Here is a 144,179-nt window from a genome sequence, read left to right as displayed (position 1 = left end):
GAAAGAAAAATGACCAAGAAAGGAAACACCAAGAAAACATGAGAGAATCAATTAGGTTTAAAGGATTAATTAAAACTAACCAGATAATACTGAAAATCAACGAACTGAAAGTGTCTTCTGAATGGAATATTAATCCGTATTGGTTCGAAATAAGTTGTAATGTAATACCCCTCTGAAACTGGGAGGATTTTAACCACATGTGGCACAGTGAGAATGTTATGCTATCCAATCGTGGTAATTTCTTAATTATTGGGAAAGAAATCTGTTTTGGAAAATAAAGATACAATGTCAAGCTATATTTTCACATTAAAATGTAAAAAAAAAAAACATATAGACCTGTTATTTTGTTGAGTTGTATATTTACATGAATAATAATTACATAACCCTAACCCTTTTATTTTTAGCAAAAATGGGACCCAAATACAAAACACTCAGAGGCAAGTAGGTAAAGAACAAAACACAAGCTTTAATAAAATAAACTGTAATCCATAAAAGACAAAACACAGAGATATACGGGGAACAAAACAGAGGACGCAAAGAGCTTAGTTAGCCAGTACTGAATATTAAGAGATCATCTACATATAAGGATATCTTGGGTTTATTGGAGCCAAATTTAATTCCTTTGATGTTAGGATTAAATAATATGATAATGACAGATATTGGTCACTTTTTTTGGTATATAATATTACAGTGTTTCTAAATATCAATTAATTTCCTTGTCGGCATTAAAGCAGCCTAGTAGCCATGCAGGATTAAATGTTGGCAGTTAATGTTTCTGCAAACCACTGATACATATACATTTGCTCGTGTCATAGGCTACATACCGTGCTGACATTTCTACATAACGTGACTTATCACATTCAAATTACCTGACCATATCCAGAGGCATAGGGGATGGTGGTGGAGTCGCAGACAGCTGCCAAGCCAGTGACTCCAGTTCAAGAGTAACACTAATTAAGTGGTCTTTGTGTCTAAACCTAACCAGTCATCATAAGCCAACATTCTCACAACAAAAATCTGAAAATTGAATGTAAAGAAAAGTGAAGCTGCAACATAAAGAAATGTCTTTTTTTTTTTTTTTACATATCCGTGATTTGCTGAAATGTATATTGCCAGCATTTATTCTGCCGATTGGGTTGAAGAAGCTCATTTAATTGCAGAGATCTGTAAAAAACAGGGAATTGTGTTTGAAACTATGGGAAGAGTTACAGTGAGTGTGTATAGAAAATCAATTCTTAAGCTCATTTGCAAGTTGGACTGACATTATGTCAATATGCATAGGCCCCATCATATAATATTGATTAATGTATTAGTGAGGATTTCAGCCCTGAATGTTGGAAACACATTAAATACGCCTCCAGCTATTAGAAATACCACTTTTCCCACAAAGTCAAATTACTGTAGTAGCCATAAGGCCTATAGAAAACAAGACTACCAGAAAATGTGTTCACTCATATGTATGCAGGCCTTGCAAGTGACATGTAAGATAGATGCCAGCATTCACATGATTGTCTCCAGTTGAAGACAATACCTATGTGTACATGTGACTAATGTCATGTCACCTGCAGATCGTGCCTCTGTGTGTATGCTAATGTAGCTGCTTATCTTCTTGTATCTTGAAATGTCCCCTTCCTGACCCATATCTATAATCCACAGCTGCTGAACTCCTGCCATCCTCTTTCCCTGGCCCTCTGTTCCTCATCTGTAGGCAGGTGCTCGTCTGCTGGCACTGACAAGGTAATGGAGAGATGGGATGCGCACTGACTACTGAACAACTGGCTACACCTGCAAATGCAAATGAAAGAGATTAAGAAAGAAAAAGAAAAGAGTGAGAACCTAGAGGAGAAGGGAAACATATGAGTGAGGAGATGGAATTTTGAGAAAAAGCTGCAGAGAGGGAACAGCAGCTCACACAGCGAAAGAAATGGAGGCTCTCTGGGGATGACTGACAGGGAACACCACCAAGGACAATTTCAGCATCAATAGCAAGAATTCCTCTGAGAAAACAGAGTTCTTGAGAGTGTGAGGTGATTGATGCTGCTAATTGCTTATTTTCAGGTTTGCTGCTTAAGCATCCGTATTTCCATACAAAGCGAATGACAAGATCCGAAGCCAGCAGGGAGAAAACAAGGACTGATTTTTCCTGGGGGCATTCTGTCGCTGCGTGGACGCTAAGATCAAGTTGAAACTGTGAATAATTTATAAGATTTGATGTATGCTCCTGTCCGATGTGTGTTCCATGGTGGTCCCAAACCTTAACCCCCCAGGCACTGCTACAGCAGGTGTCATACATTGCAATCATCCAATGAAATAATGATTTCCTTTGAAATCAATTCAAGCTGCTCTATTGCCTGTGTTACACACAATGTGCTGCTATCCGCTGTCAAACAACGGTTTATTTAGTAGCTGATTATAATAGTCCTACAATCAAGTTTTTACATTGGCTTTGATTCTGTTACCCTTTATTGAATATTTATCAAATTTGGTGCTATAATAGCGAGTGCAGTCCTAACAAAGGGAACGAAAGTCTTTGTCAGAGCATTTTCATCTCTTTTCACAGGAACTGGGCTGGAATGTAATGGTGCTGAGAGGGAATTTAGACCAATCTTCCAATGCTATTTTCCAATACTTAATCTTGCATGAAGTCTATTTGTGTAGCCCAGTACGACAAACAATTTGTCAGACATATTGGACACAATGCCAGGTTTCTTTATGGTTGTTTCATAGCCTTAACCACATGGTAATTAATGTAATGGAACGATGATAAAGACCTTAAAAATTAGTAATTTTATCCCAAACCAGGATTTTTCCTGGGAGCTCACATTATGTTGGATGTCCAGTAGGTAGGATTCCTGTGTGATTCCCAGAGGACGGTGAATAGTAAATTACTATTCATCACGTAACTGAGACAGGATAGGAAAACAGTTGGTCGCACTGTATTTTAGAGTACATTATAAAGACAAAATAAGCTGTAATTTGTATCAAATTAGGCAAAAACTAAAATTAATATCTTCTTTGTTCGACAAGAAAAGAAGTCCCATGGAGTTTGTAGGTACGGAGCCATGCTTCCTCTGTGAGCACCTCCTAAGAAGTTGATTAGCTACCCATTAAAAGAAGATTGCACTGCCGTTTAAAGCAAAAACCATCTTTATTTCCAAACCATTAGACACTTATAAAACTTTGTTTCAGTATAATTAGCAACACATCACAAGAAATCTGTGCTTCAAAATAAAACAAAAAACATCTTTATTTCCTAACCATTAGACCTTTATTAGGCTTTCTTGGGGGATAATTTGTGACATATTACAAGTACTGAAAAATAAAGCTAATACCATCTTTATTAAATAAGGGTTACCAAAAAGTCAACAACAGCAAACAGGACGGAAATCATGATTACAATAGCCTAGGTAAATTTTTATATAAATATACCATTCTAATATGAATACATACTGTTTTCCTTCTCTTGAACAGACTGGTAGTCATTCTGCTGCCTTTTTGATTATCTTCTGTCTGCTCTAGTGGCTGGTTGCTGGTTGGTTGCAGCCACCTGACCAGTGCATGACATGATTGGAAAATACAACACGGGGACAGGATGGAACGCAAAAATCATTCTTCTGCAATTTAGACGGGCCAGAAGTGTTTTTGTAGGAGTGTGATGGGACAGGAGTGAAAATCTGCCTTACCCTGTATTGTCAAGTTCAAATGAAGTTTACAGCAGCAGCTCCTTTGAAGTGTCAAACACCTGCAATACAGTATGTCACTGAAATTATTTATCTTAATATTCATATTAAAGCAGCACTGTTCCTGTGCTCAGGCAAGTTGACATACGGTATCATTAGATTAAAATGACTGCTGTTTGTTTTCATTCTGGGCTCTCCACAGTTCACTTCTGGGTCACTCCCAATGTCATGCAGTGGAATATGAGACATGTTTGACACCTAGTGTACAATAACTTGTCTCAAATAACCTCAGTGGTGTCACTTATAGTGATATAAAAGTAGCGTTAAGCTGAAAACTTACTGCTTCCACAGTGTAGCAGTGTGTCATCTGATGCACTAGCAAGCATTGTCGCAGCATGGAACATCACCAGGTCCACATTTTATTATCTATCATATAAAATAATGTGAATGGAGTGTTGAGTCGTGTTTGTGTTGTTGACTTGATTGCTCACCTGAAGAGCCTCTACAGCTATGGCTCACCAAGCAATGTCTTTTTTAATATCAGATGGTGTCGGTTGCAGAGGCTTGTGTTTTTTCCCCACCTCAACAATAAGTTTCTTTTCCTCCTAATCGTGACAGCTACCAGAGCTCTTGAGAGGATGTGCTATCACCTGACAAGAGCCGAAGTCATGGTCCAATAACTGGGCTGTGCCAAGCGAGAAACCAAGTCTCAAAAAAGTGTTGCTATTATGAGGTGGCTGTCTTGGTGCATGACAGAGGGCAACAGTGTGTTATGCACTGTAGTTTGACTCGAGTTGTCTTTCTATTATGTGGAAACTTGCTGCCTGTTATCAACTGCTGAAAAAGTTTACAGTGAGTTCCAATGTGCAATTGAATACCAGCATATTATGTCTCGATACATCTCATTTTAGAGGAGATTATGGAAATTGACCCGTGGTTATCAGAGTACTGCTGGTCTTCAATCACGTTGGGGATTGTAGTGAGTCAAATATAACTTGTGTCTCAGGTGTAAATCACATCTTGATTTGATGGCCAGGATGAAAATTTTAGCCCCCTTGAAAACCAGAATTAAAGGAGACATATAATCCTTTTCTGGTTCATTATTTTATTTTTGATTACTACTAGAATAGGTTTACCTGCTTTAAAGCTCAAAAAACACATCCGTTTTCTCATACTGTCCCTCTTGTGCTCTTTTCCTTTATGACAAAACACTAAAATTACTGGATTTATTATGAGACTTTCTCCTGAGACTTACCCAAGAACAACATTATGAGTTAACTTGTTTGAACAGCAAGCTGTGTCTCAGCCTGACCCAGCAGGAAGATGAATAAAAATAGATAGAAGTGCTGCAGGTATACAGGATATGGGCCTTCGCTTTTGAAGACTAAAAGCTGCAGAGCTTATGGCAGAATCAGCATAAAACATAGTTTAAATGGAATAAATTCATACTTTAAAGGAAATACTTCATAAAGACTGAAGAGATGCAATGAGATCTTTCTTAGAATCATCCTGAAGCCAATTATCATCCCATATACATTGGTATGAGCTGTACTACTGCTACCAAGCATACAAACAGCGACTGCACTTGCAACCCTTAGGGACTATATATTCATGCAAAACATACAATACCCGCTCAGAAGCAAACCAACACAAGAATTGTGTGGACATTACTGTGTTTGCCCTCTTATAAGCTGTATAAAGTATTTAAAAATCCTGAGAGGAGCAGTATTATGATACAAATACAATGTCCTTGTCCCAAGCTGGTACATAGGCGAATCCAACCCGGATAACAGAGCACAAAAGCAGCATCAACAGACAAAACCCCTCAAAACACAGAACGGAGGATTCAACAACTTAGAAAAACCGATAGAGAACAGTTTCCCTCCCATTAGAGAAATAATCTGCTCTGTGAACATATGTAGGCGCTGAAGCTCTTTGGATTTGTATTCTGATTGTGTTTCTATTGCTCTGCTGTTAACATCATATCTGCACACAGCACATCCAGTTCATGCATTTGGTGTACTACTCACTCTTATGTCATTGCCCTGTCTATCTCAAGGGACATGAAGACACATGTTTGATGCAGCCCTGAGCATCAGCAACCAAAACTTTACCTGTGTAGACACCATTTTAAAGAAGACGCATTATGTTCATATTCAGGTTCATAATTTTATTTTGGGTTACTAGAATAGGTTTACATGCTTTAATGCTCAAAAAACACATCAGTTTTCTCTTTCTGTTCAGCGCTGCTGTAATCCCCTTCTGTTTCAGCTCCTGTCTCTTTAAGGTCCCCCCCTCTCCCAAAATCTGAGTCACCTCTGAGCAGCTGTGATAAATCAATTTTTACTTGCCAAACTCGCCGCTTGGCATAAATTATGCAGATGTGTGACACGGTGACGTTGTGATGATGGAAAGGAGAAAAAAAATGAAAAGCCATAAGTCTCCTCTAAAATTCAGATGAAACAGCATTTGCAGAGTATCTGGCTGATACAGGATAGGCAAGGGGGACAAATCAGTCAGGATAGCGGTATTCCTCAGGGAGAGATAGATATTTCAAGTAGTTGCTGAAGCACAGTACTGTAAAATGCCCTGTGCATAATCTGAACAACACCCGGATACACACCAACGTAACGTTCTTTTGCTAGTTTGCTAACTAATGAAGTTTAGCTCCGTGCTGCTAAAAGTTCAGGATTGATTGATGGGTGGATGATTGGTTGAAATTGGATGGTTCAAGCCTAGGTAAGCACACGTCATACTTTGTTTTGCAGAAGAAAACATTTTGGGATTTTGATATAAAATAAAAAAACAGACACTGATTTTTTGTATGTATTATTAAATGGAAGCACAGCACGACCAGGGATGTGATCTAAAAGGGTTTTAAAAGCATTTCAACTTCAAGTCATATTTGTGTTTCATGCCTTAAAGTAATGTTTATTTGAGTACTACCTAAGCAATTAAAATGTTTAATCCTATACAGTTCATTATGGAGTGTTTTTCTACTTTACAGGTCTGGCTCCTCCCAGGATTAGGCACTTGAAGGCTGAAGGTCCATTGTTGAGCGTGTTGTCCACACTCCTTTTAATATCCTCTGTGCCACAGAGATTAAATGACTCTGCACCAAGTGGTTGTCTATTTCATATTTAACATAACCTCTATCACCTCTCTAAGCTGTCATTAATACAGTATAATAATACAGTATGGTTAATGCCTTTGTTGATTCATTATTTGTACACTTCCTATGCTTTTCTTAATGCATAATGCAGAAAACAGAGTGAGGATTAAAAGATGAATATCCTCAACAGGTTAACATAACACGCATTCACCCAAAACCATATTAGTATTTCTTGGTGCTAGCGTTGCCTGTGTGCAGTCTCTTGATCATAAATGGAGTAGCTGAGCAAAGTAACCATGCATGACCAAGCTGAACTCACTTTGCTCTCATCATTTGTATCCTTTTCTACTCTTATTCACACTCAAGCTGACTAAATTACATCAATTAGCTCACTCCTGTCATCACCTTACATGGGTTATAGGGATGCCCGGGATCTGGTGCGGTGAAACGTTACCTTTTCTACAACATACACGCATCATCTGTATTTCAAATTTCTCCCAGATGAAAAGAAAGTGCTCTCCTCTGCTCTCTCTCTCTCTGACATTAAAGAGATTTATGAGTAGGAATTGCACAGAAGCAGTCATTTTAGCACAGTAACCTGGCTATATGAAGATAAACGGTTTAGCAGTGAATGTCATTAATGAAGACAAGCTCATTTCAACCCAAATTATCAACGCCTCTCAAGCCATGAAAGCTGCCTTCTTACTGTGTGTGTATGGCCTATATGTGCTCTCATACCACATCTCCTGGAGGATGTAGAGAAGATTACATTTTTCAGGTGTTAAGAAATATCGTTCGTATTTACTGTAACAACTGGGCTTTTAGAGCTATGGCATACATATAGAGTTCTGGAGCCTCATTAACTTCCAAAGTCTGAAATGTTAACTCAGTTTAGGATGACACTGAGGATTTTTGACATTACAGAAACATGTTTCCTATTTATTTTAGGATAGCAATTTAGCTAACCATCCTTGGCTTTACCAACCGTAACTGCTGAAAAGGTTAACATTGATGTTAGCCTGTTGAAGAAGCTGAAAAAACAATCCTTCTCATTTGAATGGTGGTCAATACAGATTGTAACAACTCTGCTAAATTAATAGCATGAGGGGTGCTGTTTAGCTCAGTTGGTAGAGCGGGCGTCCCATGTGCAGAGGCCCTGCCCTTGCTGCAGCGGCCCTGGGTTCGAGTCCCGGCCTGGGGCTCCTTGCTGCATGTCACTCCCCCTCTCTCTCTCATCCTGATTCCTGTCTGTCTTCAGCTGTTCTGTCAATAAAGCCATGAAAAGGCCAAAAAAATAATTTAAAAAAAATTAATAGCATAAAATAAGAAAAACATGTCTTTTTAGGTATTATGATCTGAAATACTACATAGAAAAAAATTAATTAATAGTGGTTGATGAGTGTCCTTGCAGTCCCAGTCTCCATCAAAGTGGACGAACCTGACACACACAACTACCTTATTAAATGTCCAGGTCATTTCTCTGTCATTTATTATCTTTTCTGTCAGTAAGACTCTTAATGTTGCTGTTTTATAATCTGTCCAATTTGACTTTATTGTAAACTAATCACATCGCTGTGGTGAAGCAGAACCGCTGTCCCTGTTCTGACAGCCGTTTGTGCTTAATTACGCAGCCGTTTACTATGGGCTGAGAGGAAGTGAAAACAGGTCAGTTTAGATCCACTTCTAACAGTACTTTGTGCTGTTTACAAGGTTCATTATTAGAAGGTAGGTCAGCTCGATTTATGTGTATTATTAACACTAAAAAAGCCTCTGCTCCTGGCGGTCTGTCAAGTGGACCAGTAAACCCAACTCCATTCTAAAAGCAGGTGTTTCATATTTGGGCCTTATTTTTTCACAGTAAAAACTGTAGTCACAACTTTAAAAAGCCACTTTTCACTTCGATCTACGGACACAATTGGCACACTGGCTGGGTCTTACAGTTTACAATTTCCATCCTCTCTGTGGATGACCTGAAACCACAGATTTCTTCTTTAACTGCCCTTCATTCTTTGGGGAAGTAAATAAAATCACAACTTTTGGGAGTTTTTTATTGTTTGACGTGAAAAATGCAAAACAGCCACTTTAAGGCATGTCACTACTAGCAGTTTTCAGTCTGGCGCAAGCACTTCGACAGCATTTGCTTTCACCAAAAAGGGGGCGTGGTCATTCTGGAGACAGGACCGTGACATGTGGCTGATCTCATCTTTTATTGATGTTACCCTGTTAGAGAAGCTAAAACGGATATTAGCCTCTTACAGTAGCCATAAATCTCCCTTACCATAAAGAATATATCCTCTTCTCCACTGACACAATTAATGACTCTGACTCATTGAGGCTAAAACTGAATGCCTGGCTTTTATTGTCCATGACAGTGAGCTAGCTAGCCTGTGACAAATGAACAGAGACAGCCAATTTCAAGGATATAGGCGGTCTCGTGTAGGCTACATATTACATCTCTTCAGATAGGCCTACTACAGAATTGATGTTAGAGTTCTAGTTAGGATTTCTTAATAAGATTTAAGAAAATAGGATTGTTCCTATCTGACAAACTACTCATATCAGTTAAGTGTACAATCAAGCTCAACACTCACAGGCTTAACAGGTAATGTGATACAACACAGTAGCCCTGCTCCTGACAAGTCTCTATCTTCTTCCAGACGGACAGAAGAAAATTACATTTTGCTGACTGAGGTCAAACAAGTCCTCCACAGGGTGATAGCATTTTCAATCACCGCTCTAAACAGAAGTGCCCCAACACTGTCTGAGTGATTTTCAGTGATTAGGTCAAGCTCTGACCAGAGCTACAGACATTTACTGTACATCCATTATGTTCACTGCTCAATTTTGACCCATGATAGACACCATGTTAGAGTTGACAGTACAGGGATTGTACAATCATTTTATATAAATCCTCTGATCAGGTGTGAATGGATGGAAAAACCTCATGAAAACCAGCTCTAGTGGAGTCTGTTGAGCACTGCCAAACATGAAGCAAGGCCATGGGTAATGTTATTCAACACAGACATATATTGATTAGGATTTCTTGGATTTCAGCTAGCAGGTCAGTGCAGTAAATGCAGTCTTTCTCTGCATGTTCAGCCTTGTCTGCAACACAACAGAGACTTGTGAGACTGTAGAACACTTTATAAATACAGATCTTTATAAAAGCAGATCTAAGTTCTACTCCAATATCCCTGAACAATTCTCTGGCTTCTGTGTCATCATTATCAAAATGTTTCTGCAATTACTTTGACTACTATCATACTCTACTGTGCAACTATTATGACATCCGTGAACTACTTTTCTATTAAGCATCAACTTTTCTTTTTGTGCCGCCAAGTGTTGTGTGGAGGGCCAGGCTCAGCTACGCAGAACCAGCTAGATAGTCCATTGCAGAGCCCGACACTCTGGAGAATAAACACCAGGAGTCTCTGCACACTGGATTCTGCTCTGATCTGGAGCTGTTTACCAACAGTAAAAGAGCACCGGGGATTACTTTTTAACTTTTGGGATTGAAACGTGGATTTATCTTCACTCCTGTTCATCAACCTGACTGCAGCATTGATACATGGAGGAGGTAGTAATGAGCGACCAGATTAAACTCTCTGTTACCTTGAGTAAACTTGTTGATTTCCCTCGGTTTGAACATCGTTGGAAACATTTGGGATAATGTGAGTACACAACTCAGCAAACTATATAACAAAGACCTGACCTTTAGATTGTAATGCAAAATTTCCACATGTTAAATCTTTATACCCTTTGTTGTTGTTTTATCTAAACTGTTTTTTTTTTTTGTCTTTACTCATGAAAAGACTACATTTGCATTCAACCAATTTCACTGATTCAATTATATTCTACTAACCTCCAAAACAAGCTTGCAGAGAAGAAAGCACCCTGCAGACACACAGGTGAATAACAATCTGTACCAGACAGACAGAGACCCCGCAGATTGTCCTTGATTTCAGGGACTGACGCATGCTGCCTTTGACCTGCTGCCAATCTCTCTCTCTCACTTGTGACTCAGATCAGCTGTACCTATTCCTGAACTGTCTGCTTTTAGAGCCCTTTTTTCTATTGTTCAAGCCTCACACTTTAATAGTGGGACACTGTAACATCAGGTAGTATTGGCTGTGACTGAACCCTAGCTAAACTGGACTCCTACATATAATTAATAAAATGCCTCTGCGTCTGTCACAACCTTTAATTTGAGGCATATCATAGAGGTTTGATCTACGCAGGACTATTAAACATGCCAGGAATTTACACTAAGATCCAACCAGCCTCAAGCACAGAAGGAGCTGTCCAAGCAAATCTTCAAGATTAAGAAAAAGGTTGTTACAAGAAATTCCAATCCACTAATTTAAAGTAAAGTTACACTGATTGGAGCTAAATAAGGTCAAATCTTGTGATATTCATGTAATTCCAAAGGGAAAATAGAAGAGCTGGGATGGCAGCAGCAGAGACGTATAAAATTGGTAATTCCTGCAACTCAGATTGATCAGGAGCTCATTAAAATAGACAGCAATAATACTGTAACCATTTAGAGACTGCCGTTTCATCCAAGAAAAGCTTGATTTTCTGAGAAGGGAAGGCTGAAAATGAATCTACACTGTAATTCCACAGTAGGTTCCCCATGTAGGAATGTTTGCATGCAGGTCTAATTCAAGCCTGTGTGGGCGACTCATCTATTTTAGCCATCTTGTCACCACCAAATCTTTATGCTGTTTGGAGTGGGCCTCTTTGGCAGGCTTTTCACTACTCTACACTACACACACTGCAAGACCGCGGGTGGAATTAAAACCCGGCAGTAACAAGGCCATCTCATCTCTTAATCTGTCTTCCAACTGCTCAGGTCCAGTGGATGACGACAGGCTCCCTAAGCAGCTGTGTACACAGAAACACTTCTTAAAATTCGCCTCATGCTCTCTGGTCCATGATATGTGGCTGAAGGGTACAGATAGGAAATCAAGGGCTATAATTTGTGGCAACGGGTGATGCTGATTTCCAAGTTAGGCTGAAATTGGGTTTTTTGGTGAAACATTTCTTACTGGTCACTGCACAGGCATGCTCATCGAAATCAAGCCACAGGAGTGAATCACTCGTGTCAACGTCAAACTGTGAGATACCTCCTCATGAAAAACAAATAAGAAAAAGTGTCCCGCTCTCCTGCGTTCTCTTTTCAGCTATCGCTCTGCCGTCCTCAGCTCTGATGCAGAACACTTCCAATGTATGCTCATACCCCTCCTGAACCTCAGCAGACAGTGGAAATTACTGCTTTCTCTGCTGTGTGAGATTTACATTTCATAGCTATGACATGCGAATAAAGGCAAAAAAAACGGTAGTCTCATGAGTAAAATGTGAGATCTTTCACTGTCAGCAGCAAGGTGGCAGGGCTGCTATATTTTACTAATACAGCATGTTGCCACATATATAGTGCTGTAAAGAATGGAGCGGCATCGTTTATAAAAACACACCTCATGAAAGTGAGCTAACCTGCTCGACTGAGTCAGCCTGAAAGCTTGGATGTACCATGCCTCAGTCAGAACAAGTTAATGCAGAGAAGAGGGGAAAAAAGAACAGAACAGCTCCAAAGCTCCCTTTCCTCATTGACCTGGGAAACCTGACTAAATAGTTAAAGAGTTGAGAGATTGTGTTGGTGGAGCAGAGTGCATTGCCCAGAGACGTGTTGAAATGAGGAGATAACACAGATGTAAATGAAACAAATTATTAAGACAATTACTGGGACACAAAGTGGAAAGAAAAGCGGATAAAGCCAGGCAGGAAGAGTGCCTCGGTTTCCTCAGCGGGCTGCTGCTGATAGGCTCATTTAAAAAGACAACAAATTGCAAATGTGCTAAGCTAATTAGCTGAGAGTGTGGTTCTGAATAGCTACATGGAGATGGTGTATCAGTAACAAGGGAAACAGGCCTATTGAGGAGAACTGATAGTCCAGACCGCTGCTTCTTCCACCAGTAAGATAAAGTGATCTAGTTTTAGAGATGTTGTATAGAAACCATGCTTGCAACACACACATTCACAAACTCCATGTTGAAGCATACAAAATACAAAATATCTGAACAATGGAAAAGTGCAACCTTTTCACTTCTCACATCGCTTTGTACTCTGAATGTGACTTCATATTTGAGACCTGCAAGGATCAGTAGGAAACATTCAAAATATATGACGCTTCTGTGTCTGATGCTGCCCATTTGCTGCGACGAGACAACGCAACTAAAGCTCAGCATCTGCTCTGATCTTGGTGTGTCAAAGAATGAGAAATGGTGAGGAAAAATAGCAAGGACTGTGCACAATAATCTGTATATTTTAGTCAGAGTTTGATTTGCTGTGTTGGGGCACTGACTTGGCACAGTAGGGGACACTAGGCTGAGTGCTACGCTAGCACGTCACTCCCCCTCTCGTATTTTATATGATGGTTTTAAAATATAATATGTAACAATTCTGCATTAAAATGTCTAAAAACAACTAGACCTTTAATATATATTTTGTTGAGTTGTGTACTTACATTATCCCAAATGTTTCCAACAATGTTCAAACACAGAGAAATACACAGGTTTACTCAAGGTAAGGTTTGGTCACCTGTCGTTACAACATCTGACAGTGTCAGAGCTGGCCAGCTCCGAGCAGCTGAGCAGCAGCTCTGCCACCCAGCCCTCCCATACAACACTCTACGCAACAAAGGTCTCAAAAGTTGCCTGAGAAAAACAAGAATTTTCTCAGAGTGTCTGAGGCAAGAGGTCGACAGTGGAGTGGAAATCTGTGAAAACCAAACACCAATGTTACCCTTTTCATGTTGGACTTGGATTAAAACAAAAAACTTCTGTATCATTATCTTCCCCAGAGAGGTGCGAGCACAGGGATCGGAATCTGGGTCACTCTGGGTTGTCTCTGTGGTGAACTTTATCGGATTATCCTCATCCAATTCCTTTTTCTCTTAGGTTTCTCAGATTGTTGTTTTAAGAACACCCTTACTTTCTTACTTACCCCGCGCTTGTATTTGATTGTCTGTGTTTCAGTAAGTTTCTCTGCTGAGAGCCTCACAAAGCAGATGATTCTCATAAGTTAAAACACTGTGAGAATGTGTGACTTGGAAGCTGGTAATAAAAACAGACATTCTTGCCGGATGAGAAGCTACATGCGTTCTTTTTGTCTCTTTAATCTACTCTCTATTGAAAACAGACATTTGTGCCCTTAATGGATGCTCTTATGAGGGACCACATCTGCAAATGTGTTCTTTGATGTTTGAATGGCTGTTCTCCATTGTGGAGCAGTCATAAAGCCTCTATAACCCTGATTGCTGCTCCACTTTAAGTTTTTCTTGGTTATTAAAGAACAGATGTGCCATGCCAGAGAGTCGAGGTTTTTCCACTTGAGTCACTCTCGCACGGAGCAGGTTGCTTCTTATCACAATTGACTTGCTTTTTAGTCTGCTTTGTTCTGCAGTACTTGAGGATGTGGCCTCACCTACACTGAGTCAAGACTCGGTCTCAATGAGGATGCAGTCTAGTTACTATAGACATGTAGCAATGGAGTCACTTTGTCACAGAGGGGACATTTCTTTCAATGAACACAGTGTTCTTTTTCGCATAATAATTTTTTTATCCCTGTTTCCTCCATAAGTGACATTATCAATGGTTAATGTTTAATGTTGAAACAAAACTCTTGTCTCTATCCCAACTCTGTCTGCTCAGGGAATACAGTGGGAATAGTCACATGAAGGACTGCTAAATACTGAGCCAGTCAACATAAGACTAAGAGGAACAAGACATCATTAGGATGTCAGAGGCGTTAGAATACGTCCTAAATTCAGAAAAAGAAACATGAAAAAGCCCTCTGGATTATGCTTTTTAAAAGTCCCAAGCTAACAGAATTCCTCTTTGCACTTGCCAAATCAGCCCACTCACTATGACACACGAATTATCTCAATTTGTGCGCCGTATGTAATGCACACTTTCAGCCTGCAGCTATAGAATTAGAGAAGTCTGTAATTTCACAACTGCAACAACTCAAGTACAATTTTAGAGACACTGGCAGTGGTGAGTGTAACAGTGTAACTGAGTCACTTGGTCTTTAATTGACCTTTTCGCCAAGCCTCACCCCCTTAGTTACTGTTGCTACACCTTTCAAGCCATCTGTAGGTCATGACAACGAAGGTAGATTTAAGAACTTGACATTCTTAGTCATTTTTTTTAATAATGAGTCTTTGACTTTAGACAGTGGTTGAAAAAGGACAGCTTCTTCTTTCATGGCGGCGACCAATGTTTTTGTTGGCTGAAATGACAACTGTCGCTTGCAGTTTTCATCAGCTGCAGCTCATAAATAATTAAGAAGGTTAACTGGGTTGGGTGACTACGGCTGAGTGAGATCTTTTCAAGCTCAGTCATTTTAAAAGCCGGAACCTGTAAAGTGGGGATGCTCAACTTGTTTTCCTCAAGGACCATTTAAACATTAAAAATGTTTATCAGATAAGATACAACATTGCTGCATGAAGGAGGAAGGCAAAGTAGTCTGAATAGGTACAGCCATAACTGACGTTACATAAGTAATGCAAATATTTCAACCATTTTCCAAAACCTAACCAATTAGTTTTAGCGCCTAAACTTCACCAAACAATGAGCATACAACGAATGCCCCATACGCCTAACGCTTGTACGCTGCAACAGCCATGTCATTTTGGGAGTGATCTGCAATCAACCTCTTAAGTTGTTGAGGTATGACGGTGTGTTGGCAGCAAGCTAATTAGCTAGACATGCTTATGTTTGCAGCTCACGTTAGACCAGAGTAATATGATGTAACTGATGATGAATTTCTTAAACTTTTGCTCTTATATTTTGGGTTTTGAAAAGGGTTAAACACACTTCTCAAACTTTATACAGAGAACAGCTCTTACTACAGCTCCATGCACACTGAGTCAACATCAGAGAAATCCAAAGCTCGACAAGCCTTCTATGCCTAGTTATTGTTGCCGGCTATGACTGGAAAATTGCTTCTTGTGGAAGGGGTTTAGTGAACAGTCATTTAATACTTAAGCAACTTAAGTTACAAAATTACCAAAAGTCTTGTTGGCATGTGACTGTGCAGGATTCGTGATTTCCAATCGGTTGACAGTCTGGTGTTTAAGTTCAAGCTTCAGATGCACAGAATCAAAGACACACCAGTCCCACATTTTCATCACAGGAAGCCGTCTTTGTGGTTTTACTATAGCAGATGACAGCCTGAGGGACAGATATTTATATTAATGAGGCTCAATCTTAACTGTACTCACATACTGCATTTAAAAGCTTATACATGTCTTTGTAGATGCAGGTTCAATGACTAAGGCACAATGCCTGTACATTGGAAGTTGAAGTAAACATCAACGATCAAAGGCATCTCACAGTCCTGTTTTGAGATTAGGCATCGAAAGATTCATAATTTATTTATTATTCCTCTATTTATTATTGAACCATGACAACCTCTTGTAACAGTGGCACGGAGAAAGAAGGTACGTGTGATAAACATAGACACACAGTTAAAAAACCTGATCTCCACTTGGGATACGGATGTAACATTTTATTGTTGTTTTTTGTTTAATAAATGAGCCAGTGTATTCAGCGGCTTTTTGGTACCTTAGGCATTCACGCATAATTTTAGCAAGTTATTGTTTCTGAGTAGGAGACAAAATGGTTTGTATTCACGCACTGGATTAAAGCTCCCAAAAAGTTATTGGACTGAAAAAAGTCCTTTGTGCCATCATCCACCAAAGTAGGTTAAGATTATTGTATTGCTGTTTTACTGCTGTATTGCTTGTACTTGAGTAGTTTCCTTTTGGGGCCCTCATATGGTGTCTGAATTATAGTTGAATTATAAGTAGCTGTTAGTGATGGAAAGAAGAAAAATATTACATATGATTCCAAAACTTTTCTAACAATAGTGTATGTCAATATAATGTCAATAAGCATTTGAGTCTGAAATACAGCATAGTGCAGTGTACAGTATATCAAAATACCAGTCTACATACGAAACACTCTGTTAATGGAGACTACATCCAACAAAGCTGTGTTTGCTTCTATAGCAATGCAGCGTAAGACAGAAATTCTTTGAAGTATTCAGTATATTATTAAACTTCTGGACCCAAAGATTTAGCTTCAGAGAACTTTGGTTAAACTTTAAACGCTCTCTTACGTGCCATTTTGTTTAGTAAAAGACCTAAAGTTATATAAATGATGTAAATTCCTTACATCTAAATTTTAATATGTCATGAAACACATGCATCCATCAGTAATTGCATAACAAAGTTGTTGCTGTTGCTTACAGGTAAATATTCTTTAGATAGAATATTGACTATAACCATTACCATTACAAATACCGTCCTCCTCACACTGACTCTGATCCCATCGGTTAATACTTTTAAAGTCCCACTTTTAAAATCCTGTTTCATCAACAGTACATCAAAAGAAAAAGGAAGACAATGTTTTCTCCATATGCCATTTCACAATCTGTGTTAGCTCACTGTTGAAATAGAAAGATATCTTAATGTTAGATGAAAAGGGAGATACTGTCAAGATAAACACACTGGGGCTTAAACAATGTGGGCTAAGTAAGGTACAAATAAAGAGGAACCAGGAGACAGGGACACAAGCTCAGGACACCCATAGGCACTCAGTAGTCATTACTACGTCATTATGTTAGAACTCAGTACTCATGGGTTGGACTACAACCATTGTAGTCCAACCCATGAGTACTGAGTTCTAATGTAAGTAGTACAACCCTCTTCGAATTTGGCCTTCAATTTGATCTTAACTACAACCCTGTGAAGTTTCATGACTGCATCTTGCACAGCTATCACAATGACGTCACGTCAGACAGTTAAATAAAAACCTGGCAAATTAGGTCCTGGTACAAAAAGTGTCTTCAGAACCACATTTTGCCATGATTACCAACACGTACTCACTCCCAACTTGTCAAATACAGCAGCATGATCAGTGGCCTTAAGCTTTAAACCATGACGCTCTGCTTATCCCCCTAGCATCTGCTTTGAATGTCAGCATCTGCTTTGAATGTGAAAGGCTCTGCAGTCAAGATAAGCACAAACTACGTGGAATGTAGACTTTGAAAATACAGTGTTAACAAACATTATACGTATGACTTTTGCACTGATATTAACGTTGTCGAACCACTGTGGTTTGGTTAGGTTTAGGCACTAAAAAAACTACTTGATTAGGTTTAGGAAAACATCCTGCTTTGTGTTAAAACAACATTCAGTCACGTCACTTACCTACTAATCCTACATTATGTAACTTACCGAAATTATCTTACACAACATAACCTGAAAACAAACCGATGTAGACACTTGGTCATACAAGGTCCTGTGTATTTCTTCCTTGTAAACGTACATTTTTTTGTAACAATGGGTTTTGATAACAAGTTGCCATGTCCATGTATTTCAGTCTTAGCATTTGATAATTATAGTAGTACTAGTAGTACATCACAAACGTACAGCTGAGATGACGAAGCATAATCACATTTTGACATAGTTGGAATAGTTTTGAAAATATATATAGTAGTCATGCTTGCCGTTTGCATATCATAGAAGAGTGGATTACTGGCAGAGGTCTGTGCTCTCCAACTGCTCTTCTAGTTTCTCTCGCTTTCTCTCGTGTATTTTAACCTCTATTCCCTTTACTGCCTCTCTCCGCTTAGTCTTTTCCCTTACCTAATCACCCTCTCCCCCCTGTCTTTTTCTACCATTTTTGCCCTCTCTCTCTTTCACTCTTTCTGTTTGCTCTTGCTCATTTAAATGTCACACTTTCATTTTAAGTTGGATCATTTTCTCTGCCTGAGGGGGTAAGAGGGAATAGAGGAGGAAGAGGTAGACGGGCATAAAGTAGAAGGCGAGGCAGAACACAGCAGCTGCAAATGTAGCAGTTCACACCTAAATTAGAGGGGAATATAGAGCTGGAGAGGAAGAGATTTGATGCTACAAGTGAGCAATATTAGAGAAGAAGGCATGACTCGTGCAAGAAACCTTGCAGTCTTGCCTTATCTCTTCACAAAGTTAAAGCTGAACCTGACAAACACAGCAAAGTAGGATAGGGGTTCAGGCACAGTATGGCATAGTCCAGAAATATTAGTGACTACATTTTGACAGCTTTTTTTAAACTTGTAGATGCTAAGCACGGAGCACAGTGACGGCTGCAGCTTAACCAGGTGTTATTTTTTTGTTCTATGCATGCATATCCCTAAATTTAGCTCTACATTTTGAGATGAAACTTTAATGATCCCTGTGGGGAAACCAGGTCATTGCAGCAGCAACAAAATAAAGTATACAGTTCTGGCTATAAGTAATATAAATATAAAATATAGTCTATATGGTCCAGGATAAATTTTCAATGAAAATCAGGGATTGGCACAGCGAGTACTCTTTCCCAAAGCACCTAAATGAGAAATTCATGAGACCTTGGATTTCATTAGTATGACCGATCCTGCCGCCTTTCTAAATTTCTTTTTCGAGTAACCTCAAATCCAGCAGGGTTTATCAGTGAAAGGGACAGTTCAGCATTTTTGGAAAAAATGCCTATTTGTATTCTTTCTGAGGATGAAAAAAAAAATCAATAAGCTACCACTCTCTGTGCATTGAATATGCATTAATTGATTTTTGTCCATCAACTTCGACTGTGTGTGAGCACCAAGCATCAATGTTGGACTTCAGAGTGTGGGCTGCAAAATCAAAACAGTGAGCTGAAAGATGCTAAAGTGTTGGGGGGAACTGCAGAGTCAAGTAATGATTCTCTGTGGGTTGGAGCGATACCATTCACATTACATGCACACTCGTTTCATCCATTGTTAATAGAATAGATATTGATGAGTGCAGCTGGAGTCAGCGTTTAGCTTAGCCTAGCACAAAGTCCGCAGACAGAGGGGAAGATCTAGGCTGGCTGCCTATCCTATATGCTAAAAAGTAAACCTGCGAAAGAATACGCCAACAACACAAAAATACACCTATGAACACTATAATTCTAAAGGTGATCACCTATTTTACCTTGATTGTTGTACATAAGCAGTCATGTGCTTCAGCTGTATGTTTTCTTTCATCATCCCAAAGTTTCATACCTTCTTGCCAAAGCCTGTGCTGCCCAACCATGTCTTGGAACCACATTTGGAGATGCTATATGAAATAGCTCCAAACCTCTAAAATCACTAACAGTTGTTTTTACATTTTGGTGTATCTTCTTTGTAACCATGAATGGGCATTTACTCCATACTTTGTAGATGTGGAAGATTGGTGTTGTGGAGAAATACTGAATGAACAGTTTCACTTCACAGGAATAACATATGTGGATTCTGTTCTAGCGTAAGAAGATTTGCGAGAACTAGAGCCAGTAACAGATGTCAGTGCTCTCTCTCTCACTTTTACTTTCTGTGTGTGTGTAAGCACTCAAAACTTGCATGCTGCTTCTTCCCTGGCTCCTGATGGCACTCAGCCTGGCATGCCTGGGTAAGCACTGGATTGCTTGGCTGTGTGCCTGTGTCTGTAATCATGTGTGTGTGATGACGGAGAGAAAAGTAGAGCAATACCAGCGTAAGGTTGCAGAGTGAATATTCCTCGCATCACCATCCCTTTGCCTGTGTGGCTTTCATTGTGCCTGTTTGCTTACTTGTCTGTGTATCTGCCTTTTCATTTCAAAGTTTGCTCGCCTCTCTGTTTGTTTGTGTTTCTGCCCACCCAGTTGCCTGCATATTTACACACCTCCGAGCCAGTCTGCCAAACTTATCTGCCTGCGTGACTGTTCTGCATTCCTGTCTCTCTTCTCTCATTTTGTCCAATTTTCCTGAGCATCTGCTAGAATACGGTATGGCCACTTGCTTGTCTACATGCCTTCTTGCCTTTGACCTTTCCATCTGTCTATCCATTCGCGTGCATGCTTGCCGGGTTGGAGCTTTTTCTCTTGTTGCAGTCATTTTAAGCTCTGATATGTGCCTTAAATGTAAAACAAAACATCTAAAAATGTCTTTCTGCCACTTCCATGTTTCCCTGCAGCCTGTGCCCTTTATGTTGGATTGTCCATGTCTATTATGTGTCTGTATCTGCTTGTAACCGTCTTCCTCTCAGTCTTTCCGGCGGGCTGACTACTTGTCCACATTTAACTTTGTTGATCCTGGTTATCCTGTCAATTTCCTTGTCAGTGTCTGCACAGCTTGATTTCCGTGTCTGTTCCTCTGTCTTCCCTCATCAGTAACCGCTTTCATCTCTCCTTCCCTTTCCTGTACTCTCGCCTGCCGTCTTTCCTCTGTCTCTCGCACTCTCTCTCGCAGCTCAGCGGTTATATGAAATACCATGCCTCCTTCTAAGTCGGGATGATTTTCTCGGCACGGCGGCGGAGGGGAGAGGGAAGGACAAAGGTGGAGACGAGTGGCTGCTAATCAGCAAGCATAGGAGGGGAGTATGATAGGAGGACAGGAGTGGAGAAGACCAGCTTCTTAACTTTGGAAGTTTCACCTGAATATTGCAGGGAGGAAAGGATTGAGGAGAGACAGGGAGGGCCAGGGAGGGAAGAGAGACACAGAAAGGGGAGACTAAGTGGATTAGAATAAAGGACATGAGGGAAGAGTGGAAGAGAGAAACATCAAAGCTGTTGAGGGAAAATGGTATGTGGCATAGGAGAGAGAGAGGAAAGATGAGGCTAGAAAAGAACTGAGAGTACTATTACTTATCAAAAAGCTGACAGCAGGCTTAAGTTAGATGTCTGACAGCCCTAACTTGAGATCTGAACCTACCATCATTCTCTGTTGTCTATCATGAAAATTAAGCCAGGGTAAGATCCTGCATTCATTTGGGCACTCAATAATAAGCATGTGCTTGAGTTTCATCATTAATTTGATTTTTAAGAAACTCCAGTCTGGTTCATGCGCGTGTCATGAATCAAATTCTACATTCTTTATTTTCAGCATGCTGGAACAGCATCACATAATGCTTTGAATGCCCTCTATTAGTCATTGCCAGAGACCAGAATAAGGAAAGAGGGTTTGGCATAACAATCGCTTATCATTACAATAGACCACAGGGGTGTGCATTGGCTAACGTGCCCAAGAATTCTCTCACAAGCCAGTAAGACTTTGGCACTGCCACCAAAAAGTTTCTTTAAAGCTGGCAACTTGGCCTACGGTTTGAAGACCAAATTTTCTCAAGAACACACACGGTAATGCAGATGCAGTCGAGCTTATCACCAATAGTACACAAAACGGTGTATTTTGGCTGCTTGGCTAAAAAACGAGATATAAATGATGACCCAGAGCAGATCCTGCCTTAAAGAATGGTTTCTTTCCCTTGTGGACATCATACCTGCACAAACTGATGGATGGATTTTTTCACCCTAAAGCTGGCCGGCTGCATTTAGGAATGTGCTGAGGTGCAGGATATAGTTGGTTTCCTTTATGTCACCCTGTAGCCCCGGCTGTATTTTTAGCATTATGTCACCTGTGTGCCTTCAGCTTTATGATAAGTCTAAAATCCCCACATGCAGAATTTAATGACACACACTTGCTCGCTTTCATTTCATCCGTCATGAACTCCAAGTCACCTTATTATGTATAAGAGGATAAACCCATGTTTACCCACCTAAAATGAGAAAAATAGAATGACAAATCTTATAATCTTAATCTTATATATATATATATATGTATATATATATATATATATATATATATATATATATATAGAGAGAGAGAGAGAGAGAGAGAGAGAGAGAGAGAGAGAGAGAATGCAATTACAAAGCAGAATTAATTAACATTCCATTTCCGTACATGTACAAAACAGCTTTAAGAACATAAATTAAGCTAGGACTGAATACTCAACTAAACTTGCAAACCAGTAGAGTCTTCCCATGCTGGCCATTAGAAAGAATGCAGGTTTAAGGCACTTCCGCATTGGCTTCACTTTTCAGACTGGGAGGCTCCTTCCATCTTTTAGTGGTCGAGTGTTGTTTGTGTTTGTCTTCAGGAATAATGTCCTCTTGTTTAAGTGACTAGAAGAAAGTCCTTTGTGACTGTCTGCACTATCATCGTCTCAGTAATAACAGATTTTGCTTGGTCATCCCATGTTGTCAGTTCCCTCTACTGTATCTGGTCTCGACATAATCCTGCTATAGGAGCCTTGGCACTCATCCCATCGAATTCTGAACTGGAGGTCTATTGGGAGTGTGGGTGGCCTGCCAAAATGAGAAGCATGGAGAGAAGCCTGTGGCCTCATTAGCTGTTCAATTATAGGCACCCATGACCTTGGGGGGGGGGGGGGGGGGGGGGGGGGGGGGGGGGGCATAGGTTGAAATTTCAATTCCCATTTCTGCTCATCAGTAAGTGTTCTTAACATAAAGAGAACAATTCCATTAAACCTCTTTCTTTGTCCATACCCCTGAGAGTGATACAGGCTGGTCTGAGACCCACAGATACTAAAGAGTGCTTTGAGTCTCATCCCTAGCTGTGGTGCAGGATTTCTGAAAAAAGAACTTTTGCTCATTAGCTGCAGCTTGCATTTGCTTAGATAAACCAAGTCTAATGGGCTATTATCATAAGTGTCCCCTTACACCCACAAATAAATTCTTTAAGATGCCCAAAGTCACGTGAAACCAACTGGAATAGCCTCAATACTTATCGCGGGTGCACATGCCTGCCTGTTTTCTGTTCTTGAGACCCTTGCAGACATTTGTGGCAAAATGGTTTATATCTCTTCGCATTTTGGGCCAAAAAAAACAGTCCCTAATCAACTTTAATGGCCTTTCTGTGCCCAAGTGACCCATTACATTTATGCAGCTCATTTAGAATGAGAGAGCAGTGCACTTCTGGAAGCACGGGCTGCCATTTGGTTTGATTCTTTACGTGCATGGTCCCATCTGTGCTAATCACTGTGCTCACCCAACTTCCTGACTACAGCCTCACAACTTTCACCTTCCCATGTGTGTGCAGCGGGTCTGTTATTTCTCGCTCAGTGGTCAAATAATTTTCCAGTCACAGGACCTTGTTGTGTTCCCTGCATCACTTCTTATGGTGAGCTTATCCTGTGTTTCTCTGTGTTGTTGGAGCGCATAAATGAGCGGAGATTGTTCTGTTTGTTGCTCCCAGATGCCCTGCTCTGTTGTTCTACCTATACCCTGACTTGTATACTGGCATTCTTGGCAAGCTATTTGCTTCTGCTTTGCCTGGCCAATACCAATCTAATCCAGAATGTACTATACGTGAGCAGATTCTGCAAAGACTGCAAAATAAGGACTTGTTTAAGTACCTGCAGCATTTCAGAGTCAGAGGCTTTAGCTCACTTCAGTTGAGCTATGATCAGATTTAGATCTGATGCTAATGATCAGATTTATTTGCTGCACGAGCTATCTGGAAACATAAGCTGTTTGGCTATCTTGCCATTATAAAGTCCTTCCCGTGAAACATCTGCATGCAGAACAAATGGCTGGTTCAGGTCGAGATAGACAGGATTCAGGCATCAGGTTTCTCAAATTTGGTGACAAAGGAGCTTGTGAGGATTATTGTGAGTCCTTGAGATGATAGTCCACTCTCTATTTGTTGCATCAGGTTAGTGTATGACAGTCTGTCACATTGTCCTTCTTCAACTATATGTGAGCAAGGATGTAGAACTTTGTCAAAACAGTCACTTCAAGTATCAGATTCATTCTTTTTGTTGCCGAGAGCTTTTATCTCCTCCTCTAAAGATTTGTGGGATTGCTGCCGCTGTGCAGAATGCTTTCATCTCTTTGAGGTGTAGACTGTCCTTCTTTCCTTCCTAACAGCTCTCCACTGCCTGGCCTTCTTCGAAGAACAACTCCTCTCAAACCATTTGAATTGTTTTCTCTATGGGGCCAAAGATACACACAACTGTTTGATCATTTTGTGAATCAAAGGATTTGAGTAGATTGAGCGATGGAGGTGTGTAGAAGCCTTAGCAAGAGTACCAGGATACCATTTGGAGACAACAAAACTTTGGTCAGGCGAGATGGGATACAGTATGGAGGTGATTTACAGCAGCTCCAATTAGGACTATAACTCTCGGGATGAGAAGACACGGCAGGCAGGGACAGGAGAGGCAGGAAGTGGCATAGCAGCAAGATCTGATAGTCTGCATTTTTGTGATTATTGGAATCGAATCGTAATTGTTACTAATGAAATAAAGTTATTCATCAATGCGCTATTTGGCTAATCTCAGATGCAGCATGTACATTTGCTATGCAGACAATGTGGGCACTGGGCACAAAAGTGACAACTGCGATGGTCGGAAACTAGCCATGACACATACGATGTGTGCCACTTTGCACAGGGCGTAAGATAGAGCCCAATGTGTGTAAAAATGCATCAATGAAATGTTTATATTTGTCTGACCTAGTTTTCAAACACCCACTTCAAGACCACATCTGCTGTATTATTGGACAAACTCTGATTAATGTTTATTCAGCCAAAACTCAATATTTGCAGCAAACCAACAATAAAATAGTGTTTTAAGGGTTTCATTAAGAGACCATCAGACACCAGACTGTGGAAGTTGAAAAGTGGAGAGAAAAGCAAGATGGAAGAGATGGGCAGCTGAAAGGGATGAGGGAGAGAAAGGCAGATAATCATGTGTTTGACATTTCAGTGTCTGGTGAAAGAGAGAGGATGGGAAAAAAGAAGATGAATAGACAAGGGATTAGGGGTCTGAAAAGGAAGACAGCTTCTCTTAAGATGCTTTCCCTCTGAAATACAAGTGGGAGGAAGTGAGAGGAGGACCTGTGGTCAGAAAGAAAGACAGAGAAAGTACGAAAGAAAAAGATGTGAGGGGGAAAAGAAAGGGAAAGTGAGAGAACCCTCCTACACTCACCAGTCTGTTATTTCTAAAAACGACCCTCCAGGCTCTTAGGATGGAGTGACGCATCTCTGGCTACTTTGGATTCACTTGTTTTCTGACACACACACACAGAAGAGAGAAAAGACACACGTAAGACCGCACAAACAAAACACATTCATTCTCTGTCATTTCAGAAAAGTAACTTCAATCAACTCCCACAGGGCATTCTATTTAAATACACATCACACTTTATACATATACACATACTGTATACAAAGCATTTACAACTGCAGGGAAAATATTCATTTAGTTTTATGTTTTCTGTTTATTTTGAGCAACATGTTTTTACCTTCATCAAAAAAAAGTCTTTTTATCAAGCGTAGCTTTGTTTGCTTCCATTTCCGTTCCCATTTCCCGAAAAAGACAGAACAGAAAATAAGCATAACATATCCACTTATCAAATTTCATTAGAACTGTCAAAAGTGTTGCTTAATCTTTCCTGTAATCTGGTTGTTGGGACACGGCCATGAAGGGTTGTGTGAAAGCCAAGATATGACACAATGAGGCTGAACGACGAGACAAGAGAATTGAGATCATCGTGTTCCCAAAAAACTCTGATAAGGCCTCTTTTAGATTCTGTGAACTAGACGTGGAATTATGAAGAGAGAGTTTGATATTTGTTCTTTTTCTCTGCCATACAATCACACCCTGGCTGTCTCTTTCTCTCACTTTTAACTCAGCCAGATTACCTTACAGACATGACAAGCAGAGCAACATGGCAGTTCAAAGAGTTTTGGGTTCTTCAAAGAGGTCTCGGAAAAAGCCAAGATCATGTCTCCGAAAATAAACACAATATGTGCATGTGTGTCTATTATAGGAGTTGAAACAATATTTTGTATTAACTTTAGATATATAAATGTTATGATGATAGTTTTTCTTGTTGTCTTGTTGTTTTTAGTTAACTCGTAATTGGTGGGAAGCCAGTGAGGGATCATGCATGTGTTGCTGCAGATCATAGCCAAATTCACACTACAGACACAAAGAACTAGTCCATCTCCATCTCCAGGGAAAACAACATATAAGGACAGACTATGGACTTATTGATCACTACCATCGTGGAAACTTGAAAGACAAAAAAAAACTATTACTCATACTTTTAATTAAGGAGGGGATAAAAGCAGCATTTCAGTGTACAACTCATACATCAATGGACAGCTGTGCCAAGATAAAGAAGTGACCCCTAGGCTCTTCTATCTAGACCACCAACCCCAATCATTTTGCCATGTGGAGTATTAATGGACATTTCACCCCGGTATAGACTTTAATCACGCTTCAGTATGCGCCTTGCTGAACTTACTCATTGGTTTTATAGCCCAGGTACCACAATAAAATATTGGTACGTGTCATACCAACTCATTCTCACTCCAAACTCGACAAATATTGCCGCTCAGTCAGTGGCACTAAGCTTCGAACTAGGACGTTCTACCTTCCCCTCAGTTACGCTCATTGAGGGCTCTGTGGTCAGGAAAGCAGAGATACATAATATTCACCATGTGGTTAGACTTTCAGAATAAAGCGTGCTGACAAACGTCATGACATATTATGACTTTCAGACTGTAATTACCATTGTTTAGTTAGGTTTAGGAAAATATATTTTGGGTTAACCTTCAGTCTTCTTACTTTCGTAACATGAGTGACAGAAGTACATAACTCACATAACATTAGTTACATCATATACTGTTCATATGTAAAATGCCTTAAATAACATCACACTCTTCACTCTTCACCCTCTTTAACAAGAAAACTAGTATGTTGCTCCTCATGGCACTAAACTATATTGTACATTAAAAAGACCTACTTCTGGATTACATTTCCAAACTTATCTGCCTCTATTAAAAGTATTTCAGCAAATCCATTCGGCAACCATTCATTAACTCGTTTCATTCTTTTTTCCATTATATTTTTAATTATTGTCTCTATCTCCCAACACCTAATCATACTAAACACTCATACATCCACATAATTGCACATATATACAGACTTCATTAATAGCAAGACAAACACATAACACAGTATAATCAATTTTGTCAATTACTGAGCCTTAAAAACAGTCGGAATATATTATGGAGATGTACACAAAGAGAGAGACAAATGTACCCACATCTGTAGTTGCCTTGTTCCTTTTTTAACATATTCATTAATTTATTCATTGTCACAACTTCCTCTTTCCTCATTTCCTTTCATTTATTTCTGGGGGTTTTTTTTGTTTTTTTTCCCACATATCGTCAGAGATTCTGTTGAAGTAGAGTGGCACTGGGTCACCTGGGTGAGGGTTGTGCCCCTGACAGAATGACTACAAAGAAAAGAAACATGACGACAAAACAATAATGGACTGACTCAATCTCAAAAGTGTCTGCCCATTGGGAGAAGAAGGAAATGACCTGAAATGGAATTTTATTTGACATATGTCTGTATTTGTCAAGTTTTCACCTTTACCTTCACCTTCACCCAGTGCTATTTCAGACAAGTTAACAAAACTCATAAAACTCATCTCCAGCCTGACTGTGGATTGGGTCAACTGAAATGATGACTGTTGCTAGCATTTTATTGGTTGTAGCTAGCTATTGTTAGCATATGCAACTGCAAAAACTTGAGAATCCGGTAGTCAGGTCTTAAATTTGAGCTTGGCGGTTGCATACAGGTACATGACTTTGGATACTGTACGTGGACACTGAGCGTATATGTGTTCTTTTGGATTCCCGGCCTGAATTATTATCCCAGTGGTCATTTAGGCATACCCCAGCTCTTAACCATGTCCTAGGCTCCTTGGCTTGGCTAAACCTGTGATCCTCATAGACTGCTGTAGGGATGACGTTTTTTTGTAAGCAAGCCCGGAAGTTTAGCATCAACCTGATTCCCTCGGCAAAAAGACTATGGGAGTTTTGAATTGGATTTTGGATTATTGCTGAAAATAAGACCTGTGGCAAGCTCCTATGATACTTAAACGTTTTTCTCAGCAAGATGATTTTTAATACTCAGGTAAGGCTATAAAAAAAACCACACTGAGGTTGCATGACTTCAATATTTCAGGCATTTAGGTGAAAACCCATTAAAAAAAACTCACTGACTTTGAGACGAGGGAACCGTGAGTTCAAAAATGCACAACCACATACCTGTGCACAAGTTGATGTTTGTGACTGAAGCCCTACCAAATCAAATACTATCTATGCATAGAACAGTGTCAACATTGGAAATACAGGCTGTATATTCTGTCCTCTTTGTAGATTGAACATCTGACAAGCAGATATTTTATCTTGTTTACGCGAAAACTCCCTAGATTGAATTGCATGCTTCCTCTATGAGTCCTTGAGGTGTTTCCTCTGCGGCCTCAGGTGCAGATAGCATTATCAGAGGTAGAGGCGTACGTGTTTTAAAAAATGAAACTGCTCCTGAACATTTTGATATGAGCTGTATCTGCAGCTCGGCCAACGGGCTGTCAATTCCAAGTGCGAAGACGGACTGGGAGAACCGACAGTTCACACTCTCAATCCAGACAGTCACTTTTTGTCTTGTCACTTGCTGTGCGTCTCCTTCAAAGAATTCACAGACTATTGGAGACATCTCCCACCTGCTTCAAAACTGACAAAATTGACAGCAGAGACCAGACACACATTCTCTCTTTAAACGACGAGGTCTACAGGGCAACACGGGTCAATTTCAATTGCTTGTAGTACAACACTCACTCAAATGTTGAGAGAGGAGTTTCCCAGGCTACCCAGATTAGAGTCCATTCTTTATTATGCCCAGTCACGAGTTGTTTAATATCAAAATAAATGCTGGAGATTGGCATAAATTAGATAGAGAGTGCTTTTGTGTGTATAGAACAGAGCAGTGTGTATCTGGTCCCTGTCATTGAGTCTGCAGTGACAGTCTGCCAGCATGATAAGCTCATGAAATGAAAAGTAACTGGAAAAGCTCTGCAGTTTCCTGGCAGCAGTTTGGACGGTTAACCCTAACCACATGAAGAGCATGGACAACACAATGAACCCCCTTAGTTATTGAAATTTGGAGTGAAAATGGTATTATCATTTAGATGTGATATGAATAATGAAAAATAACACAAATATAAAAGTTGCATTTCTGCAAGGCAATTCTTCTGCAAATTTGTAATAACTTATAATGATAAAGAAACCCTCATGGCTGAGGGCGGAGACTGTAAACTTGTGACATCACAACCTTATGGATGTCCTGATGGCTCGTTTGTGTGCTGGAGACACAGTTTATGAATATTGGCTATGATTTCTCCGTGGATTGAGTGTTTAGATACTTTCACAGTAGTTATATAGCATCTAGTCCTACTTTATGATCAAAAAGACATGATATCTCACTTCCTGCAATATGGGACCCTTAAGGTATCCCATATTTATTGAATATTAATGCACTTGTATAATTTAGGACTTTGGTCAAATTATGTACTTTTTGTATAGAAGTTAGACTACAGAGCTAATGAGCCAAAAACAGGAGGTGAGCAATATCGGAAGCTTCACAAAAGTAGTATTTCTTGCAGGCCTTTGGAGGTGGATTGCATTATAGTGTATAGGTGTTCAGAGTATTGTTTCCAGTCCCTCTCTATCAGTGGCTGTAAGTCTCAGCAACAGAGGTTATCACAGTGAGATTTAGAGAGAGGCAGGGACAGGGAATGAGAGGAGGAGCAATTCATGTCGCTACAGTAGCCGTAATAAGTCTCTGCAGTGTGTGTGCCAGTGTGTGTTGGCGTGCATGTCAGTGTGTGTGTACGCGCTCTACAGTAATAAGCTTGTTGGCTTCTCCAGTTCATTTATCTGCCGCCATTCAGAGTGACCTTCAGCTACACGGGCCGCACTCAGATATTCTCCACAGCAATGCACACACACTCTCTCTCACACACACACACTGACAAAAAGAGGTAGACAAAAAAACACAAACACACACTTTCAGGTGTTAATCATCTCAACGCTAATAATCCATTTTTATGAGGTTTCTGAAGACATGTAAACCACTATATTATACTTATTCGATCCACAGTCTGCTGGAAATATACAGATGATAGATGTTCAGTGGATGGATGAAATTTGTCATCCTGAAGTTCTTTTAGTCCTTTCCTCTTTATAATTGAGATAATAACTGTTATATTAGCCTCATAACTTTGCACTGATAAATGGCCTGTGTTCAAGATGATATATGATCAGAGTTATGAGGCCTGATTTATGAGCTTTGCTCAGGTTTAGTGAGTAGGTTGTTCAGCAAATCTTAGTTATGAGGTAAAGAGCTTGGGCACAGACTATTGACACTATCAGCCCATATATATATATATGTATATATATATATATATACATATACATATATACATATGTAACAAAACTTGCATAAGCCTAAACAAATGGTGTTCAACTGTCTCTATTTATAGTCAAAAAACGATGTGGAGTTAATAACTCATATTGCCTTATCCAATTGCTTTTAGACAGTCGTGTCTATAGATATGAAGTTAAAAATGAAAATGAGTATCAGAAGTATCAGAAGTGAAATACTGGAATCAGTGCACTCCTACTGATAACCGCTATTCCTTGTGTGCTTTTTTTTAGTAATGCACTCACCCTCTCTCCTGATGCAAGTCATTTTGGGACCATGGCAAGATTTTCTCTGACTGTAACCGTGTTTAATACCGGCTCGTCGTCAACAAGCAATTCCATGACACCCTATTTCTCGGCTGCTTGACGGATGACTCAGGTCTGTTTCTGCAATAAAGATGCTTTCCACCTCCTCTGGAATTTATTTGCTCTGTGGCAGCATACAGTAACATAAGGCAGCCGAAACTCTTAAAGGTAAAACTGAGTTTACTGCAGGCTCGTGGCTGAGACGCTACAGACAGGCAGGTAGAAACCATGCATAATACAAGACTCTCTTTTTGTCTTTCAGACAGATGTCATTTTGTTTCTTTGGAAGGAAATCTGCCAGAACTCTTGCCTCTTTCAACTCGAGAAAATTTCATCTCATGAGTCATTCTTATCTCTGATTTACATAAAGTCAGACATGCTTTTATTTTTTTCCACCTGGACTACTGAAATGTACTAAATGATGGTATCAGTCAAAGCTGCCTTCACTGAATCCAACTGGTGCAGAGCACTGCTGCCCAAATCCAAAAAAACAGCCATCAAGAGACACAGACACACTCTGGTCCTGTGCTAGCCAACTTATAATGGCTGCCAGTTTTGTTCTGTATTGATTTTAAAATTGTACTGATCACAAGCATTTAAGGGCCTCCAAATTTCATCAAGGATATGTTGACTCCCCATGGGCCTGCATTCCCTTATACTAGTGGATCTCCGACATCCTGCTTGTGACCGAAGGTGACTCCTCACTGTTAGAGGCCCCAGACTGTGGAACACTGCCTATTGGGATGAGAAAGGCTAAATCATTAAATGAGGCATATTATGCTCATTTTCAGGTTTATAATTTCATTTTGGATTACAACTACAGCCGGTTTCCACGCTTCAGTGCTCAAAAAACACATCCATTTTCTCATACTGCCAAATACTGCAGCACTGTATTCCCCCTCCGTCTGAAACGCTGTTTAAGCTCCTGTTTCTTTAAGACCCCTCCTCCCAAATACCCAGTCTCCTCTGATTGGCCAGCTTGCACATGCCTGGGCCAGCACCACTAACAACAACAGAGCGACTTCACTGACTTAATTCTTACATGCTTAACTAGCTGCAATGCATACAATTATGCAAATGTGTGACATGGTGACCTAGGGTTAGGGTTGTGATGGTTAGGTTGTGATGTCAGGAAGTCACGGAATTAAAGGTGGGATTACTGACGACGTATTTCAGAAGCAGTGTTTTCTGTAGGAGTGAGGAGCTTCTGTTGGTGCGGACTTTGACTTTATTTAACTTTAAAGACCTTTTACATGCACAAGAACCTACATAAAACTCTGAAGGAACAGATAAGAACAAAAAGCACAATAGGTCTCCTTTAATGTCTTTTCAATCGGTGGTCAAAACTTTCTTTTCTTCATGAATATTTCCCATATTGCTGGGTCTCGTCGTATCACTCTTGTAGTTTTCTTGGTGTTACCATAGTTTGGATGTTATCGCACTGGATCATTTTAGACAGATGAGTCTCCAAACACGAACAAGCAGAAGAGCTTTAATTTGGAGTATCTATTACTGCGGACAATGTTACCTGAAACCTGAAAATGGTTTGTTTTCAAAGTAAATGAGTGGAGGAGGTTGAATAGTACGCTCATGAGAAAAAAGGAAAAAAATCATTTAATACTAAACTGATAGCAGTGACTTGCCAACCATTTGAAGTTATAAATAAGCCAATGTAGTTTAGATAACTAAGGCTTTGAATCCTCAAATTAATATTTTATGAATTATTAATTATGATAATGAAACATCTGCTGTGAACTAATGAACAACCACCACTTCTTCTTCTTTATGACCTGTTCATCGAAAAATAAGATCAAAACGATTTGGGGAAAGAACAGCTATCACAGATTTATGCAGATTATGTACAGACTCCTGAAACATCACTTACATCAACTACTCGTATACAGTATATTGTGCATACTAATGGCAAAAAAGGCAATTATTTGTAATGACATGCTTCCACCTTATCTCACTGTGAACTCTGACGGCTTCAGATAAATCAGTTGCCCTGATTTCATCTAGCATTAACATGCATGTTGGGTGGCTGTATTGTGATCCGGTATTGAGATCCGGTGACGCAGAGCGCATTCAGAGGACTGGGCGCCGTGTGACCACATTCTTCAAGCAAGGTTTGTGTGAAAGTGTCCTGGGCCACGCTGAAGAAGTGCCAACACAGCTGGCAACAACAAAAGTAAGGGGACTCCTACAATATGTCTGCAAGGGACAGGCTGAGCTGTCCCTTTGATAAGTCCCACACTACTGAACCCCCTCTCCATGTCAGGTTGTAAATGTCAAATACGTTTGATATGATCAGCTCAGACCAGACCGCATGTCAGTCATTGGGTGGGTTAAATCTGGACATGGTCATAACAAGTTATTGCAATCTTTTCCACACTTTCTTTAACAGAGTGAAGTAATTTACTCCATAAAAATGCTGATTTAACAAGATGATTCAATTGTATCTTTTTGCTGTTTGTTACCACTTTGAATGCAATGCTTTGACTTTCATTTTATTTCCTCCTTCCACTTTCTGATCCTCTTTCTCCATTTACTCATCTTTCAGTCAGCATCTCCTGATCGTTCTTTCTCTTCTTATTCACTCTGTTAATCTCCCTCTTTCTGCCTTTAGCTCGACTTGATGCCTTTATTGTCTGTTGTCTAAAATCGTTTCTTTGGAAACCGACTCAGCCTCCAGGGAAAGAACCAACTGACAGCCAAGGAGGAGGACAGGAGTAGGTGAAGGGGACAACTGACAGGAGAAGAAGATGGATAAATCACCATTGACAGAAAGGGGGGTGTGGAGAAAAAGCAGATGGAGTGGCCAGGGAAATTGTGAAAATCAGCGACAGAAAGAGAGAATTGGGACAGGGAACAGGTGGAAACACAAAAAGGGATGGGATTGGTCACCGTAGTCCCTGTATCTGTTTGTGTCATCAATTCTATTTGATGGGACAATACACAAAACACAGTTTAACACTTTTAGCCCACTGGCACTGACATCCACAGGGGTATATTTAGGTATGAAACATTTGGAACAGTTGAATAATGCATACCCATAATTGATGGATCCAACTAGTGCCACTTCTTCTCCCTGGGTAACAGCTGCAGCCAGCAGAACTTCATCAGCGTAAGCCTAGATGCTACTCAGGGATTAGAAAATAGTTTTAAAAATATGCCCTGTGGACATGCAATAGGAATACCTTGTTTCCTGTATGTGGGGATGGTGTGTGATCAATTTCAACAATCAATAAAGTGCACACCTGTTCAAATGTACCATTATAATCTAGACGCATTTTCATTAGGTAGAAGGTCTCAAAATTGAAGATGGTGACGATCTTAATACCAAACTCCCAACTCCCTTGTGTCCAATATGACTTGATCATGTGATCAAATTTGATCAGTGGCCTTAAGCTTCTGTGACACTCTACCTTAAATTCAAGCATCAGTTTTGGTTGTGACACGCTTTGTCAACTTAGCAATAATTCATACGCAACGACCGGTGTGTTTCAAAAATAAAGCTTGCTGACAAACAGTTCACTTATTTTGACATATATGTTGTCAAATGGTCGTGGTTTGGTTAGGTTTAGGAAAATATCATACCTTGGGTTAAGATAACTACATGCGGTCTTGTAAGTTACAATAACACAAGTTACATAAGTGCCGTGACTCACGTTAGGTAAGTCATTTCATTTACGTACGTTAGCTTACTTATTTAACATAACTTAAAAACAAATCACTCTTGACTCTTGGTTACCCCTGTCTCTGGAGTTAACATCCACCACCCGAGCACCCCCTGACTTGGACTTTTCTCTTTATACTACTGCACTAGGGGGGCGCTACAAGAAGTGAAGAGGGGCATCTACAGCATCAAACTCAGAAGTGTAAGGCCACTGACCAGGCTGCTGTATCTCATGCACTGGGGGTGAAAAAGGGCTGGTCTGTCAACCCATACCCTTCACTTCTAAACTCTACACCTCCACTTTGTAATGCTGTACACACCCTTTTACACCCAGCCCAAGATAACCTTTAAACGTTTTGAGACTTTAGAAAGTGTCTCCAGAGCCACAGAAGACAAACAGCTGTCAGCACAAACTGAGTTACATCTCCCTGTGACAAGTAAACTCAACTGAAGTTTATAAAATCTTCAAGTCTTGTGTGTTTACCTGTAAATTCTATTAAATTCATCTTGAATTAAAATTTAGTACAGCCTACAGCCTGCCTGTGGGCACTGAGCTGGCTAAACTAATTTTAGCTACCTGTCTGTGTAGAAACACTGTCCATCAAAAACTGTATCAGCCAGTCTCCTCTGGGATTAAACGTGAAAATTTCAAATACACTTCTGGTTACAGTCGAGTATGAAAAGCACGAGTGCTTTTCTTCCTTAAGGTTGTTCAACTCTAAATAGGAAAGCAGGTTTCCTGTTATACGATGCTAGTGAATGAACATTGTACATTTTGTACAGTTGACCTTTTCCACTCAATGAATATCTAAATCAAGTGCATACTTAAATGCCTGTTATGTACATTTGGTTTTTCATTAAAGGAACATCTTACCAATGCTTCCTTCTAACAAAACAGTAACATGATTTTGGTCTCTTGAGTATTTACAAAGAGCTTCTTATATAGAGCCACTAGTGAAGGGTGTTTTTACACTGTATCTACAGAGAGCATAGCTGCATGTCTTAGTTATCTGTTTGAAGACTAAGCATTATCAAGTGCATACATAAGAGTCTGTTATTTGAGTATACAAGAGGGAATTCAATCTTACATTCACCAGACAAACCAAACAGCTTTGATATAAACGATCCGGTTAAAAAAAAAAAAAAAAAAAAATCAAATATCAAAATGACTGCCTAAATAATCAGTATTAATAAATTAAAAAAAAAAAAAAAACATGTTGGAAATAATATCTGAAGCGAAACCACCAAAGATCTCATTATGATGTGAACACAGAATGTAATAAATCTCAGTGACAAGAGTTTATCTCCAAAACATTTAGAGGAGAGGCTGAATATAAACATGAATCATTAGTGGGATGAAGCAGGAGATCCTACGGCACACATCTTTTTGAACAGTCTTCCTCTGCTAGTTTTAAATAATTCAAAAAGTAACTCCATGCAATGTCATTATCCAAAACCAGCCATTTGTTATGTTGTTTGAAGAACAGAACAAAGTATGTAGAGGCAGAAAAAAGAACAGAGCAGAGTAACAGCACAAAAAAAATAACAACACATGAAACATGACAAAATGAAGTAGAACAGGATGGAAAGGATCAAAACTAACCAAAGCTGAGGAGAGACAGAGGACAGAATATGAGACCAGGCCAGAATAAAACAGGAGAGGACAGAAGAGAGGAGAGAAGGGCAGCGTGTTTTATTTGGTGCAGAGCTGGAGGGGAAACCACGGCAGGGAATTCTTGTCAATAACAGCTCTAAGTGAGCGTGTTTCTGGATCTGTGTGTGTGTGTGTGTGTGTGTGTGTGTGTGTGTGTGTGTGTGTGTGTGTGTGTGTGTGTGTGTGTGTGTGTGTGTAACCATTTAAAGATGATTTACTGTGCAAGTGGCCTTGGTGCGGAATTAAATAATCCTTAGTACACAATAAATATGTGAATGCACCTGTGTATGTGCTTCCAGATCTGTGTTTGGGCTTTTGTGTGTGTGTGTGAGAGAGAGAGACAGAGATGCACTTGGTGTATCTCTGGCCTAGAAAGTGCCAGAGAACTACTTCCTCAGCACAGAAAATATGAGGCTAGCACTGCAAACACACACACAAACAAACACACACACACACACACACAGAGAGAGAGAGAGAGAGAGAGATACCCTGCCTGGGTCGTAAAAGTGCCGACATTAGTCTTTTTGGTGGCATCTTTATGGATCAGATAAACAGCATTGTTGTTCAAAGTAAACATCAGGACCACACCGCCTATAAGAACACTGCACTCTCTCTGTCTGCACTGAGATCTTAACAGTTTATTACCGAGCTCATCTGAATGTGTGACATCGGTTCGTGCCAGCACAGGAATCATGGCCTTTTGAAATTGGTATGAGCAGATTGCAACTGTGTAGTTGTAGAGCAAAACAATTTCCATGAACGGAAACTTTGCAAGGTGCCGACCCGGGAGCTTTCATGAGGTATCATAAAATAAGGCAATTCCATTACATCCCTTTTTATTTCTTTTTTGTCTGTTCTGGGAACAAAGTCGTGGGAACACCAGCAGCCGTTGTTAAACACGTCTGAGACCAGAATAATTTGTTAACAATTGTGAAATTTCAAACGTTTTTAAGAGCAAGTACAACTCAGGAAGCTGAGGGTTGACCGTGGGTTCTGGCAGCTGTGTAGTTGGGTGTGTTTATGCATAAGCAGTAAATTTAAAAGAAAAAACATTATTACACTATTACACTTACATTATTGAAATTAACTGGAAAAAGTAGACTAATAGAGAGACTTCAAGTCACTAATAATGAAAGTAATGAAAGTTCAAATTTCATTTAAGCGCAGGGTCGCCTTGGCCCATGCGCTTCCTTTATGCTATTCAGTCGGTGGTCAGTGACAGATCATCACAGCGAGCCAGTTAGCTAGCTCAAGCCTTGAGATTTAATTAAAAATTCAAAGATGTCAAAACAAAGCTCTCTAGATCGCAAGCCATCATCGAGAATTAGGAACCGATATCGGCAGTCAGGAAAGGAAAGGCGCTGTCTAAGGAAAACTCCTAAACCACAACAGGCCACTCCAGCCATGGCCCTGGACAAGATGCCTCTATAACTGTTAACATAACAGATTTTTCAGCAATAGACGGACAAGCAGATGTTTAGTGAGTAGACCGTTGCAGTGGCCACAACTCAAGGTTTGACATTGCTGCAACAGTTTATTGCACAGGAACAGGAATTTACTGCAGCATTAAATGTAGAAATAAAGTCTGAGCAACAGTAAACAAAACTAGCACCCTGCTATCGATATAACGTATAACCCAACAGTAGACAAATGCTTAATATAGAATCTTTTCACAGCAGACATTTTGACTTGTCAAAGCAGGAAAAGCACAGACGCAACCAATAATGTTAACGATGGTGTCATTCTATTAAGTGTGCCGGTGAGCCATATCAGTGAGTGATCATGCACATTACCAGAGCCCTGCACGTAGCTCACCTAAATAATGTTATAAATTCCACCTGTGCTTTTCCTACTTTGACAGTTTAAAAATGTCTGCAGTGAAGAAGGTCAATAATGTTTTAATGAGAACATAAAGTAAAGAGTAAAAAACTGTTGGTTGATCTACATTTCACTTTTTGTTTGGTTTCTTGCACAACTTATATCTCACAGGGCTAAAGTAATACTTCTGGCTACTTTCTTGCTGCTTACTCGGTTCCGGTCGGCAGGCTATGGAATGAACTGGCCCACCGCGTCAGGTCTGCCCACTCCACTGAGTTGTTCGAAGCACAGCTCAGGGACCGCTTTGTTTCTTTGGCTTTTATAATGGTTGTTTCATTGGTTTTTGCCTTTGTCATTGATTTTATATTGATCTCTATTTGGGTATATGCATGATTTTTATTGTCTGCTCTGTTTTGCCTATGTTTGTAAAAGACTTTGATCAGCTCATTGACTTGACTTGACTTGACTTAGCACCACTTTAAAAGCCTTACTTCATAATCCTGCATCGGAGATTTGATAGTTACTTCACTATGGAGAGATCAATGTAGGACTAACAATATTTACTCTAAATGTATGATGGCGATAAAACTCTTAAATCTAGTTAAATCTAAAATCCATGCAAGTGAAACTGTGGGGACGAACGCTAGATCACCCCTTCTAGACTCGAGCAGGGTGGTGGATTATAACAAAGGCTTTATCGCGGTGGCGATCGGGGATGAGGTGGGTTGTGCAGCACTCGGCCTGAAAGACAGAACAACAGACTCAACAGTGACATTTAAAGTTCAACATCTGCCAGCCGATTGATTTTTCTGAATGCAAGGAGAAAGCTGATTTGTAAGATATGGTGACACCTGGAATTTGTGAATGTGAAGCTTTTTGCTTTGATGGTTTGGGGAAACTGAGGATGTTTGATGGCAATGAAATGTATCGGAACATCAAATGGTAAAAAGAAAAATGAGAGATTATTTTCCTTTTTGAAAATGATGACCTGAATTTGCTGTTTAAAAAGCATTGGCATTGGTTGTTACACATATGTATCCACATAGTATACTCTGTAGAAGCAGAAAAGTTTCATTGCCCTTTCACGGCTCAGACAGAGTTTTTTCTGAAAGAGCAATTTGGCTTTTCAAAGGTGGATGCTGGAAGACCTAGAAAAAAGAATCTTGACTTAGTGTCAGTACAATCCACCAGTCAGCCTCATTTTCTCTGGTAACTACACCTGTTCTCTTTGAGTTTTTCCTCCCACCATCCCCTGACAAGCAAAAGGTCTTCTTGGTTGGAAAAAGTATACCAAAGAAGTCTAAAAGTAGTATGACACCAAAAAATTGTGGTTAATAAATAAAATGATCACCTGTTTCGCCATACCTGGACACTAGATGCCAGTAACGAGTTCCTGCCTCTATTGATCCCCTCTTCTTCTTGTGAGCTGCCATCTGCCTGCACAGCTGTTCATAATTTACTCATTGGTTACTCTGCATATATAGAAGCACTTCTCCTGTGGCTGCACTCCATTTTGCTGTGCAAGTGTGCAGCATGTTTCAAGGGCGGGGAAACCTCCTTACACAGACTCCAGGCATCAGATGAGGAGGCAAGTGTGACGTCAAATCAGCTCATGATCGAACAGCGGCAGCTGGTGGAGGTGCCTCCTACCGGGGATTGGTGTTTGCAAGAAACTGTGTGATATCAGGTGGGTGCTCAGTTTCCGTCACCCTTTCTTCGATAAGTCAGCATAATAAACAGAGTAAAGGTTTGTTTCCAGGAACGAGGAGCACAGTATAGAACATCCATTGTGTGCTAGAGGTGGCACATGATGCAAGCTGACGTGAAACAGCTAGGGGCTATACAAAAACTTGAAACAGCAGAAACCCCACCTGCACTGAGGTCAGTCTTCATTTTCTTCTTAGCTGCATCTAAAAAACACTATAGCAGCAAACTAAGCAGGGGTATTAAGTATGGATGCACTGTAATATTGGCAAGTCATCTCAGCTGATAAAGGCTTTCAAGGAGACACATATGCTTTACCTTTTTTTTTTCTTCAGTGTTCAGTGGATGCTCCTCTCTCCCATAGAAATGCTGCTCCTGAAACGTCTCGCAGTTATTACTGCATCTGCCAGTTAGACATCACGTGGAGGCACAGTAACATATAGCATATCAGATATTTGCAAAAATCCAATATCTTCATCCCTAGTATGAAGTAAAAAAAAAAAAAGAAGAAATGTAAAAGAAAAAGGGCAAATTCAGAAAGAGGTGGTGCAGGCAGTCAGATTGGGACAGGGTTTAGTGGAAAAAGAAAAGATAATATCGGGGGAAAGGAGGAGAGGACCAGAATTGAAGGATGGAAGGGAAGAGGAGGCGGGAAAACATAAAGACAAAAGCAGTGTCAAGGGGAGAAAAAAGATCAAGGGGAGGTTAAAAATGGAGGCAGAGGGAAGAGGAAATTACGATGACCTTATTATCTAGCAGCATGACTCAATTAACCGAGGTCTGATAACCTTACTTACACATTGATAATTATGCATGTTGGCGTGTATCTACATAAGTATATTTACGTGATGTGTATTCCTGAATGTGAGGCATGATGAAGTGTTTTGATACCGGCAATTATTATGGTTATCCAGTTGTTCAGTGTTTAATTATTTTGAAGTCTTGGATGCTCGTTTCATGTATTTTCTGGGGGGAGGGTTGTCGCCAAGCTGACAGAACAATGAACGAAACACTTGTGGCGAAAACTGCTCCGTGAGTTGGGATAGCTGAGCCCAAGCTAGGCTTTTATTGAGTGTTCAAATTCTAGCACCCCGCAGACAGGAACCACAACAAACAGTACAGGGATTATACACCCTTCTAAAACTCTCCCTCTCTGCTTTTATGTCTCTCTGTCTTTTCAGTTTTCTTTCTTTTTCAGCTTTTCTTCCTCTCTGGCATGGTACCCTTCTTCCTTTCACTCTCGCTTTCTTCCTCTGTCGCGATTTCTCTCTGTCTCCCTCTGATTTAATAAAAGTGGCAGAATAAAGGGTTTACACTCAAAAGGAAATCATTCAGGGAGCCAGGAAGATAGAAATAGCCTGTCTTAATCACCACATGCACGCACAGAAACGCATACTCCATATATCATTATCACGGGGTTCCAGGCAGCAGATAATCCAGTAACAGTTGACATTTAGCAGCCTCTTGTTCGCAGACAAATTCGGCAGAAGCCCTGATTAACACTGGGCATTAACACATTTTATGAAGACGAGATTAACACCAACTAGCAGAAAAGACATGCCCTCGAAATCTGCAGCAACAACACAGGGCGCTGCACCCCAAAACAATAGCGCCATTGTTTGTTTGCTTTACATCAGTTTGAAGGTCTTTTTACTTTGTGTATTAGAGACAAAGACAGAGCTCTCAAAGGAAAGTGTTAATACATCTAAACAGATTAAGTCACCGCTCACAAGCCAACCTGCTGAGTGTATGTTAATATCTACAGGTGGCTCACAAGGACTCAAAATTCATTTAGTAGCATGACAGGACTGTATCATAGGATGGTGTTTATCACAGTGAGCTCTAACATTATATACTGTAGAGAAGAGCAGCCCATCCAGGTACTTTGCCTTTGCGTCATGCCCCTGCGCCTCTTTAGGTAAAAATGGTGAATGGTGGTAAATGCAAATTCTGAGGTCTTTACCAATTTAATTGCATACAATAACAATACCTTATTTCTTTATAGCTATTAGGAGCCAAAATCATATGGCTAGTCAGGCCAACAATCACGTTATGTAATCATGTTAAAGAAATAGGGGCTGGCGAGTGTTCTTTGATTCTGTCTCCATCTACCTTATTGAATGTCCAGGTTATGTATTCATGTCATCTATCATTTGTTCTGTTGTTTAGACACTTTATTTAGCTGTTTTGGTATTCGATGTGGCAAAGCAGAACCGCTGTCTCTGTTCTGATAGCTGTTTGAGTTTATTATTCGACCCTTTATTGGGAGCTGAGAAAAGTGGAAAACGAGTTGCTTTTAAATCCACTTCCTAAGTTACTTTATGCTGTTTATAATCTTCATTTTTAAGCTCAACCTTCGTGACTTTAAAAATACCCTCTGTCTCCGGTGGGTTTTCTAGTGGACAGACTGTTAAACCAAACTCCATTCGAAAAGCAGGTGTTTTTTTTGGTAGAGTCATCTTTTTTCACAGTAAAAAGTGTAGTGACATCATCACTGAGATTCTTTTCTGATTCGCTTCAATCTATAGGCACAACCAGCAGACTTACCAGCTTACTCTGTAACATCGTTACTTAACCTGGGAGAAGATTATTACCTCAGGGATTTTTTATTGTTGACTTGAAAATGGGGCGTGGTCGTTCTGTTGACAGGACAGTGATGTACGACTGCTTTCATCTATATGAGCATTAAAATGGCAACCAGACGGCTGTGTTATATCAAGAATTACATCATCTCATTGGTATTAAACACAAAGAAGAACCGAATAGATGGAGAATTAATAGGAAACGTGTCTTGTCAGGGCCCTCTGTCGCATGCTGTCCCCGATCTCTCACAGGTCTATTATTTATATCTTTCAATATGTCACCAAATAAGCACTTCTGTGGTGAGTAAAGAAAATAATAGCTGAACTTTTTACCTGCGTGGCAGAAATGGTTGCTAGAAATGCTAGAAGGGGAAGATGGGGGTTGAAAGACTGCAACACTGGACGTCGGACATTATGTTGCTGCACTTTGTTGATGTTTGGCTGTTAGTAAAGTTGTCAACTTACTAGTTTTTGTAATGTAATCATGACTAAATGCACGCGTACAGTTGAATGGGTGCCAAATCACACAAAAAAAATACCAATTTTATAATGTTGTTTCAAGTAGTAGTAGTAGTAGTAGTAGTAGTAGTAGTAGTAGTAGAGTAAAGCAGCAGAATACGTCATGAATCTGATTATGGTATGAGTTAGCAGCAGTGGACTGACCGGGATCAGACAATGACAGCAAACCGTTGTAATGTTTGGAACACACTCATTATAATTGGTTTCAGCCTGTCAGAACTCCCCTTCAGTTCATTTGCCGTTAATTCCCAGAAGTGGATTTTCTTCGAGATCCCAGAAATCCAGTCTGATGGAGTGTGTGTTTGCAGGCGTGTCGGCGTGCCTGTGTGTCGATGCAACAGCTCGAGGGCGCATTTATCTGGCAACGGAAATGGATGAGTCAAGTGAACTAATTACAAAGCTGTAATGTACTCATCAATATTTAGGGGTAATCACAGTCTTAACAGGTACTGATTAGGCCCAAGAAGAAAAGTAGAAGAGAAACACGACCCTCTTTCATCCACAGTGTGTCAGACAGGTCAGTATAAATATATGGCCTTGAGGGAGCACATATAGTGGGCTTTAAAGTGGCTTCTCTAGGACTCTAGAAGCATTATTGTAGTGGCATCAGTCAATTTCTCAACGCAAAAAAAAATTGAATTTAACATGAAGTGACCTCAGTTCCGCTGCTCATGTCTTTCTTTTAATCTCCCTCTTCGATTGCTCTCGTTTCCTCCTTCTCCGACCTCTCTTCCTCCACATGTGATTCACTGTCTCGTGCTCTCCTCTCCAGCCCCGCGTTTTCCTTCGCCTCGATGCCATGAAAGGAACATCGGCACAAAGCCTCACTCCGCGCTCAAAAAATCCCCAGAGAGAGGCGAGAAGGAAAAGCAGTTGGAACGTTGAAAAAAGAATAGAATAGAGTGAAATACCCAGCGAGACAGAGAGCAACAGAATCACGCATGTAATTACCCTGTCATTTTCTCTGACATACATTCAAATCAAGATTGAGAGACGAAGAGAGAGAATAATTACTGTACTCGAACCTCGAGTGTCCTGTGTTCTGCAACAGTTAATGTCACTACAGGGTCTTCCGTGCAGATTAGTCCTACACAACCAGGCACGAAAGGTATACGCAGATACTCCCACACAGGCTCCCGGGAACACGCGAGCATGCGACCCACGCTCGATCATATGCACACCCCTTTTTACGGTCATTTGCACCCACACCTGCATGCATGCACGCAAACGCTTCCACACACGCGGTAGTCCTCGTGTTCGTCGTGGCACAAGTCCTACAGAAAAAAAAAGACAATTAGGGCAGAGAAAAAGGGGGGAATGAAATAAAAGCAATGGAGAAATGCAAATTTGCAAACAAATACAGACAGATGGAGGAGTGAGATTGGGGAGGAAGAAAATCCTGAAAGGATTTATTTTAATGAAACAGAAATTGTTTTTCTTACGCTAGACGAGGGAGGATTCTTATCAATCCTGATTGCAATATATCCTCATGATTCATCTTTCTCACGTTAATTCTGAGGCTCCGTCTCATTTTGCACCAAGATTTATTACAGGAAATTGATTTCGTTCCCCTTCAACTGTCTGTCATACCAAGTTGTGAAGAGTATACTGTTGCTGACACGTCCTCCCAGGTGCAGATTTAGAAGCCTGCACAATTTGTTCACGAGCTTGTCCTTAATGTCCCTCATGTACATTTTGATGCAGTGTTATTACAGTCCTACATTTGTTCTTTCTTTAGGGTATGTGTGGGTTTGATGGATTTGTTTTGTTTTTTTTTCATTTTAATGTCCCTTCAAGTTAGTTTTCTGAGGTAATATTTCAAAGACGCTGAGAGGAGGGCAGAGCAGTTTGTGTAATACAAATGATAAGTATTAAAGGAATAATTTGACAAAATTGGAAAAATAGACTTACTTGGTGTCTCGCCAAGATTGATAGCGCTCTTGCTGTACAGTAAATATGACAGGTTAGCTTTTAGCACGAAGTCTGGAAACAGGTGTCCGAAGGTAACAGAATCCACCTGGCAGCACCTCTACAGCTCACTGACTATAAGGTATCTTGTTTGTTTGATACATAGAAAAACCTACAACTCATTGCCAGCTGCAGGAAGTAATCCTACAGAAGTTAGAAACTCAGCTCTTTGTTTTTTAGTAGCAGTTTAACAAACAAGATCTAAAATGTTTTTTTTGTGAGCTGGTAGGTTAATTTTTCTTCTTTCGGACGGAGCATGGCTCGCTCGCTCGCTAGTTTCTCCCTTTTTTCCAGTGGGAATGCAAAGCTAAGCTAACTGGCTAATAACTGAGATTAACTGCTTCATTCATATTAAATTGTTTCGACTATATTTATATTCTCGGGTGTTTATTGTTGTCTGTGTCTATGTGTGTCTTTACAGTTGCCCCCATACAGTATACTGTTACAACGTGGGAGCAGATGCAACATTTAACTTCTCTTGTTTAAATCAATATTGTGACTCTAACGTTGCTTGTAGAAATTTTGTATGACTGTCAACAAGTAGGACACAGACACAAGTTACCTACAAAAAAGTTGTATCAAAATATCTCCAGGGGTTTTTGTATAAAAATCTGCCTCCTGTCTCCCCTTCTCTATTTTAACCTGTTGTAGAAGTATCTGAAGTGGATATCTGCTTTGGGAAAGGTGTTGCCCTTTAACGCATGCCAATTGAAACACACATACACACACACGCAATTCACACTCCCAGTTGTTAACAGGTTGCTCCCTCTGTGGTCTTACAAAACAAGGTCACTCCCTGCATCTTGGGCGTCCCAGCTCCCTCCACAGGCGACCGTGCTATCAAGGTTATTAAATGGACCATCTGTCACTGCACACATACTCACACACATGCCAGCACACACACACACATGCACCATATGCATGCAAGCATGTACACGGAGACATGTGTGTGTTTTAAAAACAAATGCACATACTAAACATGGGCGCTCACAAATGAGTGCACACAGAGGAAGATGTTTACTTGCACATTCGGGTCTTTAGGGTTCAGTGTTTCTGTATGCTGTACAAGCGCACACAGATACAAGGTTTAAGTACGGCACGCTCAGGCCAAGTATGACATTGCTTTTCGGTCAGCACACAAGCACACACACAAGCATATGGCTGCAATGTGTCAGATTAGCTTTAGTTTGAGTATGATGGACAGAGAGTACTTAGCAATAATGTGTGAATGATACATGAGAGTGTAGGACTTGAACACTGTAGCATAAATGCAGGATTAGGGGATTCCCGCTGTCAGCTAACGGGCTATAGCATCCAAAACTAGCATGCTACCCTTCCTCATCAATGCACATTACTTTCTGCTCCTATTCATTTCCATGCTGCTTGTGAAAAAGTAGTTACAAACTCTTTAATTAAACTTCAATGGTAAAAGTTAATAAAAAAAAATATGTTGAATCCATCATTAATTTTGAGTCAAAACACTGATATCCCCATGTTCCCTGTTAAATCTACAGTTTACATGAGTAATTAAATGATCCACAGAAGAAGTCATCCTCCTGCACCTCATATCTGTAAATAAATGAATGCAATCATTTTGAATTTACCTGCCACTGTGACAATTACAACACTCAAATCCCTGCGGCTGAATTCATTTAAGAGTTAAAATTAACTGTCATTCGGTTCCCCTTTCCTCTTTTTCATCTGCTTCAAGACAAATAAAGCCCTAAATCCACCGTGACAGATAATCTTGGCAAAATAAGATGATTGCACTGCTCTTTAAATCTCATATTAAATTTAACCTTGACATTTAAATTTGCATGTCAATTTCAGCTGATAAAGGGAGGGTTAAAACCGTATGCTCCTATTATGCTCAGTGTCACGAAGGGCATGTAGGTACTGTACCACAAAGGAATAATGGTCTGATTTTCTATTTCCAGATGACATTTAACTTAGCTTAATCACACTCAAGCAGGATACATACCAGGGCTGTAATGATATCTAAGGTTCAAATAGGAGTATGCACATAGATCCAAACCAACGAGGGCAGGTGCTGCGCTGAGAGTGAGCATCAAGAGTCTTAGTAGTTACATGTTTGTGGGAAAAAAAAAAATAATAATAATGGCCGGAGTTCTACAGCATACTGTACTACCCTAGCTAGTGTTAGCAACGTAAGCAACACAACAAAATATGTTTACCTTGTTCTCCACCAAACTTGACCCTTACATTACTCTTTTATTATTATTGCTTATTTAATGAACATCATCATGACATCTCATTCAATATGATGCACGTCTGTAGACGAGTGATGGAGACCAAGTGGGAAAAGAAAGAGCTCGTACGGCAAAAACTGCATGATCAGTTGATGAGTTTTCATGCCCGATCAGAAAGCTGTCTGGATTCTGCTCGAAGACTGCTGGAGTGCAAAGCGTCTCGTTCTGCCAGCCTTGAATCTCTGCCTTGTGAGTTTCTCTCTCTGCCACAGCAGCTCTCCACCTAACAGTGATAGTGGCAGTGGATTGTTTGTTTCGTGCTGTTTTCCACTTCTTCATGCACTGTGATCATCCTGAAGAGGCCAGACAAGCTGCTTAGATCCTGAAAGTTGAATCTGACTCTCAGCAGAAGTCTGCCGCAAGTGGTGGGCCAAAGAAATCCATTGCAAAGAATAAAAAAAAGAGTGCCGAGGTGCATGTTTATGACTTTGAATCACTCTTAAATGTCCGTGCAGATGGCATGCTTCATGTCCTTCACCATCACCAGGTTGTTCCTTGAGGCATGGAAGGCAATACATATTTTTTATTCATGCAATGTTGCTTCAGTGTCGCAGGGGTATAAATCCTGAGCCAGTCAGAGATCTAAGCCAATACGTTCTCAATTATTTTGGTGTCTAATTAACTGATTTTTATTTTTTTCCTCCCCTAATTCCCCAAACTTTGGCATTTGCAACTCAGTTTGCTTCTTTGTAGAATACATGCTGTGAGCCAGAATGCATCCAAACGCTGTACACTTCTGTGACACAACATTCAGAGAGCTGTTGGGATTTGACCAATCAAAGTACTTTGGAGGTCTGACCGGGTTTGGACAGATCGCAAAAACAGAACATGGCTGAGGCTCACTTCAGAAAGATGTTGCCTTGCTGTCTTTGTCAGCACACAATTAGGGTTGGGTAGTAACAAATAACATTTAATCAGAATGACGTAATCAGATTAGAAAAACAAGTAATATGATTTGCATTTGCAAATTGTTTTTGCTAAAATACAGGAATTTAAACGTTTTTGTATATTAGTGAGGAGGAGAGCTCAGACGTGACTTTTTAACTTTTGTTGAATTTGTCTTCACTCCTGTTTATCAACCTGACTGCAGCAACGATCCGCGGAGCTGACCTCCACGGTGCTATTACATACTGTAATGTTGACTGCTGACTGGAGCTGGAGGGGAAATGTTCTTTACTTCATGAAGACATTACAGAGACACCCTTGTTGTGTGCTGTTACTCGCTAATGTTATCTTATACAATGAAGCAATCTGGCTGTTTGGGACAAATAAACACTGCATGAGTGACGCAGATAAACACAAATTATCCTGCAGTCAAACTCACTTCAGTGGTGGTGAATAGACTATCAAACAACCACGACTGCTGATGAAAATCTATCTGACGTGACTCGGGCACAAATGTTCACAGATGAGGCAATGTCTTGTCAAAAGTTGGTCTCGTTCGCCAACTTCCCTATCCCTGAAGTAGCAACAGGCGTAAACTCACAACTTAACTGGTCATTTTTGACATGTGAGTGCAGAATTCCTACATATCAAGTCTTTAATCTTAGGAAACAGTTTTAGTCTTCATTAGTTAGGATGATTCAGGAAGCCGAGGGGCTCACTTGAAGGCACAGATTGTGCATCTTGTTTCAGCTGCCAGAGAATCAACGAATCAGCTGAATTTTAATCCCACATTAACTGCACATGTTGTCAGCATGCTTTTGCTGTGTTTTTTTAAATGTGACAAAAATTCAATACACAAGAAACTGCTGTTTTCCTGATGCAACAATCTTTGGAAATCTCGTCAAGCAGAACATCTTGCGTTGCCTCCTTGCCTTCCAGGAGGAGTTAAACCCCTGGACCAAACTCCAAGCCACCAACTGCTGCATCCACTTTGCAAATCTTCAGTGCTTTTCCAGTTGCAAATTAAGCTCAAAGCAGCTGATTTTGGGCAGGAAGGCTTTCAACACAACCTGGAACAAATGCTCTCAAGTCGGTCCCCTGCTAAGATTTCATACAACTGTTGGATATTTTCATCAGGTGACCACTGAAAGCTCATGTTCTGATTCAGGAAATGAGATTTGTAGCTCAAACTTGACATGTTGCTTTATATTCGGGGTCTCTTTCTCCTCCAGACGTTGAAACTCTTCTCATAAGTGCTCTAAATTTCGACCTCTTCGCGACCCTGAACGAACATCACGTCCATCGCTGCAAATAAGCCCAAAAACCTTGAGATGACTTCCTGCTGACATGCTCATCTCCCTTTCTTTTCCTCTCCACAGACTCCAGGATGCATCGCCTTGCTGAACCGCTTTGCTTTTGCTTGACCTGAAGCCTCTTATTTCGTGAACGCTGCCCAGCCAACAAGAAAGGCAGAAAGCTGTTAGTGACAACAGTTCAGCATAGTCAGCTCAGGCATTAGCAGCAAATGGCTTTCCAAAAGCTATCAGAAAGCGTCTGGCTAATTAAGAGCTATCATGACTGTGGTTATCTAGTCATTCTGTCTACCCAGCTTTTTCCCCAATCTGACTTTGGATGTGTTAATACCAGTGGTAGAAACTCTCTGCTTCTTTATACTTCTACTCCACCACAATTCAAAGAGAAACATGTTGCTTTTTACTCCACTACATTCATTTGACAGCTTCAGTCACTTGTTACTTTGCAAATTATGGTTTACGTAAAAGTAATCCATGAAAATAAAATGCATCTTTAAACAGTATATAAAGTAAAAAAACAGCTCCACCGCAACCAGCTACAACAACAAAATTCTGCTTGTGGCAAGATATGACAAGTGAATTTTAAGTAATGGAAATCAACTTCCCTTGCTTGATTTTTTTGTATTACCAGTTTTCTGAAGTTTTGTTTCAAATTGCAAATGAGGCAATTAAGTAAGCACTCATTTGCTTACAATTTCAGAACAGAAATATAAATTCAAGTAAAACCTAAATTAGTATTTGAAGTGTTTTCGTTCCCTTAATCTGGAAAAATGCGTCACGGAAGAAAAATGGCCCAAAATCTCAAAATTGACTAGTGCATGAAAAATTGTAGTTTCTTCTGGCTTTATGGATCGATGCATAAATCGTAAAGGATCACTATGTAGTTCTCAAAGGAGCCTAAACAAACAAAATAAACAACACAATTTCATACTGTTTTACTGAGTTTATATGTGGCGGACCCTGCCACCTTTCTAGCTTCAAACAGTGTTCTGGGGACCTTGTTTTCTTCTGAGAACAGCTTGTTTATTCGGATAGGGAAAAAATAATTTCTCAGTTTGTATTATTACCTCATTAATATGGTAAAAATATATAAGACAAAAAGGAACTCAATGGGGCTATTTTGCTTGCTAGCTTCGCATAAAGATGACAAACAGGAGGGAAAACGTTAGCCTGGTTCCTGTCTTTCTACTAAGCTAACCGGCTGCTGTCTCCAGCTTCACATTGAACACACACCAAGTCATCACTTTGTGCTGAAAATTGGTGGGGACAGAGCGGCTCAAATGAAAAACATGTTTAAATGGTCTTTAATACACATGATTTTAGGCAGTGAGGTCAGAGATTATATTCATGGCGGTAAAAAAAAAAAAAAAAAAGACAATCCATAATGGCACATCAGAGGGGCACTGACTGCGTAAGTAACTGTCATCCACATTACATCTACAGCTGCAACATCATGCAGGTTCAGTCCATCTAATGTATTGCATTCTGATTTATTGTATCTGCATCTGCACATCCATTAGACAATGAACAATAGCAGTTTTCCTGCACATGTTGTATTCTGTTGCTTAGCCTTAGTTTAAAGTGTAGGCCTATTAAAGCCCACATCTTAAGTTATAATGTTGTCATAATTTCGCACCAGAATCAACAGAAGCCAGTTTCAACTGCAGGTGCCGATGGTGAGCAAAGCATTCTCATTTGTTCATTTGGTGCAAGATTTTTTAAAATATATTTTAAACAAATTATGCTTTCTAAAAAAGACGGGGACAAAACTGGCCATTTGGAAAAGTGGTGGGGACATGCTCCCAGTGTCCCCAGTGTAAATGACACCTTTGAGCAAACAGATGTGCGAGCAAAGATCTTCTCATTTAACCCAAAATGTCAAACTATTCCTTTGATACTGTAATTATGCATTTTTATGTTGTTCTATTAGTCATTTTTCTCATGTAAGCAGATGTCTACACAGCTGGATTATGCAGCCATTTTTTCTTTTTCTTCTGTAGCTTCCATTAGGCCCATCATACACATTATCATCCTAACCAAACCATGACTCGAATCTACATCCCATTTTCATATTTCATGTATGTATTGCAGCACCCCATCACACTATGTATGCATATGCACCAACACAAACACACACACGCTGCTTGTCTGCAGTGTTAGTTGTGACCCCTGGTGAGTTGTGCAACATGATGTGTTTCCTCTGTGGGAGAGATTTATATCAGCCATCTGACAGCTGCTCTGCCGCACACCAACACAATACGCTACAGCCGTCTCTGTGCTCTTCCTGCCCTCTTTCTCTCATTGCTTTTCTTTCTCTTCTTCTGTGTTCCGCTCTCGTCCTCTTTTTACATTTCAGTACATTCCCACATCCTCTAGAAATGTCAGAACGCGACGCTTAATGAATTCTAGCAGTTCAGTTCAATCAGATGCATTTGCAACTTTGTCCTATGAGTCATAAATTCAGCCATTTCCAGGCTCCCGCAATTACATGTCTTTGCTTCCATTTATAAAAATGAGCCATCAGAGGAACAATGAGGATCTGCTAGACCAGATCACCTCATGTCTTGATGTCATGTTCTCCTTCTCCTTTTTCTTCTTTCTACACTAATGATTTTCAGTCCCATAAATAATCTCCTGTTAAACCTGATACCTCCATTTCTGTCTTTTCCTGTCTTTTCTGCTTTCTTTTCTCCTCCTCATCCCTCCCTCCCTCTCTGATACTTCTAAGTCTCTTCACTCCTCTATCATCTTCTACTTTTTCACCACTCCACGGCTTTGCCCCTCTCCTCGTCTCTCATCTGTCTTGCCACGCTCCTTGTCTTCTTCTGTTTCCTTTAAATGCTGCACTAAGAAGCTCTTTCATGGGTTTATATGCCTCTCTTTTGAATAAAACATAGTGTAATGCTCAGAAGCTGGGACTGACTGTATGTGTGCATGTGTGTGCGTTGTGTGTTGCTTCTTTTGCTAACAGCAGGGGGCACTACTACTCCTTGGGTGGTGATATGTGTGCACAAAAGATAGAAATGTGTCACTGTAGCAGGAGGCTGGCTTCTTGATACAGTAGGTGTGGTAGAGGCAATTTTTACAATATATAAAGGCACATTGTCAGTGGAATAATGTTTCAGGTCAGGGCAGAGCATGATGTGTTTGGATCAGAGGGAGCAGAGCTGTGGAGGGATTTAAAGACATGTGGAAGGCAGACAATGTGGGAAGAGGTTGCAAGGCTGCGTAAAATTTAATTAAAACATTCAGTGATGGGATTCTCATCACCTTGGCTCACGCAGGGCTTTATGAGGTGGATGTGGAATAAAAAGTGAAAAATGCTTGTTTCATAAGTGCACTTTATCCACCTATATTTTATGTAATTTACCTGAAATCATGATCAAAGTGCGTTTAAATAAAGACAACCACTCAAGCAGCCAGGAGAAGAAGCATTGATGCCTATACTGGTTCCATGTTTCCTGATTAATGCATCTAATTTTGTTTATGATTGCTTTAAAAATAAATTAGGCTACCACCCTTATGTCATTGAATCACACCCTCAGACCTCAGCTGCACCCTGTGGAGTCTGATGCCCACCTTCAACAGCTTTTGCTCCATATGTGCAAATGGTTCTTACCCTGTGTACAAGTTATTTTTGTCCAAAAGAAAATTATATTTTATAAAATTAAATTTGCACCCAGTGACAAGAAAGGAATACAGACAGAGGAGACGACGGATGTTTGTGCGAAATAAAATCCATAGCTCAGGTTTCATCTCTGATTTCCGACAGCCCTGAAAGCACCGTTTCTCTGACGTCATCAAGTATCCCAGAGGCCTCCTCACCAGGAAGTGTTTTGCCGGAGAGGTCTCCGGTTTTGTTTTGACGATGATGGAGGAGGAAGAGTTTGAGTTTGCGGAGGATTTGGAGGCTATTTTGCATCTTACCCCTGAGGTGCAGCTAGCCATTGAACAGGTAGCGGGTTGACCTTGTTATCATTACAGTTTTGTCAACATTTTTGCCGGTCTTGCTAATATACAGCCTGCTGTTAGCAAGCTAACCCGTCCTGCGGTCTCTCTGGATATACAACGACCGCTAGCTACAAAACATTGATTCCCCCAGTATATTAACAGCGTTTGGCTTACAGAAAGAAATGTTGGATAGTTTTAAATATTGGCGTAACGTTGACATTAGCTGGAAATAATGCAAGACGTCCGTTTACGAAGCTGTGTCTGCCCTTAACCCTGACGTCGTGAATGTCAGGATACTTGTGCGTCTCGTTTAACAACATGTAGATGCAGGTTGTCACTGATGACTGGCTAAAGTTATTTCAGGAAACCATTGAATAACGTACAAGGTATCACCAGTTTTACCAGCAGTTTTTCTTTCAAGGTTTTCCCCAGTCAAGATCCTCTGGACAGAGCGGACTTCAATGCTGTGGAATACATCAACACACTGTTCCCCACCGAGCAGGTATAGACACACACCTTCAGTCAGACAGGGGACATGCACAGTGATGTCTTTATCATGGTGTGTTACAGTGAATAGTTATACATGACTCAAGTGGATTGACAGTTTTTTACTCCGGTTAGTTGTGGATTATTTGTAGTTTACATGAAAATAAGTGGCTGTTGTCACAGCAGACGTTTTCTGTATTGTGAATCCTAAATGACTCCATTTCACTTACAGTAGAGTTCATCCACATGCAGGTCTATGTATACTCCACCTCCATGAGGGGTCACTGTAACCCTATAGTATGTGTGCTTAAATGCTGAAGGGAGGGAGCCCAGTAGTGTGCATGTATTTTCAGCTCATTGGGTGTTGTGTGTATTAATTCAACAGGTGAGACTGAGCTGTTACACCTGCCCCTAATTTGACATATTTGTTTGATTTCAGGCAAGGTCTGCCTCCAAGCACAAATGCATTAAAGGTGCACTACGTAGTTTTGGGGAAGAAATTGTAATCAGAAGAGAAAGATCTTCATTGACTGACTTTGTTATACCTACACAAACTAAATAAACAAACTGAATTCAATTCCATGACTGAATAAGCTGAATAAACAAACTGACTTAAAGGACAACACAATTTCATACTGTTTTACTTGGTTTATATTTGGCGGACCCTGCTACCTCTCCAGCTTCAAACAGTGTCCTGGGGACCTTATTTTCCTCTGAGAACAGCTTGTTTATTCAGCTAAGAAAAAAACAAAGCAATTTCTGAGTTTGTATTGTAAATATTAAAATTCAGAGTATGAATTTCTTCTCCAAAACTGCATAGTGCCCCTTTTAAATGTTACAGAGTGTGTATTTCCGTTCAGTGGTGTTTTCTTTTGTGTAAAATGTCGGGTCAACAGCAGAACACATGAAAACGCAGGTTCAGGTACCAGAATGATGTGATGAACTGTAACTCATAGGAAAGAGTACAGGTGTGTGATTGGGTAATCCATTCTCCCCTTTACACAAAGTATGTGTCTTGTTGGCCTCCCAGACATCTGCAAGTGACATCTTTCAATCTTTTTAGAGGTATGACAGAAGGTTGCTTGACGTTTTCCTGTCTTCATATTTCCCCTCAGTCTTTGGCTAATATCGATGATGTGGTTAACAAGATTCGGCTGAAGATTCGGTGAGTTCATATCACTCTCACTCATTCACTTAATAACACATGTCTTTCTTTATTATTTATTATTTTTACCCTCAATGTGACCAAGTGCCATTTTGTGTCACATTTGATAGGCGCCTGGATGACAACATCAGGACTGTGGTGCGAGGGCAGACCAACGTGGGCCAGGATGGCAGACAGGTGAGATGAGCCGCAGAACGCAGAGAAACACACTGCAGTGGTTAGAAAACAGTGATGATAAGTACTTTTTGTTGGACGATATATTGTCCTAACAATACTATTTAAACTACAGCATTGTCACTTAAAGACCCTTTTATGCCACTGAAATAATAATATGACATATAATAATGCAAATTCACCCCTCCGAAGAGAAATGAACGTTTTACTCTTAATATTCAGATATTTGAATTGAAATATGAAAAAAGTTATATCCCAAATAAATAAAATGTAATGAAAATAAACCACACAACCAACACAATATATATTATGTGAAAAAACACTTCAGTCTTGTAAAAGTAGGAAATCCCTGCAGGGTCAAAAGGCACTGACATCCTTATGTAAACAAAGATGCATATAAACAAAAATATCAGCAAAAATAGTCAAGGTCATGTACATTATCGTGACAGACTGTTATGAATGTGGTGGTACTGATTGACATCTGTGTTGGTCTCAGACTGAAGGAAAATCTGTGGACGCAACATAGCATGAAGCCCTTGCAGTCCCTAATATGGGAGATGAACAACCACATTTGCATATTGTACATACACACCGCAAAACAGCATCATTCTCCTGAAATTAGAATGCTGCCATAAGTTTCTCCCAACCCAGAAAAACATGTTCTTCCCACTCGCCTGCTCTTTCCTCTCTCCACTTTGCTTCCATGGAAAAGGACAAGATGACTCAGAACCATTCCCGCTGCTCAAACTGCGCCTCTTTACGGAAAACGCGTCTGGGAAATAGATTCCTGTATGTAAATACTTAGATTTCTTTTAAACCTGGGCTGTTGAGTCTTTGCCTTTTCTTATGGGAGCATGAGGGAAAGGGACAGCCCCTGCTGATTTAATCCAGCTCCTTGCTCTGTCAAGGAGTTGCGGCTTAAAGGGAACGTGACACCTGATGGGTGAGCCGTGTATGTTCTGACCGGCTGACATGATTAGGTGTGCGTTGTCGTCAGGGAGTCTGGCCTGGTGGCCCCGTCTTTCCCAGTTAGCTACCGTTCGGTAGCAGAAACGCTCTAAATCCCCTCCAGACCAATAACATTACACAGTCACACACACACACACACACACACACACACACACACACACACACACACGCACACACACACAATAATTTTAGTTTGTTTTTCCAACCCCACTGTGCCATTCCAACATTTCCAGAGGGAAAATCCGTTCTGCAGACGGAAAGATGGAGAGGTGTTCATTTCAAGATGGTGTGTGAAACATAAAGACAGCAATAGAAGAAAAACCTACACGATCAGCAATTAAGTCAGTGTTGCTGCTGAGAGAACTAACTTACTGAGCTAAATGCAGTCCCTGCATTGATGGTTACATTCATGTAGAAAGATGGACGAAGGAAGAGGTCTGGGAAATGATTTCCCTTGTATTTTTTCCTGTAGGGAGTCAGACAGTGATATGCTTTAGCACTGAGTGTGTGGAAATGTGACCGCCTTAGTGGTCAGACCCGGGTGGCTAATAGAGCTGATATTTAGTGTGTTGATGGCTGTGTTACTGGGCAACAAAAAGTCTTTATGTAAAAATCTCAAGGCAGCATGACGACATAACATCACTGTTTGGTATATGATGCAGATAATCCCAATTTGCCCTTTTTTATAGGTGGCTTCAGTGAGTGAATACCTAGAAAACACTGAAGTGTCTATTGCATCCCAATAAGATAGATGCACACACATACACGCACACACACACACACCTCCCACAAGCCTAAATTGGTGGCAGAATGATTGACTGTAATACATGGTGTCCAGTGACAGAGAGACAGACTTAATTATAATGAAATGAAGTCAGTCATTAACCAGAAATTATGACAGTGCTCACATGTGACTCTTTTCTGGCCAATCCAGACTGATTCTTCTAGCCTGCATGATTTCATGTGGTCAAAATATAACAGATACTGTTTCTTAATGAGCTAAAAAGTGAATGCAGATTGTAGGGTTCATGAACCAGGTCGGTTCAGGATTCTCTTCAACCTCTGTGTTATCTAGTGATCCAGCCTGTGTTTCCAGTTGTGAACAGAACGATGATGACGTGATAAAAGATGTGTCATCAGCCGAGGGCATTGCTCAGTGCACAATGGAAGTAAACAGTAGTAGCAAAATTGCAGATCGCATTGATGAACAGCAATCTTTTGTTCTGTTATTACAGACATTTGTTTTTATCCCCAAAACAAGCATGGACCAACTATTGATAATAAGAGGACATAGACGAATGGCTTTTTCCATTCTCTCTCTCAACTCTCATCATGGTTTGCACTTCAAGTTCAAGGAAGACCTGCTATTTTGTGGTTCCAACTGGAGGAGATGTGGACTCTAGTCATTGTGACTTGGACTCAAGTCACTGTTTTGTTGACTTGACAGAAAAGAAGTGACTGATCCACTTGGACTTGGAAGTGAAAGACTCGTGCCTTGGCTTGAGACGTAATGGCGCAAATTACTTGTCTGTGTTAATTGTATGTTATCAGTTTAAATGCTATATGCAGATATACAAACGGTTGTTATGATAAAGCAGCATTTTTTGACACCACTCTAATCAAGAATATGCGTAATAAAAAGTTGCAAATGGCACTGGCGAAGAGGCAGAGTAGAAAAAAAGGAAAAACCTCGCTAAATGGGTAAAATCGTGGCTACTACAGCAACAGGCTCGAGGGATTTCCCTTTCTTTTTCTGTTTCTCGTGCACTGATTTGCTTACCTGAACAGTAGAAAGTGATTTCTTGCACTGACAAGCCATCGCCGATTCTACATGCTGAACTGGCCAAAAAGCCGCCAACAAGGGCTGTCAAGTGCAAACGGCGCGGAGCACACCGTACAGACTAGAGTCACAGATGCTCACTAATGGCCCACATCCAAACATTGTTAGCCGGTATGCAAGCAGACACTGGGAAAAGCTTCTCTGGCTGTAATGGGTGTGAAGCCAATCTCTCAACTTGACTTTCTGGGTTTCCGAATTAATTTATTTTCGATCAAAATGCTCAGAATGGTTCAAAATTAGGTGCATGACCCAAAACTGAACCTATCCCATGTTGGAAAAGGGGTTGTAGTCTGCTGGCCCCGAGTTTCTCACGAAACGCACACACACACACATAATGTTTTCATCTGCCTGTTGTCATGGTGATGTGGATACCGCATGCACACCTGTTCCACAGTCAGTCAGCTGAGCTCAATATCATAAAGCTAATGGAAGCTTGTTTTGCGTTCATTCTTTCTTTTTATTGAGTTTTTTTAGTCATGAAAATGAAACACGTGAAAGCACTCAAGCTGGAATCTATTTGTGTAAGTCAGAGTCGGAGAATCTCATTAACGAGACCAAACATTTGTTCTCAGTTACTGCCTGCCATTCACATTCCTGTTAATTGATGGCTGAGGAACTTTTTTGCCATAGAAAGCTGCTGTGCACAAGGGTATAAACACACACACACACACACACACCCTAATAGTGCATGGTTGGTAAACTGGCATTTGCGTTTTCTTTCTGTTTCTTTTTGGGGGGGTTTCTGTGTGTTTGTGTGTGTGCGCGCGCTCTTCATTGTGGTATTCAGACCGCTGCATTAAAAAAACACAGTGTCGGGTGGTCTTCCTATAGAATTGACATTAATGTAAATATTTAATATTAACTCAGAAAAGGCTGTTCACAACTTGTTTTAGTTTCCATGCTTTCATCCTCTCACAGCTCTTGTCTTTTTACTCTCTTAACTGTCACTTTCTCTCTTCCGTCTCCTAATTTATAGTTTCAAAGTGCTTATAACTTTCTGTTTTCTCTATTTGTATTTCTTTAAAAGGAATCTGGGTCAAACGTTCTCTGTGGATTCTATCAGTCTGTGCTTCAATTGTCTTTAGTGACTTGTATAGCGCAGCCTATTAAATCTGACTCTGTTATATTATCTTCAAACACCAACTATGCCAAAGTGTTGGGTTTTTTTTGCCAGTAGTGAATATAAAAGGGAAATTCAACAATAACGTGTAGCAGCATATTGCTGTTTATAAAAGAATGCATTATGGTATTGTTATTTTCTGTAAGACTAGATTCCACACAAATCATTTCCTGAACTTTTCTTTTCTCTGCTCTGTGAGACGTTCGTCTCGCTGAATTGTCCCCCTAGAATGTTTACATGAAGCGTTGCGCTCGGGCGACATTCCAACCTTTAAAACAACCCCTTTAGGTTGATCTGCTTCATTGTATGTGACTCTAATCTCACAAGTACCATTTAATATGTCAGAGGGAGGAGTGAAGTGCATGAAAAGACCTCTATAATGTCGCCTGTGTGTGCCATGGAGCATGTGCTGCTTATTGCATGTTAGAGATACACTGGTGTGCATGTGTGTGTTTGTGTGAGAGCAGATAACATCTCGGGCACGGAGGCGCCTTCTGGGCAGTGGTCTCTCTTTCTGCTTTCCTCAAGGCTAAATACAGGAAATGAGCGCTAGGAAGCGAGCCAGATTGACTCAGCTGAGTCTGCATGAGCGACATTCACAGCCTCAGAGGTTCTGGCCTCTTTTGCATGCACTTTGTTTGCTCAAGAGCTCCTCCAGGGAATCTCTTTAAAGATTCAGTGGCACTCCCTTCCTCCTCGCTCTCAGATCAAAGAGTAATCATTTAACCTGCCCTCTTTTTTTCCAATTCATTTATCCAATCACCTAATAACCAAAGGGGTTGTTTGAAGGATAAGAAATGGAAGGATGCATGCAGCTTTTGCTCATATTGATTGAGGAAGAGTTGCCCTCTGTCTTGCCAGACAATCAGATTACACAGAGTAGATTTAGCTTAATTTAAGGTGAAAACCGCCTTCATGTCAACATGATTTTGTTGTGGATTCATCAGTCCCGACTCTGACTGTGTCACTTTGACGACACTCAGGCAGGAAAACAAATCCTCTGCTGTCAGTGGAGGCTGTATTTATGTTTATGTGTGTGTGTGTATGCATGTGCACACTTTTAGCATGTTTGCTCACTCGCTGTTTCTTGGAGGTGCTTGTAAAAGTGGTAAATTCCTTGCACAGCTGGTGCCGGCTGTTAGCATTCCTTGTGGGCATGTGTTCTTGTATTTGTGTGTGTGTGTGTGTGTGTGTGTGTGTGTGTGTGTGTGTGTGTGTGTGTGTGAGTCTGGGGAGAGTCAACGTTGTGTCGCAGAATTGGGCCAAGTGAAGCCAATTACCATGGCATCAGATGTCGGAGCAGAATCTCTGTTGAGGACCATCAAAGAACAGCTGCCATGTCAGATGATGGGGAAATATCAGAATAGCACGTTAACTATCCCACAATTGTAACTGTCTAATGTTATCTAATCCCGTCTGGCTTTGTAGGCTGTTAAAAGTGCTAATAATCTCTTTAGGTTTTGTAGTGACAGCCTTTATGCAGAGATTAGCTTTATGGCTCATGTGTCAACCTAAGACCTCTCCATGTCAGATATTTAGATAGCTCGTCAATTAGATGGCCAATTAGTCTGTTTGGCATCGCCCCCAGTCTCGAGCTGGGAACCGGCATAAGGAGGATAATTTTTCACATGGACCAAAGCCAGTGGTGAGTGTGGATAAAAAATAAATATCCCTGGAAATCTGAGCCAGACTGGCACACCACAACTGACACACAGTTATTCCACACACCACCTGCTTCTCACAAAATGGTATTATTAGAGGTGTAGCATAGTTTACTTTAAGGAAATCTAAAGGCAAGTTTATGCGATTGATTTAAAGCAGTGTAAGAAATAAATCAGCTGCTGGCAGGGTTTCTATGTTCTCTGTCCATGAATTTGCGGATTAAAGAAGATCCAGACTTTAGTTTTATAATATTTAGACCAGACACCAGAAGGCAATTTAATGTGTATGTGCATATTTTGACTGTTATTGCACTTTTCAATATTATTTGGGTTCATTTTTCAGCCCTAAAGTTAATATGTATGGGGTGAAGAGATTCTCATGTCTGGACTGTATGACTCACCATTGCTCCACTGACTGAGCTGACAACAGGTAGAAAACTTCCTTCAGCTTTCTTCTGCGGTCAGTATGTGAGAGTAAACTGAGGGAGAAGTTTTTCATCCCCGTGTTCCTCTCAAGGTTTTGGTCAAACATTTGTGTTTGTTTTTTATATTTTTACTTCACTTCCTCAAGTCTCCACTTACACCCTCTGATAATGAAGTTTGAGGGTGCAATGTTTAAGAATTTTAGTTGAAAACATTCAAAAGTAAAATTATAAACAGAATGTGACGTTTAGATGTTTAGCATTATAACAAACTAGTCCCGTGCTAGCAGTGCAAGCAAGGACAATGCTGACTGCACAGCTAACGGAGCTCAGTAGCTAACGTCGGCTACAGTTAGCAGCAGTTTGCAGTTACTCTGGTGATATGCTTCTCCCTATTTGCTTTGAATACAAATTCAACAGGTGGCCAGTTCTTGTATATTGCACCTATAAATCATGCAGACACTCGCAAACTCGTGGAAGGTATAATCCAAGCTTCGGAGTTCCTTGGATCCAAATTTTCAAATCTGTTCAGACCACAGATTTGTAGTGATGATCATTTCCTGGAATATAGACAATGCACACATTATCAGTGGTTCTTATAAGGCAGTCCCAAATGTGTCTTCTCTGTTTGTTTCATGTTGCCATTTTTATTTTTGGCAGGCTTTGGAAGAGGCCCAGATCGCCATCCAGCAGCTCTTTGGCAAAATCAAAGACATCAAGGACAAGGCAGAGAAGTCTGAACAAATGGTATGTACACAAACACAAACATGCACACAACACACACACACACACACACACACACACACAGGTGGTCTGTCGATGCTTAACAGGAATATGACCTTCACTCAGTGGCGATACAGCCTGTATCCTCCTTCTTTCACAATAGAGGATAGAGGAGAGAGTTATTTAAAGTCGTGGTAATGCACCTTCCATGTGTCTGTCTTCCAAGTGTTTGTGTGTGTGTCAGTGAGAGTCAGAGGAAGGCCATTAGGCTGGGTGAGTAGAGAAAGGATGGGGGGGGGGGTTGTCAAGCAGACCCTCCCTGCAGAAGCACGTAGGAACAATAATGTCTCAGCAAGTGGTTGTGTCCTCCCTCTTGGTCTGTCTCTCTTTTTCACCTCGTCTTGCTTCTTCGTTTCTCATCTGATCACCCCGGCTGACCTGTTCCTCTCCCTGCACAGGTCAAGGAGATTACGAGGGACATAAAGCAGTTGGACCATGCCAAGCGCCACCTCACTACATCCATCACCACCCTCAACCACCTGCATATGCTGGCAGGAGGTGTTGACTCTTTGGAGTGGGTACAATCACATATAATAGATCAGACCAAAAGATTTAAACTTATTGATCAAAACAAAGCTGTAGAAATTGTTCAGAGACTGCACAGTTCATGTTACGATAAAGTATTAGTTGCTGCTAGAACAAGACAGGTCTTGTATCAAATCTTATGTAATAAATAAACCCTCTGCTGAATGATAGGTTTACTGCAATCCAATCTGTTTTCAGTAGTCGTGATGAAATCGAAAAAGCTGCAAATGTATACTGATTGAACTGCTAAACAAGAAGAAAAGCCCATAAATCATAGTCATGTATCTTATTTTGAGAGTGGTTTTCGCACCTACAGCGTGTTTGGAATGAATGAACACTCTTTCCAGACATGATGTATCCACTATTTTTTTATACGATAATAGAAATAATTCACATGTGTGTTGTGTTCCAGAGCCATGACCAGAAAGAGGCAGTATGGTGAGGTGGCCAACCTGCTGCAGGGAGTTGTCAATGTGCTTGAACATTTCCACAAGTACATGGGCATACCCCAGATCAGACAGCTTTCTGAGAGGTATTTAATATGCAAACAGTGACACACGTACTCATTCACCACTGATATGTGTGCTTACATAGGGTTATTTCTTTTGGGTTAAGTGCCTTGCTAAAGTTTGTCCAGCAGCATGGCTGTAAGAACAGCTCGTTTTCCAGTAGCCAGTTCAGAGCTTGATCTCTGCTTACAGCTGAAATACTCCACAGCTCGTCAGCCGACCTGTTGAAAAGTGGTTGCAGCATTTGGCTGGAGGTGTTTTGCGTATTACATCCTGTTTATGCAGATATTCACACACAGACACGCACAGTACCACACATACAGGAACACACAGGAAGGAAACCCACTGAATAATGTCCTTTTATGCCAGCATTTCTTCCATTGTGAGAGATTAGAGGCTTTTCTGAGGGGTGGGTGTGTGCATCTCCATGTATGTGCTGCCACTGTGTGTGTGTGTGTGCGTGTGTGTGTGGATGAAGCATTTTGTGCATTGTGTGCTTGTTGTTGATGCTTGCAACATGTCTTTCAATCATCGTACAATGGTACAATTAGGAATGTTTTTTTGCTTTGCGAGAGTCGTGCCAATATCTGGATGTGGTCTTTTGTTTAAACACACAAGCGCTCACACAGAGGTTTACACACACAAAACAAAGTCCATTGTTACACTCTTGTTTCCCACAGCTCTGACTAATTAAATTTCCATTTTTGCTATGATTTTTCCAAGAACACCAGAATCAGTTTGGGACACATTGGTCAAGTTGATGTTCAGGTTCAAAGTAGTGCCGATCCCTAGCAACAAAACTGAAAAAAAAAAAAAAAAAGCAATGACCTTCTGTTCTGTTTTGACTGAGGTGTGGCAGACAGTGTTCATACCAAATAACAGCTGCGTGGAAGAAGTGACTCTGCTGGAGAAACAGATGATAGGAGACACACGGGTAAGGGGAAGATAGGAAGACAGCTGGATGCAAACAGTTAATAGAAAGTATCAAGATCTAACACGAGCCTCTACAATAGCACAGATAACATAAGCAGAAAAGAGACACAGGCAATCGACAGATAAGATAAAGATAGGCAATAACTGATATCGAGGCAGGATGAAGGATCGGATGGGAAATTTTGCTAAATTACAGCCATGAGGAAAAGTAGCTTAGACATGTTTGCAGCAGCGAGCTAAACGTTGCACTTTGTTAACGTCATTGTTAGCCACAATTAAACCATTTTTATACACTTCATGATAGCAAGATGATTAAAAGACTTCCCTTTTCTATTAAATTTTGAGATCATGAAATTGAGTTGTAGCCCTATTTTAAATCAGTAAGCTATAAACAATCTTATAAAAGAATAATATATAAAAAATTAAATTAAATTTTAAATATTAAAATTGTATTTATTTACTTTAATGTGATTGTCAAAAAATATCGAATTAATCTGATTGTGAAAACTATGTTCAAGGAAAAATATGAATATGTATCGAGTCACTGCAATGTAGGGCTGCAATTAATGAAAATGGTGAAAATGTTGATCAGTGTTTCCCAAAAACCAAGATGACGTCCTCAAATGTCGACAGACATTCAGTTTGCCGTCACAGTGGAGTGAAGAAACCAGAAAATATTCAGATTTAAGAAGCTGGAATCACAGAATTATGAATTTTGTTTCTTCAAAATTGGCTCAAACCAATTCATCGATTATTGAAGTTAGTGATTAATTTAATAGTTAACAACTAAAGGATTAATCACCGCACTCCAGTGCAGTGTATGACAGCATGATTAAAAAAGCTGAAACAAAAGTATTAAAGTATTAAACCTAAGTGCACATTTTAGTCGTAAAAACTACAAAGGACATTTCATCTAAAAAAGGAAATGTTCAGTTTTAAACAAATGTAAAAAATTCTTCGGGGTTACTGGCTAAATGCACATTAGAGCCTCCATCTGACATTTCTCTGCTCATGCCTCTACTTCTCTAATTCGGTAGAAGAAGTTAGCCTTTTGTCCCGACAGTACTTTGAAGCGTGACTAAATAGAGTCGGTGCAGCTTTCACCTTTGAACACGATCAACTCTGATTATTTCTTAATAAGCCTTTTACTCGTTGACGCTTAATGCATTACTCAATGAGTTCTGTCTCAACTACACTGGTGACTGTCACAGTTCAGCTGACGGACAGTGAGATATAATGTCTGGACGGCTCGGTCTCAGTCTGATAGCTCTCCTCCAGACTCATACTGGGGCGCTTGAAATGAAGACTGCTACTTCAGTTGGCATCAATCTGTGAGACTATCTCTCCACCCTCTCCTGTTTATTCTGGACGACTGGCATGGCTTTGGGTACTGTCCTGGGTTAACCGGGCTTGGATGCCTTCCTGCGAACACAGACTCTCTGAAGACTACACACGCAGATTGTCTTAAGCAGACCTCATTATATAAACACTGCCCTGTCACATGTCTTTTTTGTTTCATTATTGACCAGAAACCAGTGTCTCTACATTGATAGAAAGCAATGAATGCACATAAAGACGCCTGCGAATGTGAGTGCTCATATTGGGATTGCAAATGTTGAGGATAGGGCTGCACAAAGTGGTTAAACAAAATCATATTGCCAGTATTTTGACAGATATTGCAATTGCAATATGATACACAATCAGTAATAATAATAATGATATTAATAATAATAATATTACTAATTCACCTTCTTCTCACCTTCCAAAATAAAAATATTTTTAGATTCTTCAGCGATTTAATTGTGCATGCATGGTTTGGGAAATAATTGGTACCTTGATAAAAGGTGTTTTTAGGGCTTTTGAGGTTTTCAGCGATGTTTATAGCGAGTCCTGTGACACTTCATAAACATCAATGGCCTTGAGGTTTGGCAGCATGTTACTTGTTTTCCTCTGCACTTGGACAATGTTGAAACAGTGTATCTTTGAACTGGCTTTTAGCCATAGAGTCTTTGGGCTAAAATATTTTAGCCTTAGAGGAGGGTAAGTTATGTTCTATATTGGAGGCTTCCACATGAAATTGCCATTATTCCTGTATGATGTTTGTTTGATTGAGAAAACAATGAATAAATAATTAATGATTGTGTGATTTTGTCCTTTTCAGAGTAAAAGCAGCGCAGAGTGAGTTAGGGACTCAGATCCTGGCAGATTTCGAAGAGGCCTTCCCCTCTCAGGGCTCCAAGGTAAATGTGTTGTTTAATCGTAATGCTCATCTGTTGTTCTTCCCCTTGTACAAAAAAAATATGTCAGTGTTTTTTTTCCCACAATCCATGCAGAGACCAGGTGGCCCCAGTAACGTGCTGAGAGATGCCTGCCTGGTGGCCAACGTGCTGGACCCACGCATCAAACAGGAAATCATCAAAAAGTTCATCAGGCAGCACCTCTCAGAGTACCTGGTGTTATTCCAGGAAAACCAAGATGTGAGTGAGAATTTGAAAATCCATACTGTACAACATCATCTAATTCCAGTTAATACCTTTTTGGAAAATGGTGGTATTTAGTTATTAATGAAAAACAATCCCACCTTGTTGCTCAGGTTGCGTGGCTGGACAAGATCGATCGCCGCTACGCCTGGATCAAACGCCAACTGGTAGACTATGAGGAGAAGTATGGACGCATGTTTCCTGAGGAGTGGTGCATGACAGAGCGTATTGCTGTGGAGTTCTGCCACATCACCAGGTAAACACACACAACACACAGTATGAAACCCCATCTAAGAACAAGGAGTGTTGGCTTAAAATATTTTATGCGGTCTTCAAGAAAAGAGCCGAAAAGAATGAAAGAAAAAAGAGGTTAAATGTTAATTAAATTATGAAAGCCAGAAAGTGGGAAATTGGTTGTGGGACTTTTGTGCATCATGAAGTGAACCACACTGGCGTAGCGTGCCTGGCGCGGGTCTGTTATTTGGTGCAGCCCTCGGTGCATTTGATGTAGGTGGCCTACATGCGCAGTGACCCAACTTCTCCTCCTCTCCTTTCCCACAATTTGTGTGTTACTCCCAGCAGAAACTGACACAATAAAAAAAAAAAAAAACATCTGGAAAAAGTCATAGCAGTGTCATCAGAATAAACCCTGACATGGCATGTTTTTGCAAAAAGGAGAGATGTAAGAATACAATTATATACTAACAAGGATCATTGGAAACATTCTAGGATGTCAGTGCCTAGAAATTAAAATACTATGTCCATTTTCTTCGTGTGTGTGTTTGGAAGGGTGGAGCTAGCCAAAGTGATGCGAACGCGGGCCAAGGAGATTGAGGTGAAGCTGCTTCTGTTTGCCATCCAGAGGACCACAAACTTCGAGGGTCTTCTGGCCAAACGCTTCACAGGATGCACCTTGACTGACGTACCTGGAGTGAGAAAAGCACACACTCACACACAATACATGCAGGTCTATGGACTACTAACTTCAAATGATTCTAGCAGGAGGTGTCCAAACACATACTGTAGATGCTGCTTGCTTGTGCTTGCACAGTAGTCACACTTACATGAAACTGCGTACGTGTAGCCTGTTGTGTTATACTCTTACACTCACCCAAAGAGGCACTCATGATGTCACAGACCAAAGAAACCTTTCAATCCAGGTCATGTTGGCTTGTGGAGGAGTAAATGACACAGCGTACGGACATATTATGATTATTGTTTTGTTTGAGCACAACTAGGCCAAGCTTACTCAGAACTGATCACTTTAAGGCACGACAGAGGCCCTTTTGTCTTCAGTTCAGTTTACACCCCTGCCTGTTGGGTTCTGTAATTCAATCAGGGATTTGGTTGAGTGGAATTTTATAATTGGAGATGCAGTTTCATCAAAACCTCCCACGAAATGCTCTACATAAACAAGCAAGAAAATGATGAGGCCTGGACTTCATTTTGAAGTTTGTGATAATTACAGAAGTAGTTCTGTCAGTCAAGAGTACTGTCAAAACCACTTATGATGCTCTAATAAGTGAGCATTAGAAAAAATACTAATGTTTCGTCCATCTTTATACAGAAGAAGAGGCCGGAGAGCCCTCTAGAACCCACCAACCCCTTCTTGGAGGATGAGTCAAGTGAAGATGTGGGCACAGAGAAGGACGAGGATCTGGCTAAGGTGAGATGACCTGAACTGACCTCCATCTGACCTGTTCTTCAAAATAAAGTGACTGCTAGGTGTTGCTTCCTTTGATTTAGAGCTTTCTTTAGGCCAATTTTACTGTTTTCTGAAGTGCTTCTCTTCAAGGGAATATGACTCATTTGCTCATGGCAACGCATTGGCAAGTGGGACAGCAGTGTAGCAGCCTTATTTAGATGTTCTCCCATGAACTACTTCAACTTATAACCATGTGGCTTTAGTTTGAAGAGAAGAATCTGATATACTTGTTGTCATGGCTGAGGGATGTAGGTGCACCACCTCTTAACTAAGCAGTAGATTGACCAAGAACTTTGGTCATTAATTGTGCAGAGTTGATCAAAACTTTTCATGTCTGTAAAACTACTCCACTCTAATGTGACAGCCCTATGACTTGGTGCGGGATATTGGTCAGTATGACACAAGTTCAACAGTACAACAAACTACAGCCTCCAAAATAGGGCCGTTAAGAAATACTCAAAATGTATATATATATATAATTGAATTGTAAAAAAAACAACAACAACAAAACTGACAGACTGTTGATTGCGAAAATGAATTTTTGATTGTGAATAACACAACTGCAGCTATGTAAGCTACAGTTAGCCTACCATGCAACCTGAGGGCTAACCTGTATAAAAATTAGGCTATCGAATAACGTATCACTTACAACCCATTCATTTGATCTCTCTCTGAGAGACGGCGCATTCTCAGTTCACACTTTAGCACCAACCATATGAACTAACATCAACAGTGTTGACGTTATGTCAAAAACGTCCAAACGTACTGTGTTGCAGCGATGTCTTCTGAAGTTAGCATGATATTGCAAGGGGCAATAGTCCGATAGGCCCTGTAGTTACATCTGGGAAAAGTAAAAGCAGCAAGCTTGCTACTTTATATTATAAGTAAACAAAATTAACTCTGAAAATGTCAAGAAAGGAGATATTATTACAACCTTTATCCTTACTAAAAAGAAAAATACGACCATACACCCTCTGAATTCAAGTTTCTGTCTTTTACTGAACTAAGACGAGTTTAATTGCCTCATTAACTCATCATAAAACACACTTAATTCAAACTTGACAACAATAGCTACAGCAAAGAGTACTAAATCCAGTATGGTGAGCAGCAGTAAGTGGTTATGCTGCCTCCTATAGATTTGGAGCGACCCTCAAATTCTGGCCATTCGTCAAAAATTACACATTTTTTTTAGAAAATAGTTTTATTTGTGTTTTTTGTAATGTTTAATGATGTAAATCTTTTAAAAGACTTGTTTATGTTGAAATAAGTATACCTGTACGATTGGTTATGTCTCTTGTTGCACTCTTTGCATTGACATAATGCAAAAAGTATATATTCAAATAATTCAAACCTATGTGTCGTTAAGAAGGGATAATCAAACTTCATTTTTGGCTAATTTTGCAGCCCTACTGCAAAACTACCAGACAGTTGAATCCACACCTTCATTTGAGCCTTCTTGAAAGCAGAGTTTATTGCACGGCTGTTGTATTGGACTGCATCCGTTATAGCGAGGTGGAGCTAAAATGTCAGATGATTGAATTGCTTCATTTTGAAATCTGTTACATGTGGCATTGTATCAGATAGAGAATCTTCCACACTGCCTTGTTTTTGAAAACTGATTCTGTATTCAGTGTTTTGACATTTACCTTCGCCTGGAGGCAAAATATAAACTCACCGACTGATACTCTGTGGAGCTGCACTAAAACCTGTTATTGTACTAATTCCTGTTGTTCTCCATTGTTTCAGCCCAGGAAGCCGAAAGCTCCGGACAACCCTTTCCACGGCATTGTCTCCAAGTGCTTTGAACCTCATCTATATGTCTACATAGAGTCCCAAGACAAGTGAGCAACACACACTCGTACAAGCCAGACAGGGCCAAACTGGGTCGTGGTACACAGACCCAGAATCAGGAGCAGGTTGTGTGTAAAGCTGGCACATGCATCCTTTTTCCACTGCCCACTCATCAATCAGATCCCCCACCTCCCATTCTACTTCATTGCCTCTTGTGTCTTTCCATCCCTTGTTCCTGTGCAGGCCTCTGTCTCCACTGTGGCAGAAATGTTTCCCATTAGCTGCACGACCACAGACGCAGAGAGAAAGAGAGAGGGAGGTCGAATAAGTGCTGCCACAGCAGATCTGCCTATTTTCATTCCCACCTCCTTATTTTTTTTCTTCTTGGTAGCCCCTCTCTGGTCTCTTTCTTTCTCAATACATCTTGTTTCATTCCTCCTTTCTTCATCTCAATCTCTTTGTCTTTTTTTAATATCTCTGCCTCTTCCATACAGTCTCTCTTTCTGTTTCCTCACCTCCCACCATCCTTCACTTCTGCTACATCTGTCCCTCCCCCTGTCCCAGTCATGGTGATCGTTCCTGAAACTGAACACAGTTCTGGGACTGCTGTGCTTGCATGCAGCCCCTGGCTCTTGGCTATCTGGAGCGTTAAATGCAGTTTGTCTGTCCAAGGGAACAGGATTGACCTATTCCGCAGTTACAACCTCATTTCAGTTCGGTCCAAAGGCCTTAAACAGGCAGCAGCCAGATCAGCTTGTCCCCAGTGGGACATAGCAGGAGAGAACAGTGGCCTGCTTGTTTTGTCCTTGGCTTTAGTTCCAAGATTCAGAGGGATTGGGCCACACCAACTGACTGTGGACCTGTTGACTGTAGTACTGAGGATTTTGATATGCTTGGAATATTTTCTCCTATTTATCCATCTGGCTCTCTGTCTGTGCGCCTGTTATTTTATCCTTTTATTTATTTATTGGGGTTAGGCACCAATCATATGTTTTTAATGTTTTTATTTGATTCATTTCATTCCTTTCATGTGCCTCTAACCCAACCACCCGTTTGTGTGTGTGTGTGTGTGTGTGTGTGTGTGTGTGTGTGTGTGTGTGTGTGTGTGTGTGTGTGTGTGTGTGTGTGTGTGTGTGTGTGTGTGTGTGTGTGTGCACGTGTGTGTGTGTGTGTGAACCTGTGTGGGTTTGGCTGTACTGTACATTTACGGGCATCTGCAGGAACCTGGGCGAGCTGATTGACCGGTTCGTGGCTGACTTCCGAGCTCAAGGCCCACCCAAGGCGGGCACAGAGGAGGGCGGAGCAGTGCTGCCCAGCTGTGCTGACCTCTTTGTCTATTACAAGAAGTGCATGGTGCAGTGCTCCCAGCTAAGTACTGGAGAACCAATGATTGCCCTCACAACCATCTTCCAGAAATTCCTAAGAGAGTACGCTTGGAAGATCCTCTCTGGAAACCTGCCTAAGTAAGACTGGCTCAATATATTCTTTAAGGTCCAGTAGATGCTGGTTTTAAGACAGCCCGACTGATTTTCTTCTTTCTTGAATTGCCTTTGATTTTTTTCCCCGAAGTTAGTCTCAGTAGAAAAATTATCTTCCCTCTAATGTGAGCTTTTTTCTGAATATTACTCTAACAGAGGAAGATATTAAAGTCTGGTAATAATCTATTTTTTCTTATTTTAAACGATTACCACAAAAAGGCCAAAGCCAACAATGAATTAATGCAATTATCAAGTATTCCACTGAGCAGTAGACCTCTATTGTTTTCCAAAAAAAACTATTTACAGCCCATCATTCAGCCACTCCAAAGATCAAGTCTTTTAGGCAAGTCTCACCACTCGGCTGCAATCTTGGCAACGCCCCTAGAAAGTTGTTATGGACTAGCAGAGCAAGACCAGACATCTTCAGTTTTCATCTTCATACATAAAAACTTAACTTCTGCTACGCATGCACAAAAGTTTCACAATGCCAACTTTTTTTATGGCTCAACCCAGAGTGCCAGGCTGTCACGGGACGCCGTTGGCTCATTCCACCAGAGCGCTTGATCAAATGCAAATTTAATGTTTGAATTATCTCACCTTCCTTCGCAATTGCATTAGTGGGATATCCTCATCGTTTTTGCCTGTAAGAAGTCCGTATGCAGCCTCACCAAAATTGGTTGAAACTGTCATGAATTTCAACTGTGGGCTTGCGTCATTGCAACAACACAATTGGCAGACAATTTTCCCTGTTTGGCTGTTATAAAGCAGGCTTTTAGGAGAAGGGGAAGGGGCAGGATATATGTCACAAAATTGCCATTTCTGGTGATTTGGACTTTTCTTTGTAAAATGCTTGAAGTGGTTTTGACTCCTCTCTTATAACGTCTCTGGCCAAACCGATGCCAGAGGTGACAATCCCATGGCATTAACTCACTAGAATTTCTAGCCTTTCAACAATTTCCACCCAGAATGATACAATTTTCTGGGCAGTAACACAAACACAGATTTATTTGGGATTAACTCTTCACAAACAAGCATGTCACACCCATATTTGTTCATTCCTTTGGTATGGTGATGGAGCTGTTTAGGAGTTTCAGTTTGAAACTTAATGCCTTCAGTCCTCGCTGTGTTTGATGGATTTGGATGACATGCTATAAGGGATCTGGAGTAGGTTAAGTTGTGGCAAAGCCTAATATGCTACCAGCAAAAACATCTCTGGCTCACTGGCCACATTAGAACTCATCACTGGGCTGTGGTGTATACACATTCACACACACACACACACACACACACACACACACACACACACACAGGCGTGCTCTGTTTCTGTCTCAGATGTGCATGCATGCTAATTACACACTTGCCCTCGCTGTCTAATGTATACCATATTCTGAGCCATATTCAAACACTGTTCAAAGGTACTCTTAAACGCTTTGCAAGTGTATACAGTCACAGACACATGCAGACACGGTCGTCCAGTATGGTGTGCTGTGAATTGGTTTTGTGAGGTTTTGAAGGGGGCCCTCGAAAGGAGCTTGAGCTATGTTGTGGTTTTACCCACATGTCTCCGTTATGACGTTTATTAATGACTGGGCCGCCGTTGAAGCCTCATTGGTGCAGAATCCCGACACTTGTGTCTGCTTGTAGTTATGCCTGTTGTTCCTCAGTTACTAAAAATGGCCTTCTTTACCTGTGGTTTAAAAAGTGTTCCACAAAGAGTGTCTCTTAAACCTCTGTCGCGAAGGGGGTCCACAACAGCCAGTCTCTGGAAAAATAATACACAGATACACACATAACAAACCAGCTATCACTCAAAAAATGAATGATGTCTTATCACAAGTACTAAAACTATACAACAGCTATATCTTAGTTATTATTAGACTCAGATATCAGCATTTCTCTCCCGCTGTTAACCCCTCTTTCTATTTCTGTCTCTTTCTTTTCTTCACTGCTGTCTTTCTATCAATCTCTCTGTCCAGATCCAGCAGTAACAGTGGGGGTCTCACCATCAGCAGTCTGCTGAAGGAGAAAGAAGGTTCAGAAGCCGCAAAGTTCACCGTAGACGAGCTCTGCCTGATCTGCAGCATCCTCAGCACTGCAGAGTACTGCCTGGCTACAACACAACAGGCATGCAAACACAAACAAACACACAGATGCACAAGAGACAATTTTTTACAATACACATACACAAAAACACAAACACACATTTGAAAGGATGCACTCTAAGCATTAAAGCTTTTTTATATTTGTGTTTGTCTTCCAGTTGGAAGAGAAGCTAAAGGAGAAAGTAGATAAAATCCTGATGGAGAGAATTAATTTGACTGGGGAGATGGATACATTCAGCACGTGAGTGAGCAATTTTTCTCTTTATATAAAAGAAACTGCCTTCTACTATATGAAACATCTTAATGGTGTCAATTATTTACTTTCATGTTTCCTCAGTGTGATCTCAAACAGCATCCAGCTACTAGTTCAAGATCTTGATGCTGCCTGTGACCCTGCTCTCACCGCCATGAGCAAGGTTAGACACAACAAACACATACATTCACACATTCAGCTCACGACATAGTAGGTAAAATATGGGAATGTTATACCATTGCTATTTATTATAAAGCTTCAAAGATTATATTTGATGATGCCATAGCACACTTTCTGGTGGTTTTGTGAATGTCTCACATCAATAATCGTTCGGAAACTTGAAAATGTAGCGATGTGAGGAGATAAGATGTTTTCACATGTCAGGATAATGTGATCCAGGTAAATTTTCATTATCGAGATAATCATCGATCAGGATAATCTTGAATAACCTCACATAAGTGACTTGAAAAAGGTGTCCAGCTTGGTAAAGTACAGTCCTATGTTAATTTTTTTGATTTATTTTGCAAACAAGGGGAAATCCTATACAGTGATTCTAAAATCCTCAGCCTGTCAACATGGCTGAAAGCTGAGCTTGCCCAGTGTAAGCTGAGCTTACCCCACAAAAAAGTTATATAAGGCGTGTGGAAATACTCTTTAACATGATCTTATTTAAGATTGTTTTTTTATGATGGCTCATTAAGAAAAGATGTGTCCTATCTGTGATGCAATAAAAATAATTGTTCTTCTTTAACTAAATGTAAGGTTAAGTGATTCCAGTATGTTTTAGTGCCATTTTAAGAGTTTTAAGCATATTTTGATGTTATCTGAATAATATTATGAATCATAAAGATAACTATAACATGAAATGTGACATGTGTAGCCTCTGATACTCAATCTTCCCTCCCTGCTCTGTCTCTCTCCATCTCTCTCAGATGCCGTGGCAGAGTGTGGAGCACGTTGGTGACCAGAGTCCTTATGTCACGTCAATCATCATGCACATTAAGCAAAACGTGCCTATCATCAGAGACAATCTGGCCTCCACACGCAAATACTTCACACAATTCTGCATCAAGTTCACAAAGTACATGAAATACACACATTCATTCATACATTATGTGTCTTTCTATTAGCCATGATTGAAGGTTCCTAAATCTGATATCATTTGTTTCTTTCCTCAGTTCTTTCATTCCCAAATTTATCAACCACCTGTTCAGATGTAAGCCTATCAGCATGGTGGGAGCTGAACAAGTGAGTTTAATTTATGTTAATATGTCCTAAAGCTTCATCATCTTAAGCACATTTAAGCCATACGTGTATGTGCAATGTTACATGATATTACATCAGAAAATTGTGCACTGGCAGACATGTTCAACCTGTCTTGTGTATCCTACCCCACCAGCTCCTCCTCGACACTCACTCCCTGAAGACGGTCCTGCTGGATCTGCCCTCCATAGGCTCCCAGGTGCTCCGCAAAGCACCTGCCAGCTACACTAAGATAGTGGTGAAAGGCATGACCCGTGCAGAGATGATCCTTAAGGTGAGGATGAAGGGGGGGCAGATGCTTTTGGCTGTGCAGCTTTCAGGTGCAAAGTGTGAATAAGTGCACTTTGAATGTTGGAAAAACACTCAACCATGCACCTAAAGCTAGTAGAGATACATTTAAACAGTTTATCTTTCACACATAAACTCAGAATGAGCCCCCCCATCTTAACTGACGGATTTTAACAGGAACCTGAGTTCTACTCTAAACACAAAATAGCTAATATTAAACACATTACAAGAGCAGCTCAATCTTTACAGCTCACTTGAGATTTTATGGCATTTAACTTGGGTGGCTAAATTTGTGCTTTTTTTTTAACAACCAAAGCTTCATTTTCTGACCTTTAAAGGCTCTGAACCTGAGATAGACCTTTTTGTGTAAGTGCAGCCTGAATGACTTTTCTTTATCGCTTGTTTGCCGTTTTACAGATTTAATGTTGAAACTCTGACATATCCAGTCAAACATTAGCTTTGGTGTTGATGCTAACGCGTAACCAAAGATAGTCTGGCACAACGTGCCGCTAACTGCTTTTTCCACTTATTGGGCTCCATCGTTAGAAGCAACAATAGTCTGAACAAAACATTTCTCCTTTTGAGCGTTTGCGGCTTGACTGGCGAGCCTGTATTATGATGTTTGTTTTGAGTCATTCAAGCAGATTATATACTTAGAGTTTATTTTTGTGCAGAATAACCCTTTAATTGTGTCATTAACCCCACTCACAATAGCACTTTATGAGCATGTTTCCACCTCACATGAGGAAGGGAGGGAATAACAATAGAGATCATGCACCACTGGTTTAATGAGTGAGAGACGGGCCAACATGAGACACACACACACACATTTATATTCTAACACAGTATGTGGTTGAGGCAGTTGGAAAGGTGTGAGCAAGTAAATGCATGCAACCATGCGTCTTCTCACGAAAACAGACACTCGCGCGTGCAGCACAACATGAGTGTGTGTTGGATTTTTTGTTGTCAGTGAGGAGAGCAAAGACAGGATTGAACCATTTGCCTCAGAATTACCTTATGTGACCCTAGAGGACACTGGAATGTGGCTGCCATAGATTAACCCCACCCTAATTAACCGTCCCTGGAGTGTACAGAAATGCACACACACACACAGTACACGTCTGGATGTCCTTTGATTTCCCTTGGACTCCCAGGAGGCCGTCTTTCCTTCCTGAAGTTGGACTGTTGATGTTTATAGCCGTTAATGTGACCTGCTCTAATCATGCCTTCACTGTGAATAGCATTGAAACAATGTCAGACAGCAAATATTTTCAGTTTATTATATTTTCTTGTTTTATCTCAGACACCGATTGTCTAACAAAGCCCTCTCACCATTTCATGTTCGATTGCCTCATCTGATTGTTTTCTACTGGGATGCATACTGGCCCATATGGCCTGCGTAAAGCTTTTCTTTGTTCCCTGGAAAAAATCCCTGAATGTATATACGTGAATTTCCACTCATCTGCCACACATTAAAGAGGCTTTCACATATAGAGTTATAGAATGCATTCACATCAGCCCACTCCTGCTTTTTTTTTCTGAACTCAAGTGCCAGCGGGCCCTTTCAGCTGGAATGCCATCTATATGTCTCTCACAGACGTAGCTGACACTGCATGAAGGGCCTTGAAGTGATTCACATGCATTACTTTGACAGCAGAAGACACAATAATCATTGTGGAGGCTAGAAATCTGATAGTGTAAGAAAAACCCTGATAACACATCATATACTGTGGAAGAAAATGCTTAGTAGTAATTGGAATGAGCAATAATGCTGCACAAGATGATATATATGTTTATAGATATACAAAGGTTTCTTCATTTTTGGTCTTGGAAGGTGAATGAGGAAAGACAAGCTTTTGTACTCTTGCCAACATTTTAGCCATCAACTTTGCGCTACATCAAGGTCCCTCACAGGTAATTGCTTCCACCTTGGGCAGAGACCGGCGCTTCTGAAAGACAAACCCATGGAAAGAAGTTCAATACAAGAATCCCTCTGTCCAGCCTCAACAATAGTTTTAAATTACTCTCTGTGATGCTGGGACTTGAAATTAAATCTGGCGTACCCCCACCGAAAAAACTGCAATTCACTGGGGCAATTGAAGGTTGTGTCATCTTGTGTTATGGATCAAGAGTTGATTTAATGATCTCACACTAATCTAAACTATCCTGATGATGTTACAAATTGATGCAGCTGAGCAGCGATTATTCATTTTTTTCCCCCTTGAGAACATTGACATATTATCACCTTATAAAGTTGTCATGTGTTGGCAAACAGTTAGCTTCTTACACATTAAGCAAACATGGACTAACATAAGCATCTATTTGCAGTTAGTGGTGTTGACTCCTGAGGGAAATGTCTAGCTCTTTATCCGCCAAATGCGCCACAATGTTTAGCAGCTAGTTGCCAACTTTAGCGCTCTTCTGTTAGATGCTGGGCAGACAGTGAACAATGGCTTCATCAGAGCTTGTCTGCTTGTTTTAAGAACTGAAAAAATGTCTATTAATAAACTAAAACAACACAATCCTGAATCATAAAACCAAACAATGAGCTGAAAGATGCTAATGTTTGATTATTTAGTTTGCCTAGGCATAAAAAAATAGTCATTGAAGATGATTCGATGATTAAATGTTCCCAAAACTACATAGTGCACCTTTAAGGTCCCATCTCTTAAATCTGTACGCAGCTGTCAGAGTATCTCCTTTGAGTGTTAAAGATGAATATATTTGGGTCGTCTGTTTTGTGAGCCAGTGCTCAGTTATGTTCAAAGTCTGTGGGATTCTTTCTGTCTGTCTGAGACGGCCTCTCCTGGCTGGTTCGATGCCTGTGAGACGTGGCTGTTTTCCACGCTCTTCCAGCCCAGCCCACCATAGCTCTAGCTCTCTCTCTCTCTCCCTCTTCTGAAGTTCTCTTCTGGGGAGAATTTAAAAGGCAGACCCCCCCTCTTCCCCTCTTCCCCTCTTCCCCACCCTTGTTCAGCCTGAATGTTTCCCCCCCTGACTCTGTTGCTCTCGCGCTCCCTTTTTATGCCCGTTTTCATTCTTAAACTCCCTCTCCCTCCTTTGCCTTCCCTTTTTTACAAGGTCCCTACAGGCCTTTCCCTTGGCCTGGCTCCAGGACAGTTGCTAAGTAAATCACTCAGTCAGCAGCGCGAGTAAGAAAGCAAAGAATTCCACACAATCCTGAGCCTTTTTATGCCTGCTCTTCCCTCTCTTTCTACACTCTGTGCAGCTCACCTTCTTATATACATTTACATTTAGTAAAAAAGAAATGAGTGAAGCCTGAAAGAACAAGTGGCGTCTTTTTTGAAATGAAGGAAAGGAGAAACACGTTGTGAGATGATCCCTGTGTGCATGCATGAGACAGGAGGTGGGGGTCTGTCAGCCATGTGTTGTTCTGCCAGCTTTGTAGCGACTGCAAGAAATGCTATCCGATCCACGTTTTCCAGCCAGCCTCTATTGTTGGGGGGGAAAAAAACAACCGAGAGAATCCAATCCATAAAGACTTGTGCCCCATTAAACCTTTTCTGCCTGCTCTTGACTAATGCTGATTTTTGCCCAGGCTCATTATACCCCAAAAATAATTACCGGTGAAACTAATTCTTGCCCACTCATGCATGGAGTAATTGGTGTGTAAAAGGAAAAAAAAGAGTAAGGAGTCGTCTCCTAAATATAGAACCATAGTCTCGACTTTGTTTGCAGCTTGAACTGCTTGGTTTTGTCAGTTCTAGCCCCCCCGCCCTCTCCCTCATTTGGGCCATAGCTGCCCCATGTGGGATCATTTAAAGTTCTCTTGGGTCGTCCCTCACAGGAAAGGAGGGAGGGGTGAAACCAACATTAAACTCTCCTTTTCCACAGGTGGTGATGGCCCCACATGAACCACCAGTGGTGTTTGTTGATAACTACATCAAGCTCCTGGCTGATGGGAATCCTGAGACCTTCCAGAAGATTCTCGACATGAAGGTCAGCTGGTTTGACTCGACCAGTAATTTAAAGGGATAGTTCAAGATTTTGGGAAATGCGCTTGTTTGCTTCACAGTTGAGAGTTAGATGAGAAGATCTCACTCTTATATATAGCAGCCAGTTCACTTAGCTTATCAGGGGAAACAGCTAGCGCGGCTCTGTTCAAAGGTAACAAAATCTGCCGACCAGCATCTCTAAAGTTCATTAATTAATATATGCACAGAGCCACCGGTAAAAATACAAGTTGTAGTTCCTTTACACTTGGTTTTGGTACAATATAAGTTGGTAATTAGTGAGCTTTAGAGGTGCGGGTAGGTGGATTTTGTTACCTCTGGACAGACACAGGCTAGCTGTCTCCCTTTGCTTCCAGTGCTTACACTAAGCTAAGCTAACCAGCTCCTCCAGCTTCATAATGACCGTACTGATGAGGATGGTATTTTTCTTCTCATCTAACTCTCAGCAAGAACACAAATAAACAAATTTCCAAATATGTTGAACTATTCTTTTAAAGGAAAAGTTCACCCAAAACTGAAGGTTCTGTAATGCCGGTGGAAAGTCGGGTGAAGTCCACAAAACATTTTTGGAGCTTCACAGGAAATCAGTGTTGCAGCATTCTCCTAAACAACTGAAGTAGCTAGGGAGTCTTTTGAAGTGTTAAAAAACAACCAAAAAGAAATCTTTACTGTAGCTGCTGAGCTAAATTTGTAAGCATGCTAGTGGGTGCACGAGCTCAACCGCACGTCGCAAGTCTAAATAATCTTTTCAAATCAATTTAGGACCTCTGGACTTCCAGAGACTTGTATTATGCCAAACATGCTCCATGGAGCCATTTTATAGTTAGTCCCCACCTACTTTAGTTGTTTAGGAGAATGCTAAACAAGCTCCAGAAATGTTTTGTGGACTACAAGACTTTCCATCGGCCTGAGGCTGAGTAGATAATGACTGTATTTTCATTTTTGGATGAACTTTTCCTTTTACACTGCAGTATTGCATTTTAACCAACTTTTAGGTTTGCATTTTCCACTTGTCCTGTGTAAGATTATTATTTCTTTTATATATATATAATGTGTGATTTCCCCTGTGTATCTGTTTGTAGGGTCTGAAGCGCAGCGAACAGAGCAGCATGCTGGAGCTCTTCAGGCAGAGGCTGCCCACCCCACCCTCCGGGGGCGACGGCGGCCCCTCTCTGTCCTTCAGTACCCCCACCCCTGAACAGGAGTCCTCCCGCATCCGCAAACTAGAGAAACTCATCAAGAAGAGACTGTGAACAGACACACACACACACACACTGAAATCTCATCTTGAAAATGAAAACGGCTGCAGGATGAGATGCAGGTTATTCATCTCAAAGACTTCATTATGCTCCATTCAGTTATCGTGGAAAGCTGCGGAAAGAGCAAAAAGTGGACTGAATTTTCTGACTGACAGTAATATGAACCCAGGCTGACGCTGGATTATGAAGAAACTTCCTCAACTGCTACTTGCTGTTGTTACACATGTCATGCTGTACTTTCCCACCTTTTCTTTGACATGACACTAATGTCTAAGCTTTGTAACATTTGTACATCGTTGCACAATGTACTCGCAGTCAGAAGAGCCGAATGTAGTGCTGTTAACTAATTTCTGGCTGCTTCTCTGGGACATGTCTAATCCAGGATGATTACAAGCAGCATGGTCTTAATTTAAGGTGACATTCGAAACAAAGTGTATATCAAGGAGAGTCGTGGTTTTATCGAAATGGTTTAATTCAAGAGGGAGGATACCAGGTTGAAATGTGTGTGCATCTCTGGCATCCATTAAAGTGGACATGTGTCAACGGTGGCCTGAAATGAATCTCTGACTCTGACTAGGAGGGAGGGGCGCATGTACTGTATATGTGTAGGCTACGTATGTACACGTTTGCGGCCAGTCTGAAATCTTCTGTCTTCTTTGCATTTACGTGAAAACAAGGTTTTGTTTTAGTGAGACAAAATGCGTTTGTCTCAGTGCTTTACCAAGTGATCTCTTTGTCTCTGAAGCTGCTCCCACACGTTCTCTTCAGATGTGAACAGTACATCACAGTCTGTGGAAGAAAAAGAAATGTTTTATAAGTCAACGCCCTGGTTATGGTCTCTGATTCTGATGCCTCCTGCATTCCTGCCGTCGGGCCCGAACTGTTAATCGTTTGTATTGTCTAATTGTATGCTACACAGGCAATCGTTGAAGAATATTAAAAAAAAATTGCCACCAAGTTCTTCACATGGGTGTACGCTGCTTCAATTTTGCACATTATGCCTAATACCAGGAGAAACTATCAGCCTAATTTGTTCATCTAAGTCCCAATTTTGAATGAGGGGCTGGAAAAGTTCCCATGACCAGCTCGGTCTCTGGTTGCCATCCAATCAGGAGCCGGTAAGTGCTTCAAAAGGCGTTTCCTCTGCGAGTGTTTGTGGATGTGAAGGCCCCTCTGAGGGGGGAGAAGTTTGAAGAGGAGCCGCGGGCAGCAGGGGTCCCTCACAAGTGGACAAATTTTCTACTCTCAACTTACACTCACGGTGGAGCTGCCTCATGTTTCATATGTTTTAATGTCACATTAGAGAGTAGTTTTTTTTTTTTTCTTTTAAGAGTTTTCCCTGTTGTGACGTGGTTTTTCAGGGGACTGAATTACCGCCCCGGTTGATGATATTTCCAGCGGGCAGCCGTGCATCCTGTCCGGGGAAGAGGTTCGCGGAAACACCGTGAGGAAAGAAAAAAAAAAAACAGGATACTCTTAACGGAACTGCAACCTGGAAGTCTCTTTCGAAACCCGCGTTTTACTTGGTGGAGTTTCGCAACTTTTAACCAGAAATGGTTGGCAGGTTGAACTTGCCAAATGTTTGTGAAGGAGACCCGCTGGATGTGATGAGCTGCAGGGCTGATAGAGGACTTGACAGCCCGGACTCCGGCTTGCCGCCGAGCCCGAGCCCCAGCGCCTGGCTGCTGCCTGCGTGCGCGGAGAAAGCCGGGGGCGTGAGCCCGGTGTCTGAAGACGAGGGACGGGGCTCCCTGGTAGGTAACACTAACGCTACTTCCTGCATGTATGTTATTGAAGCAATATGAACTCCCTGTGGAGAAAGGTAGACGACCACGAATTGCAGCTCAACATTTCTTATTGGAAATGCCAGAACATTCCATTACTTGCAATTTGATATGGAGGACTTGGCACACTGCGAGGAATTTAGTCCTCCACGCATGAAAAGCCTGATGGTTTCCACAAATGCATGAGTAGATGTTATATCCCTGCGTTTGAATAGACAGGAAGTGAGCTCTGAAATAAATTGCTAGCTCTCTGCCAGTCGCACCGTGCCCATCGTTTTCTTTGCTGACTTCCACATGAGCCAGTTTTGAGTAAAACAAACCAAATGTTTGTTAAAGTTCGTTGACTTTGCTGGCATGTTCAGGCCCAGCTGAAGAAAGTGGGTCACTTCAGTGCTGAACTTTGAAGTATTGGCTCCTTATGTGTTGACTGTGGGGCCAATTTTTGTTTTTTTGTATTGCAGGTTCCAGTTTTGCCCACTGGGTCTTTTCAGCAGCTACAGCCATTGTCCTTTGGGGAAGGCATAGCACTCGATCCATTACCGGCGAAGGAAATAAGGTGGGTTGGCATTAGACATGCTTTAAAAAACTAGAATGGCACTCAGTAGAGCGTCTACCTCTGCCAAGACCCAACAGTCCCCTTTTGTACTCGCTCATAGATACCAGCTACCTAAATACGCCTGTTTTTTTTTTTTTTAAAGATCTATGCATTAATCCCTGAGAAATAACTCAAAGAAACACCCTATCTCACAAATGTTAAAGAAAGAGAGAAATAATTCCTGGATTTGTTACTTCATTTGGATCCAGACCAAAAGTAAATGGGGTCCATCCTGGGCCAAGACCCATCCTCCATCTAAGTTTTGTGGAAATCCATTTGGTAGTTTTTGTGTAATCATGCTTACAAACCTACAGACATGGGTGAAAACATAACCTCCTAAGCAGAGGTAATAAGAAAAAATGGTACACCATGCTGGCTGTGGTATTTTTGCTTTAATATGTATCAAGACGTCCAACAACTGCGTGTGTTGAGAAGCAAACAAGACTATGGATTGTTAAGGCATAAAAATCAGTCGGTGAAGACCTTTCTCTACCACATAGTGCACCTTTTTAATTGGTAATCAGTAATTTAGCACCAATAAAACCATTAAACACTCTCCCTCCTCCACAGATACACCTCATCTGTGCACTATGACTCGGACCGCCACTTCATCCAGGGCGTGGCCCTGCAGCCATCGGGCCAGGGCCTTGAACACTGCATGCAGACCATAATGGCCGTGCCCCACAGCACCTGGCGCCACTACAAGACACAGCTGGAGTTCCAGCCTCGCCATCGGCCGCAGCACTTCAAGAGCACCACCATCATCTACCCCAAGAAAACCAGCGCCGTCTTCACCACAGAGCTGAGCTACGATTGCCACCGACTATCAAGGCGCTTCCTCTCCAGCGTGGAGCTGGAGGCGGCTGGCCGCAGAGAGCTACCTCAGTGAGGGTGGGAGTTGGGGACACATAGGGGTGGTTATTCCCATTGCCCCTATACTGTATCTCCCCCGAGGCTGGCTGCCATTGACCTGCTGTGTTGTCTTTTTACACTTGTGTAGCCCGTTATCGTTTTTTTAAGTGCTCTTCCCAAGCTGTGGACAGGAAGCGTCTGTGCTGCGATGTTACAGATATCAGAGATGACAAGACATGGACAAAGAGGGCGAAATATCGATTCAGTCCATATCTTATGTCTTATATGTTTATATCCCTGCTGCCAGTGGATGATCTATCCGTCTCAGGAATGGATATTTCATTAAACGCTTCACTTTGCAGCTTATTGGTTTCCAGAGCTCATATTTGATTTGTTTTTATTGGCTGTAGAATTGATTCATATGGACAGAGATGAAGAGAAGACTCATCCGCCCTCAGCAAAGTCACTCTTCTCAAGTTGGCCAAGTATGCCGCGAGACTGGTTTTGAATTTGAGGCCAGAATCAGTTCAGAGAAGTTGTTTGTAATTCTGAAGGAGAGTGCTTTTAGAAGTGTGTGTGCGACTCTTGTGTAAAGGAGATGAAAGGCAATTAAATGTGGTGCATGCTAAGAAATCACTAACTTATCCACACTGTATAGAGGATGGGGTGAAAACACTTAACACATGTTTCGTTTCTTCACAGGGTATTGTGTATTTCTGCACAATGTTAGCACGGTCTAAGCCTTCTCTCCGGCCGCTGTTTATGGCTGCCACTCATGATGTGCCTTGTAAATGTTGGTAGATTGAGTGAACATGTGTAAGCTTAAACAAACTGATAAGTAGCATAGATGGATCGTGAGTGTGTGTGTGTGTGTGTTTGTGTGTGGGGAGTAATTTTTGATATCACTCACTGGCTTATAGTGAAAATAACAAGCTGCATTCCACTGCTATCACTTTCTTTGGCTTGCATTGGAGTGAAATTGTATTTATTCTGTTGAAGTTTTAGATTTTTATCAGCTGATTAACGGGTCTCTCCACAGTCGCGGCAAGGGATATTTTCATGATGCCCTTTTGTGCCTTATTGATGTAAGTGTTGATGCTTCTTTTTGATATTAGTCACTTACTCAGTGCCAGTTTAAAATAAAGTGTTCATTAGTTCAACAGTTGTGTATTTTATGAGTCACTCCTTGTGCTTTTTGAAAGATGACAACAGACTGAGGTAATTATTCATAAATGTTTCATTAATTTGTATACCTGCACAAAGAAGAAGCTCCTGGCTTGGTTTTAAAATGTGTTTTATGCTTTGAGTGCCACATACCTAAAGCCCACTGTGCAGCTAATATATTTAAATATCAGCAAATCGCAGTAAAACAGTCCGGATAGATGGATGTGTTACTGATCCTTTCAGGTAGTAAAATAATAGTATGCCCGAGGGTGAATTGTCTTATAAAGACTAGAACTGTGTTACTTCAGTGCCCTCCTGTGGCCAGAGAGTCAAAGTACTAAAGGGAACTTGGGTTCATTTGGAGCAGAGTTGATTCTGTGCTCCAAGATACATTTTTAACATTATAGATTTTAATTTTGGATTTATAAAGAATGGTAACACTGGAAATCAGGGATAATTGAAGTAAAGTAAAACCAAGCCAATATCAAAGTCTGTTTATTGTCAGTGTAAATGATTATGGTGACAAACCTCAGAAAGCCTCTTCTGAACTTTTGGCTTTTCTGAAGAAGTTAATGTTACATCTAGCTCATAATCCCTCTCTGTGATCCCATGATCAGTCTATTCAACTGATTGGCTTTAGGGTGTGGGGGAAAAAAAACTGCAGCATCAATTCTTATCCCATTAGTTCAGTATTTCTGTGCCATAGGTGTTTCCTCAGAAGGTGCCTCCAACATTCGCAGTTCTGACCTGGTGAGAGCTGAGGATCAGTAGGTATTTGGAAAACTCTTGTACCATCTCGTCACTTTTTGTCTTTCCACTACACAAAACTCATCTGACAGCTTGAGCTTGTCCTTTTGGTACTTTAGCCCTGCACTGATGGAGATCTTTTCACAACTTGGTTCAATCATGCCTGTGATTTTCTTGTAGGCCTGCTGTCCCTTTAGAATATAAGGTCTGTTGGTTTGTTGGACGTCTTGATACATATTAAAACAAAAATACCACAGCCAGCACAGTGTGCCATTTTTTTTTATTACCTCCCCCCCATTTACTTTTGGTCTGGATCCAAATGAAGTTACAAATCCAGGAATTATTTCTCTTTCATTAACATTTGTGAGATAGGGTGTTCCTTTGAGATTTTCTCAGGGATTAATGTATAGAGCTTTAAAAAAATCAGGCATATTTAGGTAGCTGGTATCTATGAGTGAGTACAAAAGGGGACTGTTGGGTCTTGGCAGAGGTAGACGCTCTACTGAGTGCCATTCTAGTTTTTCATACATATCATCACTCGTTCAGCAGGTCTAATGTCAACCCACCTTATTTCCGTCGCCGGTAATGGATCGAGTGCTATGCCTTCCCCAAAGGACAATGGCTGTAGCTGCTGAAAAGAGCCAGTGGGCAAAACTGGAACCTGCAATACAAAACAAAAACTGGTCCCACAGTCAACACATAAGGAGCCAGTACTTCAAAGTTCAGCACTGAAGTGACCCACTTTCTTCAGCTGGCCTGAACATGTGAGCAAGTCAAAGTGTCTTGTAAATCAGACAGTTGTAATAATTGTAATCCACAGAGAGACAGTAATCGAAAGAGATAGATTTATTTTGTATTCCCCATCATGTCTTTTATTAATATGTTGCTTACATATTTTACAATTATCATGTCAAGTTACCTGCACAATGAAGACTGAAGACTAATGCCATTGCTGCTCTTAATGTAAAAACAAATTGTTTAACATAGTCACTGTTTACAATAAACGCACAAAGCCCCTTTTGAGGACACTGATATTGATTGTATTGATTGTTCCGTACCTCAATACCAAAGGATGACGTTTATTGAATGATATTGTGTGCTCTAGTGACTTGAAAGATTGAGAAATACCTTTCCCCAACAGAACCTGAACGCAGCATTGCATGAATTGGCGTGACGTAGAACCGTGAACATCTATTTTAAAACAAAAAAAATACATTACCGTGTACAGCCTAAGCTAAATACATTGGAGAATGGACATTTATGATATTAAAAATAAAAATAAAAATAAATAAACAAATAAAAACACACTTTGCGCTGTATGACGTATGGGTTCAGAGGTCACAAACACACGCCCACACTTCCTGCCCGCATGGTGGACTGAGGCGTCGTAGTTTCAATGTTGTTCCGAAGTAAACACAGCTATATCTGTGTGTCTTTGTGTGGCTGTGTGGGATTTGTCGGCACATATCCAGTTTTGTTCTCGTCTGTGAAACAATGAGATAGATGTCAGCCGACAGAACCCATCCTTAGACGGAACCCTGCTCTTGGATACTGCGCCCGTTAGCTTGTTATGCTAGCCGGCTAACAGTGCTGCTTGAGCAGAATGAAGACTTCTAATGGTAACACCAGCATCATGGACATGTTTGAAAAGGGAAAGGTCCTGAAGATTTGTGCCCCAATGGTTCGGTATTCAAAGTAAGTCGAATAAGCTTTTATAATGGTAGCTATTGCATTGTTTATTTTTGCAGTACTGGACCTCAAGTGAAATTCAAGAAGAAAAAAACTCTGAACCTTAATGCATATGGCGTTTAGCATTTAGTTGTCAAGTGTTTCATCCAGTACTCTGCTCATTTGAAGTGAATATTAGACGTACTGCAGCAGGTACAACTACCTTTTCATGTATGTCTCTCGGGCACTGTAGTCAATGAAGTCTGTTTTCCACATAGGCTTGCATTTAGGTCCTTGGTGAGGAAATACAACTGTGATATCTGCTTCACACCAATGATAGTTGCCTCTGACTTCATGCGATCTGTCAAAGCCAGAGACAGTGAATTCACAACTAATGAGCGTGAGTATGCTACATTGCATGCATGTCACCTGTTGTCCACTGCACCACCACCACTTCTAATGCACAGTATCTTTACACAAATATGTCAAGTCTTGCCATATGATGAATGTGTTGTTAATTTGAAGCTCGATCGTGATTGATTGCTTTTCCTTTTCCCTCTCAGATGACCGGCCCCTGATAGTGCAGTTTGCAGCCCATGATGCCCAGACTCTGGCTGATGCAGCCTGTGTGGTTGCACCTTTCTCAGATGGAGTTGACCTCAACTGTGGCTGTCCCCAAAGGTGCAACTACTTAACAATGGACCCTGATACATTTTGGCCTCCAAGCACATTTTATTACTCTGTTATTTATTTCACAATTTGATTGTAGGATCAAAAGCTTACAGTTTGACTTGTTCATTTGTAATGGAAATTTTAAATGCTAATAAAGCTTGATTGTCATGGATTATTAGAGAAAAATCTATAAAACGTTGTGCTCCTTGAATATGCTCACAAATCCTTGTTGTTGTGATTTCAGGTGGGCTATGTCAGCTGGGTATGGTGCATGCCTCATCAACAAGCCTGAACTTGTGAAAGACATGGTCAGACTTGTCAGAAACCAAGTGGACAATCCAAACTACACAGCATCCATCAAAATAAGGTAAAAAGAAACCTTAACATTTTACTAGAGCAAGACCTCCAAATATCAATGCCAGTGTTGTTTGGGTCATACATTATACTGTACCTGGTAAAAATACATTTTGCATGCATCAGAATTCATTTAATATGACATCCTGTGTTGAAATGAGGGTCAGTACCTGATGATAATAATCATGAAAGAAATTCACTTTACCTACAGAATTCACAAGGACCTGAGGCGGACAGTAGATCTTTGCCAGAAGGCTGAAGCAGCTGGTGTGGCGTGGATAACAGTCCATGGCCGTACCTCAGAAGAACGTCACCAGCCGGTCCATTTTGATGCCATAAAGACAATCAAAGACAGCGTCTCCGTGCCTGTCATTGCCAATGGGGACATAAAGTACCTCCGTGATGTGGAGTCCACTCACCAGCTTACCGGGGTGGATGGTAGGTTTGGTTCTTGCACATTTGACTCTTAAACAAGTACATGTATTGATTTATAACAGATGCATAAATGACAATATTGCTTTGTTAATTTCCTGTTTTTTTGGATTTGCTCATTAGGTGTGATGGCTGCGCGGGGGTTGCTTGCTAACCCTGCCATGTTCGACGGCTATGAGGATACTCCTTTGGAGTGTATATGGGACTGGGTGGACATCGCTGTAGAGCAAGGCACTCCATTCACCTGCCTCCACCAACATCTTATCTACATGCTGGAGAGGGTTAGCTCCCAGCCTGAGAGAAAAGTGTTCAACTCTCTATCCAGTACCTCAGCTGTAATAGATTACCTCCAAAACACATACGGGTCAGTGCATGAACTGGGAACATGAGAATATTGAAATGTGATATATTTGTTTTTAGTTTTTTTCATGTTATATTTTTATGCCAAATAAAACTGTAAAGAAACTGATTATATGGCTAATGTTTGTCTTCTTTATTATGATCGTATATCTTTAATTGTAGCTAATTAACAGAATATCTTATCATTATTAATGGCTGTCTTAAATAATGAGTACATGGGAGTGCATACTGAGGCTTGGGGGTTTTTTTTGCTTCTCACATGTAACATGGGACATATAGGTGCACAACCACAAAATCACAAACAAATTTGATCAGTTTTATTAACAAAAAAAAGGTTTATAAAGTGCAATATTCTTGAAATCATTTAATATGAGGGATATTACAACTAAGTACATCTTTTCATTGAGCGCAGTAAAAAAAGTATAGAAAAATTACAAAACTACAATGTGAAACTGGAAAAATTATTAATTTCCTGATCGCTTAGCTTTTTGAAAAGCAGTGTAATATCTATTGTCCTTATATAAAATGATTACTTCTTAATTTTGGCAGCAGACTGAATATAAATACTGAGTTAAAAAGAAACAGTTTTGTAGATTTGGTTTTGCTAATAAAGAGCTCTTGAATGACATGCAATCGTGCCTTCAAAGTAAAGCCAAGATATGGGTCTTGATGGTTTAAAGGAGGGGAGTGTGCCCACAAAAGTCAATATAGACGATGAAATTACAAGCGTTAGCACTGAAGCCAATTAACAAACAGTGAGCCCATATGAATGTCTAACATTATAACAGCAGGCCAATGAAAAAAATATTAAATCAAGTTAAACAACTTAAATTAACTAGTTTTATTTTGGAAATCAAAACCGGAAGTTGTGTACTTCAGACGGGCTAGCTGGCACCAATGACGTTGGACCCGGAAGAGGGAAGCAGGCAGACAAACTTCGCTGTGGCTGATGTAAAAAAAAGTTCACCGAAGTTATTCTCTTTTAGTCAACGTTTGAGGGACCTGCTGGTAAATTGTGCATCTTTATGCCTGAATTGCGACATAATTTAGACACTTTACGTGACTGTATTGTCATTTTAAAACGTTTTGCTAGTTAGCTTACTAGCGTTAGCGCACCTTATAGCTAGCTGTTTCTTAAATCGCCCACGTTAGATTAATGTTAGCTTTTGACCACGGAGCGTTGAATTTATGATTTTGAACATGGACAGAAGATAAAACAGGCAAATCTTATCAAAAACGTAAGCGTATGTTATGGATGTTTACCTGTAATGAGTATTTAACCACTCTGTTGTCACATTTTGCTTGTGAGTTTGACAGAGTTGACTGTAGCCTTTGAGAGTTTACGTTAAGGTATGTGAACTATGGGCGGAGTGAATGAGGAGCTTAAGTTATCATTTCTGTCAACAGAAGCTGCATTGTTGTCCCAAAGGAAGTAAAGCCATACACGCTAGCCAATCCTCCCAACTGTACTAGTATAACCTGACACACTGTAACCTTCACCAGAGATGACGCTGCAATGGACTGCTGTGGCCCTCTTTCTCTATGTGGAGATTGGCATTCTTGTCATCCTCTGCATACCCTTCATCTCAGCCAGGAGGTAAATAACAAAATCATGTGTGTGTGTGTCTGGTTTGTATAACTACAACCTGGTAGTATGATCAATACATCAATTGCATAGAGCAAAGGGTGCACCCTGCTGTGACAGATCGACAGTTTCTTCCAGAATCTTGCAGAAGATTGTGATTGCATGTTGCGTTGTGAGTGAGTAGTGAACATTACTGTGTCACATTACCTGTCTGTAACTGATGTGTGATGATCTGTCTGTATGTGTGGTCGCAGATGGCAGAGAATTTTCCACCTGAGGATCTGGGGCAGTCTGGCTCAGTTCTGGAACAAAGTGTTTCTCACAATGATCATAATCCTTATTGTTCTCTTCCTTGGTAAGTATTTTCTTACAGGCTTGTAGGTACTGTAGGTAATAACTCCATTTGGAGCTGTGACCTGCTCACTGACCGCTAGAGATTGTGTGAACTGTTGCGTTTCGAAACGGCAACACCGAGCTGGGGGGAAGGTGGGGGATTTGCTGTACTATATGATACTGTAACAGAATCAGACCATATGACTGTGGACAAAAGTTTAAAACTGAAAGCTAAATGCACATGGTACATAGAAGAAATGGTGTAACTTTTTAGTTTTTAAATGCTGACATCTTTTTCCATTAGATGCCGTGCGTGAGGTGAGGAAATATTCAGGTAAAGAAGTTGGCACAGATGCGAAGCTGCAACCAAACATGTTTGATCACCTGCACATGAAGCTTTTCAGAGCCCAGAGGAACCTCTACATCTCTGGCTTCGCTGTCTTCCTCTGGCTGTGAGTCTTCAGTCTCTTATACTGACACTATGATGACAAAAAAAGATGAATAATTCATGAGAATCAGTTAGTTGCAGGCCTAGATCGATTCCTTGCATTAGGTATTTCTCCAGCTCTTTTTTTAATTGTTTTTTTGCAGGGTTATGAAGCGAGTGGTCACATTGATTAACCAACTGGCAACATTGTCGAGTACTACGGCTGCTCTTCAGACACAGGCTGATGGCGCTAACCAGACTGCCAAGAAATACATGGAGGATAATGAGCTGCTGAAACAGGTTAGGTCAAGTTACTGTTGTTAGAACCACAACTGCAAAATCTATGAGACAATACATCTGACAAGATAATAGACTACATACATTACATTATACATTTTAGTGGCAGATTCTTGGTGTTTTTTGCTGGTTTGTCTAGTTTACATTCAGACTCAGACTCAGGCTGTTGAACAAAGGCAGCCTGTAAACTTTGCATTGCTCCTTTAAAGGCACACACCATCTGTAATACATCTGTTTGAGACACTTGTCTACCAAACCCTCACACTGGGTTTGGTTTCCCTCACCAACCACCTCTAGATGTGAATACACACACTGAACGTTTACATTAGATGGGCTGTGTATTTCATGTACTTGGAGCTGATGTCATTTGATGTTTTTCAGACTCTGATGGACGGGAAGGGTGATAAGGCTACCGCGGAGGGCATGGAGCTGTTGAGGAAGGACATGGAGAAACTAAAAGAAGAACTGAAGACCTCAAAAGATGGTTCGTGTCCATGTCTATGTCGGTGTTAGTTTTACATATGTGGTAGTCTTATATTTATACTCTGACCTCTGCAAAGTTAATATATGAACTTGTCACTTTTAGTAGCTGAAGACAGTGAGGACGTTGATGTGTGCTTGTTTTCCCTGCAGCCCTGGAGAGCTCCCAGTCAGAGGCGGATGTGATGAAGAAGCAGATGGACGGTCTCGCCAGGGAGTATGACAGACTGTTGAAAGAACATCAGGAGCTTCAGGTGACGATTAACACTGCAGGATAATGGCTTGTTGGGTCATTTGCTACCTAAATATAACCATTTCAGAGTGACAATCAAATTAAGCATGTCAGGCAGGGTATATGTTTTGTTGTTGAGAAATTGAAAACAGAGTTTTAATACTATTGAGGGGAGCAAATCCTGTATTTTTCAGGGTGTCACACACAGATGTTGGATTAACAGTAGATAAACGGAATGGATTTTGTTACAACCCTGATGTATTTATGTAACCTTACATAATATCATAACATATGAACTGACATTCTCTTCTGATTTTTTTTTTTTTGTCTTTTCAGAATCTTCAAGAAAGTGGAAGCAAAAAGGAAGACTAGTGATCGTAAAATCCCTAAAGGTTGAATTCTTTACACAGCAATCACAAGAAATCCACCGCAACACATGCTTTACCTTCATATGCCACCATGTGTCACAAAATCAGAATTGGCTCCTCTGAGGCACAGACTTATGCTGATATCGTTAATGGTTTTAAAGCATGGAGGATAATTTTTATGAAGGCACCAGACCGGCTTAAATAGAATGAGTAATACTGTGTTTCCTGTTTCTGCATGGCACAGTGTGACTAAGTGGATTGCTTTTTCAAGCACACACTCTATCAGGCAGATTAATTGAGCTTGGTAATTGGAGAGTGATCAGTCAGTAATGGACCCAGGTCTGATCACAGAGCACTTAATGTTAAAGATTTATGGAACAAGGATGGGTGGTGTTGTGTGCTGTGTCGTTTGTTTTAGCCAGGTGTAGGGGCCAAGATTTGTCGTAAGCGAGAGCACTCTTGAACAGTTATGAATGTATTTTGATACAAATGGTTTGCTTTTTATATTACTGTATGTAGTAGGGACATATGCCGCACCCACCTTGAGCTTGACAGCAATATGTAAATCCACTCTGTATTTGCATGGCTGTCCAAATATACTGTAGTTTGCATGTACAAATGCACTAAGACAAATCATATTCACATTTTTGTTGTGTTGCAGCAGATAATCTGCTTTTTTTAACCTTATTATTGTTGAATGATAACAAGTGGAGATTTCCATCATCCAGCTTACTTTTTTCCATTTTGGTTTCCTTCTTAGTTCCTTTAAAATCTGACGTGATGTATTTGTGGGTCTAAGTCAAAATTAATATCTGTAGGGTTAGATAAATGCAGACCTATGAGCTTAGTTAAGTTATTCAATCTGGGCTGAAGAAGGGGTTAAAATATGTCACTTTATATGTTTTTGAGCCACGGAAGATCCAGATTGTTGTTATATATAGGCTGCACTGCCTGTTTTAAGCATTCATGTTAGGTTTAAGTTGTCCGTGTGTCACGAAAAGGGGCTGAATTGATTGTTATATTTCCGTTAACCAGACAGCTTTGTCACTGTGAAAGAGAAGCTGACATTGTAATCATCACATTATTGTTCCCCTTTTTATGATCGATGGGTTATTGCCACTGATAGTTTCAGGTCATAAAATTGCAAAAATTCCCCTTTAAGTTGTGCTCTGATATTCCTGTTGAAGTCAGAAATCAGATGGAAGTGCCTTTTTATTTGTAGTACATTTTATTTAATAAAGACACATTTGTTCACGCTGTGCTTCGTTTTGAATGATTAGCACCTTGAAATAAAAACCACCAACATATAATTTGATTGGATATTAAAAGTTTTATTTTTAGTGTTACATTTAAGATATCCTTTGAAATTTTACAAAAATAATCCAAGAAAATTATTTACATTCTGATTTCTTCAATGCAAGGTAAATGCCTTACATTAGTGAGATAATGACATCCTTCCTCTACACCGCTCGCTGCTTTCCTCTGAGTCTGTACTTCACCTGTGTCTGAAACTGAACCTGAATTCAAAAGACGATACAGCCACCACATACTGCAAATTGACAACATGGTTCATATCCATTTGGGCAATGAGGCCTTACAAAATAATAATACGCTATACACTTACAAAGACAAAAGTATTATATTTTTTTAAACTATTGTCTTGAGATATAGTAGCCAGTCAATTTTTTTTTTTTACTTCGAGGCATTACTTTTACAGATTTCAAACAAATGTGTTCTGAGTTTCAGAATAAAAGACCTGAGAGTAGAACATGATGTTTGAGTTAATGCACGTACAAAAAGACACAAAAAAACCTCAACATAACCTTACACTTCCTGTGTAGCAGTGGTATGAGATGTGGAGGCAGAGCTCATACACATCAGAAATTCACAAATTCTGAGCATATTCACTCCGATCCTAATCATCAGCGTCACAACAAAGTGTAGTGCGTCGTATGTATTTAAAACAATATTCTCTCTTCAATACCTAAAATTCAGTGTGGATGGTGCTGGTTGAAACTACAGGAATTGTGTACTGCCCCCTTTTGGACATCATCCATATTGAAATTGGAGCAGCCTCCACGAAACAAACCGGTAATTAAATCTCACTAAAATATAATTTTTAGTGAGTATGAATACCAGTGGAACAAGTTCACGTCCAGAAAGCACAGAACACAAACTACGGTACAATCAGACCTGACTTTGGGCTTAAAGTAAAAGACTAAAGTTTTCAGAAATGAAATATTTTTCTAAATGACTTAGGACTTACATTCAGTCTGATATTTAAAAGTAAGATGAAATAGCATTCTATTCAAAATGTTACAAAATTGATGAGACATACATGATTTAGAGGTAACTGTTGAGTGAATGAGGCACATATGTCAACAACCACCAAGCCCTCAAATAGGCACTGAAATACATGTTCAAACACATATTTCCACTACATCCCGTTTCTCTTTTCTGTTTAAAATTCTAAAAAAGAAAATCTTTACTTCCGGTCTCTTTGAAGGCCTAATGATCCTAATTATTGTGTTTTTTGTTTAAAATTTAGAGCCGCCGGTTTTGTAAGGCCACTTCTCCTCTTCTGTTCAGGAACAGTGATGTCAGGAAGAAAAACTTATCAGAAAGAAAAAAATCTAAAGCGGCAGCTTTATAAGTGCTGGTTTTCAGAATTATAATGTTTTTCTAGTAGTCTGTACAAGTCGCATTTCCCATCTAATCTCTTGTGCCACCTTTAAACCGGAAATATTGTTATATTTTCTTTATAAGGAAAAGAAACAGCATGTACATTCAAGAAATATCTCAGTTATATCAAATTTCTGTCAAATTCACAAAGCGTTCACAGGTCCAGTAGTACAAATATAGAATTTATGCTTTTATGAGATGATCGGATACAACATGTGATTCCCTGCAAATCTCATTTGTGTGTGTGCGTTTGTACAGTATCACGCTGTACATAGTGTGGCTGTATGTGGGTTGGTATTTGTTCATCTGTGGTGTGCCCGTCTGTGTGTGTGTGTTTGTGTTTGTGTGAGGGAGACAAGGAGTTTCAGTTCTGCTGGATCTGTCACAGCCGTGTCTCCCTGTCTGTGCTGTTGTCTGAGGTTTGCTGTGACTGGTCAGAGTTAGAGATCACAAACTCTTCCTTCCTGAGTGCCTCCAGTTCTGTGCCACCGTTGGCCAGAGCACCATGGATGCCGTTTCTTTCCTCCGACTTCAGCTGTCGACTGAGCAGAATGAAGCCCGGGATGCAAATGATGAAGGAGATAGTCCGCAGGCTCAGAGTCAGACCTAGGTACGCTATCCTGAGAAGTAAAAAAAATATAATTAGCTACCTAAAATATAATTAGGTAAAGATTAGGTGCCTTCAACTAAACATTAGATGAGACGTGAGAATGAAAATGTGACCCAACCATGTCAGAAAACTGAATCTTTCTCAATACTCTGAGTGTCATGTGAGTACTACCTGTATGCAGTGGTGTTGTAGATTCGACAGGCTCCTATGCCTCCACACCTCTTCTGACCCCATTTTAGACATGTTGTGTCAATGATTGCTCCAAAGTAGATGGGTGCAGGGATCCCCGCTGTAGGACCAAAGTCAAATGAGGTTAAAAGACTGAATAATTGGCAAGCACATGCATTTTGGAGTGTATCTGGTAGTTCAAGCGACAGGACAGTTTCTATCTAAGTGCTTGATCGAGGATCTATGTTTTGAAGGGAGTCCTTCCTATGTTCCCAAGGTCCTGTCTACCCCAGTAATTGATGAGTTGGGAATGAGACTCAAAAGTCAACTTTTCTTACAAATGGGACCTTTAATATGTGTAAACAAATGATTGAACCAGGGAACCTAGGATCCTGGGAGCATAGACGCTTGGGAACCGAGGATCTTGAGAACATCGGCTCTTGGGAACCTAGGACCCTGAGAGCTTAGGACCTTGGGAACATAGGCCCTTGGGAACCTACACTAGGAAAAAAGGACCATGGGAAGTTAGTACCCTGGGAACATGGGACTCTGGGACATAGGACCCAGGAACTTGGAACCTTGGGAACATAGGGACCTGGTAAGATAAGGCCCTGGGAACATACACCGCTCAGCCACAACATCAAAACCGCCTACTTAATATTGTGCAGGTTCCACTTGTGCAGCCAAAAAAGCTCTAACCTTTCGAGGCATGGTCATAAGGGAACCTAGAAAACCTTGGGAACATAGGACCTTAGGTTCATAAGACTCTGGTAACTTAGGACCCTGGGAACATAGGATCTTGGGAACATGGAACCTTGGAGACATAGATTTTGCTCTTTTTTGAGGGAGACTTACCAAGTGTACGTGTTGCTAGAGCATGGAAACCCAAGGCCAAAGATTTCAGCTGTGGTTTGATGCATCTGCATGAAGAAGAAATGCATATTTTGGGAAATGGTTTAAAAATGTCAGCCATGTCTCCAGTACAAAACAGAAACTAGGTCAGTGAACTCAAGTTTCTTTCTCTAAATAAAAGGGAAGCTCTTAAAAAATATAAGTTGTCATCCCATGTTCAGACAAACCAATACACACAAATAATGCTACCAAAGCCTGTTCCATCACATAAAAAATGACTTTTCACACATTTCATGAGATAGGAAAACAGCAAACATGTTTGCTAAAAGTTATGGACACATATAACATGTTTTGGTGGGAAATGATGAGACCAAACACGATACTTCTACCTATGGGCATTTCTCTGCCTCAACAATGCATGCTCTCACTGTCTAAAGACAATTATAACCCATGGCCTCCTTATGATACAACATAGACAGTACAAGGAGACATAGAGACACAGCGAGTTAACCAATTTCATTCCAGTGAGGCCAGTGCATTCCAACAGGATCAGCTGATATGGCTTTAGGAGGTCTTGTATGTATGTGTATGTGTTTTTGTGTGTGCACACTCGTGTGTAGGTTTAATTGCTCTACATTCCCTCATTCAAACCTAGAAACACAAACAGATATATAGAAAGAGATTTAGGGAGAACAACGCAGAGGATAAGGGAGGTGAAGTATGTAATCTTTTCTCTATGGAGGGTCTCACCAGTAAAAGGCATGGTTGTGTTAAGCAGAGTGTCAGCCAGCAGAGGGAGCTGTCATGCAGAAGAAGCTATATAATGTTCATAATACATGGTTTGGGGGCTATATGTATACTGCATGTATTCCACTGTAATAGCTATGGTGAAATCATAAAATATTTGTATTTTTTATCAAGATTATGTCATTTTTTTCAGTTATTTTCTGTCAAACATTGCACGAGTCCACCTGCCCATCAAACAGGATTGCAGGAGCTGGCAAGAAAAACTCCACTATGCATGCTCTACAAGGACCGCCTGTATTAAGTAGACGGCCCCTTACAGCCTCTAGCTAATGACTGCATTCTCTACTTATTCATCTGTCAGGAGCTGTTTAACTCAAGAGGACTTGAATTGCATTTGCAGCTTCAGCCAGTGAGGTTAACCTTGAGCTGATTGGGCTAATAAGCCAGAAAGAGCTGCTCCAAATAATGAGTCACATGAATTATTGGATTTCCACTTACTAATATCACCCTTCTATTTGATAGTGGTTATTTTGAAGACATGAATGCAGTTCAATTCAGTGTAACTTAATAGCCAGTTAGCTAAAATGTCCCTCCATTACTTTTGTTGGTTATCCATATTTCAAGTCTTTTGAAGCATAAGTTCTGACTACCATACAACTAATACACATACTGTAGGCTGATGCAATTACAGGAGACCAACCAATCTTCTTGAGAAAAATGAGTGGGAGAGACACAGCGCTGACCCATTTCTCCTGTGTCAGAGGGACCAGTTATTATAGCTAATTAATGAAGGGGGTGTGCACTCTTTCAATCCTGACCATCATTAATTGTCATTCATAACACAACACCACTGATTCACTTTGAGGGACATTTTCTGCAGCAGCTCAACACAGCTTCATGATTAAAACATTTGACAATCATCAGATTTTGCACAAAACACCTGCTGCTAAAAACACTGAATGCTTGCTTTTTTAATATGACTCATATGTGCAGCAGTGTTTGCAGTGGCTATTGAGTTCTTCAGTAGAGCCTGACTGATACTCGATTGCTTGGGCCGATACCGACATTAGGGAGTAAAAGATTTCGATATATCAGCCAACGTACACACATTATTTGCTGTGATCTCTCAAAATTGGTAACACTTGTCCCAATCATCTTTTTCTGCTTTATAATTATTATTTTCATATTGGCACAACCTTTACACTGATACAGATGTATCTATGATAGGCAAATATTGGTCGATAATATCAGCAAATAGATATATCGGTCGGGCTTTGTTCTTCGCCGACGTGCAAATTCAGTGATAGTTTTTATATAATTTGTTGCTATGATTCAGTTACTGTGAATGGAAAACATTTTCTATTTATTTACTTTTAATCCATTTTTGCGGAACTGCTAACTTCCAGGAATCACGGGATGTTTTTATATTTAGCTCCCTTACAGTTCAAAGCAGTCAGAAACAATGATTTTGGCCATTTATAGCTGACTTATTTTTATTGGCAATGACTGTGTCTTTGTGTCTGTCAAAGTACAAACAGTGGCTCTGTCAAACAAACCTTTTTCCCAGTCATATGATTTTGGAGGTTTAAATCCTTGATATGACAGTACTGGTTACTAGGACATAGGCAATTATTTAATCACTTCAAGCCTTGAAGGCCAAACTCTGATCTAATACTCACAAATGAGGTCAGGGAGAGTGCTGAGTTACCAGCTGCAAAGTGGAAACTTATGTCTCGTTAACTCGGTAATATTGTAGAGAGGGCACATATCCTAACAGTAGCTGACAACTACAATATGCTCCTGAGGGCGCTGGTAATTTTAGCTGTGAGGACAGGCGTCAACTCCTAACAAAATTAAAGGTGCACTATGTAGTTTGAGAAGAAATTCAAACTCAGAATTGTAATATTTACAACCTTAATGAGGTAATAATACTATATCAAAAATATTATTTTTTTCCCTATCTGAATAAACAAGCTGTTCTCAGAGGAAAATAAGGTTCCCAGAACACTGTTTGAGGCTGGAAAGGCTGCAGGGTCCGCCACATACAAAAAAAAGTAAAACAGTGTGAAATTGTGTTGTCCTTTAAGGTCAGTTTGTGTATTCAGTCATCAAAACAAAGAGACTTTGTTTATTTAGTTTGTTTAGGCATAACAATTGCTAAACAAGGACAACATATTTCTCTTCCGGTTAAAACAATTCTTCCCCAAAACTACATACGTGCACCTTTTAAGCTGAATATGTAACATTTGCAGACTGAGATAGAGCCTCTAAAATCAGCACCAGCTAACACAGCTTCAAAGGGTCCAAATCATATATGCACACATTAAAGCTGCATCAGCAAATAAAATGTTAAATTATTTAGTATGTCGAGGGGAAGAATAACAACATATGAATAACGGGCATTATTGCATTAAAGCTGACCCTGACCCTTTGCAGCAGTGTGAGCAAAGATAATTCAGTTACTTCAAAGTCCTTTTTTTCATAAAAGATACTTTTAAATTTAATACTGACCTGATGAGAAACATGTAGCCTGGTGTCCCCCCGAGGGAGATGATAAAGGAAGTGATGACAGAGAGAGCCAGGAAGTACGGGAACATCCTGTCACAGTCGTCCGTGTGAGGGCACTGACCTGTACTGGCCGTAAAGTTACCGGCCACACCGACACAGCTACAGTTAGAGAAGACCTGGAGAGACATGCACACACACACACAGTCGCACACACGTGACCATGTATGCCAGGACATAGACACACACACACACACACACATATATATATATATAGATGCAGGAATACATACAGTGCACTGTAAATACTATACACAAACACTCATACACACGTCTGCAACACACAGAGGTATTCACAATTTTATCAGTTCATGAAGCTGAATGTAGCATTAATTTCCATGTGTAACATTTTTTATTGCTGCACAACTTACTGTGTTTTTTCCTGAGCCAGTAGAACCGGTGCAGCCAGCGAGACAGGGAGAAACATATGTGACGTCGTTCTCGCCACAGACGGGGTCCCAGTCGCTTGCTAAACAGGAACAGTCCTGGTTGCAGGCTGCGAGCAGCGAGTGTTTATCGTAAGATACGGTATCTACGCTGGAAAGAAGACGAGGCACAAATGAGAGGCAATTAGATAATTAGTTATATTACCTCTATACAAAGATATACGATAAAATGTTGAATACTGTATGAATTCTGCATTAAAGTTTAAAAAAGTACTAGACCTTTGTATTGCAGTGTTTCGTTGTGTTGTGTACTTGTTTCCAACAATATTCAAAACCAGAGAAATCCACTCAGTTTACTCAAGGTAAAAGTACATTTCATTTGGTCGCCAGTCACTGTAACTTCTGAGATAGAGTCAGAGAGTGAAGGACTAAAGCGGGATTTATGGTTCTGCGTCGATTGTGCGCCTAGGCGTCGGCGAACATGATCGCCGTGATTTTTCATTTATAGTAGTGCGGCGGTGTCTATGCATCGCGTGGTAATTCACCGCCACAACGCTAGGGGGCGCTGAGTAACGAAACCGCATGAATTCGTACCTGGAGTATTTACTTTCCGGTTACGCCAGAAGCGGGGAGTGAACATGCCTGGTCTCTGGTAAACAGTACATTGAACAATGGCGACTGAGCGAGAGAGGATACTTTTGGAGCTGGAGCTGATCGATATTGAAGAACAAATGCTTCTAGTGCAAATGTTAAATACCAAACGAAGGAGAAGACGTGTGAGGAGGTGGTATGTACGTCCTTTGAACGCTGCGACCCGGAAATGATGTAACGCGGACCAATCACAGCCCTCGAGGTCCGTGTCGCATGTCCCTGCTGTCTGCGCCGTTTCGACGCGTAGTTAGGATTTTTGGGAGGCGTGCGTCAAGTGACGCAGATGTTCGGCGTAGCGGTCTGCGTCGACGGCGTAGCTACGGCGGAGGTACGCCGTCGACCTGACGCAGAACCATAAATCCCGCTTAAGTCAGCGACTGAGACTAAGCGTGTATAAAAATTTTAAAACGTTACATTATCTGTTAACATTTGTGCGTGAGTCATGTCAGATAGGTTTTTAATGGTTTGTTCACCACCAGCAAAGCAAGTTTAAATGCAGGATCGTTTGTGTTAATTCACATTACTCGCGTGAGTTTTTACTTGCCCCAAACAGCCAGATTACCACACATTACCCGTAAACTAGCGAGAATCAGGAAAAGTCAGGTTGATGAACAGGAGTGAAGGTAAATCCACTTTTAATCCCTAAAGTTGAAAAGGCAATCGCTGAGCTTTCCTCCTGTGGACAGCTGCGGACCAGAGCTGAATCCCACGTGACTTTGGATGGTTATTCCTCCAGAAAGTCAGGCTCTGCAGCAAACTCTCTCCTCCAGAGCCAGCCAGTAGAGGAGAGTAACTGCAGCAGCTATGCCCCCTGCTACGACTGGTCCTTCCTGCACAACACTCACGCATTTCTTTTGTTTTTTGTCTAGCGGCAGAAATTACACATCATGCGTTTAAAAACCACAGTATATAATTGCTGAAAACACTTGGGATAACGTAAGTACACAACTCCACAGAATAGATAACAAAGGGCTAGTCATTTTTAGACATTTCAATGCAGAAATGTTACATATTATATCTTTAAATATGTTTGGCGCCAGGGTGGACAGAGTTAATGAGTATTAATTAATGGAAAAATGTGTATTTACCACAAGCAGGGCTTGTGTTTTGATTGTGTGTGCCAGTTTTAGCACATTCACTGCAGGTTAATTAGCACTTTGCACCCATCTGACTGCTTTTCATCTGTTTTGTCAGCAGTGTCACTTCAATTGAAGCTCAGTTTTCAGACTCAGCAGTGCATCGGGCACACACGGGGGATGACTTTTTGTTGGTCTGTAATGTTATTTCTGGCTGGGTTTAAGCTTGTGATCACCTGCTGGTTGCCTCGGTGTTACAAACAGCGGTTTGCATGTTGCTGCTTGTTCTGTTAGCTGTTCTCATACTGCTCTTTCATGTGTGGCCCCCATGGAAACCTACGCCCATTCTGTGCCAGTTCTGCCTAGATACTAGTCCACATTGTCCCTTTTGTCACACACTGAAGCAATCAGAAAGCTGAGTAGCATTTACTTGTTTTATTCGAACCAGATGGACTTAAACATACCAATTCCAGAAGTAGAAACCCGTGAGGTGCATTTAATGTCTGTCCGTTGGATCATTAATTGCACTCTGTTCTGCTGAATTCGGAATTTAAATATAATCTGACAACACCTTGTGATTATCTATGACTCACCTGTTGTATGAAAGTGTCACCCCGGCTACCCTGGCGTTCTCGCAGCTCATCGTGAAGAAGAACAGTGACAGGATGTAACCGATCAGAGACGTGCCAAAGGCAAACCTGGCTGCTCCCATGATGTTCAGCTTCAGCCTCTTCATCAGTAAACCTCCAGAAAACATCCCCAGCGCTACAGCTGGGATATTGATCACACCTATGATATAAAAAAACACCAAAGCACAGGATCATAACTAGCTGAAACTAGATGTTGCTTTCAGGGCTTAATACGGATTTGAACAAAGACAGAGAATAAGATTTAATAGAGTATCAAAGCTTTCTGACACTTGCTAATAAAGCGTCTAAGTAAACGACTGAGGCACTTTCAGAGGAGAAAGAAGACTACACACACTCCAAATCCCCTTGATCAAAAATATAGCGCTGCTTGCTTTTTATTATTTTAGTTCCTTCTCTTTTACCTTCATTGAACATCAATGTGAAAACTTGGTCTTTTATCTATACCCATGTCATTAGCTCTGGTCACTGATAATGCATTCTCTTTCATATGCAGCCAGTCTGTGCAGGCATCTCCCTTGATGAGACCGCATGTACGTAGATACTTTCATCTTATGTTATCAACTTCATTAGATATTTCATTTCATATGCAAAGCACTTCTCATATTCACAAAGCTCCCGTCTCTGCAGCTGTGGCGGTTAGTAGGCTGAATTAGAGCAGCCCGCTCCTCCTTTTCTTTAACAATACCGCCTTTTTCTGCTTCGTCAAGCAAACGCAAAACAACAACTCAAATTAACTGGGTGAAGAAATGCTTGGAATTATAAACATGTTAAAACGCGTCGTCTCTAAAGTGTATGTTGTGAACACTAGAATTAACTATGCGAATCCTAGCGCTCTTTCTTCCATATAATGTGAAGCAAGCGGGAAAGCTTCCCCTGATAGTCGAGGTTTCCACACACAAATAATTTATAACTGTACATGTAGGTTAAGTATTCTTTTTAATATGCAGCTTGTACATTTCCTATGTGTATATACAGTATTTGTAGAAATAAGGAATTTTCTAGAAACCCAATTGTGCAATTTTGCTAGACAGTAAAATCCGACAAAGTGACTTTACTTCGCTCTAAAGTAGACTAATAATTTTAAGTCGTTAAAACTGTTTAGCCGTACAACTTAAATTTAATAGACTATTTTACTTGGTTATTCTGAGGTAATCGGTTTCCTTGCTTTTTTTAATTTACCGTGTACGAGTTAGACCATTATGTTTTCTAAAATGCTTAGTAACCGTTGTGCGAGATGAAACGTTTTAACAACTTAAAGTCATTAATATACTTGGTCATTTTGAGGCAATGAGTTTCCTCATATTTTTTTTTTAAGTAAAGTTACTTAAGGTTACTGTCAGGTTTTACAGTGTAGCAAATGTGACCACAATTCGCCCTCCTTGTTAACCTTCAATCTCCCTCCATCCCCGCCGAGATCACCAGTAGGTGGACCGCTATCCGTGTCCAGACCCTGACACCATCCTATCCGTACCCAGACCTTTAACTGATAAAATATGTAAAATTATTGCATTTTGACACAGTCTGTCTATTTTAACAGGCGCAGCCTTTACAGCACTAGCGGCCCATGAAACTTACATGCGTTGAAAATCACTTATGACACACTACTCAGCCAATTGGATCTGTGTATTGCATTAAGCATTGTGATTTGAGCCAGTGTACACATAGATGGGAGAAGAGACAACAGTCAGAGGAAAGTAGACAGTGAAAACACAGCTTTTAATCTGTTTTTTTTTTTTGCTTTTGAAAATCCTTTGCATGTAGCATACCCATTAGAAAGTTGGCCTTTGAGGCAGACTGCCTGAAGTGCTGCTCGATGTACTTGGGCTTGTAGGTGACCATGCCGATGAGTGAATTCAGCTGGATGATTGTCACACACAGGTAGATCAAATACACAGGTTGTCCCAGCAGAGTTCGCAGGGTTGGAAAAAAGTCTGTAGAGGGATGCAAATCTGCCTTTAAAACACTGTCCGAAAAATGTTAAACATGCAATATTTCTATTTAATAGGATCTCTAATTACCTATCTCTTATCACTGCAATAAAATTAAGGTTCTGTATTTCTGTCTACTTGAAGAAGGAGGAAGAGAATGAGTGTTGGCTTGTGAAAGTAGGACAAAATTAAAGAATTCGAAAATGTTTGCCGCCCCCCCAGTGTTTATTGAAACGCTAGCCTGGCTACAATATATAGTGACTTTAAATTTAAAGGTAGCCTGTGGAGTTTCTGGCCACTAGGAGTGCACATGTTGGTCCCTGTTCTGCTTGTATTGTGTGCAACATGAGTCACAACCTGTTGTTGGTTACACATTATTCCGTTGATTAACAGTAGGCAGCGATGAGGCACCAACAAATATAAACAATGCATAATTAACTCTGCAAAGAAGGCTTTGTTTTCGTCCATGTTTGTTTTGTTTTTGTTGTTCATTGGTTGGTTTGTCAGCAGGATTACACAAACACTACTGAACCGAGATCCATGAAACTTGGATGGAGGATGGGTCTCGGCCCAGAATAGACCCGATTAACTTTTGCTGCAGATCCGAAAAAAAGGACGGATCCTGGATTTCTTTCTCACTTTCTTTAACATTCCAAGACAGGGTGTTTTTCAACATTTTTGTTAATTTCTCAAGGAACAATGTATGGGTCGGTCATATCCAGGTGGCTGGTATCTATGAGTGAGTACAATTTAATGTGGATCCAAATAAATCTGGATCTTGTAGATTGTAATGTTTTATTTGATATTGGATTAGGTTTGATGAAATTAAAGGGGACTGTTTGTCCTTGACAGAGGTATGTGGTCTACTCAGTGTTTTAATAAAATCTTTTTTTTTTAAAAAAGTGGCTTTGAAATTGTTTTATGAGGAGGAAGGTGAACCCAACATTTTTGTCAAACCTTAATGTGAGACCTTAAACTAGAAATCTCCACAGTCAGAAGACTGCTGTTCCCCCAGTCTGACTTGTTAAAAGAAAATCTCAACTTACATGTCCCTTTGTGTAGAATTATGATGTACCTATAGCAATTTTGTCAATCATTGTGGTGGCATATATTTTTGTTTCAATCCATTGAATCCATCCTTACCTTTGGCCATCTCTATGAAAGTCGTATTGTCGTCTGCAGGATACTTGTGCTTCAGAAGAGGAGAGTCTTTAATGAAACTTGTCTGCTCCGGTGTGCACTTCTCTGGGCCCCGGGGCCCGGACATGGGCAGGGAGCGGGGCAGAAACCAGAATGGGATGGCAGACAGCAGGGTGATGACCCCGGCTATGAGGTAGCCCAGCCACCAGGCCCCCACCCAGCGGGCATCTGCCGGGGTGATGGTGATAGTTTCTGTGGGGGGACAGTGACACATTAACCAAAGCTCATTTAAAGCTCAGGAGTTGGATTGAAACATCATGCTCCGACTTTTCATCACAACAGTTTCTCATAAATTCCTCGAAAGTTTTTTCTTTTTCTGAAATAATTATTTCACTCCACTATTTTTAAGTTCTCTCTATGAAGCAGAGCACCCAACACTGTATTTTCTCTTCAGTTCTTCCTTCAGTTTCCTTTGTCTCAGTTCTCCCTTTGCAGCACTCTATTTGATTGTAGCCTTTAACAGAGCTTTGTCCTACCTTTCCCTCCCCGTGCCTTGTTCATTAGCTAATTGACTCTAATCCTGTACATCTGTTCTCAGTCTGTGAGATGTATTCATGCTGCTTGACATCCACCGGAGGTCACAACTGATAATATCATGCCTCAGTTTTATGAATGAAAAGGCCTTTTTCAGAGCAGATATTTTGACCTTCGATGGCGGAAAAAGTACCCGTTTTACTTACATCTACGATGGCTCTACAGGCTGGCTCTGTAGGCCGACAATTTAATGACATGATGTGCGTGTTCTGAAACTGAAGTTTGATTCAGACCAGAGTACATGTGGGAAATCCCCAAATATACAACGAGTTTGGCCAACTTATTCTTGTCCCTAACATTAAACTCTCTCATAGTTAAATATGATACAAACAGACAAAACAAATCAAACTGTTGTTTTAGCAACAAGAGCTCTCTAAGATGGGTAAGTCTCAATATGATGTATGAAGATGTAGAAGCAAACACATTCCCCCTGGAATGAGGGGTTAATGGCATCAAATATGTCCAGACTGTCAATTCACAAAATACTAAACTCACCCATTTTTACAAATCCAATGTCCACATAGATTTTGGCGCAAAGGGAGCCGAGTAGGTAGCCAAACACAGGGCCAACAACTGATATGGTCTGCACACAGCCTGGGACATGACACCCAAAGAGACACACAGCACACATACTGGTTAAGTACTAAACAGAGATTTTTTCCACAAGTTTTTACAAACAGATCTATTTACTCATGTTTTCGATCTGTTTTAAACTCGCATTTGTTTGGGAACAACTTGCTAAGCAAGCATGTTCTTTTCTAATAATTCCCATAATCTGCTATTGTAGGACACTGAAGGGATTTACTGCCAATTCGAGAAAAACACCACTGTTGCACATGGCAGAGCTTTCAGAAAGCATGGTGTTATTGTGATACTATAATGTGCTAAGAACGAGGCCGCTTGCTGCTACATGTGGGACTGCAGCCCAATTTAAACGGCTGTTTCATGCAATAAGTGTGTCACGTGTATATTTTCTCAAAGGATCTTTACCTTGAAATCATCCCTTGAACTGTTTTGACTGCAAAGTGCATTTGATAGTATTATTGAGGATGTTCTGTGTCCAAATCAATTATTATTAGTTAAATATGTATCAGAAAAAAGAAACTTGTTTTTTTTTACGAGCTGTGACAGGTAATGTTTCACCTAGTGTGTGTCATCAGATGGTCATGTCCACTCAAGTAATAATGAGTTAAGGAGAATTAAGGTTCTCCTGAATCAAATTATGTATGGCACTTGATGCTGACTGCTAGAATAGGGTATGAAAAACAAAACAAATACAGAGAGAATCAGGCACCCCAAAAATTGTTGTAATGTATGTACTGGATAACGCTGAGAAGAACTCATACACTGACACATGTATAACTAACTAACTGACATGTGTTTACTTTAAAGGTGGATCTACCACTGGGTGATATCCTTCTTACCAACATAGAGCGCAGCGTTCTCCTCAGTAGCAAAATCGTCTATATAAGAGATCCCGAGCGGCTGCACAGGCGTCTCTCCAATCCCCCGCAAGACATTTCCCAGAAGCACGTAGATCCACATCGACAGGTTGGAGTCTCCTTCGCAACCTGCAGGCAAAGATGAAAGTTATCAGGCGTTTTTTTAACTGTCTACACTAGCGTGCATGTGCGTAAATGTTCACCTGTGGGGGGCACTGCAGGCAGTTTACCACCTTGGGTCAGGTCTCCTGGTGAGCCCATCGCACACGGAGAGGGGTTCAGCGTTGAGTTCACTACCCATCGCACTGATGTTTCAAATTCATAGCTGTATACAAAACACAAATGGAACAGAGATGAAAACAAAAACAGTAATTTTACTTTTAATAAAGTTTAAAGGATGAATGTGTGAATGTGATTGGAATCAACAGTCAACTCAAGACAATCTGGTATAGGCTGACCCAACACTGCTATGTGAAGGACATGAAATATACAGTATGAAATATATGTGTATAATGGTAGGATTTTTGGACCTGACTGGGCCAGGGCTAGCTGGTTAGCATGCTAACCTCAGTAGATATCTCTGCAACACAATACCTAGACATCAAAATATCAAAAACACGCCGAGTGCCATCTAGTTCCATTATATTCAAGAGAAAGCAGACATCTCTACGTCCGATATCTCTGCAACTCACACGAAAACAATTTAGATGGGTAGGTGAACAGTCCCTTTAAAGCATTTCTTGTTGTGCATTATGCTGTATGAATTGGGTGTTCATGTTGTGTCTGATTGGTTAGTGACAGAATGTAATGAGTCCCTTTTGTGGATATGATTTGGTGCATTAATTACTGGCACAGCTTGTAAAGGAATGAGATGAAAATGGAACCAACAGCTTTGCTTCACCCTTTGTCATAGCCCAAAGCAGTTTTTTTAAATCTAATTTTAACAAGGCTGTCATCAACAAATGTGCTTTGTATCTCTTGTGCAGCTGCTATCGACTTAAGCATTGCTTGTATTAAATCAAAATGTCTTAAAAATGCATTAAAAAAGGGTTAGGGCTCTTTCTACTCACCGTCCAATGATGAAGTGAGGCAGAGCGATGATGAAGGTGCCAATGGACATCAGCACACAGCCCACTGCGATGATCTTTGGCCGATGGAGCTTGGCCCCAAAGTAACTGACGAAAGCTATCACCAACAGGTTACCTGGGAGGACGGAGGCAGCCAGAGATATCAGGGATTTAGAGTATTACTGTGCATACTCAAAATTAATATATGAATGTGACTTCTTTCCTTGTGTTCTGCAGCAAAGTAAGATGAAAATAATACAAACGTTAAGGAAAAAAACATTAGGAAAACAATCATCCAAAGCTGTTATTTCCCCCTATATAGTCAGTATATTATCATTTGTGAACTGTAGATACGGGATGACATCTACACTGCATTTTCATGCGAAAACTATCAGATGAAAACTGACAGCTAGACGGATGCGTACATCCCTAATTTGAAAGGCAGATGAGGTTGTGTTCTCACACGAGACACATTATCTTCATGCTCTGCGAGATTTTTTTATTATCTGCAGCATGAAGCAGCAGCAAACGTATAAGAGGGCATAAAAAATTAAACAATGCTGGGTGGGAACGTGCCTATTTTAGTGTATGCTGCCTGCGATCAGTGACATTGAAACTCCAGAGATGGAAAACTGGCCTAGAAAGATAAGCTTACGCCGTGCTGCCTGACCTTTTTCTATTGTGAAGGGATGACGTCAAACCTGCCGACAATCCTTCAGCTATTGTTGTGTGTGTGTGAAAGCAACAGAGACATGATTTCGAATAATTAGGAGTAAATGTTTATGTGTAACCCTTATGTGATGATATTATAAGAAATTCTGACACGGTGTTCTACATTTTAAAATGCTGCAGGTAAGTACCGTGGCTGTGCATGCTTTCCCAGACTGAAACAGAATACCTCTGTTTCCTTTTAAACTGAGTTAACTGTGTTCTCTTTATCATCATTCATTTTGTATATTTTGTTACTTTACAGTATGTGCTACGCATATGCTAAGAATGATTTATGTACAAGCACATGTAGGGTATACATCAGCTGAGCTCAACTAACCATCCATCATTTGCACCCTCTACTCTCCTTCCTCCTCTCCCTTGTTCTTTATTTCCCCCCTCTCCTCTCTCCCTTTGTCTTCCCTCTGCTCTGTTGTCCTCTCATGTTTCTTACACTTTCCTTTCCTGTTTCTTACCTCTTCACGCTGCCCTGCTCTGCCTCTATGTTACCCTGACAACAGTCCTATAGAAAAGGCCTGTTGCCTAGGCCACATGAGAGTAGCAGCTTTCACAGGCGACAGAAAGATGGTGAGATCCAGGGTTTTCAGCTCTGAAGGCACTGGAGCTGTCATCTTCACTATACATCGCAACTCTGTCAGAGTAGCAGCAGGTTTCAGACTCTGCCACAATGTCACTGAAGACAAATGTTAATAATTTTTCTCTACAATCGCGTCACAGTGGGCCCAAACTGCCTTCCTGACAGCACAGGTAGAGTATGACCACTTTTATCATGTATGAATCACGTCTCTTTGGGTCTAATCTCGCTCTGCAAGCTATGTATGATTCATAACCTCCAGGAGACACTTGAGTTGAATGGACTAACCTTATATAACTGGCCTAGAAACTGGTCAGTGGACAATCTGGGGACACATTTTGCTGAATGTCATCAAGAATTCTTCAGTGTTACTAAGAGGAAACAGGTTATATACAGGATGTACAGTAGAGGTGTGTATACAGTAGTACTGCAAGACTGATCTACTGAACAGCTGTGCACTAAAGTAAAGTCTATGTGTGGGAAACACTGAATTTGATGTAGATTTCCCTGTTTATGTTCCCCATGGTATTATATACATCCAGTATACTGTACTGTGTTTATGCTGCTTAGAGTCTACTTGAGGCATTCCACAGATCCCTCCTCTGACAGTGTTTGATTTGCAACGGACAGTTTAAAGGTCCAAAATTTTAGAAAGTGAGATTTTCCGGTATTTTTGATAATAAAGCGGCCAGCATTCAGAAACTGTGCCTTCAAACAAGCTGTCAGGACTTCTGTAAAGTTGTGATGTCACAACTATACAATCACTACCCCCAGCATGGCCATGGTTGCAAAGACACTGGCAGAGCTAATGCGTAAACAGGGTGAGCAGTGCCTGCTCAGGCTTGTGAAACATGACCAATTCAGAACAGACTGGGCTTTTGGGAAAGGGGGGTCTTAAAGAGACAGGCCCTAAAACGGAGCTTAAAGAACGAGGGTGAATAGAGGTGCTGTAACAATGGACAGTATGAGAACAATAATGTGTTTTGTGATGATTGAAGCATATTAACTTTTTCTAGTAGACTCCCCAAATTCAAGTATAAAAATGGAAATGAGCATAATTTGGGACCTTAAAATGGATAAAATCAAAGTACATGCAGAGAAACCAGAGATATCGGGCCCTATTTAAGTGATCTCTAGCACACTGTCTAAAGTCCAAAGCGCAAATACGTTTAGGGTGTGTCAAGCTCCATTTCGCTAGTGAAACAGTCCATCAGAGTTGCCAAAAAATACTTATTTCAGAAGGTAAAAGTTTTATTCTGTTTCCTCTGGAGAGTTTTCTCTGTCCTGTCAAGTTTACCACTACAGCGCTCTAACCAGTACAGCAGAGGGTATGCACGTTGTGAACCTGCCTGTGTAGGCAGATCTTAATATCTTTATTATGTGCCCTTTAAATAGCAGGAAAAAACCCAACCATTGACTTTAGACCAGGTTTTTAGCCATCTATGATGCAGTGACTTTCTGCTACCTCAAGATAGCAACGCACCATCAAATGACAACTGCATCAGTCAGAAACTAGCGATGAGGGTTATGTTGTGTACCACTTTGCAGCGAGCGCAAGATAGAGGACATTGTCTTTTTATTACATATGTATTTTATTTATATTTATTTTACATGTATATGTACATCTGGAGTCACAAAGGGCTTTATGCAACTGTTTCACACATGTAGTCCGTACAGACTTTATTGTGTAACATGGGTGGAGTTCCCCTGTTAGAGGAGATGTTTAATTAAGCTCTTCTGTTACGGACTTCCAGAAGGATCGGCCAATTATGAGTTGTACTGAAAAGATTATGTGCCCTTAATACAATTTACAGGGCAGAAACATTTTTTTGAATGTGGTGAATGTGATAAATGTGTCACAAAGCTGACCAGACAGTGTTGAAAACAGATTATTTTAGCTCTGCCTGAGGGTCCTTCTGCTTGCAGCTGATTCACATGTCAGATAAAAGCTGGTAAATGCCAATGAATATTACAGGGGGAATCTGAGATTAAATCAATAGTATAGAGAAAACCTTATAAACTGTAGAGTCCGGCCCGCCACAGCATAAAGAAAGCTCAAAACCTGCTATGTCCCTGCTCGACACTATGACTCACCACGCACACACACATACACACACACCCCTCTGTCCTCTTCTTGGAAGCCTGATGAATCCTTTATCTGCAGCTTGAATACCTCTGTGACCCATTCATATTTCCGTCCCAAAGACAGAAAGAGAGGAGGGAGGGGAGCCCATGACACAGAGGCTGCAAACAGAACAACAAAATAACAGCAGTGACTGGCAGGCCCACTCACCTATCTCGAAGCTCCCGTCAATGACACCTATTAGGTAACTGGGGATGTCAAAGCGCCTCTCCAGCTGAGTTATTGTGCTCTTCATGTAGCTCCCTGACAGAGCCTTTGCAAAATAGGCAAAGGACAAAGCCACCAGAAACATCTGGGAGAAGAGAGTGAGAGGAGAAAAGGAGAAGAAAATGGAGGGGTTTTACATTAAAATGCACGAGCATGAAAAAACACTCAAGTAAACAACTTATCATCATTGATAGTAATTGTGTGATGTTCACACTTGTCTTTTGTCAACTAAGAATGGACAAAAAATGCACTTGTGTGATATCACTGTGGTTGCTACACTGAATGAACTCCCCTCATTAACCTACTTTCACTGGTCCAACGTTCACTAATTAACAAGTGCCAGCATCACAGGAATAATGGGGCTGTGTTAAGTGAAGCAGGCAGGAGAGGGATGGAGATGAACACAAAGCGCAGGTTAGACAGCATGAACACTCAACAACAATCAGAGAATAACTGGTTTACATGAGTGTAACCAGCCAGATAGACACATGGGTCACATCACAAAAAGTTATGACTTAAGTGAATTTAATCAACGGACTCATTGACGGCAGACATCCAAAATGCCAGACTAACTCAGTTATCTTATTAAGATCAAAGTAGTCCAAAAACCTCCACAGAACATTTTTGTGTCTTGTCACAGGAAATGTCAGTTCCTTATTGAAAATTAAATGAGAGTAATAGCATAATACGACAAAATGGGTTGATTATGGCTTTTTTACATCATAAGATATAGACAACAGTCTCAATTACTTACACATCATTTACAATCCAAGAAAAACAGATCATAAATAATCAACGTAATTGTAATGGTCTGCAAAATGTGAGGACCCAAATGCAGACACACTGAGGCAGGCATGTTGGAAAAAAAAGGCAAGCTTTATTGATGAAGCCGGTATCCAAAAAAAAATTAAGAAGCAGGCTGGCAAGAAAAAGGCAGACGAACGACACCAGGAGAAAAAAATAGGACCAGGGAAGAGATGAGAAATGCAGGACTGATGTGAGGACAAAAACTGACAAAGAGAGAAGGAAATACACAAGGCAGACTAATGAGAGACAGGTAAAACTAATAGGGCAATCAAGGGAAAGAAAGGAAGTGGAACGTAAAACATGACATATGTGGATACATTTACCAAAATAAAACAGGAAACAACATAAAACAAAAACCCAAACCATGACAATAATGACATATTTTCTGATGAATTGTCTTTTTTTCTTCCACTACCTCTTTAGATTCTTTCAAACGAAAAGTAATGAATCTTTTCAGAGTTATTAGCTTTAAATGACCAAAATTGGGCCCTTGTGCTGTACTTTATCCACATAATGCAGTCATTGTCAACTAGTGCTTTTAAATCGTGCTTCACAAATGAAAGTAATTTGCTCATAGATCAGTGGTTTCCAACCTCAGGGCCGGAAAATCCCATAAGAACTGAGGGGCCATAAAAAGGAAAAAGAGGAAGAAAAAGAAATGGTTCCTGAAAAAAAACAAAAAGTTTCTTTCTATGTGACTTCTCTCCTATTGATGAATTGAAATACAGGATTGAGTTTGTCAAAATGCCAATAACCCAGTCCACTTAAACTGCTCTCTTATACATGGTTACTAATACTATGTTATACATGGCATCGGGTCACTGTAGTCCAAATTTCATTTCCAAATATGTATGATATTTTATATGATAACATTCTTTGTCAACACTAAACCATAAACATGATCCCAAAAAATCTGTCAAGTGCAACTCAACAATTTCATTGGTTGCTCTGGTGTGACTGATATTCAGCTGGTCAGACAAAAAAATTCAGTACTTTTTAACAGACAAACAACAAAAACCAAAGCAAATCCATTAATACTTCCACAAGTATTTCACACACAGCCCCATGTAAGATGGGGAAAAAACACTATAGTCTTCAGACTAAGTTTAAACTTTTTAATCAATTAATGGTTTTTATAATACCCCAGTAAGAGCTATTTGAGTTTGTCAAGCTTTAAACATCAGCACACTATGACTTTTTAAAAAAACAGTTAAACTTATTGCAATTTCTTGTAGTGTGTGCTGTGATTTAAAAAGAGAAATTGCGCTTATTACTGTTTACAATCATTTACTTAATGTGTTAAGAAATTAAGTTAAATCATGTGTCTGATGTGGATTCTCAGCCAGTGTTTCAACATTTGTAAGCGTGACACCCCTGGATATTTTTAAGGCGATCTCAGGCCATCTCCAGCTGTGTTTGCAGCGACAGAACCGGGTGTCTTTCGGAGACCTTGGGACATTTCTAGCCTAGTTTGTGGAGACCAAAACAGGTATTTTAAGCCAAAACATGATGTTTTCCTGACCATAACTGAGTGTGTTTTTTTTGCCGAAACCTAACCAGAGTGTAAGCATAGCATAGTGATGAGAGAAAAAGAAATCTAAACCGAACAACAGTTGCAACATAAAGAAATGCAAAGCTTTAATTATCTATGGTTTTTGCAGAAGCCTACTCAGCTAACATTTATTGTGGATTTGGGGTTGGAATTCTGCAGAAAAAAAGTATAATTACCACATCAAAATCCTTGAACTGGAGAATACTGTATGTTAACACCAATATGTTGCTTTTCACAAGTTTAACTGGTCGACACAAAATGTCTCCCACTTCACTATAAAGTCCATTCTCAGTGTATGTGCTCTGAAGGCTTCATGTTTCCACTTCACATTTGTGTTTGCTGAATATTGGACCAGGATCAGCTTTCAAAACATGTTTGATATTTCATGCTCATAGGCCCACCTCGTAAAATCAGATTTCCGCCTTGCCACACAACTCTTCGTCCTTTCCTAATCCTTCCATGCTTCTCTTTCTCCTCCTCGTTGCCAATCGGCCGTGTGAAAAAAGATGTCAGCGGTTTCTCTACAATGATTTCTCTGAACAGAGTGTGAACAGAAGAAGAATAAGTCCTTTGTGTTGCCTTTCCACTTCATGTCTATAATCTCTTTCTCCCTCAGCGCTTGTAAATAAGTAATGGTTTTAGGGTCATAGACATGGTTCTTGACATGCGAAAAGCAACACACATGAGAGTCACATTACAGAAATGTTTATAGACAGTGCAATGGCTATAGCATAAACCTACAGTATATATTCCAACAAGATCGCTGATAGAGTGCAAATAATCAGCACTGAGGATTCAGTTTGACCTTTTGACCATTGATGGTTGAATTAGAAGCAGCTGACTATACTACCAGTGCTGGGAAAACTACATTAACAGAGTTAGAGAGGAAAATAGTAGCTCCAAGTCTTTCTGTATGAGAAACAACGTGTCTTTTCCCTAAACCTGTCCTTGAGTCAGAGTCTGCATTTACATGAGATGATGGCAGAGGGCCCATTGATGCAAACAGACCTCTGTTGAGACCATGCTAACCATGAGTGCTGGCTGTGGGGCATCAATGAAAGTAGCTCATCACATGTGCATGCCATGGGGGGATTAACTTGAAGGGAAACATGTATACGCTTTCTTTTACCACCAAAGCAAGAAAAAGGCTTTTCTTATTTACTTTTTCCAGTCTATCCTCACTCATTTTGTTGGAGAAAACCTGTTTTTTTTTTCTGAGCAAATCAAAAGTGAAAAGTTATCAGACGTTTATGAGAAACTGAAGTTCACACTTGACATTAACATGCGTCTCACAGCATCTTGAGTGGCCACTTGTGATCAGATCTCAGAGCCAGTTGTAGTTTAACCACCGCTAACTGGCTACTGGTTGTAGCATCTTCTCATCTAACTGCTCATTTTGGGATTTGCAACAATGGCATGCATTGTGACATTTTCATTCTGTACTTTCAATTATGTCTTAGCACGTGCCAAACAAGCAGTGGTGTGATTAAGGAGCTGTAAAAAGAGATTCACGCTAAGACTGCTTGAACTGCTTGACAAAGCCTCCTTCTGACCTGCGACCCGCTTTTTGTTCTAAGCTTACTGATGTCACACTTCTAATACGCTTAGACTAACACTGGACTCTGCCACACACACACAGTTTTTTTTTAATCATTTGTGAGATTTATGTCAAAAAGTACCAAAAAAAAAAAAGGATTTATAATATAATTAATAACATGATTAGAAATAGAGTTCTGAAATGGTGTTTGAAGAAAGAAATGAATGAGAAATTTAAAAATAAAAAAAAAAACCACTGGAATATTGTAGCACCAAAGTTCTCGTCTTAATGGTGGAATTAACAAAAAGCAGAGCACAGGATTAGAGTCGAAACGGGCTGTGCCATGCCCCACCCAGCCGATCAGGGAACAATTCTGAGAAGAAATAAAAGTCCTGCCACTGTATTATTATAAGCTGCTTGAAGACCATTGTCTCACATCACTTTCATGTAAGGAAAAAGCAACAAGACTGTCTGATCTCATTCAAGGCTTTGCTAACTTTCATGTTGCTGGCTGAAGAAATGCTTTCAGCCAATTGGACTTTTCTTTCTTTTTTTTTGTTCGAGGTCGTTTGAGGTGGGGGAAAGAAAAGGAGAAAGAATAAAAGCCTTAGGAGGTCTATTTATAACAATATGAGATTCACATCATGTTCTGCCTTATTTTCTTGATCTTTCCTCAGAAGGAAATGTTGATAACCATTATGACATTTTCACAGCGGTGAGGAGAGGACACAAGAGTTACATCATTGTAGAAAAAGCATGCAGCCGCTAAAGTTTGTTCATTAACTTGAGTGTGCTTCATTCGAGGGTCCGTTTTCTAAATGACAATTTTTATTTAAAAACACAAGAAGTTACCCATGCTTTTCTGTCCCAACTTGTTGAGATGATGACATTGACATGAATAACCTGTTGCCTGTTGAAGAGATAAGATACATAATACACAGTCTGTGGCAGGATATTCACTTTTCTCATAAATGAAACTCACACTTGATGAGGCAAACCAACTATGGACACATCATGATTCATTCTACAAAAGAACTAAATTAACCTAAACTGTCTTCATCATTATTCTGGAAAGGTTAAGATACATGTGAACCCTCTACTGTATGCACAACTGTAGTTCAGTCAAAGACAGACAGAGAACAATTACAGACAATTAACGGATTATGATAAATGCTTAAACCTAGTGTATCAGTAGTAAAATTAAAGAAGGCTAAAGGGGCATCCTGGTGGCGTAGGGGTTAAGGCACTGACCACAAACCACAACATCCTTGGTTTGCATCCAACTGAACCTTGGTTGCCACCTCCAGTCAACCCACCACTGCAAACTATATAAAAAAGACATAATATGACCCACAACAGAAGTCATTATGTCATCCTGGATGCACGATAATATTGGCATGTCATCGGTATATAGGCTGCTTTAGATACGGCCAAACTACTGAGTAGTTTTCTTTTTTTGCATAGTGACTGAGTATATGTACATAATATTTATCGATATTTATTGCTTGTCAGCAGTCATTCAGTGTCACAGCTGCAGCCATATTGTTTTCTGCTCTGCTGCGTTCAATTGCTGCAGAGAGCTACTATAAATGCACAAAAGTTAATGCTGATGTTCACTCAACACTTCCTGTGTGGCTGCATACATTTCATATTGCATGTGTTTTGATATGAATGCACCTTGGGAAGTGTGGACAATACCAATGAAGATTGCAAAAAACTACTGAAGTTGATGTGAACATATAATTAGAGATTTTTCAGAAGTCTTTGTCAGACTTCATTGACCCAATTTGTAGATGAAGATCATGCGATGTTATCTAGAACAGGAAATGAGTTGAAATTCACTTGCCAATTGAGTTGTGTTTCCAAGGTCAGGAATTAACTTTGAAACTGCTGGCGTTTGAGCCAGCATGAGTGAGAAGTCCTTCAAATGCTAAGAACACGACAGAACAGAAGAGCAACTACCTCTCACCTTGAAGGGAAATTGTTTTGTATACAGTTTTTCCAAGGTCAAAACTCAGATTTTATTACATCTTTGACAAGGACCAATATATAAGAGTCGATCTGTTGAGTTCTCTTTTGAATGAAGGAAGCATCAGCACTGTGCAGCCTCATCTTCTTACAAATGTGTCCTGGGAGAAGGCAAGGCTTGATATGGAAGTTCTGGTAAGTTATATAACGGACTCAATGTCTGGTATACTGTATTTGTCAGATCTATATGCCAGACATGTAACATTAGTGCAAAACCATATTAGATGATTGTAGTAGAAATGCCACAGGCAAATCTTTAAAGGAACTATGCCAATACATGATTTCATTAGTATTATTGATCAGCCAAACAGGATTATGAAAAGACTCAGAACTGTTAAATTATGTGATGCATTTTCCATTCAAAGCCATCAGTGTGCACCTTCATCAGCTGTGACCAAGTCACACAATGAAGCTCTAAACACACTCAAACTGACTACCAAAGCATACAATAATCATGCTGTAGAGCCTCACAAATGCTAGCAATAATAAACAGTCATGAACACGAAACTGTCTGATCTTTCCTCCGTGCATAACCCTCGACTACGTCATTAAAATCCAAAGCTCTGATAAGATCATGATGCTACCAGCTATTTCTGCACTCTGAGGTTTCATTCCTGGGATATTGAACATTTTCCACCAGTTACCATAATTCATGCAGTTTAAAGGTGTGGTTTGTAAAATTGGGTTGGTGGCCACCAACCCAAAGCATCTGCTGACCTTGGAAACTCAACAAGCAGTTGTCTTTCTCCAGAATTGCTTTTTGCACCTTTAAGGCACAAAAACAACTTCATATGTTAATCTCATTATAAGCTGTCAGTCTTTCTGGGTTGTTTCCTTCCAACCCCCATGCATATGCATCTCGCTGTTGGGGCACTACGTAACTTTTTAAGTCACAATTTTGGTTATATAGTCCTATATTCTTGAACTCTAGTACTTCCAGATGGGCAATGAGCACTATTTGTTCTCACTCACCATAACTCAAAATTCACGCCTGTTTTGTTCTACTTACACATACAAATGTAAACATATGGTTTTAAAGTACATCTAAAACTCATGTCAGCTCCTTATGCTTTTACACCTCCTTTCATTACGCTCCGTAACGCCATTATTCAGTAATACGAATAACACTTAGATGGACGCCAACCTCTGACCTATTGATTGACACCTAATTTGCCCAGATAGGAGCTGGTCAAATGCCCGCCCTGAAGCCTGCAACAGCCCCCGAGCAATCACGTAGAAAGGAGACCCACTCCCCTTTCTCCTGCACCACTTACAAGCCAGCCACTGGATCGTGACTCATCATTTAGCCAATGAAATGTCCACCAATATATGATTTAATCAGTTTTTTAAGGCCTAAGCATGGAATTTATACAGTTTCTTTTTGCATTTTGCTCTTTCTATAGGATGTTTTTACATCTGTTTTTGACTATTTTATATCCACAAAGTCAATCTAAATAAGGAAATAAACAACTATAATATGTTGATGCTTTTGGTACTCGAAAGTTGGAGTATTTTTGGGGGACAAAATGGCCTTCTATTGCCAGGTGCCTGGATATTTCTTAAAACTTGTGACTGGAAAAAATCAGTTTGTAATCTTTCAAAAGAGCCTACAATCATGCCTGCACTCCAAAATGGTTCAACAACAGCAGTTTACTTTACTGTTACTAATGGTAACAGGTTATAGGACCATAAAAAGTGAATAGAAGAGAAGCAGTGTAAATAATTTCCTTCCTTTCCTTTGATGCCTTTATATAGCAACAGACATTTAGTATCCCTCATGGACACGCACATCATCCTGGTGGATGTGACTTGTTGGACTGTTGCTTTAATTTGGTTATTTAGTTAGTGCCGGTCTCCACACACACACACACACACACACACACACACACACACACACACACACACACACACACACACACACACACACACACACACACACACACACACAAAAGCGTACATACTAAGAAAGCATGTGACCCCTCCCCAACACACCACACACACACATTCACACACAAAGTATCTACAAGAGAAATAGGTGCAAGCTGTTGCTTCTTCATCCTAGTCATGTTAGTCTGTGTACCTTCAGGCTGGTGCAGGCAGAGGAGCGTGGCTCTTTGGCCGCGGCGTCACTGCCTCCGTTCCGCTGTGTGCGTCCCTGCTCGGCTGCCATCCTCCAGAAATGTCTCTGTGTCTCCTTAGCAGAAGTCTCCCACGTAATGCAATTCCTTGGCACTGATGCATGCAACCCTGCAAATGGATAATTCAAGCATGTGACCCACTTCTCATCATCGGCACAAAAACAGAAACATGTCTACAGCAGCCGACAGAGGGGAGACAGACACACAAACACACATAAAATCAATCCTGTATTGGTTGGAGATATCTTAACTTAAAACAAAACTCAAAAGAGTCGACACTGTAATGATACAGGTGATGTTTGTACTCTTAGAACAAAAGGTTTTTATTTCGACGTAACCAAAGTATCAAAACATCTGGGCTAAACATTCCTGCATATCATATTCTAAGTGCTATATCGTAGGCCACTGGACTAACTAACTGGAGAGGAGTTGCAGGCTTTTAAACCCTGTGTGAACCTGCAACTCCACTACAGTTAGAACTAAAGAAGCTTCTTGGATGAGAGGTGAAACATCTTCAAGAAACTGAAAGTCCAGTTGCCTACGATACAGCACTTAGAATTACCATGACCTGGATGACTGAGAACCTTCATCAACAAACACATATCATATTGTATTGTTCGGCCAGTTACTGATACCATGTAATCAAATAAAATGGGGCATAAACCTGTGTAGTGTGAAGTGTGGGAAACTATAATCTTAAGCCTAAAAGAGCCTCAATGCACTAAAATTATATTTATACCACTTGAAAGGAAATTTGATTCACTGAAAGATTGACATGGTGAGGAAAGATTTGTTCACAGGGTGAAAATGAATCCATATTTATGATAAACACTGTGTGTGAGAATACCACCAACAGTGACAGCACGGCTGCTCTGATATACTGTACGCTCTCACAGGGAAGAGGGTGTTTGTCTCCATTTATCTATTGAGATTTAGTCGCTATTCACTTTTTTGTCATCATGTGCCAGTAAGGCTTGAGAAACGCAAGACTGCTCACGGTCTTGCACAGAACATTTGGCAACCTCTCTGCATCTATTTTTGGCTAGTGGGAGAGACAATGTGGAATAAACTCTTTGGATTTGTGTATGTTACATATAAATATTAAGGTGTAATGTAAAGAAATGTGCACATAAGGGAAAAAGTGCCATTGTTGAACACATGGCAGCAGTTTGAAAAAATGCAACAGTGGCTGGATGACATACATTCCCAACTGTTTTTGTTGGGTGTACCTCCACAACCTGGTCAGATGAACTCAAGAACCCCATCATCAACGCCACCATTTGTGCTTCAACTGTGTTTAACTGAGTTATTTTTATACAACAGAAGATGTTTTAATGTTTTCATACAATGGAACTCTCATTGTTTTGGTCAGTCTGGTCAGGTTTTCATCAGTGCACCCACGTGGACTGACAAAAGCTGGACATTCCAACCATTTACCCATCCTTTTAGCTAATTATTTAATCTCCTCGCTTAACTCCTTGTCGTGTTATCTTTATTGCAGTGACACTGCAAGTAATAGTTGTAGCTGTCTCAACAGATTACTGCAGGAGTCCTAAAACCCAAAAATCAGTTCACATCTTTTGCACTTCCGGTTCCCTGGTCTCGAATTCAATGGGTTTTTTTAAAGGGTTTTCCGTTGAATGCCTGCAATAAGGTCTGTGGTTAACACAAGCTTAAGAGATTTAAGAGATGTTATGTACGTCAGTAAATACCCCATGTTTGAATTATAGATTGTTTGGTTACAGAAATTGCCATCATGCCAAACACAGAGACTCATCTACTCACTAGTCCATTTTTACAGGCCGACTTTAGTCACAAACTATTCTAACTCTAACTTAACAATTTATAGATTGATTAATTTATAGTAGAGCCTAGATTAGCTTTTACTTCTGGCAATTTCATTTATGCTTCAAAATCCAGGCAAGTGGTGTTCATCTGTGAAGACTTGCAGAACAAAAAGTGCAAAGTGTATCAGAAACTTGTGTTTGCCACTGAGCTTATTTTTGGCAATAATCCAAAATCAAATTCAAAAATCCCATTGGCTTTTTGTTGATGGAACCAGGGCCACGCTAACTTCTGGGTTATTCTACAAAAATACATCATCACTGCAGCACTCTATATGTGTGTATAATGATCAAATTTTTTTTTTTTTTTTTTTTTTTTAAAAAAAAAAAATAACTTAAGCTGCTCTAGAAACTCTCCAAGTACCCACTGGGGTAAAAATACCCCTGCTTGGGAATCACCGACATACTGTATATCATAATGTACTTTTTGCCTTTTTGGCCTTTTTCATCCACATGCTTACTTTTAACAATTCTTAAATCATATGATATTATCAACTCTAGGTGTTCTATGTTGTAAATGAAATGTCTGTTTGATCATGCACTTGCAGCAGGACATTCCTGAGCTAACCTGTGCAGTATCCATGCAGTTAGTGTGAGCAGGGCCAAAGCACCCTGCGCTGAGCTATATTGACATCATGTTCAACAGAGTGGCTCAAACAAAGGAAAAGGCATTATGTAAACCACTCACATATGCTAACCAGTCAGTATTATATAGCTCCTGTGTAAAGTAGGTTGCGGTTGTTTGAACCATGATAAATTCACAGGTTCCTATTCTCACAATCAATCTGAAGTGTGGGTGATCTGATTCCTTTTATTGCCACAGCATTTGCTCAATGACAATTAAGTTCAATACTTCCTTGTAAAACTATTGATACATTTTTAAATTTTGGATACAAAATGAACACTTCCTGATAAGCAGATGGACTTGCCTCGCAAGGTAAGCTGGTTTCAAGGCTTTAAGATTCATGCTTGTGGCTGAACCGCAGGGTTTAGGTAGAGAACAGCGAGAAAAGTGACTGGTTAGCGAGCTGTGATATAGGTTATATCAGAGCTGGAGAATAATGTATATTTCATTGAAAGAAGAACAAAGACTGACACTGAAGGTTTTTCTCGATGGAAAAGATGTTTTCTTGTCTGTGATGACGTTTAATGCCCCCGACAACTAGTCTCATTTAGACACTTGTTAGCAACTGCCGTTTTGAAGACACATAAGTGCTTTATAATTCAATTATGGGACATTTAGTGATGTATTTTATGTCGTAACCATACATCTTATTTCAGGTATTTAACCAAAAACCCATTCAAAAAACCCAATGAAACGAGGGAACTTGGAGTGCAAAAGATTAGTAGATTTCTTTGTTTCATTCATTAGGACTTTGGTGTAAATGGCTGATGTTTTGGCAACAGAATGAATTATAACCCATCTGAAAGGTTTTTACTGTGAAGCAGCTAGATGAAGCGTTACGTTAGCCACTGAGATTGGACACCAGTGGTTGCCTCTCTGATCAATAGGAGTTGTGATCTATTTTTAAATTCTTTGTGATGACCCACTCTGAACACTGTGGCAGCCTTAAGAAATGTAGTATAGAAAAGTGGATCAAAAATTTATGGGCACTTCAAATGAATACTGATAACAATAAGTCCAAACAAAAAGGACTCCTACATTATGCAAGCTGAGTTCATTAACTCCAATCCATACTATATATGAAGACAAATGTAATGAATGAATGAAAAGCTGATTGCATCCTTTTAATCTCCTTTCACCTCTTCCTTCATTTCTTCCTTCCTGACCTCTTTATCTCCCTTTCTATGGATTCTTTCTTTCTGACTCCTCACATTGGTCTTGCTTATTTAACGTACCGTCCTCTCCTCCCCCCTCAGTCCATTTCCAGTAGTCATGTGAACCAGTGAATGCAATTGCTCCAGGGGACCAGTTGCTGATTGCTGTTTAGCAGAGAACACTGACACAATACCATCACCATTCACGTCAGTGACACCGCCACGAGCGCCACATGTAACACGTTTGAATTTCTCCCTGAATTATTTTTCTGTCTAGAAGAAAGAAGCAAAACGAAGGAGCTGGCTAATCGCAACAGGTTTGACCTACTTTCAAGGAATTAGACCAACAGCAGCTTTAAGTAGGCCAATATGAAGCAAAAGCATTAGGTTTTACAAAAAAGGGGGAAAAAGCAGTCGTTCAGGCACTTTTCCTTGTGTACCGCCGATGTTTACACTCAAGGGACCCACTGTTCTCATTCCCACAGACACTTTGCCGTAGTCTGTACAGTACTGTGTCAAACAAAATGTATTCTCTCACTGTTATGTAATGTCTGGAATTTGCTCATTTCAGCCAATAGGGTGAATAATATACCAATTATACCATTATACCAATCAGGTTAATAAGGTGACCTGTTCGAGCATCACTCACTCAGTATAGATGACGAAATATTCAAATTATATCAATATATATATATTATTCATCTTGTTCTGTCTAATAATTGCTTCTCTTTCGATGTTAGCCCAACAGAAAATGAAACCAAATAATCACAATCACATGTAATCACATACTGACTTCTGTAAAAAAAAAAAAAAAAAAAAAAAAAAAAAAATGTATCACTAGTCAGATCAGCTCTAACATGAGCTTTTTTCTACGGCAATGCCCTTGAAGGCCATTTGTAATCAGTTTAAATAGAAATGCCATAGCTATGGTGAGACAGGGCCAGCATTATGTGTTAATGTCTGCAGTTCACAGATCTTTCTTGTACGGAAAAGTGCATGTGAACATCAAGAAGTTGTCCTGGTCACAAGAAGACAAAGTGCAACTTATTTCTTTCTCTGTCAAGTCCTGAACACGTCAACTGTGGCCCACCATCCTCAGATATTAACAGGTCACAACATTTAAGTCCCTTCTTCTATAATAAAAAACACCAAAATAGCAGGATACATCATTTTAAGAACAACACCATCATATCATACTGTACCTTCAGCTCTTTATTCACTGCGATCTCACCTGCCACAAACAGCGACTGATGAGCTCCTAATTCCCTCCACCAGCCCAGCCTCCTCCTCCTTCCCTTGATATAAATCAATATACATTAAAACAAGTCTTCTCTCCTATATACTGTACTCGGTATGTCCATACAGCTTCTGGGATGATCACTGCACTCCCAGCTGAAACCTAAGCATGCTGCTAAAGGTCAGGACCCCTAGAGAGCAGAAGCTCTGGTTTTAAAAAGGTACAGTGTGTATGTAATATGTAATATGACATCTAGCGGAGCAGACTTGGCAGAAATATAATATTCACAAGTATTCTTCATTTTGATCATTTAACTGTATCTTATTTCCATCACATTTTAGCTTCATTACTTTCATTGTAATCATGACAAAATCATTCAAATCAGTACAATTGGCCGAGTTCTTATGCATTTATAAATCACCATTAGGACTATGTATAATGTCCTTTATACTTGCAGATAGTGTACGGCAGGAGTGTAAGAATCTCTCCTTCTCTGACAGTTTAATTAGTGTATAATCACCTGAAATTAAGAGTCGTTGTGTCTTCATTACCTTAGAATGAGCCATTTATATCTACATAGGGAGCGGGTCCCCATCCATGGACGTCGCCATGTTGCACCGCCATGTTTCTACAGTAGCCCAGAACGGACAAACCTGGCACTAGTGAGGGCCTTTCGCGTTTTTAAATTTAGTGGGTGGCCACCTGAAATGCACCTGTGGCTGCTGTTTCCCGCCAAACGATATGTATTGTCCGAAGTTTGAAACCACGATCTGATAAAGGGTGGATGACCGTACTTATTTTGTACAATAAAATCACAGGAGCGTGAATCGTTATCGAAGAAACGAAAAGTCCAAGACGCTAAACGAGATCGGGACACGCGATGGCATAAAACAAGAATAAACACTGGAGTTGCCTTTCTATGGTGGAAATCTCTGATGATAGAGAAATGTTTGACGCCGAGGTGTCCTGCTTTCTGCTGGACAGGTAAGAGTTACGATAAAGATTACAACCGACTGTAATATTTTTCCCCTTGCTGCTAATGGTTTGAAACCTAGATAATGTAAAATTTTTATTAGCAGTACATTAGTTTCACTGAAAATAAATGCCAGCATGTATAATGTTTAATATTAGCACAACGTAGCCTCAGTTTGTGCTTCTCAGAGAGCTGGTGGTAACGTCGCGTTAGCAAGATTTATTTAGATTTTATTCCTTGTCTGTTGCAGTGAGACAACACATGGAGTAATCACTAAGATATTTAGGGCTGGGAGTGTGCCAAAGACAGTCAAAGTAATGACTTAGTGTGACAGATAAACTGAGGAAAAGTCCGCTCATCACCGAGTTAATAAATTCTGTGAATATATTTCACAGTGCTCCATCATTTCTTTGTATGATCCTAATTATTTATTTATTTTTGTTATAACCTACAGTTTTATAGACTAAATGACTAAATACGTCTTCACCTCATCACAGAAAATGAGTTTCTTGTCTGTTAGGGGCCACCGTAGCTCCTGGAACTTTTCCAACGTCTTCGGAAAGGGAGGGGTGAGCGAGGGAGTGTCGCAATCTCGAAGCTCACCGCTAGCTGACGCTTCAAATACTCCATATATTACACACTGTACCTTTAACTTGATATCCTAGATGTTCCTGAAAGTTTACTGAGAGTTATGGGGTGCAAACCAGGACTTTAGAAGTGAAATACTGTAGCTGCCGCTGTCAACACCAACTCCACAGCTATCCATGGATCTGGCACACTATATTTCATCAACCAAAACTAAGCTGTATATATATGGGAAAAAAACAAACTAATTTGCAGCAAGAAAAAATGTTCTTCATTTTGTTAATTGAAAATAAGGGAAGCTTTGTGTATCGGAGAAAAGTTTTACAAGCTTATCTGCCCGAAGGCCAAGACACGCACTCAACGCACTGGTCAGGAAACGATGCCTTCATTATGGAGTGATGGGTTTTAGTAGAAACAGAAACAGACAAGCATTGAACAAGCGCAAACTAGTTAAAGCCCCTCAACTTTTCAACTAACCACTAAAGTAAAAAAGTCAAACACACACTCACATGCAGACACCCACCATTAAACAGATGAGTAGATAAAAACTGAATTTTCGTTTTCGGGTGAACTGTTCCTGTAATCTAAACATAACCAGCATTCTCCGAAACAACTGACAACTTCAGCTGTTTCGGAGAACGCTGCAAAGTTGTTTTGCTGTAAAATGTTTTGCGGACTATGACATCACCTGACTTTCCATCAGCATGGGGGTGAGTAGGAAATGACTGAATTTTCATTTTGGGGGGAACTGTTCCTTTAAGGTTTAAGGTTGGTTACAGTGGGATCCAGTAGATGGTGACCACATCAGCTCCACCTTCTCTGCTGTGGTTTAAAAATCATTGCAGCCATCTCTTCACAAGTGCTCATATAAGGTGTTACTGACGTGTTTAAGGTGTTTCATGATTCCTACACATTCGCTCGGACTAATTAAGATGACCGGCACTGATGAGTGTGATGCTATCTGTGATCCAGCAAAACCAAGAGCTAAATCATCCCAGTATCTGTAAAAATATGCCTTTTATTAGACTTAATAAGACTTTTTGATGATTTTATCAAGCAGTTTTTATAATGTGCTGTATCTGTCATCACTGAGAATAAAGGTATCAGAGCAGATCACTACATGCATGTGGAAAGAAAGAGCTGTTTACTATTTAGGGGATAAAAGAAACCATCATTATCAGCACCTCTTCGAGCAGTCTGGCAGCATTTTAAAGGACCAAAATTTACCTAGTGATGCTTTTGGCAAGCCTGTCACGCACTCTTAAGGGAAGGAACATTTTTTCAAGAATCTGACACACCGCTGGCAGATTTAAGCTCAGGATGCTGTTGTTTTAAGCAGATCAACCTGGATGCCCTGCAGGTACGGCAGGTGTCAGTTCACTGTTTACTGCATAAACTTACAGTGTTTCACAGGTCATAAATCAGAGGGAAAAAAGACTCCAGATTAAAATTCTGTCAACAGGAATAATTAAAGGTGCACTGTGTTGTTTTGGGGAAGAACTTTTAATCAGAAGAGAAAGATTTTTTTTTTTTTTTAAGTCTAAATTAAAAAAATAAACAAACTCTCTTTATTTTCATGACTGATTAAATTGAATAAACAAACTGACCTTAAAAGGACAACACAATGTCATACTGTGTTACTTTGTTTATATGTGGCGGACCCTGCCACCTGTCTAGCTTTAAACAGTGATCTGAGGACCTTATTTTGCTCTGAGAACAGCTTGTTTATTCAGTTATGGAAAAAAAATAATATTTTCTTAGTTTGTATTATTACCTCATTAATATTGTAAATATTGAAATTCTGAGATTGAAATACATATCCCGCCTTTAATGAAAGCTCTTCAACGAGATGTGTAGACACAGATCTTCAACAAGTGGTATTTGAATAAAAAAAAAGTCAGATTGTGACGACGTGACACCGATGCCCGTTGGCATTTTTCATTAACAAAACAAAAAGACAGATATTCCTGTGACATCCTGGGAAATCCAGCACCGAGCGTCAGACAATCAGACAGCGCATCACTCACCTCAGCGTCCTGTAAAACAAACAGTCGTCCGGTCGCTGGAGCCTCACACACACACACACACACTGAAATGTGTAACGCCGGTTGGAGCCTCCCTTCAGCCAGCTCCGGTTAAACTTCTCGCGTGGATGTTACAGGAGGACCGACTCTGACCATGAATGCTCTTCTGAGACCGACGTGGACCTTCAGAGTTCATTTCCAGCCGACTACACGGTAACTCTCGGGCTGGACTAGTCCAAATCAAGCAGGCTCTTTATCTCCTCAGACATGTCTTCTGCGCTCGTTGCGCACCATCAGCGAGGCGCTGCGGGGAGTTAAGGCGCGTCAGATGCGCCGGAGACAGTGACCCCGCTGCCTGCCTTCCTCACAGTGACCCTGCAGGGAGAGAAAACAAGCGTACACTGAGACAGGCTGCCTCTCCCCCCTCTCCCTCTCTCTCTCTTTGCTCTCCGTCTCCCTCCCCTCCTCTCTCTAATTTTCAGCGTCATGCTTCTGTCAATAGGCTGCTGTAAGATTTTAATTTGAAGCTTTTGTCCAATTTGTCTAATCATCTTTAAGAAATGTGATCTCTGAGTCATGGTCACTCAGTCTGCATTTTGTAATGTGCTGTTTTTCCCCCTTTGGTTCATTTTGAATTAATAAGCTTCGTGTTTCATTAAAGATGCAGTTTATTTAGCTGATTAACTTCTGTCACTTTGTCGCTCAGCACAAACCTCTTCTCTTTTCTCGTGCCAGCACATCTCATAAAATGTCCCTTTTTTAATGTCCTTTAACTTTCTGTAATAAATACCAATTTAGAACAGCCACATGATGGGTATAATGTATTATGAGTTCTGGATCAGAACGGGGTGTTTTTATTGTTAGTCACACACAAGTTGGGTTTTTATGGATCACTTTGTAGAAAAACACTGAGGCTTAAGTATCTGAGTTGCCTTCAGGAACGCTTGCGTGTAGTAAACATGGGTGCCATATCCATAGAATTACAAAAATAGACAGTGTATTTACATGTTTAATGTAAAATAACGTGAAAAAACTGTAACTGAATAACCATGTCATTTCAAAATACTTTTGCAATGTTTTTTTTTGTGAAAACGTTACATTCAAGGTTAATCATGTCTTAAATTAGATAGAATTACTGGCGATTAACAGTGAAATAAGTATTGGTTCTATAGTATCGTTAACGAGTGTTATGGTGTTACATAGATTTGTTTGTTATTAGACAGATATCTTTCTGACAATGTATTTCACAAACTGGTTAGCAACTTTACACTACACACAAAGACACTGGACTAGACTTTTTACATTATGAGATACATAAAGGTCCAGTTTGTAGGAAAGTTGATTTCTTAACTCATCAAATACCGACGCTCAAAAATCAACTCTCTTACCAACTGAACCTTTAACTAAGAAGATGTCATATAAAATTATACAGTAAAACCCTACTTACAGCATTCTTCAGCAATTTTAAGCCTGTTTATGTGTGCTATAGCCGTGTTTGACCATATTTAAAGGTAATTTCATTGTTTTTGTATGTGTAAATATCTTTAATTAAATGCTAAAAGGCCCAAAAATAAACAAGATTTCATGTCAAATTAAAGCTAAAAATTGTATTAAAAAAAAGTTTGTTTTTTTCTTTTTTGAAGTGTTTATCTCTCCATTATCCACCTGCCTGATCTCCACCCTGTATCACCTTTCTATTCCTGAATTTCATTCTGCTGTTGTGACTTTTGCCCGCCCTGATTCCTTATCTAACAAAGGCACTGGATTTACCATCTTTGGACTGGGCAGCTGTTGTTCCAGATATTCTGGTGTTGTTGGGATTCTACAGGGGTCTAGAATCAAAGTTGCTCCGACTCAAGCAAATGAAAAGTCTTCTTGATTAACTAAGTTACATTTCCTCATTGGTTCGCTCAGAGTGGCATTTCTTTTCCCTGTTGTCTGTCTGCATATTCACTGTTATGTTCCTCTTCTTCCTCCAGATCCGATTACTGTCAGAGGACAGATCAATGTTAGGTAAGCATGTGGAAACAGAAGGTGACTAGTAGCATATTTCCGCCACGTTCTTGTACCACCTGTCCTGCCACGCTGTATCTGATTGCATCGGCACTTTCAACCGTCAGATGATGCACAGTGCAAAAAGCATGCAGACAAACTGTCATGTGTTTGCATTGCTTTCCTTTTGTCCTTCCTCTGAACCTGCCCATATCTAATTCAAGTAGTCTTTTAGTGGTTGTATACTATAATATTTATATTTTCCCTTTTTCTATTAATGCTTAATCTGAGTGATAAAAGCTAAACAATGGAGTGATTTTCAAACAGAATTCCACAGAGGTGCCGTCTCAGAATCAAGTAATGATATAAGGAAACATGGGGTTTGCACCTCTTCGTTTACAGCTGGCCCTGTGAGGACTGGTAATTGACAAATCTTGCATGTTTCTCTGTTGCTATGGCGACATGTGATCCGTGAAATATGAAGGGCTTGGATGAAGCCAGGCCAGATACAGTAGTAATGCGTGATTCATTATGATTGTACAGCGTTGTGCACATGTAGCATCCTTGTCTGTAAACACTGTTACCTGCCTGTCCTTTCAGCACACTGAATGAAAGATTTACCTGATGCTGGATTGAAAATGATATTATTAAAGCACAATAGATACATTATATAGAATAGATAACATATGCCATGTCATGTGCATTGCTATTAAGGAGGCCTCAGGTGATTTTGCTTGAACTGCTGTTGCAATTCCTCAGAGAAATCCTGTGGTGTGACTATGGCTTTGGCCTGTCATGCGATTAAGATATGGATTACAGCTAATCACAGGACAAACACAGTGCTGCTTTACATTCATGTACTGTAAATAATCATTGTCCTATGCTGCAGGAATAATGAGAGCATTGTAAAGGGCAGTTTCAACATGTTTTCACTCGCAGAACACATTGAATAGCTCGACTGTATTTCTGCAGTCTGAGGAATCAAGAGTGATGAAGTCATGAAGGCCACAGCCCTCACATGGCTAATAAGTGAGATGACCCATATCCAACAAATACAATCATGTTAGTGATAGCACATGAAGGATACCATGACTGTGCAACATCAAACAAAGCCTCGCTGCTGGATTTGTGTCATTTAGTGTGTGTGTGTGGGCATAATTGAGTTGGTTGGCTTCTTATTTTGATTTAAATACAGTACTGTGCGTCTGTTTGTATTTTTGCACTAATGCTAAATTGATCATTCTAATTATTTCAGTTTATTCAACCCAAAATTGTGTGAATATTTTGTGAAGGGGAGGCCATTTCAACTAGTGGTGAGGACATGTCCCCACTGTCCAGTGTAAATGAAACCTATGCCAGCAGGTACAAGCTTACATTTATCCAGTGAAATATTTCATTATATACTAGATGGATTGTTTTTCCATAAATATTCATGGTTCCCAGGTGATAGAGCCACAGATTTGGTTAATTAGGTTAGCATGTGGTAATGAGTGAAATGTTTGATCGACTGTTGGCTGAAATTTTTGTTCAAGTATTCGTTTGCCCTCAGGATGAATTGTAATCACTTTGGTGCTGACTTTTCATGCAGTGTCATCACAACCATCTCATTCGTTTTGTCACGCCCCTCTGCTAAAGCCTCTCTAACACGTGTTTAATGTTGTGAAACGGTCACAGTTTGATAAGGGTTTAGGTACCAAACCTAATTGGTCAGGTTCAGGAAAAGATCATAATTTGTGTTAAAATAAGTATGTTACGTACGAGATGCCAAAATGTTAGGATTTGACCACCTGGGAATGAGAACAGCTTTTTGATAATTAGCAAATGTTAGCATTCTGACATACTAATCTAAGATGATAAAAATGCTAAACATCTGCACGTTAGCATCGTCACTGTGAGCATTTTAGCATGCTTACATTGGCATATAGCTTAAAGCACTTACTTAAGCATGTGTGCATCTTATCTTGGACTATTACAATTGGAATAATCACTTCTACATCTTTACTTTCAGATCTGCATTTCCTCATCGGTCAGACAGCTGGATCAACTCTATCATGAGTGTGAGATCACAGGAATCCTCTGTGAGGTCAGAGGGCTCTTGTAGATCTTATTTTAAAGAGCTTACTTCCACATTTCCTTCCATTGGTGAGAGATTAAAAGGGATTACAGGGCTGTTTTAATTAACGTCCACACAAAAGTGGCTAAATCTGAAAATGCCACTTACTTGTAAAACATGCTTGGCTTCCACAATATGTTCAAGCAGGAAGTTCTCTGTCCACACTGAAATCCAAGGAGCTAAATCTTGTTCCCTGAAAATGGTTACTCCATATTTACAGGAGAAATGACCCAGCAGACAATGCAAAGTAAGACTGGTGTTTTTTTTCTTTTAAATGTATCCACTCTTTTCTGGTTTTGACAAAACTTAAAAGATGTTTAAGATTGCAGAGGTAATTTAAATGGTTCCACCTTTGTCCCTCAAGGTTCGATTCCCATGCATGCTCACTAACCCCAACTTTAGATCTAAGAAGGCCACGGATTATCCGGAGTGAGGAATCTCTGAGATAGTCTTGGATACAGACAGACGGTGGGAGGGAGAGATCATGAGAGAGCTCGGGCTGAGCAGACGGTGAAAAAGTTGTGAGTTTTTCCACTTCGTCCACGTTTGTGACAGATATCATAAACCGTGTTATTGAAACTTAACACGTCATATAGATCGAGGGGAAAATGTGAATATCAAAATACGATCTGGCACTAAATATCTCATGTATTTAGTCCACTCAGTGGATGCCAGGAAAGGATGTCTCTTCATATAAAACACACCCAGGAGTAAATTCCAACGGCTGAGGCAAAATTGATCTGACAGGGAGTGCTTCAAAGAGACGGCAGCTTCAATGAAAACAAGATTACCAAAGGGATTGGTTTCGATCTAGACAGAGCATACAGTCAATTTATCAAATCCTCCTCACCGGAACTGCTCAAAAATAACCCTCGAAAAATCTCAAAGAGCTGATGTTATGATATTGTCGTTGTAAGTCTGGTTGTGTGCAGTACGAAACAAGGTGACATAACAGACGTCTGTAGCCTGCTCCTCAACTCATCTGGAGGCTAATCGCACGAGGCTACATTAGCCACTGCTAGCATAACACCCAAGAATCTCTGACTAAACTGTTGTCTGTCATGCTGTATTGTGGGTAATGTAGGTGACAAATGACAACAAAGAAGAATGCTTCACAATAATCCTGTGCAATGCTGTACTGGTGGAGTACTGTTTTAAGTTGATTAGGATTGTATCAGTATTAACTAGCTATATTGATATGCTAATAACTTCTATGTGGTTACTGAACCATGGGGTTAAAGGTCAACAAAATGGCAAGAACAAACAGCACATTTGGATCCTGAACCACCACTGAATATGTATTAATAATGTCTCACTGTAATGTCTAAGCCTTGCTGCGAACACTTGCTTAACAAACACATGTACAGTATAGTCTATAGATGTGTAGTGCGTGATCCTGTCGGCCTTTCTTCTCCAAACTCCAAACAAATTCTTCATTCTTTCAGCCACAAAGGCACAGTGGTTGGAGCTGTAGGGTTCCCAGTGCTGCAGGTTCCTGTGGGAAGTTTACATGTTCTTTCTGTGTTGTGGCTTTTTGCTCACATTCCAGTGATACGTACACTAAGTCAGATAGACGGGAGACAGCCCACGTCTATGAACCGTTTTGGCCCTTTGATTGAAAGTAACTTGCCCAAGGTTTCTCCTGTCCTCTGCCACATGCACAGTGGATGTGCAAAATGTAAATATATAAATGGTCTGTTCTTGTTGACAATAACAGCTCTCTGCAGAACAGCGTTACCGTTTTGCGCTTGGCTGCACTTGTGTTACACTGTTATTGTGAGAAGGTCGATTGGAAACAAGATTCAGCCAAGCAGAAAATACATGAACATCTAACTGCATTATTTATGGCAAAGTCATCAGCACATATGGTCAGTGCTACAATTAAAAGGCTAAAAGCGCTGAGCTGTGCTTTGGGTTAGTTAAGCTTGGCTATACTGTCTGTCTTGTTGACTAGGGCCTACTGGGCCATTTGAAGTGACATTTCAGTACAAAAGTCAATCATATGACTAAAGAGACCCAAATGACAACAGAGACAAAATAATATTTTCAAAGAGGCATACAACTACCACAAAAGGAACAAAAAGACACAAAACAGCTGCAGCACATGGACACTGTGTCTCTTTCAACTTGGTTGTACTCCAATAAAAGAGAGGTAGCGGCCGTTTCCATTTCTGTCCCTGGGGGCTTGATGTCTCAAACTTCATCCATGAAGGTGACTACAGAATAACAGCACTGGAAACTAAACTTTAACCTGTTTTTATGCAGTGTGCGGAATACCCGTCAATATTCGGGGGTCCCCATCTCCCGATTGTTATATGCAATACCGATCTACATTTTCTCAATATGCAGTAGGCCTACAACATTACAATATTTCATGGATGCAAGCCAAGACAATCAGTCTATAGCCTTCATGACAACACACACACGCACACACTTAACAATTTTTGATAATCCGATATGCTGTAGTATTCGTAAAGCAACACTGACATAGGAGGTTGCATTGGCTAAAGTTGTTTGGATGCACGTTGTTTTATAACGAGGAGAGGCAAAGTTGTGCGTTACAATGCAGACACGACAATAATTGGCACCAATCTGGCGCACTTACAAGAGCAATCAACTGAATGAATGCAAGGTATAGCCTGTCGGAGACTGGCATGCAATCAGTGCACTTGCAAATGAGAGCCTGCAGTATGACAGATCGTGTGACATTATTTAACCATCCATCTACAGCAAATAAGATCAGACAGATACGTCATTGAACACATACACAAAGCACATTCGCCTAACCGTGCACACAGGCCATCTCTCAAACTGCAAAAAGCACCACGGCGGATGCTGACAGACAGACAGACAGACAGACAGCCTACAACAAGCCAAACAGCACCACGGCCACAACCAACCACAAGGCTACACAACCTGCGGTCTTTCCATTCGCCCACCTGCTTCGTTGTCCAACCAGCCGGCAGGTCACCTGTGCTAGCAGCAGTAGCAGCTAACGCTACCTCAGCACCTGCTGCGTCTTCGGAGCACTCGGCCTCAACTTCACGTTGTTCCTCTGGGGAGTCGCTGGGTGGGAGAGGACCCTCTGTTCTGGTACCGAGTGGGCCCACTGTGCTAGCTGCACCGGCATCGTCTTCCGGTGCCTCTTCATCTCTGAGTGCCGCCTTTTTGGATGTGAACCCAAAGTGTGTGAGTGATACACTCTGGTTTAGCTTTCGCTTGCTAGCCATTTTCAGTATGACTTCCCAACGTCACGTCTTTCTTCTGTTTGGCGCACATGGCTAATTTGCATACGTGCGCAGGACCGGCTGGCTCCGCGTGGCAACAAATACAACATATTTGTGGAAATGTATGTAAAATTAACTTAAAACACCTATAGTCTAGCCCAGAGTAAATTTGAAGCTGCTATTGAGCCATTTGGAGTACAGGTAAGGTGATGAATTACAAAGTAGTCAAAACAGGGAAACTTTAGGGCTTTAAAAACTGATATAAACAATATATTACCAGATTTGAAATCTTATTTGCTAAATGATGCATCAATCATCTGGAGGCTGGCATGTAAGTGGCTCAGGAGATAGGTGAAAGAAGAGAGAATGGGTCACTTGTCTACACCATCACTCATTGGCTGTTGTCGGCTCTAGGGCGGGCATATACGCTCTTATCTGCTCAAATTAACTGTCAATCAAACACTACCAGTTCGGGATCTCCGGTGTGGAGGGATAATGGTTTCTGCTGTGAAATGAGAGGAGCTTTTTGACGGATCAAGGCATGAAAAAGAATCCGTGATTACAGTATTTAGCCGTTTTGCCACCATTTATGCATGGAATACTGTGTTTTGGACTAGATATGTTTCTGAAATGGATTTAGTGGACATTTGGGAACAAGAGACAACAGTTTTTGTTGGCGATTGATGCACTACTTAAACACCCACACACTTTATTGGTGCGTTGGCAAAACTTTGTACATGTTAGTTTATTTGTTGATTGTACCTTGCTGATGTCATTTAATCTTGAAATGGTTTAAGTAACTAGCCAGATGCTTTGTTAATAAAGCAAGTATATAGAGTACATGTGTAAGGAATTGCCAGCTAAAATATATAATATTTTACAGTGATATTTAATTACAATTTGCGTTTAGTAATTTAAGATTGTGTTTAAAAAATGTGACCCATAAAAAGTTGAAGTGAAAATCCCCCCACGAATGAAGAACAAGACACACACGTGTGCAGCATTTATAAATCTTATTATTCAACAATATTCACATTACAACATCAACACTGCTCTGCTAGTGACATGGTCTAATAATCCCAATATATTGTATAGTTACTTTGTAATACATTATCGAGAGGCACTTCCAGTAAGTCTGGCAATAGAGGAGCTACAGTATTGTGTCTAAATTACAAAACAGTAAAAATAAATATTTTTCTAAAAGTTTTTTTGTCATAATATACTTTTGAATCTGTACAGTATATATTTTTTTTATACAAAGTCAAACAATATCTAGAAATAAAATGTCATATTCCACTTAAACAAATACTGGTGAATCACACGATTTTCCCATCCTGTAGGTATTGCTACATGTGTTAAGTGCAAGATACTGGAGAGAAGAAAAGAATTGAGTCTGTGAAGTGCCTGCTATAGTAGATAAAAACATACCAGTCTTGTTTGTCTTGCTTTAAAGGTGGTGAAAAAAAGTTTGTTTTGGTTTTCTTTGTGACAAACAAGGAAAGCTGATGAATATAGCATTCAAACAATGTGTACATACATACGTACATGTGAAAATGGTATGGCACAGGAGCGTAGCCGCCTTTTCAAAATGGCTGAAACAACAAACAATACAAAAAAGGAATGTTTTTGGTTCTAACCATCAAAAGAAAGTACAAGGGCTTCAGTCTGAGAGCAGAACAGTTAGTCAGTTCCATTGTAGAGCCACTGCTACCTATTGACACGGCAGTGAAATAATAACAGTGTGGACAACGCTGTGAGCTCCGGTCTTTTACATGAACGCTGACATGGTTCTTACGTCGCTTTTATCTGTCCTGTCTTCACGTGAGAGCTGTTACAAAGTATATGCAGGTCCAGACATCCTCACCGGGTTCTGGATGAAGAAGATGCGAGAAAACGTGCTCCTTTTAGGGCTTGTTTTGTGCAAATCACGAAAAAAAAAACAGAGTTCAAAACGTTTCTTTGGTTTGCACAAGTTAATCCAGTGTGCAGCAATCCCCTTCTTCTCGTCAATTCAAAGAAACCATTGATACTGGCTTTGACAAACTGACATAATTAAGTTGTAGACCCTGTACTTTTGTTGTTTACTATCCCCGTTTTAAAGTGAAAATATCGTCAAAATTATGTTTATTTATGCCTGGTACAAATCACTGGCCCATGTAGTAATGATGTCTTGAAACCAAACAGATGTCATGAGCTCTGGTGGCCATACTCCTTAACTAATATATTCAGAATAAATAACAAATGTTTCTATCGTTGAAAGCCAGCAGATAGTGGATACTAGCCAGGACCAGACTTGAATGATCTTTTAGAGCAACTTAATACTCCCTGAAAACCTGATCTCCAGTGCTTTAACTTGAAACTTTCGATCAGAGCGTCCAGTGAAACACATTTAGCAAACAATGCTGCTGTGTTTCACAGATTTGGATGTATTTCATCAGCCACTACAGACATCCATTGGTTTCCATTCATTTTCCCACAAGATGACAATGTATTACACTTGAAACTTGGCTGAGGTATGTAATCCACCCCAATAGACATCAAGTTTGCTTTGATTTCTGCAAGCTGCAGGGTTGTTACAAAGTAACGCAGTGCAGAGTTTTCAAATTAGGCCCTGTCCACACGTTAAGGGGCATTTCTCAAAACAAAGCTTTCTCTTTGTGTTTTGGCCTTTTGAACACTGAGACTCTTAGGTCACTGAAAACTGACTTTTTGGAAGATGATGTTTTTTTATTTTAAAAGATCATTTTTCAGGGAAATACGTAATTAAAACTGACTAACTGTCCTTTCACATACAAGTGACAAACATCACACGTGTAATTCATGGCACAATATAAACTGGAAGAAAAATTGCTTTGTCTTTCCCTATTGACTACTGAACACATTTTTTTCCATAAAAAGGTCCTATGAGGTCCACCGGAAGGAGCACGACTTCGGCTCTCTATATTTTTTGACGTTATTTTTTTATTATTATTTTTTAAACATTTCCAAAAATACCCTTGTGCGTGTGGACTAGGCCTGAAGCTACACCTAAAGGTCCAGTGTATAGGATTTAGTGGCATCTTGTGGTGAGGCAGCAGTTTGCAAGCAACTGAACACCCCTTGCCTCAGCTGTCCTCTCGAGAGCCAGTGTTTGGTTTGTCTGTTCTGGTCTACTGTAGAAACATGGTAGTACAACATGGCGGACCTTAGTAAGAGGAACCACTCCCTCTGTAGATATGAAGGGCTCATTTAAGGTAACGAAAACACAACTATTCTTAGATTTAGGTGATTATATACTTATGATCTTATACTTGTATTCCATTTCTGCCCATAAATCCGCCACACTGGATATTTAAACATCATAACAAAACCAATAAATGTTCACTGTGGTGGACTGTGCCAATAGATTTTCCAAAATAAAGTGCAAGGCGGTTAATGTTTCTGCAAACCACTGATACGTCCACATTTGTACGTGTCATCGGCTAGGTACCATATTGATATGTCTACAAAACCAGTCATCTCACATTCGCATTACATGTTAATGACCTGACTTTCATATTTGGAGGGGGAGGGGATGGTAGTGGAGTTACAGGCAAGAAGGCTGCCAAGCCGTGTGACCCCAGTTTGAGACTGTGTTTCAATGTTTGTAAGTGTGAAACCACTGGGTATTTCTGACATGGGACGTTGGCATTTCACCATTTGTACATTTCTCCGCTGGATATTTTTGATGGTTAGTCAGGACATCTCCAGCAGCGTTTATGGTGACCAAAACAGATATTCTAAACCAAAACATGATCTTTTCCTGACAATAACCAAGAGGTTTTCAAACCTAACCAGAGCAGAAGCACAGAAAAAATGGAAAAAAAAACGTAAATTGCAACTGAAAGAAATGTTTCAATATATCCATGGTTTGCAGAAACATACAGTGCCAACATTTATTCTGGTGATTGGGTTGGATTTTCCTACTCCTGAGAAATGAATGAAAAACAATGGGCATGGCTTTAAAGAAAATCTAAAATTGTGAAGCTTACATCTGAAAATGGTCAGCAAATATGGGTACATGCTTTGTAGTTAAGAAGCAAAGAGCTGCTAAAACACTGCATTGCAAAGGGAACTGAAATCTTAAAAAGTTTTAAGGAAACTTGACCGCTCCTGTACTGTATGTCTCACTCAAACCCCCCTAAATGGCCACACACACACACACGCTCTAATGTTTTGTATTGTTTATGACAAAAATAGCGACCCGAGATTCTGTCACAGCTTTGATTAAGTCTCTTTGATTGCTGCTCTGTAGTGTACACAGTTATTGAGGCAGAGCTGGGAGGGGGAGATCAGAGGAGGGAGGCGTCTATTTTGACTAAACCGTGTCCCTAGTGAGCTTTGAATTCTCTGATCACATACAATTCAAGCACATAAGTGAAGTGAGTGTGAGAACGTGTACACATTCCCAACATAGAGAAAAAAAAATCCATTGCAATAGTGTGCACATTAGAGGCATCGATATACTGTACGGTGCGTTGGGTATTTACAGTGCATGGAGCTCATTCATGTGTGCTCAGGTGTCTGAGCTTTTTACGCTCTTGCTTACTCTCTAGAATTACTTAAGTTTGAAAGCCAGGATGCTGTACAGAGTTTCATAAAACGCTCAACTGAGAGACTCCAGTCGGTGGCTTATGTGAGCCACAGGTGTGTAGATCAGTCACGTATCAGCTGGTGCTCACAGATCACTGCTACAGGTAGTCATGACAAGCCAATGCGAGGAGAGGCTATTGGAAGACATTTGGTTCAGTAGGGGACTTCAACTGCTGCATGCGCTACAACTACAGTGCTGCCATAAGTGCCGGCAGGTGAGACGCAGTTTCAGGGGTCAGATATCACTTTGCCTTTATTCTGCTACTAAGAAACTAAGAAACATTAGCTCTTTTCATGATGGACTTCCTTTCCGCTTCACATCAATGCTGGAGATAAATTTAAAAAAAAAATTCAATTTGAGTATCACGGTTTGTTAAACAAAACCCAATTCAGCTTTCTTTGAATATCTGCTATAGCTACCATGTATAAATAAAACAAATTTAAAAAATCAGACTTTGAACACCTATTAAGAGCTTTCAACTTGAACTGAAACCCGAACAATGAGCTCAGGCTTTGCTTGGCACAGGCTCTCTTTTTCATGGCAGTAAAAACAAGCTCAACCACTGCACCCTTTTGTAAGTAATAAGCAGTCAAGGGCATTATGTTGCACAGTTTAGCCCTCCTTTGCACAATGGGCATTTTGATAACAGTGCAATGGATACAGCTGAGGATTTAGACAGCATTAACGTTAGCAAAACTCTAATTGAGTTAAGAAATTGGGTCACAGTAGGGCAAGTTCAGCCAGTAAAAACACAAGACAGCGTCTGCAAACAAGCCTGTTTAAGAGATTGCTTGGTCTGTTTTCATCCAGCGTGTTGACAATATGTCATGGACTGCTTGCATAAAGAGTTTTGTGTTCTATCTTATGCTCTTTTGGGTTGCTGGTTCCATGCCAGTCTTTCTGTTTCAATCTTAAAAATAGAAATGTTTCTTTCTCTGTCATCATCACAGGTCGTGATCACAGTGATTGGCCCTCACTGTAATATGATGTTGTAACCACTGCTGTCCATATAGAGGGACCTAGATTGTTTATGAAGGGTTTTTTTATAAGCAGATGTCTCTAAAAAGTACTGTCAAAATCCAAGAAAGTCTTTCAATTGTATCAAAATGTGCCCTTGTTCACTTTGCAAAGCACCTGCTACATATCGGTAAGTGAAGACACATAGCATCCTTAAATCTCTGGATCTGAAAGAGTTGCTTCCCCTGTGTCAGATCATACACATTGTACTGCATATCCCTGTAATGCAGTAGGTCATCACATGATTCTGAATCCGACCGAACTGGCTCATCTTCAAAGAGTTACATCTCAAGGAATCTGCTGCAATGTGAAAAAATATTTGAGACTCCTCTGACCCATTATAAGTCAAGCTAAAAGGCTTCTCCCTCTCCCTCCTCTTTCATTACTGAGCCTCATTACCGAGACCGTTCCCCTCGTTCACACTTTCCTCCGTCACCACCAATCTGAATCTCTGAGGACATCAAAGGGAGAGCGCCGACACAACCCGTTAAGCCCTATGCTATGTCATCAGCGGGGAGTACAAATGCAGAAAAATCTGGAGGGATGGTGAGTCTGCTGGCCTGTGATCAGTTTTCTGTTGCACTTCTGGACAAAATATGCTAATTTAAAAGGAAGCTAAGCAGAACGCAGGTATTTTTCTCCTCATCCTCATCTGTGTCATCTCTCATTCTGTCTTTTTTATTTGCTCTCATTGAGGACTGACTACACGTACAAAATATTTTGATTTTCTCAGTGAAGGTAAAAAAACAACCCTGACAGCAGACAGCAGCATTTTAAACTATAAGGCTTGCACTCAATTAATCCTACATTTGACTTAACTTAATAAATTAATAATCAATGTCATATATTAATTATGCAGCTTTTGTTACATAAGGTGGTTTCAATAAGGTCAGAAATGGTTCATATATTTTTTCCTCATTACTTTTTTTTTTTTTTTTAAGAAAATAATAAAATAGCGCACGACTTTCGATCTGATCGAGACTTCTCATTGAGTTTCTTGTGGGTACACAGCATCCCCTGAATGGCTCCACAGGGTAGTTCCTTAAAAAAACAAGAAAATATCTTATTGACATAAATCCTCATGGGTGATTTGGAGCTGTGAGTCAGCTCTGAGCTCGGGCCACTCTGGCTTACTGGATCACTTTACTTTCTCAAACATTTGGCCTACATACCAGGCTATAAATTATATTGCAAAGAGGAAAGAATCCCTGTCATTAGCGAGTGCGTTCCTGTAAAGATTTAGCAAACAAGTTGGGAAGCGACGTAACTGATATTTACTTGACAAAACACATTACCTTATTAACTAGTTTGGTGTCTTGTGAGTTAGTTTA

General features: G+C 40.3%; 5 protein-coding genes across 6 annotated transcripts; 4 read left to right on the top strand and 1 right to left on the bottom strand.

Annotated features, from left to right (window-relative positions):
- The first annotated feature begins 53,520 nt into the window (after positions 1–53,520).
- Positions 53,521–81,370, top strand: vps53 (VPS53 subunit of GARP complex). Its single transcript, XM_073493536.1, has 22 exons — positions 53,521–53,646; positions 54,064–54,144; positions 55,244–55,293; positions 55,404–55,470; positions 62,140–62,226; positions 62,661–62,776; positions 63,200–63,319; positions 66,391–66,469; positions 66,563–66,706; positions 66,823–66,965; positions 67,499–67,640; positions 68,277–68,375; positions 70,161–70,255; positions 71,426–71,668; positions 73,660–73,807; positions 73,944–74,026; positions 74,123–74,201; positions 74,971–75,119; positions 75,217–75,286; positions 75,438–75,575; positions 79,445–79,549; positions 80,646–81,370. The coding sequence occupies exons 1-22, from the start codon at positions 53,560–53,562 to the stop codon at positions 80,814–80,816; spliced, it is 2,496 nt and encodes an 831-aa protein (XP_073349637.1). The 5' UTR covers positions 53,521–53,559; the 3' UTR covers positions 80,817–81,370.
- A 616-nt stretch (positions 81,371–81,986) lies between these two features.
- rflnb (refilin B) lies at positions 81,987–85,213 on the top strand. Its single transcript, XM_073493557.1, has 3 exons — positions 81,987–82,576; positions 83,068–83,162; positions 83,772–85,213. The coding sequence occupies exons 1-3, from the start codon at positions 82,376–82,378 to the stop codon at positions 84,088–84,090; spliced, it is 615 nt and encodes a 204-aa protein (XP_073349658.1). The 5' UTR covers positions 81,987–82,375; the 3' UTR covers positions 84,091–85,213.
- Positions 85,214–87,347: 2,134 nt separating this feature from the next.
- dus4l (dihydrouridine synthase 4-like (S. cerevisiae)) lies at positions 87,348–89,560 on the top strand. Its single transcript, XM_073493554.1, has 6 exons — positions 87,348–87,659; positions 87,911–88,032; positions 88,196–88,313; positions 88,549–88,671; positions 88,870–89,096; positions 89,214–89,560. The coding sequence occupies exons 1-6, from the start codon at positions 87,568–87,570 to the stop codon at positions 89,477–89,479; spliced, it is 948 nt and encodes a 315-aa protein (XP_073349655.1). The 5' UTR covers positions 87,348–87,567; the 3' UTR covers positions 89,480–89,560.
- Positions 89,561–90,346: 786 nt separating this feature from the next.
- On the top strand, positions 90,347–94,426 carry bcap29 (B cell receptor associated protein 29). 2 transcript variants are annotated; one of them, XM_073493556.1, is made up of 8 exons: positions 90,347–90,458; positions 90,954–91,047; positions 91,290–91,390; positions 91,673–91,820; positions 91,960–92,095; positions 92,474–92,576; positions 92,726–92,826; positions 93,141–94,426. In XM_073493556.1, exons 2-8 carry the CDS (start codon positions 90,956–90,958, stop codon positions 93,174–93,176), a joined length of 717 nt encoding a protein of 238 aa, XP_073349657.1. In that variant the 5' UTR covers positions 90,347–90,458; positions 90,954–90,955; the 3' UTR covers positions 93,177–94,426. The 2 variants fall into 2 exon arrangements, with proteins under 2 accessions (XP_073349657.1, XP_073349656.1); XM_073493555.1 differs by having other exon boundaries at positions 90,858–91,047.
- Positions 94,427–96,236: 1,810 nt separating this feature from the next.
- LOC141018541 (solute carrier organic anion transporter family member 1C1-like) lies at positions 96,237–121,420 on the bottom strand. The gene is made up of 14 exons (XM_073493547.1): positions 121,388–121,420; positions 113,327–113,468; positions 109,734–109,866; positions 108,867–108,988; positions 108,646–108,792; positions 107,717–107,815; positions 106,631–106,879; positions 105,326–105,490; positions 103,503–103,698; positions 101,168–101,333; positions 100,743–100,915; positions 97,488–97,552; positions 96,636–96,753; positions 96,237–96,474 (listed from the first exon to the last, which is right to left on the bottom strand). Exons 2-14 carry the CDS (start codon positions 113,466–113,468, stop codon positions 96,237–96,239), a joined length of 2,013 nt encoding a protein of 670 aa, XP_073349648.1. The 5' UTR covers positions 121,388–121,420.
- Positions 121,421–144,179: the final 22,759 nt, after the last annotated feature.

This window comes from Pagrus major, chromosome 2 (assembly GCF_040436345.1).
Source record: "Pagrus major chromosome 2, Pma_NU_1.0".
Classification (NCBI taxonomy): Eukaryota; Metazoa; Chordata; class Actinopteri; order Spariformes; family Sparidae; genus Pagrus; species Pagrus major.
This window is presented reverse-complemented; position numbering and strand designations above follow the sequence as displayed.

Bases quoted from the DNA above. Each gene is read 5' to 3' on its own strand.
- vps53 (XM_073493536.1), top strand. From the start codon at position 53,560: ATGATGGAGGAGGAAGAGTTTGAGTTTGCGGAGGATTTGGAGGCTATT. The intron at 74,202-74,970 runs GTTAGACACAAC...CATCTCTCTCAG, and splicing joins CTCTCACCGCCATGAGCAAG to ATGCCGTGGCAGAGTGTGGA. The intron at 75,287-75,437 runs GTGAGTTTAATT...CTACCCCACCAG, and splicing joins GCATGGTGGGAGCTGAACAA to CTCCTCCTCGACACTCACTC.
- rflnb (XM_073493557.1), top strand. From the start codon at position 82,376: ATGGTTGGCAGGTTGAACTTGCCAAATGTTTGTGAAGGAGACCCGCTG. The intron at 82,577-83,067 runs GTAGGTAACACT...TTTGTATTGCAG, and splicing joins ACGAGGGACGGGGCTCCCTG to GTTCCAGTTTTGCCCACTGG. The intron at 83,163-83,771 runs GTGGGTTGGCAT...CCTCCTCCACAG, and splicing joins TTACCGGCGAAGGAAATAAG to ATACACCTCATCTGTGCACT.
- dus4l (XM_073493554.1), top strand. From the start codon at position 87,568: ATGAAGACTTCTAATGGTAACACCAGCATCATGGACATGTTTGAAAAG. The intron at 87,660-87,910 runs GTAAGTCGAATA...TTTTCCACATAG, and splicing joins CCAATGGTTCGGTATTCAAA to GCTTGCATTTAGGTCCTTGG. The intron at 88,033-88,195 runs GTGAGTATGCTA...TTTCCCTCTCAG, and splicing joins TGAATTCACAACTAATGAGC to ATGACCGGCCCCTGATAGTG.
- bcap29 (XM_073493556.1), top strand. From the start codon at position 90,956: ATGACGCTGCAATGGACTGCTGTGGCCCTCTTTCTCTATGTGGAGATT. The intron at 92,577-92,725 runs GTTCGTGTCCAT...TTTTCCCTGCAG, and splicing joins ACTGAAGACCTCAAAAGATG to CCCTGGAGAGCTCCCAGTCA. The intron at 92,827-93,140 runs GTGACGATTAAC...TTGTCTTTTCAG, and splicing joins AAGAACATCAGGAGCTTCAG to AATCTTCAAGAAAGTGGAAG.
- LOC141018541 (XM_073493547.1), bottom strand. From the start codon at position 113,468: ATGTTTCTGGTGGCTTTGTCCTTTGCCTATTTTGCAAAGGCTCTGTCA. The intron at 108,989-109,733 runs GTGAGTAGAAAG...TTTTGTATACAG, and splicing joins CCTCACTTCATCATTGGACG to CTATGAATTTGAAACATCAG. The intron at 96,475-96,635 runs GTAGTACTCACA...TTTACTTCTCAG, and splicing joins TACAACACCACTGCATACAG to GATAGCGTACCTAGGTCTGA.